This window comes from Meleagris gallopavo, chromosome 1 (assembly GCF_905368555.1).
Source record: "Meleagris gallopavo chromosome 1, MGAL_WU_HG_1.1, whole genome shotgun sequence".
NCBI classification, from domain to species: domain Eukaryota; kingdom Metazoa; phylum Chordata; class Aves; order Galliformes; family Phasianidae; genus Meleagris; species Meleagris gallopavo.
Genome location: NC_139404.1, coordinates 132,958,418 through 133,088,660, shown reverse-complemented (window position 1 = coordinate 133,088,660; position 130,243 = coordinate 132,958,418). Strand labels below are relative to the sequence as shown.

The 130,243-nt window shown below is 40.3% G+C and overlaps 3 protein-coding genes and 1 long non-coding RNA gene across 9 annotated transcripts; 3 read left to right on the top strand and 1 right to left on the bottom strand.

Moving 5' to 3' along the window:
• Positions 1–14,948: 14,948 nt before the first annotated feature.
• LOC146545623 (uncharacterized) lies at positions 14,949–25,362 on the top strand. Of its 2 annotated transcripts, none has more exons than XR_014880709.1 (5): positions 14,949–15,354; positions 15,479–19,534; positions 21,484–21,671; positions 21,747–21,866; positions 23,702–25,362. It is a non-coding gene; the product is annotated as an uncharacterized LOC146545623 (long non-coding RNA). The 2 variants fall into 2 exon arrangements; XR_014880708.1 differs by having other exon boundaries at positions 15,479–20,612.
• Positions 25,363–35,793: 10,431 nt separating this feature from the next.
• Positions 35,794–75,520, top strand: FHL2 (four and a half LIM domains 2). Of its 4 annotated transcripts, none has more exons than XM_010728089.4 (6): positions 35,794–35,950; positions 61,236–61,410; positions 69,011–69,185; positions 71,361–71,530; positions 73,000–73,186; positions 74,646–75,520. In XM_010728089.4, exons 2-6 carry the CDS (start codon positions 61,255–61,257, stop codon positions 74,795–74,797), a joined length of 840 nt encoding a protein of 279 aa, XP_010726391.1. In that variant the 5' UTR covers positions 35,794–35,950; positions 61,236–61,254; the 3' UTR covers positions 74,798–75,520. The 4 variants fall into 4 exon arrangements, with proteins under 4 accessions (XP_010726391.1, XP_003203222.1, XP_010726398.1 ...); XM_003203174.5 differs by having other exon boundaries at positions 35,796–35,950; positions 61,231–61,410; XM_010728096.4 differs by lacking the exon at positions 35,794–35,950 and adding an exon at positions 49,689–49,887.
• Positions 75,521–77,286: 1,766 nt separating this feature from the next.
• Positions 77,287–90,526, bottom strand: TSLIG2 (tRNA splicing ligase complex subunit 2). The gene is made up of 4 exons (XM_003203173.5): positions 90,357–90,526; positions 88,027–88,193; positions 82,156–82,528; positions 77,287–78,833 (listed from the first exon to the last, which is right to left on the bottom strand). Exons 1-4 carry the CDS (start codon positions 90,483–90,485, stop codon positions 78,777–78,779), a joined length of 726 nt encoding a protein of 241 aa, XP_003203221.1. The 5' UTR covers positions 90,486–90,526; the 3' UTR covers positions 77,287–78,776.
• Positions 90,527–92,299: 1,773 nt separating this feature from the next.
• TGFBRAP1 (transforming growth factor beta receptor associated protein 1) lies at positions 92,300–126,379 on the top strand. 2 transcript variants are annotated; one of them, XM_085214563.1, is made up of 13 exons: positions 92,300–92,475; positions 95,325–95,429; positions 95,606–96,307; positions 102,316–102,510; positions 103,576–103,730; positions 109,200–109,282; positions 113,530–113,871; positions 115,398–115,455; positions 115,764–115,907; positions 116,667–116,813; positions 118,511–118,670; positions 120,843–121,276; positions 122,102–126,379. In XM_085214563.1, exons 3-13 carry the CDS (start codon positions 95,623–95,625, stop codon positions 122,288–122,290), a joined length of 2,592 nt encoding a protein of 863 aa, XP_085070689.1. In that variant the 5' UTR covers positions 92,300–92,475; positions 95,325–95,429; positions 95,606–95,622; the 3' UTR covers positions 122,291–126,379. The 2 variants fall into 2 exon arrangements, with proteins under 2 accessions (XP_085070689.1, XP_085070682.1); XM_085214556.1 differs by lacking the exon at positions 95,325–95,429.
• Positions 126,380–130,243: the final 3,864 nt, after the last annotated feature.

Sequence of the window (130,243 nt, the reverse complement as noted above, 5' to 3'; positions counted from 1 at the left end):
GGAGTGGAAAGAATTAACACAGTGTTTGCCTCCTGAATGCCCTTGGACTAAATCTGAAGTCAGTGAGTGGGTAAATCCGGGCTTTTTAAGAGAAGAGCAGAGGTCAGATAAGCTGATCTTTAAAAAGAAAAAGAAAACTGGAAAAAAGGGAACTGACCACAGCTTATCTGGATACAATTCCCTTGCAATTTATGTTGCCTTTTGACTCTGTCATATCCCATGTATTTCATCTGCAGAAGCAGATTATTGCTGTCACCAACGTCGCTTGGTAGCTGTCCAACGAAAGGCCACCTGTTGGAGACCATCTCAACATGAGAGCCAAATGCCAGCTTTAAAAAAAAACACAGGGATACGGTTAAAGCCATTCATGTCAGACGTAATTAGAGATTTAGTGGGACGTTGCTGGAAGAGCCCCTGGAACTTTCCAAAATGCTGGACTGCTGACTGCCAAATGTGTTCGCTTTTCCATTTTAACAATCAATGAAGCTGCATATGTGGAAAGACTGATGAACTACTTCTCATGTCAATCACAATTAGAGAAGTGCTAATCATGTTAAGGAGTTGTTAATCATACATTAAATTAAATGAATGACACATGCTCTCATACAGTGCACTCTCCAATTGGCAAAGCCATCTAAAGACACTCTCCTTTGCTCTCTACAGCATGCCTGTTTGGCTTACAAGTATATAATAATTGATAAGATTAATGGCAATGGCAATGCACTAAAGTAAGCAGTATTCTTGTTATCTGCTAGATATCTTACTTCTACAGATGCTTCTGCATAGTCAGGGCATTAATTGATCTATCTTGTAAGTATATCATATTTATACATATTCTAATATTTATAACATAAAGCCGCTGAAAAATCGCTCTATGGACTCACAACTATTCAGTGGGGAGGAAAAAAGGAGTTTGTGTAAATGTAAATGTGTTCCCTGAGCAAGCCAACAATAGAAGACAGCTAATCAGTAGTGTTTCACTGGGATTTGCATTCCATTAGATAGGTCAGTATAAGGAATATGCATCAACAGGTACTGAAGTGGCATATCCAGAAGTTTTCTTAGCCAGGGCTATAACGTGCCTCTTCTGCAACCAAGGGAGCTTTGACTAATGCATATGTAATTCTTTAAGATTTTAGTAATGATAGAGGAAGCTTGTGAGATTGTATACACCTATGGATGTATACATAATGGTGAATATAGGGAATGTAGAGGCAAGTAATACAAATTAGAAAATACACTGTGTAGGAAAACAAGAGAAAATATGAGTATTGCGGCTGGCTATTGGCAGAGCACTTGGGGCTGTTCACCTGTGCTTATCAGCTTTCCTCATCTATTGCTTTTGTGCACTGCTAGTGACAGGGTGCTGTGCTGGCTGGCTCTGCTGAGAAGAAGGACAGCCTGTTTTCCATCTACCAGGAGCAAAATACTTTCTGCGATACCATCCGATTGCTAGAGGGAGATGACAAACTATTCAAGATGAGTGAGAATTTGTATTAGTGTTAGCAAAAAAGAAAAATGACCTCTTCAGATAGTAACTTTGTAGAGATCTCAGAGCACCATACAAATCCCAGAAGCGTGAGAACATGCTGATTCTGTGTCAGCAGCAGCCTAACTTCAGCTATTGAGCCTGACACTAGACATTAGTGAATAAAAAATAACAAAAGGCCTTGAAAATGGAAGAAGAAGCAGAGTCAGAGAGTTTAATTAATGCTGATCCACATAGCTTTATGGAAAATCAATCTGTTTGTAAAAAAAAATCTGGTTTCCTTTCTTGACAAGATTACCAGTTTGCATGATAAAGGAGCTTGACAGAAGAAGAAATACTCTTGGATTCTCCTTAAAGGAGTCCTATGTGACACATGGACTAGTGCTACCAATACAACACACTAAATGCCTTAAGCTATTTAATTATTTTTCAAGGGGTCATTTCTAGTTTTGTTCTGCAGGGATTTATATTAGAGTTGAACTTTCTCAGTTGAGAAGTATATAAAAATTATTTCTAGCAACATGGATAAATGATGAAGAGATGTACAATGATGAGGAAGGGACAGTGATGCAGAATGACTTCCATCACTCAGTGAATCTGAGCTTCAACCCTTATCTCCAGACTGGGGAATCCATGAGCAGTTCTGGGTGTGCCCTCCACCAGGTGTGGGGTTACAGCCAAAATGTGCTGTGACGCCGTGGCCAAATGGGGTTGCACATCAAAGAGCCACAACAAGACAAAAGCCAGGCCATCGTCATGAGGTGGGCAACAGGATCCTCAGGAATAACAACTCCCTTATGGCAGCTCGAGAGGTGACACCAGACAAGGAGCAGCAGTTACCTGGGGCAGTGCCAGCAGCCTAGATCCTGGGTATATAATCAGAGGAGCAGAGAATTAAATTTAGCTCCGTTGTCAACATAGATACCAGCAAATAATTCTGGTGTCCTGATTTTCAAAGGGACTTGAAAAGGTACAGAGACTGCAGCAAAGAGTCACCAAGATGAACTGAAGGCTGGAAAAACTGCCTTTGTGCTCAGAGACAGGAAGAAGCTTCTAATTCTTCAAAAAACAGGCTGAAGAGAGGGTCAGATTATGTGTGCAATTTCCTGTGTGAGGGAAAAAAAAAAAAAAAGAATCTTAGTATCTGAAGGTTAAATCCAAGTGAATTCAAATAATCAAATCAGAAACAGTGACAGATATTTTCAGCTGTGAGACTTACTAGAATAAGTGACAAAGGAAAATGCTGTACTTGCCATCATTATGTGTCTCTGAGTAAGGGCAAATCTTTCTGGAGTAACCTCTTCTCTTCTCTTCTCTTCTCTTCTCTTCTCTTCTCTTCTCTTCTCTTCTCTTCTCTTCTCTTCTCTTCTCTTCTCTTCTCTTCTCTTCTCTTCTCTTCTCTTCTCTTCTCTTCTCTTCTCTTCTCTTCTCTTCTCTTCTCTTCTCTTCTCTTCTCCTAGATAGATTATGGCTTTAGTTGTGAAGCAGATGAGATGTGAGTTATCAAGAAGTTGCTTCAACACATTAGGATGGAACAGAGGTCGTGCTCCTACAAAGACAACAAGGGTCACAGCCACATAGTGAGGCCCAGTAAATGTCACTGCAGAGCCTACTGCTGAGTCCCTGGGATCAATAGTTCATTTAAGTAGTTGGCTGGATTTCTTCCCACTGGTGTCTGTGTCACAGTGGCTGCAGTAAGGTTGCTTATATGCCTGAATTAGACCCAGGTGTGGGAGAGGGGGATGGCCATAAGAGCATGTGCTGGAAATTTGTTTAGATATCTCAGATCGCACTCTGTGGTGTGGAACAGACACACATCTCCATCCAGCCCAGCACTCTTACCTGTTTACTTTAGTGCTGCTGTAAGCCAAACACGCTCCTGCTTCTCATCAGTTGCCATGTAACAGCCCCTTTTGTTGTCACAACCCAGCTCTTGCACTTGACCAAGAGATCTTGGTTGCTTCAGGCTGCTCTTAGCTGGTTTTCCCTCTCCCTTGTCAGATATGAAGTTTCAAGTGACTCAGTAGGGTCTTTCTGGCAAAGGCGAATTTGCTCAAATGGAATAACTTCTCTAAGAGTTCTTACCTCTAGGTTGCAAATGTCATTTTATCCAAAGTGACTGTTTAGTGTTTGCACAGTCGGTTTCATACACACTGAGGAGCATTTCAGACCTGTTGACTTTAACTGTTCATGGGATTTGCAGTGATGTTTGTGAATTCCAGCTTCCCCATTTACCTCACTGAGCTCCAAGTTTATACACTGTAAATAACTGAAATAAAATATTAACATCACACAGCTAAACAGAGAAAGTTACATGGTATCCTGCACTACGTTCTTCTCCATTTTCCACTGGAAAAAGAACAAGAAAGGCAAAATATATAGCAATATACTGGTCAAGAAAACATTTTCTTTGCTTCTTTAGAAAACAAAATACCTTGACTCACATATAACTTATGTAGAGCATGCAGTTGATTCAGAGAAGGCCTTAAAATGACCCATTAATCCAAGTTCAACTGGAAACTAGAATAGCTGTAACTGATCTGTTGTCACAACAGCAGTACACAGAAATCATAGGAACAGACGGAGAAGATAACACTGCTAAAAAGTAGATGTTTTCCCACAGAATCCTCAGGCAGCTACAAATGTTGTAATAGTTTTCAAAGAGATATTACCAAGATAAAAAAGTATAATAGATGAAATAGAATAGACATGGTTTCCTTATCTCTGTGACCCAGAATATTGCTTACAGTTCATTTTACCTTTTTTTTTTTTTCTTTTTCCTTAATTTTAACCACCCATTAATTCTCATGTATCAACACATTGTTTATATGGTATTTTTTGCACTACGAGATTATCTAATTGGACCAGTACTAAAGCAGAAAACAGGGATAATGCACTTATTAACTTGAAGTTTGTTAGTGTTGACCAAAGTTAATACAGAAATATTTCCTTTCATACCAGAGGGGATTTTTAATCTTTTAAAATTGTTCATTAATTGTTCATATCAGCCATCAGTCCCAGAAGTATCTGCAGTCATGAGATTGCTGGAGATGCTTGGTCTACTGGGGTTGCTGCGTCTTCTGGTCTTGATATGAAGTTGGGGGAGGAAAGTCGGGAAACTCTCCCTCAAAGTGACTGCAACATTTACGGAGCTCTGTCTCTGTCACACCCCTCCAGTGGGGGAATTCATGTGGCCTCAGTGTCTTGTTATCCTTCACAGACCCTTTGCTCTTCCATATAGGTTGCTCTGATGGCTCACCCACACTAAAGCTCTCCAGCGTCTTTCTCATCTTACTTGCGTGACCTTTCTGCTACAGGCCAGGGTTTCTGTGCTGTCCGAGAAAACATGAAAAGAGTAAAGGAGCACACAAACACCATCAGCACAATAAGAATGTACAGCTTGCAGTCATCATCGGGGTTTTTAACTGTTGCTGTAGATCTCCTTCCTGCTGCACAATTTGCTTGGATGAAAAAGGCTACCCTTGTCTGGGCTGCTCACATGGAAGTTTCTTTGTTTTTCAGACCCAACCCTTCTCGAAGTCAAAATAAAGACAGTGTGTTCAGTCACTCAAATTATATTCCATTTCCCAGGGCAATAACCCAAGACTACAAAAACTCATACGAAGCCTTCAAAAAAGAAGAATAAACAGCAGCCTCATTGCATGTCAAACAAGAGCTATGATTTTGCTGAGACTTGCTTGAGAGAAACATTATCAGATCTTGTTTTGTTCTCTCACCAAGGAATGTATGCATAAGCATAAATTATCCAAGTATTCGGTATTTAAGATATGCCAGATCAGAAGTGTCCATTACTGTACTCTCCACTGTGTTCCTCAAAACAGTGCTCCTATATTGGGCTACCTAATGATCCAGACTGTTGACCTGATGGTCACATGAAAGGATTTTCTTTTCCATCGTGAAAGATGTTTCATGTTACAGCTATGAACCACAGAAGTGCGAGCTAGGAAAGTTTCTCAGGAAGCTCTCTCATTTGAGATGGGAGACATCTGGATGTTTACAGCTCTTGAAAAACTCAGCAACAAGCTTCAGAAAAGAGGCCACAGGACAGTGGATACATTAATAAAGATGTTTTTTCCTGGAAATGTACTTGCTGGATTGAAAGTAGCCTCTCTTTAGGCAGAGATATTCAGTGTTCAGCACTCAACAGGCACTTGAGCATCACCTTCTGATTGTTGAAGTGAGTTATAGGATAGGGGGTCATAGGGGAGATGTGCCTATGGTGATCTTATAGGCACCTAATTCCAAGTGGGCTTCCTCATACCAAACCCCTCCCCCCCCTTTTTTTTTTTTTTTTGGCTTCTTAAGATGTGCAACCAGAAGTATAAAGATGTAGATCAAAATGCTATTTCCTGTTAAATTGTCATTCTTTCTGCTACTCATACTGCATAGCACATTCAAACCTAACTGTGAACCTTCTATAATTTTCCTGAATTTCTCACTCAGGCATACCACACCTTTCTTTAGATCATGATAGTGATTTTTGGAGGTTGAGAAAATCATAATTGCGACATACATCTTTTCAGCCACTTTTGGAGACAGGTGACTGAAATGATTGGACTTTTGGTCATATGTCATTATAGTTTCCTCCCCACAAAAAGGAAATTATTTTCTAAATAGCAGCATACATGGACAGGCCATGATTATGAATCATTTCACAACTCTATTCTCCAAATCTGCTATAGTTTAGACAGATTATGTTTGTAGTGCAGACGCCTTGTTCCCTTGGTACTTTTCTTAGGTAGATAACCTGCAGTAAGAAATAACACTGCAGGCGGACCAAATTATTTCACGCAAGCCTAATAAACAGCCATAGTATGGCACAAATCTTTAAGGCCTTTATTTAGCTTATATGCAACCAACTGCCATTTCTTAAGGGAAATTTCAGACTAAAAATCAGTCCTATGGACCATTCAAAAACTATGAATGCACAGAACACTGATCACTTTCCTTCTGGACTGCGTGTTGACCTTTTTGTGCATTCTCTCTAATTTACTGGTGAAGATGTAAAAACAGGCAGCAGAAATATCAAAGCAGAAAACTGTCACCGTGTCATTCAATCCTCAACAAAACTCTCAAAGCACTGTGATGTAATTAGCTGAGATGCTGCAAATGATTGTTGTGTGGGTATTGGATTACTGTTTTACGGAAGAAGCAAGCAGAAGGAAAAGATGAATTAGTAGAAATGTAAGAAGTAAAGCGGCTTACTTACCATGCTTTGTAACCTGAAAGAAAATCCAATAAAAGCAGAAAACAAACCATACAACCCAGTAGTTCAGGAAAGCCATCATTAAATTGGATTTTTTTTTCCCAGTATATTAATTTAAATCACTTCTGCAAATGAAGAAAAAAAAATCTGTGTCCTCCATTATTAATTTAAAGAGAAAAAGCCAAGAGCAGTTCCCTCATTCACTTCCATGACACAGCAAAGCTCTGAACAATGATCAAAGTTATATCCTAACTTGTAGTTCACGCAACCTTTCATGTATTTATTTTTAACGGCTATCAAAAATGCTATTATCTTAAAAAGTAATGGGTAAGTGCCAAAACCCTTCTTTTTCTGAAGTCAAAGAGGGTGGGATCCACCGCCTTCTGCACTGAGTTAATCCTGGAAGATCAGAACTGAGTTCAGGGCTAGATAGGTCTTTTGCTCTACCGTGGTTTAACCAGATAAGAGATATGGGGTCTGATGATGCAGATGAGCGTTTGATCATATTGATAGCTGTGGCCCTGATCCTCTTAATTCTTTCTTACACAAGGACCAGAGACAACCATTTCATATTAATTATCTCTTGCTTTCCCTTCTGTCTCTCAATCTGTCTTTTAACACTTGAATATGATGTGGGATTCCTGTTCGGACTTGACTTAACATTTGCCAGTGAAGGCCATTAATCCCGGAGACAGGACAGTCTCTCATCTTGTTTTCTCTTCTGCTTGAAGACTCATCTCCTGCTGCTCCCAGCCTCTTCCCTAACCCCATCTCAGAGATAACAGCCTCTCCCTGGGGGCTGTGGGGACTGGCTAGGCCCCCAGAGGGAGACACCCTGACTCCATTTGGCAGGTCAGACACTGCGCAGGTATGAACTTGGCAAAGGCACAATCTGATCCACCAACCCTCCCTTTTCTCCTCCTGAGGTCAGCATGCTTGTTTTGCTTGCAGCTCCTGAGTGACAAAACTAGCATGGCTATAAGAGATAAGGTAGAAAATTACTGAGCAATTGAGGACTTCAAAAATCCAGGGGTGAGATGGAGAGAACGAGGCAAGAAACTCTAGAGCTAGCTGCCAGCAGGGCATTGGCAATAGAACTCCACAGCTCTCCTTGGGTTTGTATAAACTTTCTACTTTTATATCCATGGAAGTGACTCACAGCTCCCACAGAACTGGATTTCAGGATGACGAGGCAGGACCTGGCAGACAGCCATCCCATGCTGCTCCTGTTCTTGCTCAGCACTATTGCTCTCCTCCCACATAGCACTTGCTTTAAAACACTAGAACTGGTTCCAGGGAAAGTTCCGAAATGCTAACGTGAAGGCAAAACTGGAAACATGCCTCTAAAACAAATTTCCTAATTAGTTTGATATAGAGGAGACTGTTCAGTAAGGTTTTTGGGTCCCTGGGCTCTGCAGAATGCTGAAAGACTTCTAGGAGTGAGCAGCTGTATATGTCTTTTGTATAGTCATTCTGGGTGTCTGTATCACATAAGCACTAAGAGCCTTTGATCACTTTCATATACATAGGAAGAGGGATAGTGCTCCTATATCTGTGGGTTTTGTGTTGCTTTTTTCTTCTTTCCTATAAGAAATCAAGATGATGAAGCAGCTAGTTAGAGAGAAAACAAAAAGAACGAGAAGCACATAGGGTTTTGAGGTAGTCACCACATTAGATGTCAGAGAACACACTCATATGCCTCAAAGGGAGTTGGCAATTATGCATTATCTGACATTGCTGAGCCGATCAAAAATATATAAAAATACTTTTTCACCTTATGTTTGATGGAGTAGAAGGACCTAATTCTTGTTTTTAATTGCTAAAAGGTCTCTGCTTGTTGTATTTAGTGCATATATTCTGGCATTTTTTCCAGATTTAGCATCTTATAGAATATAAACCTCAACATGTCCTTATTTTAACTCATCTATATTTTAATTTTTAACATAGTCTGAAAGGTACTAAGGGATCTGTCAAACAAAGATAGGGATTTGTTGTTAACTTAAAATCTGTTACCTTCACACAGAAGCATTGTTCTTTATTGCATGTTTCTGGTCTCTATCGGGGTTCACAGGCTCCATGGCAATACAGATAAATAATAACTGCATCAAGTGCCAAATAATAGTGCCAAATAATAGTGCCAAATAATACAAACAAAAATAGTTTGTACCAGCTGAGCACCACTTCACCCTTGCTTTGCAAGGATTGTTTTTTTTTTTTTTTTTTTTTTTAAGAAAAAAAGAAAAAGAAAAGGAAAGAAGAAAGTGATAGAAACATCCAGGTTTTTAGGTTAGATATTAGGAGGAAGTTTTTCACAGAGGGTGGTGACACACTGGAACAGGTTGCCCAAGGAGGCTGTGGATGCCCCATCCCTGGAGGCATTCAAGGCCAGGCTGGATGTGGCTCTGGGCAGCCTGGTCTGGTGGTTGGTGACCCTGCACGTAGCAGGGGGGTGTTGAAACTAGATGATCATTGTGGTCCTTTCCAACCCATCTGATTCTATACTTTGGTTAAAACATATTTTAAAAATAATAATTAAAAAATAGAACAAATGTGTTTTAGATAAGCCTCCAAAATGGCTGATGAGAACTGTTGATACTCCCTGCAGCTGTGCTGCTTTGCTGCTGAGGAGCAGAACTCCCCAGAATGCAGTGCTACGGGTGAGGAACCAACGTGAGAGAGAACAGCCTCTGGGCTGGCTGAACCACAGCTCTGATAAGGTCCTAGTGTCAAAGCCTCCATTCATTCCAGTTGTTTTCCCAAGAAACTAAACATCCATTTCAAGAATCAAATGTTTCAGTGGGGGGAAAAAAAAGAAAAAAAAAGTTTTTTTTTTTTTTAAAGTTAAAATTCATAAAAAATAAAGAGAATAATTTTTAAGGCATTTTTTTAAATGAGTTCTAATCTGGATGTAGAGTGTATTAGTCCTATGCGGATGATTGGTGATTCCCAGTATCTGGACACTGGAAGTGAGGATCTACAGTCACAAAATCACAAAAGCAAACACAATTTTTCCTGTATTATTGCATACTTATCCCAGTTCTTTGTTGTGGTAGAGGTTTACCGTACGATACGTCCATCAGAAACTCAGATGGCTTAAAGAGAAGGCAGCCAGATGTGCTGCATGCACTTTGACTATGCTGCTCATTTACTGTTTTATCCAGTGGTTAAATAATCTTTAAATCTTTTACTCCAGGTCCTGAAGACACAGGACTAAGTAAGACCATCAGTTTTCAATTTTCAAAACAATCTTTTTAATTTTTATGATAGATAAAGAAAGCCATTAAAGGTAACAGCTAGTCCATCCCTTCCCACAAAGCTCCAGCCCTTTCCTGCACCACAAGCTGAAGCACAGGGAGACCATTAACACAATCCAGAAACAGGCTTTTAATCTCTAGCCTGTTGAAATCTGCCTCGTTGTTTACCTTTTTCTTAGCAGTTGGCATTAACAATAATTAATGCTGCCAATGTTTTCCTTCCCAGGAAAGATGTTTCTTGTCTGGAGCTCCATCAAGACCTGGAGAAACCTTCCCCTATGGCTCTGCCTCTCATTTCTTACTCATAGGAAGAGCAGCTAAGTTAAGAGAAGGAAATCTTATGTCCTCTCAGGAGCAGAGAGGCACTTCCTTGCGGGAAGGTCAGAAAACAAGCAGTCTGGGTGAAAAGCAATGAGGAAAGAATCAAGGAACTCCAAACACCTTTCCTTTTTCTTCTCCATTCCCACAGAAATTTGACTCAGATGTTGCTGATAAGCTCTCTTCTCCCAAGAAATGCTGATGGCAGAACTCAGAGCAATCTGATGAGCCACAGAACAGGGGCTGTCGGTACAGCTGGTTTTACTCAGCAGAGTATATACTACCTATGGTTAAAACTCCCAAATGATATTGATATGATAATTGGGGTTAAGGTGGACTCCATATGGGGCAGATCTCTGCTTGCTTCTTATTTTTGTCCTTCCTGCAAGGTGGGGTGTCCAAGAGAGGAATTTCTGACCGGCCATTTGCAGCAGGATGATTGCTAGCTCCTTTTCACTTCCTGAACTCCTCAGAAGTGCCAGATCAGATTTGAGGATCTGGCCTATTATTTTTTATTACTGTCCCAAGGATAGAAGAGCACCCTCTTCACTTGTCAGCAACTAACAGGTCACAAGTTGGCCAGTTTACCAAACACGAAAACAATTTGCCAACAGCAAGGACTTAAACCCTAAAAGGAGAGGACATGCTTTGGCTGGCAACCTCCTCATCACCCTGAGCAAAGGAGAGATATAGGGTATCAAGGCTTGCTTTTAAGTTGTCCAGAGTGCTAACTTGTTTCTGATTTCTGGCCATCTGTCTTTTGAATATTACTTGCCTACTGCTAACAACTGCTCGGTGAGCTAATGCTTATTAAGAGCTGCTAACAGTCATCCACACCACCCCATGTGGAAAGCATATATGAAGTTTCTGATAGCTCAATCAAAGCCGAATCAGTGGAATTGTGCCTCTGGTAATAAAGGGCAGAGGGTTAAAGCCAAATTATTTTGCTTCCCCTTTTCAGGACAGGCTTTGGTAATCCTAAACATTCAAATGTGCTGAAAGGGCTCTGATTTATTTCATTTCAAATGATGGTAGTGACATAGGGACAAAAATTCCCATTTATCCCTGATAGTATCTTAGCACATTTTCTTCCTTCCTTCATATGGAGAATTCAGAAATGCCAGCAGAAGATTAATAGGGTCTGGACATTGTATGGAGGTTTGGGGGTGTGGATAAAAGGTTTAGGATGGCCAGCAGGGAGCTTCCACCATTTCCCAGGCAACTCCCTGCAGCCCATTGCAAGTCCCTACAGCCCTTCTCTTGAACTCTCCCAAACTTGGCAACACTCCTTCACTAAGGAGATCCTTTAAATGGGAAGGGGACTTCTAGGGCATCAAAATTTTGCCTTCAGCTGTGACTCATCTGGAACAGTGCCCTCCATTTGCCCCTACAGCACACTTCAGAAGAGAGGCTTGGCTTGGCTGCCTGAAGTTCACACAGTTATAACAGGAACACTTTTTATTCTTATTAAGGAAATGAGCTGTGTGGTTATTTAGGGAGTTGGTGGGAAAATTCACCAGCCTGATATGGAGACCTGCAAGTCAGGGAGCTGATTCAAACACAAGTGACTCACACAGTGTAAGGTGCCAGGGGGTATCCCAGGTAGCCACAACAATACAGTCACCTCTAGCTCCTGTACCATAGAATCACCCATAGATAAACAGAATTGCTGGGGTTGGAAGGGATTTCAAAGACCATCCAAATCCAACCTCCTGCAATGGGCAGGGCTGCCCTCCCTCCACCAGCCTGAGCTGGGCCCCAGCAAACCTAGCCTTGAGTGCCTCCAGGAATGAGGCACCCAGAGCTTCTCTGAGCAGCATGTTTGTCCTCTCTGACTTACCCATATAAGTGTCTTAGAGACCCCAGGGTATATCCAACAGCACTAGACAAATCTGTGTGGGCTACAGCCTGGATCCTGAGGGCAGAGGTGACTACTTTGGCCTCTTTTTTCAGAGATGCATACGTTTCTCCAGAGTACTATTAAGTATCTAAGGGATACTTAATGAAGATGAAGAGAAGTTCATTCTTTCCTTCTTTGGTCATGCCCACAGACTTTAGACATAACTTTTTTGTATATTGTATTAAGTGAGACAAATCCCATTTATTCTGTAGCAAAACATGGTGCAGGCAGAATAGATTACCACCATGTTTTAGAACTTTCTTTTAGGATCAAGTCACGGATCAAAACTATTTACAATCCTCTCCTTATCCTCTTTTTCCATTCACCCATTTCTTTGTTCATGCTTATCTCTCAATTTTCCCTTTTAATGACTGGCAAAAGGGCAGCTACATACAGTCTGCCCTTCTCCATAGCAGCCCTTGATGCACCACATTTAGCCCTCAGGTGTGATTTCCAGGAGGTAAGAGAGAGTAAGCATTGGTGGGGGCAAGCATACGGTTTGTAGCAATGTGGCGATGCTGAAAAGCAGTATCTGCAGTGTTGATCATATCAAGGCAGTGTTACCAGGAAACATGCACACACGCTGTTGGAGTCTCCTCACCCTTGGAGAGGCGGTGGGCGTAACGCTCTACATCTCTCTCACTCACACATGAAGGACGAGCAGCCTAACAAGGTCACATTTCTTAGAGGCATGCATATTTCCATCTGCTCAGGCTGGTGGCAAGCAAAGTGCCTGGCATGCTGCGAGGCACTCTAATAAGGAATTGTTTAGGAGGGAGCAGCTAGGCAAAACTGAGGAGGTGAGTGGTGGTTACACACTGCACAGTTGGATAGTCAGAAACACATTAAATCAAAATGTCACATATTTACCAAGCAAATCAGTAAAGGCCTCTTTCAATTTTCAAGATTTTAGGCTTCAGAACTGTTTGTGCTTACTGCTGAGACTTATCAAGACTTGGAAAACCTTGACTTTATGAACACAGTTCCATCTGGTGAGCCTCAAATAGGAGAACTACAGAAACACACTGATGGTTTGGCCTAAGGCTTTCATGGTGACCAAAGATAGAGAAGACCTGTTTGATAAAAAATGGACAGTTTTTGAGGTGAGAAGGCATAGCCTAAGAAAATTTAACCATAACTACTTTTTTATTCTAAATCCATTTCATATGAAAGCTTTAGTTCCATTTGTTTCACATCCTAGACTCAAGGATCTCTAGAGTACTACTGATTCAAAACCTATTATCCTGTAAAATCTGATTTCTTGAATCTACCATGATACTGGAAATGAAGATGTTCATTAGGTTCAATGTTGAAAACATTTTCTTAACTAAAAAATTTCTCTACATCAAACAACTTTTAGACATAGATGAGGTATAGTGGATTGTAAAGGTATAAAGAATAATAGTGTGTATAAATCATGATATTGTCTTTTGAAGTTTTTCTTTTTTGGCTTCTAGAAACATTGGGTAACTAATATGAAAAGGATATAAGAGTAGATAATGAGGAATATAAAAGTGAAACTTAATCAAATGATTAGTTTTCCTTTTGGGCATCATTAGGATGTATTTTGTGATATTTGGTTAGAAGTAGATCTTACTGCATCGTCTTTCAGAATAACAAAGTTGTAAGGAAATGACATTGTTCTCAGTTACTTCCTGAGAAGTGCAGCTCTTGTTTTAATACATACTGACATTTTCAATCAACAGTTATTTTTTATCCATATAAAGCTTTCTTCAAGATTTGTGGATTTGGAATGTTCCAAGAATGCATTTATCAAAAAGACATGCTGAACTCAACTAAGTTTTGTTAAGACTGTTCTCTGAACTTTGGACTGCAGGAGATGTTTCTACTTCTGGGGCCGGGCTTCTCTCCTCCCTGTCTGCCTTTGGCATTGGTGAGAATTGACAAGGAATGGCATGGCCCAAAAGACAAGCTGGATCCTTAGACGTGAAAGTAATGATTGGTGGTGCCAGAAGAAAGCCCACCAACACAGCATCAGAGAGCCTGAGAAAGCTACATCCCCTGGGAGGGACTGACTAATTGTCCATCTGCATGGCTGGACACAAGCCATGGATAGACTATATAATGATGTAGTTCCTCCAAAAACGACTCAGCCATCCTCCAGCCCCTGGGTTGGATGGGCACTTGTCATAGAATTGTAGAATCGTAGGATTATATGATCATATAATCATTAAGGTTGGAAAAGACCAACTGTCCAACTCGTGCAGTAGCAGAGGTTAGAATGAGACCAGGCTGGTAAGCATGTCTAGGCAGTGCTGAGTGCTGTCATATGTGGCAATATCTGTCATCATAAGCACCTCTGAGGTTGGGAACTGGAGACAATGGGCAAGGATCAGTCCAGAATTCTGGGTGCCAACTTGGGCACCTGTGCATGGTCCAATGAGTTCCCACAGCCTGGGGACTGCAGCAGGAAGGCTGAGGAGCAGGACTGTGGGGAAGCCCCACGCCAGTCAAAAATTTGCATTTTGTTCAGAGCCAACGAATTGGCCAACACTGACTCCAATAAAGCACTGTATCATCCCACCAAGAGTTTTCCTGGAAATCCTTTTCATACTCCCAGATGAGCTTATAGATAGCATGAGTTGCCATCATTGGTGTGGACTGACAGTATGCAGGTTGCTGTAAGTTGGACATGGCACAAAATTTCAGCCGTGCCAGAAGCAAGATGACAATGTCTAAAATTAGGAGCAAATACAGACAGAAAAGAACTACCTAACTCATTTTCTGCCGATGCTAGCACATAAACATGCAGTAAGAATATACCTGGGGATGGCTCTTAAAGCCAGTGCTGGTCCTTTAATGAGCTTAATTAGCAGATAATAACAGACACATGCCAGTGGATAACCACGGAGTGCCTTAATCAACATTGAGGCCTCACACAGTTCCTCATGATGTATTTGACTCACATGAAGAGAACTATCAGCAGCAATTCATCACCTCTGAAGAGGGCTTGATAAGCACGAGAGAGCTTTCTCAGAAACTCCACTCCTGGGGAGGGACAGCAAAGTTTGGCTCTGCAAGAGCAACCCCGAGGTCAGCAGCAGCAGTCAGGAGAGTACTACAGTGGCTGGAGTCCCCCAGGCTGTCCTGCTGAGGCAGCTACCCTCAGGAGGGAATGGCATAGCAAGGTCTTTCTTCTGGATGAGTAAGTGAAGAAGAAATACTTTACTCTCCTGATGACTTTTTCTTTTGTGCCAAATTGTGGGGTGCTTTGGATGGGATTTCAGCATTCTGGATTTTTTATTTTTTTTTTCCCTCACATTTTGCAGGCAAAGACCTGGATTTCTGATTCTCTGGAAGGCTTCAAAAGACCCAACCTCAGGAATAAATAATGTCTGGTTGCTCAGAAACCTTCGTGCCAGCTAGAAAGATAGTCTACTCCTGCGGCAGTAGGCTTCCCTGGACTGAACTCATCAGGGTAAAAAGTCCCTGGTGCTAGAAGTCCTGAATGGCAGACTGATCTTCATGAAGCCATTTCACCATTTAATAGCGGCCCTATACTTCTGCGTTGTATGAAAACATGAGATATTGAAGGTACCAATATGGAACATTAACTTCCTTTAATTTGCTAACAGGGTGCGAACATGAAGTCCATTAACAGGTCTCATAAAAAGCCCTTATTTTATGCAGAACATGGGACTATGCTGATAGAATCTATGCTAACTGGAATCTTTTTAAAAGCAATGTCCACATTTATTTTTAAATAAATATTTTTAATTACTGTAGCACTACAGAGCCAGCGAGGTCCATAACTCAATTGTGTGAGGTGCTGCACAAAAACAACATGAAAAGGAATGCTTGCAGTCCCACTGCACGGTTAAATTCCAGCCCACTCTACATTTAAGCTGGGGACAACCATCCGTTTGCAGTAATCCTGTGTTGTGCATGCCTTCAAAAACCTATCCTGCTATTTGCCTCAGTTACAATTATGAGGGAAAGACTTCAGAGGAAAAGCTCCTACAATTCTTCTCTTTGGTGTGAGATGTCCTCCTTCCATATACACCTCCTAAGCCTCTCTAGAAGTACAGATCAGTACTTCATCTGAACATTATACATTGACCAATGGTCTATTCATCTGAACAAGGGCTCTCCCAGGCTGTGCTCAAAATACAGATGAAAATGTGCTCAAAATGTGCTCCCCATGCACATGATATTCCTAATATTTTGCTCCCCTTACTAATGAGATGAAATGCTTCCTGTTACTTGAATCTCTCAAGCAGACTTCATGTCATCTTATCAAGAGCAAAAAAGTGAAATAAGGATCATGTTATGGCCCAAATGCAGCAGGAGACTTCTGTTGAGCTTCTGCTCCCAATTCTCTTGTACTGCTACCACTGTTTGTGGGGCTACACACTGAACCAACCGGAGAATTGGTCGAGTTATATTCTTTTTTCTTCTTTCATAAGAGTATTTTTGAGGGGTGGTTTGGTTCTCCCACTTCAGACTCGCATAGAACTGTAGCAGCCCCACCAATCCAGCTGTGCTCGGGTTTATAGTAGCAGGGGTGAATACTAAGGTAAATAGCAGGGAAAAGGAAGGATTGAGTTTTTCTGAATTTATTACCTGTGTATGTTGTTTAGTGAAGCAAAAGGAACCTGTGAACGAGCAATGTATTTAGGAGATTGGAAAAGGGCAAATACAATACCCCATGAAAATCTCCTGAAAGCTTTCCTTTTGGGGAAGTTTGGAATCACCAAACAGGGAAGAGAAGGCCTGAGCAAAAAAGTAATTTAAGCTCTTGAGGTAGCAATCACTAAAAGATGTCCTCGTGAAAGAGGAAGGTGTGAGGTTTATAGGGCCCCCCCTGGAGAAGCTAAGCATTAGTGGCCCATCTGATCTTCAGGTTGCCCTGTGCCATTTCTAATCTCCATGTGAGATAGACAGATAACAAGTGCTACTAAAACACCTTCAGTGATTTTATTATTATTATTATTATTATTATTATTATTGACAGTTTAATTCATCCCTTTTTCTTTATTTTCTAGCCACTGAAAAAGCTTGAAATCTCAGGCTCATCTTCACTAGGAGTGCTCAAGGCAAATGGGGCAGGCACAGAGGGTGAGGGTTTGCTGTAGACAGACTAGATTACAGCTGCCACCTTAAGAGTCAGTACTTGTTGGCCCAAAATAAGATGGATGTAACCTGACAGCTTTGTTCAAGGCCACAAGTAGCCTGCAGGAAACCCTTCCTGTGGAGGTGTCCCATGGAGGGACCTGTTGTAATGCAATTTACAAATCCTGTATGTGACCTGCTATACTTTTCAGGTCTCCTCACACTCTTGCTCCTGGTCACATGCCTGTAGCTTTAACTTCAGCTCTGAAGTGCTGAAGAGCTGTAACAGGCATTTCTGTGACATATACATCTGTCTGGAAGCCTGGGCTGCAAAGTTTTTTATTTATAGGCTGCTTGACATGCCCAGCTCCTATTTCTGAAGCAGGCACTTAGATTTGTAACCATTGTGACCCATATGCATCTCATGCTCCTTAGGTTTTCTGATCTCTTGTGCTGTCTCTGCATAGAAGATATAAGGTAGAACCAAAATGAGTTTTTGCAGCAGCAATAGCCATGAACAGAGGGTTAGCTATTGTTAGTGACAGATTTGCAAGGCCACATCTAGGTGTCAGACCCTAACAGCAGACCTGAGCCCTTGGAAAGAAGGGGGCTCTGCAAGCAGAAGCAGAGCTGTACTGGGCAAGTGTGTTGAACAAGGAGATGTATGTAAGGCAGACCTTGTGCAGGGACTTTGGGTATTTTTTGAATGACCCTTTTGGACTGAGATTCCAAAATTCCCATCTGGACCTACCCAAGTCATTCCCACAACAGGTGAAGGCAGGGCATGGGGACAAAGTCAGCAACTAACAGTTTCTGGAGAGGGCACTAAAGATTTTGGGGAGTGCACTCCAAGTGATACAGCTCACATGCTCTTTGTATGAACACTATATCTCCAGGTCAAAAGGGACTGAAAAGCAACCAAAAAGCAACACCAAACCTCCCTCACCTATTCCAGTCTGCTTAGTGGATTTGTCTTTTGAGATAAAGAAAAGAGCAAGAAGAAAATAGCGAGAGCCAAAACAAGAAATCTCACTTAATTCTCCAAATATGGGTTGCTTCATAACTGAAATTCCACAAGCAAACCAATGTTTCACTAACAAACAAACAAATGGAGAACATCAGTCTTCCTAAAAGCATGTGGGTGAAAATCCTACTGCCTCTTCTCTCCTCTTGTAGCATGCTGGACAGCATTTATGTGAATACTGGAGTTACCTTACCTAGCCACGATGCTTGTTCACACTGGGAATGCAAAGGAGTTACCAAGGAGAGGGGTTCAGCCAGTTCCCTGTGCAATGACTGTGCCAAAACCTCAGCTGTTCTCCACAGTTCTATGTTTTGGACCTCCCTCACCAAACTTGTATCTGAGAGTTCTCACCAGATAACTCATAGAGTGAGAATTCAAATTGTGCAGGGAAAAAGTTTCCCGATTTCCCTGGAACAGATCACTGAACACATGATTATGACCCTTGGTTCAGGAAAACATTCAAACCATTGTCCATACTAAGCAAGATAAGTCATTAGCACTTTCACTTCCCAGAACTGAGCACAGGTGTCTTCCTCAGGCTGCGGGCTCAAAATCCAAGGCTTGGAGCTTACCCTAGAGGTAGGGTGTGGGGTGGACATGTGCTCAGATACTGGGAATTTTACTTCCCTCTCCTTCACTCATCTGGGCCAATGCCTGGCACCTCTTACCCACCTTGGTGGAGAAAGATCTAAGTCTAACGTTGGAGGGATGTTGGAGAAGATGACAGACTCATGAGATAGGCTCAATGGTCTCCATGGGGAGGTGTCTATCCCCATGGCAGCCTGCCCATTTGAAAGCTACATTGCTGGTTTATCAAAATCCCATTGCACACAGCTGCACAACATGAAGCCTAGTCACAGATGAAGAAAAATGAGGTGAAGAACAGTGAGACACTCGTGGAGGTTGGTGGACAGTATGATGGGCCTGATCTCCATACAGACTCAGCCTCAAGGTCTGTCCTTCTCAGTTGCAAGGCCCCATCCTTCTCCCAAGATTGGGCTGAGGCTACGTTAGAGGCCAGAAGAGAAGCTATGGGCATCCAAAGGGCACCTGGGTAGATCTGAGTGAGTGGTTTTCTGGGGAACAAGCTCACCACCATCTGCAAGGACAGCAGTGACACACAAGCAGTAGAAGACTATCCTACAGACAGGCTGTAGCAGCATTTGCCTCTTAAATACCTATTAATTCATCCTTAAAGGCTCAAACCAGGCAAGCTTGTGATATACAAGGACTTCTCCCAACAGCTCAGGTAAACTATGTGCATATAACCTTTACTTTTAGTGTCTTATTTTAAGAGTGTATTGACTTAGCATAATAAATCCCGTCTTTTAATATTATAAAGTGAATTTTCAGGCATTAGAATACAGTCTTGATTACTGTTCTTCTTCAATTCTTCAAATTAAGAGTGGGCTATTAAAGGCCATACCAACATTCACAAATAAAATCCATTTTAGCTGGACGGATATTTAAACATAAAGGTCCTGATTATCCTTTATATGAGGATCCTAAAGTGATAGGAAAAAAAAACAACCCATTTAAATCCACTTCAAGACCTAAACATTTTAATTAAGAGTATTTTTTATAACATTTCCAATCCAATCTAATGTTGCAAAAGATGGGTTATGGATTTAGTAAAAAATATATAAGAGATAAAGTGAATACAGTTTGCCAGTTCTTAAAATGCAGTTCATAATTCCAGTTCAAGCACTCATCTGTAAGAGCTGCTTTCCATTTCAGTGAACTTTCTGCTACAGAGAGGAAATAAATGATTTCTCCACATGGCTGAGCATCAGGTTTCTTTGAGCAGGAGAGGAGGCTTGTAAATGCTCAGTGTTTATGATTGCTTGTCTCCATCAGGCGTATTTCTGACATGTAAATAACATGCCATCCAGTGTCCCTCTTTAAGTAGCTCTACTTAAAACCTTCTTCTGCAACCCTGTGTCTGCCCAGCCCATTGTGTGCACATATTTGCTTCATTTCAGGAAGCTGTGTAATTTCTTTGGTGCTGCACAGCTATTTGAGTAAGAAAATTATGATGGCCAAATAAGAGCTCACTGCTTAACGCAGTTGGATTGCAAGAAGTTTGAAGAACAGGGACAGAAAAGCAATGCTGAGATAACTAATTGCCCCCAACAGTGGGAAGTAAGGGAGTTATTCTGTGTATGAAGAGCAGAGTGACAAAACAGATGAAAAAGGTATCTGTGGATCCTTTTCCCTGGCTGAACACACTTCTGAAGATAACTTGGAAGAGTACTGGGGCAGATTTTGGACTGGATGTTGACTCAGAGCAACTCATGTTCTTCACTAGTTCCTACAGTTAATAGCTGGTGAGTTTTGTCTTGTTTTATTTTAGTGGTGTTCACTGTTTAAACAAGTGAGGATGTTTAAACAAGTGAGTTTTAAACAAATGAGGATGTCCTCATACTTGTGGGTCAGCTGGATTGTGCCTGGGGCTACACAGACTGTGCATGGCGCCTGAGGATCTCGCTCCGATGCAGATGGTACCTTCCCCTTTGTACATCTGACTTACAGCAAAGGAAATAAAAGCACTGCATTGTGCAACCAGATTTACACCATGAAAATTCCGTGTTCCTATCTGGCACCTCAGAAATAACCTCAAGCTGATGCTGGGGCTACATCTGTACTTGGAATACTTCAGGGCTACACTGCTTCTAATTCTCAATCAGCAGAAAGAGGCTCTGCATGTAGCTTTCCACATGTGGCAGTCCTGCCTGTTGGGCCTCTCTTATAAAGTCACCCCCACTCAGAACCACAGGATGGCTGAGGCTGCTGGGGCCCTCTGGATCTTCCTACTCCAACTTCTGCTCCAGTAGGGCCACCCAGTGCAGGGTGCCCATGGCCTGGTGGTTCATGGAGGTCTCCCTGTTCTCCATGGCCATGCTGTTGCTGTTGTGTCAGATCTAGCAAACAATCCAGGTGGAAAAAAAAATAAAAAGAAAGGAAAAAAAAAAAAAAAAAGAAAAGAAAACATGGCAGAATTAATGAGAACAAAAAAAGGTCAGTTTCTCCCAGGGTGACACTGGGGTCCATGGAGGATCTAGGATTAAACAAGACCTACATTGGGAGCAAGGGGTGCAATTCCCTGGGTTGGCCAGGTCCGAGCAGCACAAGAAGCAGTAGCTCTGGCATGTCACTATTCATCCATGCAAAAATAACTGAGTTCAGTTAATATTACAGGGCAGCCAGTATTACCGCACTTTTCTGAAAGGCAATCCAGCCATGGCAGCGCTGCACAGCTGAACACGGGACTCCCATAAATAATTAGTATTGCAAACCTTCACCTTGCCTTTTATCTTTGTCACGGTGACTGGAATGCAACCCACTACCATCTGCGATTACACTTCACGCGTCACTAAAACCACAAGGTATGTTTTTTGCACCATTGATGTCCACCTCTCCGCCCAGCAGCTCTGCCCATAAATCTCACTTTTTTTCCAAAGATGTTAAGACCCACTGGCAACATCTGAAGACCTGCCAAGCATTTGCCTGAAATATTAATTTATTGTTGAAAACAGAAGCCCTTGACAAAAGACATATCTGACGTTTCCAAGGAGTGTCTGGTGAGTTACAGTATCTGGAACATGTCTGTTGTGAGCATGATGGAAGAAGTGGTTCAAATAATCTTTTGCAGCAGGAAGAAGTTTTCGCAAGGAGCTCGCTTCACTGAAAGGAAGCTGCTGATAGAATCTGTCCTTAAATACGTGTTATGTTTATTGCCATTGTATTGATTATAATAATATCAATCTGAGCTACCATATTCAAGCAAGATGTGGTGTGTTCAAGCAAGATGTGCAAAGCAAGTTGCCTGCAACAGGCTGATGGCCCCATGGCTTTATCTGCTCTTTTACAACGCTGTGTGCTGCATGATCTTTAGCACTGACTGCATAATAAAAGCAAAACAAAAAGAAACAAACAGCTGTACATATTTTTAAGATCCTCTGCAAACTCTGCTTGAGCTATGAAAACAAGCACAGCCAGTGAAATAAAAATAGTGACAAAAATAATCCCAATCAGACAGCCCAAACCAACAGCCTTTTCTTGGGCACACAGCAGTGATCCTAACCAATGCCAGGGCTTATGGCAGAGGGTTCCTGTGAAGAAAGAGCCATTCCTCAAGGGATCCTCGCTCATCTCAGTACACCCACAGGCTGTCAAAGTGTTTTTATTCTGAAGATTCTTTTGGTACCCAAAACATACTTATTGAAGTGCTGCCTTTCCCTCAATCGCACAGCTGACCCCAGAGGGCTCATGAGTTCTTATCGATGGGCTTGAGTAAAAAGACAGAAACACTTCAGGTAGACTGATGAGTATTGCATGGATGCTACAGGTGTTTAAGAACAAGCTGGCAATTTGTCAGAACATCAGTCAGAACTGAGATGTCAGGAGCTGATCTTGCCTGGGGGTGAACGATTCAGTCCTGTGGCTCTTCAGTACTACTGAGTCCCATGGGCAGGAGGAGGAAGGCTGCAGCAAGCCATAGAGATGACAAAATTCTCAGAAAGATAACAACTTGGAAAAAAAGTTAATGAAAGCAAGCTTTGGGAAAACAGAATATCAGAAATTTAAATCTTGAAACTTGCCTGGAGCATCATTTTTAGAAAAATTAAGCTACTATAAAATGCACTGGCTTGATGAGTGGGTTTTCTTACAGCTCTGTGATATTTATTTTCACTACAAAATGGTGCTGTGAACAGTAGCATGTGTTTTTTGCTAAATGATTCAGCGTCTTTGTGAAAAGGCCCAGTGATAGGCTTTGGTAAACCTCATCCAGAGCAGCGACAGACACAAATAGAATCATAGAATGGCTTAGGTTGGAAAGGACCTTAAAGATCATCTCATCCCAAAATCCTACTGTAAGCAGGGTTGCCAATCTCAGGGCTCTGGGTGAAGCTGTACAGTCAAGGACCAGGAGAAGGACCACTCCTGTGACATGCAGCTCTACTGGTAAATGACAATTTAATTGCTAGGAGAGAGCCTGACTCGTTCTCCTCTCTGCTGATCAGCTCCTCTGTAGAAAGAAAAAGCCATTGTGGCACTGGAGGAAGCTGCTCATGGGCTGTGGGTACAGGGAAAAAGAAATAAATAAATACAGAGCAGTAACATGCAACACTACTAGGACATGTCTAGTTTCACTCTGAGGATAAGGCAGAACGCTCACACTTTTTACCAACTTGCATTCAAGTCCTGATTCGGAGACCTTGAAAACTTTTCACTGAATTCCATGGAATTTGGATCACACCTTCAATCTACCCACCAGCCTGGAAGGGGGAAAAGTTACACAGACTTTTCCTCCTGAAAAGATCCAGGAAAATAGCTCAGGCAGAGAGAAGAAGGATATTGTGTTGTTGTGCGGGAGATTTTTAACGTATTTTTGTTTTGTTTTGTTTTTCCACAGCAGCTCATGCCTGGATTATTTTTAATGTTACATTCTTCTCCTTGTTGCGATTTCCAAGGAGAACAGCCTGCGGGCTGTCGGACCCACTGATCATTAACAGAGCAGCAGGATCCTCTGCAGACCAGTGCAGCTCGTGGCCCAGCTGGCAGCTGTGCTCCCAGCGGGATGGAGAATGGAGGGGTCATCAGGGAGAGAAAGCACAGAGCCCTGTGCACATGTCTCTCAAGGTCTTTGCTGAACAAATGCCACCATTCATGGTCGAAGGAGTTTGATAGCAGAACTTGCAAACTCCGCATGGCCCATGGACTATCCCAGTGGCTCACGAGGAAGCTCAGACAAAGAGAGTGGTTTGTGGCTCCTGATGTTGGCTAACAGGATCCACAATGCTGTCTGGTTGGATCCTGGTCCAAAGGCAGTCTCATTGTTCTGGTTTGTGTCCTGGCTGAATTAATTTGCCACTCAGTTTTTGAGAGACCCAAGAGAACTGGCTCTTGGTGTGAGAGTCCTACTAGCCAGGATGCTGACGTTTCATAAGCATCACATTTGTTTCTTTTTGCATCCTTTTGGCTTAGGAGCACATAGATACATTTAACAGGAACTGTCCTAAAAATAGCACCTTCAGAACAGTTGGAAAATCAGGATTTGTATTTTTTAATGATTACCTTAAGCAGTCCTGTTTTATGATCTGGTCTTGGAACTGGAATTAGGCAAAAAAAAAAGAGTTTTTACACCTTGTCGCTTTTATTATAAGAAACCTTTTAATGGCTTTTTAATTAATTAGCTATCACAACTTCCAAACTCTTGGCAGAGCCTCAATAAAACCACTCCTCATTATGGTCTTTTATTCAAAGTACATTATTAAGGAATAAGCAAGCATGAAGAAGCTGCTTTCTCCCCACTTTCTCCCCAGTCCAACAGTGTCCCCCTGGACACCAGATCTGCTATGTCAACAACTGGCCAGAAGAGGCTGGGGATGGGGATACCTCACAGTAGTGCTGAAGGGGCCAGGAGGACAGAGCAGAAGGCTGTCACTATCACCCTGTCACAGGCTTGTTTTCTGCTGATAACCATTATCTGTATTCTCCTGGGATACAGGGGGTTTATAAAGCCTGCGGCTCTTCTTAGATCACGGTGCAGCTGTCATGAAGCTCCCTTACAGCTCCCTTCTTTCTCACAGGAGAGATCTTTAGGCAGAGCAACGTGCCAATAAACATGATGTCAGTAAAGAAAAAAGCCATCTGAGTACAGATAAGAAAAGTCAATGCTTCTGTAGCTGCGGTCAGTCTCTAAGCATCTCCATGGCCTAGATGTTGCCAACAGTAAGCCCAGCTCTTGTGCTCTGCCTCTCACAAATGGCTTTGCTCATGCAGAATCAAGCACTGGCAGGACTAATATCAATAGTGGATATTAGAGGAATACGCGCAGTCACACTAGGGAACAGCAAATGATCTGGAGCATGCCCTTGGGTGCCCATTTTAAAATGAAAATTCAGAGTCTCGGTCCTTCAGCAGTCCTCAGCTGAATAAGCCTAATACCATATCCTCAGGATATGTCAGCATGGATCACACTGAACATCGACCTTTCTAGTCTTACACTGTAAGCTGGCTCATTATTCCCAGCTAACACAATTATCTCTGCTCCTATTTTCCACACAGTCTCAATACTACACACAGACATTTCAAACTGATAGTTTAATTAAATTTTGGCAGATGAGGTTATTTCAGTTCCTGGATTATCAGAGGATAAATCTGGCACTTGTGCTTTCAGAGAAGGGAATAGATTCTATTGATTTTTGTGGGCCCCTTCCAACTCAGGATATTCTATGATTTTATGCTTTATGTGGAGATTACAATTTCAGGGAAATGAATTTCATCAGCATCTGAAATCCCTGAAAATCATGATCCTTTCATGCATTTTGAGTTGGACATTCTGGGATAAAAGCCATCAAGATCATCTGTGGGAACCTTCTCTTAGGACCACAAGGAGACCTAGAAATCTAGCTATTCCTTTGTGCTAAAGAAAGATCTGTAAGAGATTTAGACTGCATCCATGCAGCCAAGATCTGTTTGGCCATGGCTTTTACTAGTCAACCAAAGAGCACTATTTCTGTGTGCTATGCTGTGTGAGTAGAGATCAACCACAGCCATAGTAGGACTGACAAGGATCAAATGACAGATGAGGACATTCTAGTGACCTGATGAGTGCAAATTGGGCCCAATGATTATGTAGCTCCCTGCAAAGGGGATGGATTAGACCATTCCCATCGTGAACACTCCCACAATAGGACACCCAAATTAGTCAGACAGCCATGCAAGCTGACTGAGAGGGAGATAGTGCCTAACAGGAGACAGGACTTTGTTTGGTATTCACAAGGCAGAGAATTTAAGGATTGTATAAAACTTTCTACCAATTTTCAGGTGACTGTGGAAATGTATGAGTGTCAATAAAGGATGCCTAGAGAAGAAATGAGGGATCAATACAACTTGGGAAAATATCAAACATGAGGAAATGGAAAAGACCACTTTCCAGAGATATTCTAACCCTGAAAATTATCCCTTCCAAGTTCAGAAGCGTCATTATCATCATTTAAAATGACCCATGCAGCTCGCAGAGGAATATCTGGCTACCTCTGGCTTTGAATCTCTTATAGAATTGTCCAGCACTTGCATTTTTACTGAATCATAGCCTCTTTGAGAATGGAATGACGGTGGTTTGCCAGTTATCCTTAAATCAATCCTCCAGCCAGACAGGCTTGAAGATAAAGTAAGGAATGAATTTATTCAGGAATCCAAAGATCAACAGTACAATCTCCTTATTTAGAGGCAGCTGTACAGAAACAGAAGAGGACTTTGCTTACAGCTGCAGACAGATTATTCTGTTTTCTGTTTAACCAGTTAAAAAGCTCTCATCATGCTTGCACAACTTTCTGCAAGAAACACATATTTAAGCAAGATCTGATCCAGAGCAAGTATTTCATTGAAGGGATCCTTGCACATCTCTTTTGCACCCTCATACCTCTTGTGTTTGATGCCATCACATAACCTGTGAAGCCCTGATGCCTCCTGAGGAGGAGGGATCTCCTCCTGCCCAGACACGGAAAAAGTATCACCACAGTGGTTCTCATTTTAATGTGTGCTGACTGTGAAGGAAAGCTCTACCTTGAAGACAGAACAGAATTCAAGTCTCCTTGCATCAGTTCTTTATGTGCTCAGAACACTAGCTCATATATATGCATAAGACAGCAATCATGGTAAACATAAACATATGAACAGTGATTATGCATATAATTAATTAGACCTGGACTGAATTGAGACAAGAATTAATGTTAACCAAATCATTCCAGGATGACAAGACATGAACATGCTTGGCATGAGCAAAGTCCTTGCAATACCCTGTGAGGGCATTTTCTTCCTTCAAAGGCATGGATATACCAGATGAAAATATTCTGGAAATCTAAAAGTCATTTTTATAACCCAGAATACTTTTAAAACTTAAAGTCATTTACCTTACTCCATAATCTATTATCACAGTTTTATTTTCATGTTCTTCCAAATCCAGAGTCCACCTGCATCAAGTCATCCGTGTGTTTGGATCACATGACAATTGTGCCTACTGTCCTTTGCCAGTTTTCAAAACAGATCATTAATGACAAACACCACAGTAAATTTTTAAATTCTTTTTTAAGATTAGTAGACATATTTGCCACTGCCATATCAGCATCAGTAAGAATAATCATGGGTTGTTTGGCCTTAACTTGATCTCATGTCTATGAAGAGTGATTTTGACCTACATGTTATTTTGCTTGTACAAGAACTGCTAGCTGGTGAGTGTTGTACAAGAGGGTAGTCTTCTTAGTAAACAAGGTGGTTTCCTCTTCTCCAGGCTGAACAGTCCCAGCTCTCTCAGCCTCTTCTTTCATCCTCTTGGTGTCCCTCTGCTGGACTCTCTCCAGTACGCCCATGTCCTGGAGTGCCCAGCACTGGGCACAGTGCTCCAGGTGCAGCCTCACCAATGCTCCTCAGTACCTCTTCTGTAGCACTGAGACTTTTTTCTTCTTCTTTTTTTTTTTTTTTAAGATATAACTTCTCCCATTCTATTAGACATTATTAAATTAAATTATTGTCTTTCTATTTTTTTCCCCTAAATTTTGGTCTCCAGAAGGCAAAGCCAACTACATAGCTCTTTCAGCACTGGGATCTAATGTTGTTTTAGGATTTACTTTGATGATGCATAGAGTTGAACATTATCTTTTCCCTACAAGCATTTCGGTGTGCAAAGCAGAGATAGCAACTTCTCCTTCTTTCTACTTGCTCGTCTCTCTTTGCTTCCAGGCTCTGCAATGCCAGGAGACCTTTCTTCTTGTACACCACCAGGTTTGGCAGCTATCAAATATGTTCAGGCCCATGAACTGCAAATCACGAGCAGTACCTGCTGCTTGCACAGGGACTGAGAAAAATATCTTCTTTTTTATATGCACAGGAGCACATTCTTTCTGAAAGCCAGAAAGAAGCACTGCTGTCAGCTGAGCAGAAGCCAAGTTTAGTGCAAGCACAGAGCAAGGAGAGGCATGAACCTCTGGAATCCATCCTGGCAGGGTGCTCTGTGGAATATTTAATGCCCGTGCCCAAATGTTAAATGGCAGGTTTGTTTACAGAAGAGTTGTCCAAGAGATGCTTGGGCTATGCTCGACAGCTGCCCTTTTCTCTAGCCGCTGGCATACCTGGTGGTTGATTTATCTATTAGAGTTGCTTTCCTCAAGCCGCCTGCTTTCAGGGCACAGCTGTGCTCCAGCAGCTGTGGAACAGTGGCTGAAGCTTTTTACTCAGTTTGCAGCCCCTGCCAAAACTGTGCCTGGCACATGCTGTTGTGCACAGCTCCATGAACAAGGAATGAAGCGAGAACATTCATCCACCAAAAATGAAGAGGAATCTTAGAGAGCCCATGCTGAACAGGGAAGTGTGAGGGTGAGGTGAAGGGGGAAAACTGGTGGGATGAAAGTAGTGTGGGAGCGCTAAAGACATGGAGCTGTGGGTTGCATGACTTGAGCAGAAGGGGGTGGCTGGCAGACTGGTGCCCATGGCAGAGGACAAGAAGAGGGAGGGGCATGGACGGTAAAAGGCAAGATAAAAAGAGATGGTGGAGCTTGAGAAAATGAAAAAAATAATAATAATAATAATAAAAATTATTGCAATGCTAAGTATTGCATTGGATGATGGTTCTGTGAAGCATACAGCTGGCAATTAGAAAAGGATCACAAAATTCATAGTCAGGATAAATGCAAAAACAGAACTCAGAATTTGCGGAATGGATATATGTCACTATCCTCCCACTATATTTTATGCAGGCATATCTTTTTTGCAGTATAAAAATGGCACTACAGTGTGTTTATTTCCCATCAGAAAATCAGAGCAATCTTTGCATACTGTGAGCAGTGTGCAGCTAACAACTAAGCTGTTTCAGCTGACAGAGCACACATAGCAAAGATGTGTCACTTCCCTGCTCAGCATACTTTGCATTTGGTTTCTGGTTTCTGTGCTGAGACACGTAATGGCTAAACATGTCTGTCAAAGCTTGTAAATTAACGCTTGGCCATATAACTAATTATTTACGTTTGAATCCCTTTTGAAAAACCTGAGCAGCTCTGATCACGATACGAGTAGTTCTGTTCAACTGAGGAGCATAAAATGCTTCCATCAGGTTGAATGTCAGCTTCTCTGTGCAACCTGAGAAACAATTTTGGCCATAAAAACAGGGTGCCAATTTTAATATGCGTAGTTCCTTTCAGCTCTGTGAGTTGTCACAAAAGGTATCACTGGAACAGCTCAAGTATTAACATAACCTGCTAAAAACTTCCTGTGTGATGGGTGAGAAAAGATGCAATGTGGTGACTCGACAAAGAGCGAAAACAAGCATTTGAGGCTTATTATAGTCACATGATCTGGAGAAGGGGAACCAGTGAGTGTCAGGTTTAATACTCATTTTGGCACATGCGTCCAGACTAATCAAGACTCTCCAGCAAAATTTTTCACATTGTGCTAAGTGGCCTTAAAGTTATGTGATCCCCCTGGGCTGTGCTTCTATCAGGATTGCAATGAACAGCTAGCAAAGATTGAATTACTAGTTACCCAGCTGGGTAGGCCTCCAGAGAAGCTTGTACACCACAAAGCCAGCACCTGCTGTTTATAAACAAAATTTGTTAGCATTGCTATGCTTGTTTCCAATTTCACCAAGGCAATGCCAAAGAGGGAGGCCACCTGCCCTGCTCCCTGCTGTGCATAGATGATACAAGGCTTGAACATTTTGTGGAAGATTTTGGATTCATCACCACTGCCAGCTGTGTCATCACAGTTTCTTTTTTTGCACTTTTTTGGAGAGTATCTTTGAAAGTAATACAGTAGTTGTACTAACTTTATAGCTGAATTCCTGTCTAATATGTTCTAAGAACAGCCTAGTGATTGTGACGTAGTTCATGCAGAGGGAACAGTTTTGCTGTGAGCAGAACTGTTAATGAAATTGAAAAAATCTCCACGTTATTAGAAAAAAAGTCATAGACCCAACTTTGAGCCAGTTCAGCCAAGCTCTCCAGAGACTTCAAAGCAGCTTATAGACTTCTTGAAAACAGCAAAGGGGAGCTATTTTCCTACAGCACACATCCAGGCCCCAGCATGTGCCCAGAGGCAGAAGAAGCACAGAAGGGGCTATCACAGACAGTGATAGCTTTTTGCTGGGAAACGTGCTCATAATGGCAGGGCAACAAAGACTGTGAAGGGTCTGTAGGGCAAGGTGTGTGAGGAGGGGCCTGTGCTGAGGCCCCTCGTGCTCAGCGCAGAGCAGGGAGCTGAGGGGAGGCCTGATGGCAGCTGCAGCTCCTCACAGGGAGCGGAGGGGCAGCGCTGAGCTCTGCTCTCTGTGACAGCGACAGGGCCCGAGAGAACGGCATGGAGCTGTCAGGGGAGGGGCAACTGGGGGTTAGGGAAAGGGGCATGGAACAGGATGTCCAGGGCAGTGGGCATGGCCCCAACCTGCCTGAGTTCGAGGAGCATTTGGGTACCACTTTCAGTCATATGGTCTGAATGTTGGGTGGTCCTGTGTGGGGCCAGGAGATGGACTCAGTAATCCCTGATCCCACTGATCTCAGTGGGTCCCTTCCAACTCAGGATATTCTATGATTTTTCTTCTAATGGCCCTCAAGCTCTGGAAAATTCTTGGTCCCACTAAGGTGGGCTTTTTTTCTTTCTTTTTTTCTTTCTTTCTTTCTTGAAATTTTAGTGTATGCTTCAGATCATGTTCTCAGCAACGATCACTCATAGCTTCTCCTAGAAGTGGGAAATCTGAGACTCTGGGAACTTAATATGATTTTTCAAAGTGCTCAGCACTTGCAGCTCCCCTACCCTTCAGTGGGACCTGCATGCACTTGCCAGTTTTGATAACATGGATGTGTCATGGCCAAGGTCACACAGTGAGTTAATGCCAGAACTGAGATTTTTATTACTTATTAGGGGCACACTGGTGATTATACCTATGCTTAAGGCAATCCATATCTTCTGTTACAAAAGTCTGCTTTAGTCTCTTCTGTATGCCAAAATAAAACTGCTTAGGCTGAAATTCCTTATCCATACATGCAAGCGTGCACTGAGAGCAGGTAAAGCAGGGCTCTCACTTGCTTCATTTGCTTGTGGCAATTCTCAACTTTCAGTGCTAGCTTCACAAAGCTGTACTTCTCTCAGATTACAGTTATCTCATGGCAAAATGCCTCTCTTGTGAAAGGAGTCCTGAAAGTTTCTTTTGCTTCTGTACTTGTACTCACTAGCAGAGTGAGGTGCAGGGTGATAAAGATGTTAATTCAGATGGGCAGGTGAGTTTGCGAGTAGGGGATGAAAATTCACTGTTACTGGCTCTGCTTTCCCCATCCACTCTGAACTCAGGTAATCCCTTGGATCATTTTGTCCCTGCCACCCACACATAGTCATGCCTGTAGTTAAGTGAAACCTGCTGAGATTTATTAGGACTTAGGTTGATGGCTTATGAGGGTAGATTTAGCTTGGACTGAAGAAGTCTTAGCGTGATCCAAAAACAGCAGCTATCACAGACTGAAGAACTATTTCAGCCAAAATGGGAAAGGGCAGACATGGGGGCCATGAAACAGCTGCAAAGAGCAGTGGCCTTTTGAGAGCTGTAACGTTTGCTGGGCACATAAATGGAGGAGTAATGAAGAAATGAGGTCTTCTTTTTCAACCTTGTTTGCCCTCTGAAAATACATCTACAGCTCCCTCTGTCTAAAGAGGCACAGTCCTATCCTCCCTTTACTCAAGGCAGTTGTCACTGAATGTGCAAAGTGAGCCTCAAACAGGGCCATTACAGAGCGGCAGGAAGGCAGCTGTGTAGACTGAGGATGGATCAGTCCATCTTGGTGTGAGTGGGAAAGGGGATGGAGAAGGGACAAAGAGGAAGGTTCTGAGGTTTTTCCAAGAAAAGTTTGGATTTAGAGGTGTTGGGTGTCTGAATTTTCAAATTGAGGCTCATTTACATCATTGACTTTGGAGAGTTGTGAGCTGCTCTGACTGAGCATGGTATATTTTAAAGTCCCCAAGCATTTGGGTTCAAAATCAGTTCAGAAACTGATTGAAAACAAAAAACAAATTGTCAAGGTCATTGAACACAGTTTGCTTCAGTCTCAGGCAGTCCTCAGGTCAATTCATGTGGAAATTCAGTAGTGAATTCTGGGAAATATCTGTTCTCAAGTGAGAACTATTTGGCTGGAAGCAAGAAAATGGTCTGGGCCCAGCACAGGCAATTTTGTGTCACACTACAAGAAGGACATCTCACACTGCATGCAAAGCATTTCCCAGAGCTATAGTCATCAGAAGCTAGCTGCCTGCTGTGAGCTATCCGCCTCCCTATGCAGTCAGAGGCATGGGCACCTCCACTAAACGGAAAGCATGCAGATAGCTACCTTGAACAAGATTTCAGCTTTGGATGGCAGAAAGTGGGTGAGCTGAACTGCTGCTGACAGTGAGCATAGAAAACAAAAAGTCACAGGGCTCCAAGCATTTAGTCTTGCACTTAGCTTTGCAGTGATAGCATCCTCTTGGAGCCGCAGCTCAAACCAATGGGGCAGGAGGGGAAGCCAGACAGAAGCTAGCCCACATACTGGGCTGCTTCCTATGATAATCCTGTCTGTTTTCTGGAGCTCAAATTCAGGTCCTCCTTTGCACATGTGCTAAAATGTCTCATTTGGAAGAGGAGCAGAGATGACTTCTGGGTGCAAAAGGGGAGAGCAAGCAAACGCGCTGATGGCTCGATAGAACATCTGAATCCACCATTCCTAATGACAAATGCTAATCCCATCTTCCTCACTACATGTGTTCGCAAAATATTGGCCACTGGCAACATCTCTGCAGGCTCCCTCTTCCACTCTGGTTCTGCTGTTAAGTCTCTGGCAGTCAATATCATATGCACTTATCTCTAAACCCCCCAAATTAGACTAAAGTCTCAAAGGTATCATAACACATTTTTAATCCCTGTGCTACCTGCTATGAACACAAATGTCAGAACAGCAAGGTCAGATTCCCATGGATATCTGTCAGCAGAGATCTTCCTGTAGAAAAGACAGTACCAGGACAAGCCGCTGAGATTTTCGTGTTAAAGCTGTGCTGAAAATTTACATCCTTCTCGGCTGCCTAGGCGCTGGCATCTCCTGTGATTTGCAAATAATAGCAGGACAAGTCCTCATGGTGAGGATCAGTGATAGAGCTTCTAACCCCAGTAATGTAATCCGGTAATGACTGGATTACAAGACCTTGATGAAGTTCCCACAGTGGCAGCGCTTTAAAGCTTTCAGCATTTCCTTTGCATTCAAAAGGCGTAGAAAACAACTATTCTAGCACAGCCACATTCCTTTGCCTCAGAACAGAGGATCATCTGAAATTTTTGCTCCATATCCTCCCTTCAGCCCTGTGGGCAGTGGGGCTGGCTCTGGTGCTACTGATTCATGTAGATGGTGAAGGGGCCACAGAGCGGCTGCCTCACAGTCTGCATCATCAAGGAGTAGTGTAGTGCCCCAAATAAAACTGGAACTGTTTAAATAGGATGCTATTCATATCAGAAATAGTATAGCCTGAAGGAGCAGGGAAGTGATCATTCCTCTGTACTGAGCACTGCTGAGGCTGCACCTTGAATGTTGTGTTCAGCTTTGGACCCCTCACTACAAGAAAGACATCATGGCTGTGAAGTATGTCCAGAGAACGATCTTTCAGGGGGCCATATTCACCCTAATATCATTCCCAGTTTATTGTTGTTTACACCGGATCCAAATGCTCTCTGTAATCAAGCTGACACCTGGAGATTAAACTGTCACCAGTGCCCAGAGTGCCTGGAAGGGGCTGGGAACCACTGTCTTTTCTATAGGATACTCTTGCAAATTGGCCCAGATCTTTAAACATACAAATGAAAAAATTGGCTAACATGAAAAGGCTGAGACTGTCCAGAGCTGTGCAAACATATGTCCTAACTACCACATTTTTGCTGATTATACGGCTTTTCATAACTGTTTATTGTTCTGGGAAATGAGAAGGGACTGTTTACACAGTAGCTACAGGAACATGTGGCAAAAGGCTGCTAACTCTTGGATGAACAATATTTTCATCAAGAAACAGTAGAATATTTCTCATATCTCCCTAAGCTGAGTCTCTAGGCAGTGCTCCCAGGCCATGGAGCTTGGAAGCTGGAAGGTTTCGTATGGACAAAGGCAGATGTCATCTGTTCCAGGAGACTTGAACTCGCACTGTCAAATTATGTTGCTTGGCAGGGGTTGAGGACATTTTGCTATGAGCTTTTTTATGTCAGGATGAACCCTTCAAATGCTTACTTCTGATTGGTTTGGCATTAAAACCATAAAACCTGACTGGGCTCCAAATCAAACCATAAATCCATTTGTCATGTCAAAAACCCTGGCACACATTTTGTGTCAGTATCCAGTCTCCATGGCTTGAGCAAACAGTGTTCAGAGAAGAGCTGAAAGGTGACATGACCTCCTAAAAACTATTGAACTATCAACACTTTGAAGAGAAGGAGATGTAGAGAATGGGACATTCTTTGGGACTGTAGAAGTAATAGATTGATGGCAGACAATCCTGCTTCAGCCAGAAGAGACAACAGATAATCTCAGTTTAAAAGCGTGGTATTTCTTCTGAGACATATGTTGCCGTGCAAGGGAGAGTCCTTTTCCTGCATGTAGAGGTTGCCCAACACTCTTTCTTCATCTGTGTGTTGAAGAAGATTACCTTTCCTTTTCCTAAAAAGCACCTTAAAATAGTACAACATTCTGATCGAGCGTGCTGCATCTTGCTCTGCAGAAACACATTGAAATACAGAAATGGATCCAGTATGGGCAAAGAGCTAGGCTTTAGTCCTGATTCTGCTCTGAGCCTTGCTTGGGCAGTTTCATTTCTGCAGCCAGAAGGGCTGTGCCCACAGGATCTGCCAAAAGACCTCTAATCTCTCATTCCTTAGATGTATGAGTGCCCCCTAACCAAGTTCTACACTCCCTCACAGTGAGCAGGGGGCCCAGAGGGAAGAGCAGGCTCCTGAGCTGTGAGGCCCCTGCCCACACCCACTGATTTGTGACCTCAGGCTGGTCACTAATGTTATTTTCTTGCTGGGAAGTAACAGCACTGGCACTGTCTTCCCCTGGGATCAAACAGGGCAGAATGAGGAGGATATACCACCCTGCAAGGAGGCTGTATCCTGGATGGACAGACCAACAGATGAAGGGGAGCTGGAGTTCACTGCATCCACAGAGCAGCTGGCATTTCTGTTAATCCCAGAGCTTCGGGCAATAATCAAGAAGTTAGAGTTGCTTATAGCTCAGTGAAAATATCAAAACATACAGTAGTGCTGGCTTTCTGAGGGACACTCACAGGAGCTCCTGAAAGTAGGTGAGTGTATTTTGAGATCCAGCACTCTCAAATGGAGCAGGTCAGGAGCACAGCAGCCCTTTCCATTGGGGGCCTTGTGTTGCTATATCTGTGATGCCTTAAAAGGCCGGTGGCACAGAGGTGCTGCAGTCCTTATCTCCTCTGGGTGCCTGGGGCTCGGAGATATTATATTTATAGCTCATCTGAAGTACAAATGTCTAACTGTCTAATTACTAAATACATAGTGCGGGTAATCCAATAAAGCCACGAGTCCCTGCATTTGCTCCCATCCTTCGCACGCTCACAAACAGAGGCACCACCAAGCTGCAGCAAGGTAAGGCAGTGACCTGTCTGGGTTTTACCATCCTTTGGCCCCTTTTCTCCTTTTCACCTTCCCTCTGCAACAGGGGCTGGAAGTTTCTCAGGGCTTTGGGCAGACATCACAAGGGGAGGGCTTCTTTCTTACCGGAAAAGGGGATTTCAGGTTGTTTGTTCATTTCTTGTTGCCAGGGCACATACAGTGTATCTGACTTTGTATTTCCAGCCTGCTGTTGGGAACCAGGTGCTAAATAGCAGCTGCTCTTTAGTTTCTGCACTAATAATATGCTGTCATGTTTCCACGTTCTCAAGGAATACAACCATGTCTAACTATAGACACTTTGCTGGTTTGAATAGGAAACTGAATGACTTCAGGCGGAAAGCGTGTGATTAGTTTTCTTTTTTCCTCTCTATAAGCATTTTCTTCTTTATGAAAGGGGGGAAAAAAGAGGGCAGAAGGAACATTTTATTTTTTCCCTCTTTGAGACAATTTCCTAACAGCCTGCAAGGAAAGAAAGCCAAATTACAAGCGACGCTTGTTGATTTCTTGTTTAAACAATTGCTTGATGTGGGTTACAGCAGCTGTGTGAAGAGGGAAAAGAAAGAAAAGCACTAAAACATGTCTGTGTGTCAAAGCACGAATTCTTCAGAACCAGACTATAAAATAGCGTTAGTAATAACTGCCAAATGCCAATTATCTGGCCATTGTTACATTAAATTACTTTTAACCTCATCTCATGAGAGCATTAATTTTCGAATGAAGCTGATAAAAGAAGACCTCTTTGGAAAAATAAGGTTGTTTGTGCACATGTGTACATGTGTATATATGTGTGTTTGGATGAATTTATGCACACATTTTTAATATAAACATCCTAATAAGGAAAGGCTCTTTCATCCAGTGACCACAAAGACTGATATAAAGGTAATAACTATTTATTTTTAGCCCAAGAACTAAAGCTATCATGTTTTACACTAGAGTTTGTTTACTGTATTAGGAAATGAAATGAAAGGAGTTGTTTTGTTATTTTTTTCCAAAATACTGAGCAACCATTGTTCAGTAGGCTTTGACAGGACCTCAAGTCCCCATCAACTCTGGTTGAACCCAAACCTAAAACTCATATGGAGCGTCACTTCACTTCAAAACACTAGGAATTGAGCTCATTCCTACATGAAGATTTAAAAGGCAAAAGAGTAGGCCCATAGCTGATCCCAAACTTCTGGAGGTCTACTGATTTTAGCTAGGATGTGGATATTCATATCAAGTGCTAATTGGGCCCATCAGTGTGGAGAAGTTGAATCCAGTCTCAGGGCTATCTCTGCCCCCATCACAGCAGTACATGCAATACCCTCTGCAATGCTCTGGGCTCATGTCTGTGCCATTACATGCTCTTTGTATCAAAAATACAACAACCAAAAAAATAGCCACATAGATGGGCTCACTCCCAAACTATTCCCAGATGGGAGAGCCCAAGCTGATGTTTGCTCAGCTGGCTAGAGTGATCAGTGAGTTGCAATACCTGGGAATTCCCTGAGGTCTTTTCTGGTTCATGACATAGATGTGGCCTGTAAGTCTGCTTCCACGTTTCCATCTTCTGCTGAGGAGGATATTGCCAGTATCTTTGTCCTCAGTTAGCATGTCGCGCCTGGATGAGCTCTCCAGGCTTCCTCTGGCAGGAGACTGTGACCATTGGTGTAGACTGTGTTGAGACAGCAAGCTTAAGAACAAGCTTGTTCCATCTTTTATGTGAAGAACAGCACATAATTTCATCAGAAGTAAAAAGGAGTGATAAATACCAAATAGTCTGCACGCATGTCTATCTTATCTAGAGGCTTACAATCCCTTCAAGAATGCTTTGGAAGCCTTAACTTCTTCAAACACCACTGCATGCACATCCCTCTGTCCTACTTCATCTATGGTCTGTCCTGCTCACTTGCATACACAGCTCTGATCTGCTTGTCCCCAGTACTGGTGAAATGAGTTTTGTAAATTGGCTGCAGACCAAAGGTAGCACTTCCCACCAACGATCGCAGTGTTGGCTCTGAGTGGGCCACCAGCACATGTTGGGAGCTGCCCAAGCCAGACTTGCTGCTACCCTTGGCCTTTTTTCTTTTCTCAGGATCCTGCAATTATGTTCCGCTGATGTGCCTGTGTAGTAAATTGTGCACTGAAGAAGTTGTGCATGAAAATAACATTTTTAAATAGAGTAGTTTCACCTCTCCCATGCTTGAAGTTTTCTAATGTCCTCAAATTATTTGTCTATCATTCAGGCCTCAAACTAAAACAATAGGAATAAAACAACTATTCTGGTTGGACTCTTAGTATTAAATTATCATTGTTGCTGTACTGCCAGTGTTCCCCCTTAAAAAAAAAAAAAAAAAAAAAACAAGAAGCAAAAGTAACATTCCAATCATGTGCAGCAAAACATCAGTGTTGTTTGTTGTTTTGGTTTTTTTAAATATTGGCCAAAGATATTTAGCTTGAAAAAATGCAGGAACATGCATACTCGTGCAGATTTTTCAGTGGATTTGAATTTTAAAGTGAAATAAAACAAAAAGACCAAAAGCTTGTTCCCAAAGTGAACCCATGCTGAAGGCAGTCTTTCCAACAATAATACTTTGTTCTTACCTAGCATTTTAATGTATGATTAATGGGTGAATATCTTTACTAATTCCTTTCCAAACAGCAAACCATCGGAACAGTGCAGACTTTTGATTACAGCTGGCAGGAGGCTGGGAGTGGGTAGATTCATTCAAATGCTTCCTTAATACAGAAAATATAAAAGGCCATTTTTACAAGGAAGAAAGCTAGAGAAGAAAGGGAATGTAAATACTTGGGAGTGAAATCCTCACACCACAGAAAGCAATGGGAATTTTCTCAGAAACCTTCACCGTTTTTTTTAAATCTTTTAAATTTTCTCCTTTTCTTTCTAATTTTTACAGTGCTATATTTGAGTAGATTTGTCTCAGCAAATGGTTTTCGCATTTTTTACAAGTCCTCCTTGTTTCATATCTGTGTATTTTGTAACCGGAGCATAGGCAACCTAAATCTTCAGACACTGTTGTTTTTCAGTTAGATGAATTATTACTGGCTTCAATATTTTATCTCTGGTTTTATGTCTCAGTGAGTACAGTTTCACACTGACAAATGTCAGACAGTTTCAACAATGTTCATCATCTAACTGATTAGCTCAGAGAAGCATAGGTCGTATTACACGGAGTCCTCATTTTTCTGGAAGTTGTTTGAGCAATCCTGCCTGGCTTTGCTCAGCTCATTCTGACACAAACATGGAAGGAACACTCACGGTACACATTTTAAAAGGATCCGTCAACTTCTCAGAATGTTTCTGTTGATTTACTGGCCACCATTACAAATGCCACTGAGAAGCAGTGAAACTGAAGGAGCTAGAAGATACTTCTCATCTATTCTGCATTATATTTTCAGTGGCATTTTGTGTGAAGCCACTTGTACGAGTTTTCTTTTATGGTTAATTTTTTCTACTATCTCAGAGAAGTTTTCATATCACAAAAAATGAGAGGGAAAACCTCTGTAAAAAAGAGTAGAATGAGTAAAGACGTGGGAGCAGGAATTGTTTCAAACACATAGGAAACAAAGCCAGTGAGCTTTCAAATCAGTGTATTCCCATGTCAAGCTTATCAGATTTTTACTGAAGACTTACTAGAAATTTGCATACTTTCTGTCAGAGGAAAATAGGTAACTGCATCTCTTTTTGGTAGACTGCAGCTAAGGAAGCAAAGCCCTGCCTGCATGGAGATTACTATATGAAAACAAGGATACCTACTATCCTCAGATACCACCACACAGAAGCCCATTTTTCTGTCACTTATCCCATTTTTTAAATACTGAGTATCCTGATTTCCTCTGCACGAAGTCCTTTGACTGTCTCGGTGCAACACTCCCCACAGCCCCCAGTGCTGGTAGTGTTTGGAAATGCAGGCACAGAAGGCAGCGCGCCACTTCATGGGCTCAGACACCATTTAAAATACAACAAGAAAGAGGTGCTAGCACTGGCATGGCACTCCTGGTACAGAATGATAAAAGATAGGAAGCTGTTAGAATAATTCCTGTTTGTGGTAGTTTTCAAATTCGGTGTTTAAACTTCAGGTCAGGAGTTTGAATGAACACAGGACAAACGCTTTCTGTGCTGGGTACTCGTTTGGTTTGCTTTTCATAACGTCAAGTTGTTTTACAGTTTATTTCTTCTCACAACATTCTTTTAGAGGAGAAAAATAGCATCTTTCCCTAATTTAGAAGTGAAAAGAAAGGGCCGGATTCAAGAGCAGACTAGCGTTTGAGCTAGAGGTGAGGATCCACAGGCTGTGAGACCCAACTAAGAGCTGCAGTGACCAAGGGCTCCAAGATTAATGTCTTGGAGTGAGATTTTTTTCTTTCCTTCCTTTCAGCTGAATAAAAGTCCTCAAGCCAGCATGAACAATGTTCATAGAATAATAAAATCATAGAATGACTTGGGTTGGAAAGGACTTCAAATATCATCCAGTTCTAATCGCCCTGCCGTGGGCCGGTTTGCCACACACTAGATCAAGCATTAGATCAGGTTGCCCAAAGCCCTGGTCTTGAACAACTCCATGTTGTGCCCAGCTCTGCTCAAGTAAGTAGAGGAAAAGACAGCAGCAGAATTCAGACGTGTGAATTGCGCTCCTGGATAAGGCTGCCCTACTTTGGCTACCAAAGGTTAAGTGTCTGAGCTAGGCATCTAAGTTCACTCTAAAATCAATGGGGAAAGAAAATCACATCTATATGGCAGTTCATTTCATCTTCAGTAAGTGTCTAATGAATCACCTCTGGCAGATACCTCTCTTTCCATATCCACTACTAAGGGATCAGGATGGCTCATTTTGTTTGCTAGCATTTGGTCAGTTAAAATTAGATTAAATGGATACTACCATAAACTATTTGCATTAGTTACACATTTTCTTTATCAAGGAGTGGACAGTGTTATCACAAGTCTCTGACTACTCTACAACATCTCTCCCCCTTTCAACTTGTACTGCCCAAGGTGCTTTAGTAACTTAGATTCTCCATAGTAAGATCTGTGTCAGTCTTACTTCTCATATTTCTCCTTTGTTCTTTCCACATTTTATATTGGTTTCCTTGTAAACTGATGAATTCTTGAGCACTGGAGAGTCATGAGTGAATCACGGCTATCCTTGTACCGTAAGAACTCCTGAAAATATGCTTCCAGATAGTGAAGTGAGACCCTAAACATAGGAAAGAGCATGTCAGATGAATGGAAAGCTTGTCTGGTGGAGTCAGTAACTCTACTGGTGTAAGAAGTGGAAATATTTTGTTAGGATTTTATTCTATCTCAGTAGAACCGTAATGGAGTGCAATTGTCCACAGAAATGACCTTATCTCTCAAAATAAAAGGGTGTGAAAATGTTTATTCAGGAAGAAAGAGTTATAACAGAGCTAAGAAACAGAGAACCAGGGACTGAATTGTGATGGTTTTCTAGATCATCACTGATGATCTAGCTCAATTACCTACAGGGAGAAAAAGACAAAAATCTATTTGAAAATTTGTAGTGACAATAGTCATTCAGCCAACTGAAGTATTTTCAGTTCACCTCTGTGTTCAAAATTGAAGTCACTGAAAAATTACGGATTATGATGAAAACATCAAGAAATCTTGAGTGCTTAGAAGAGGTTTTGCATGATGACTGATGCTTTCTTGACTGATACTGCATTAGCCTTGCATTCCTGACTATTTTTACTGAACTTCCCAAAACACCCATGTGACTATGGTACCCCTGAGAGTTGGTCAGCTATGACACTGATGTTTCTCATTTTGGATTGTCCATCTTTCATCACCTTTGGGTCCGCGAGTTCTATTGATACGGATGCAGTCAAGGAGAGCAGGTGGAGGATTGGATAATCTCCTTGTCATTTGCACAGGTACAAGGTTTTAGAGTGCAGGAATAGTTTGTGCATCCATCCTTTATTTCATTTTACAGAGAACATTTGAATTTCATTCACATTATGAAGGTAAGTCTGCCAGAAAGCCATGTGAATACAAACTTGTCAGGGACAAACACAATCCATCTCTCTGTCAGGCTGGCAATGGGTAGTATTTTTATTTTTTTCAGTTCAGTGTGAAGCGTTAGATGTGAAATTCACATCAGCAACCAAGTGATTGCTTTAATCCTGTTATTTAATGAGCATGAGCACTTGTAGGGTTCGAAGTAAGCGCAGACCTACAACGATCAACAGCAAGGACTCGACTTCAAAGTGCACAATCTAAGCTCGTATTTTGAAGCATAATATATGTCTGAGCCTACATCTCCAACCCCCTCAGAACATGTGCAAAATATACAAATAGTGTGGAGCGGAAAAATAAGTGTTGCCATACAGAAAAATCTATCTGAAAAACAGAGTATCCCTAGTCATACTCAAATCAAAGAGGGGAACTCTTTCTACTTATATCAAAACATTATGATTCGGAAGTAATCTGGGAAGTGATTTGCAACTGTATGCTCCTTTTGAATTCAGGGCAAGTTGAATGTCATGGAGAATGACAGGACAAATAGATAAGCAGAGCATAAAAGGAGACCTCAGGAAACAGAAAGCTGTAGCAGAATAAAATAAATGATTTTATTTATTTATTTATTTATTTTGCTCTGGAGAGTTTCCTACAGCAGAACACTTCCATATGGGTGAAGCTCAACTATCTGTTCAAGAGGGAGGGAGCAAATAAATAAAATGTATAGGAAGAAAATATTAGAACCAGATGTCACCCAAGACATCTAAAGGGATTCAGTGATGAAACAGCTGAAATAAGTATACTGCATGTCCTCTTATTTAAAACAGGCTTAGATTTGAGCACCTGAAAGTAATTAATGCAATGCCAGCTTTTAAAAATGATTCCAAGAGAAAGTGGATCCTGGCAGATCCTGGCAGATATGATAAGATTAGCAAAAACAAATCAGCAGGATAGAGAGAAAGGTAAATATGACAGACTGGGAAAAATGCAGTACAGCTTTATAAAGAGAAGTCAAGATCTAAAAATCCATTGAGTTCCTGTAAGATGACAGAAAGCATGTAGATGAAGGAGATCTTTGATTGGCACTATCTACTTACTTGTACTTTTCCACATATTCAAGAAGGCCTCTCACTAAATGCCCTTAAAAAACATATAAGTAGTCATGGAATAAATGGGAAGATAATGAATTACATTAAGTTGATTGAAAGATGTACATGCAGCTCTTGCAGTAAAGGAAGATCAATAGTGGAATTCTACCAAGACTGAGGATCTTAGGGAACAGAGTGATTAGGCATTGCAGTAGCATTTTAAACTGAAAGCAGATGTGCATAAAGCAGTGCATGTGAGCAAAAACAGAATTTTATCTATAAAGTAATGATTTTGAGCTGACTACCTGGGTGGGAAAGTTGGGAATTGTAGATTTATGAAAATAATTGCCTAGTGGTCAAAAATAGCCAAAAAGGTATTTGAATGTTAGTGTTCTGTCATTTAATCCGAGAAAGCAAATTGCCATATTGGAAACAGCTGGGGGAAGGATGATAAAACACAGGAAGAAGATTTCATACAGAGTAGACTCTCCTGCCTAGGAGAGAACTGGCTGAGAGTAGATATGATAAAGATGAATAAAGACATGAGCAGACTGTAAAGTATGAGTAAAAATGTGTTACTAGTTAATTCTCCAAATGTAAGATCTAGAAAGCTAATGGCTAATATGTTCAAAATAAACACAGGGAGGTGGTTCTTCAACAACATAAAGTAGAGCTACCTGTTACAGTAAACTGTGAATATTGAATTTTTCGTGGGATCGATAGGTAACTATGCAAGTTTGTAGAAGTGATATTCTGTACAGGTATTGCCTTCCAGTTGAGAAACTCCTGACCCAAATGTTGTGGGAAGCTGGGGAGTATTAAAAGGAGATAATACTGCAAGTTATTCTTAATTTCTTTGTAAGGCATTTCTTAGATGAATAGGGTGGGATAATGAGTTGGAGGAATCCTTCTGTTCAGCAATTTTCATATTGCTATGGCGTGATCTGAATATGTACAACTTACCTGTTCTGTCTGACACCAGTTATGCTTTACAAGCATTCTAGTTAGATTGCAAACTGTAGTTTGAATGCTGCTTCTTTCTTTTTACTATATATATTTAATCTGTGCTAGATTGTCAAAACTTGTCTGCGTTAGACATTGGAGGTTATGGAAGTTATTGAGTCCCAACCTTAATCCTTAGGGGCAGCTTAGTCAAAGATCTGCCAGGAATGAGTTAAATGTTGTTGATCATGCCTTGGGTATGAGTTTGGTGAGTCCTGGTCTAGTATTAAATGGGGATGTTGGTGGCCCTGCCTATGGCAGGGGGGTTGAAGATTTGGAGATTCATGATCCTTGAGGTCCCTTCCAACCCAGACCATTCTGTGATTCTGTGATTCAAGGTGCCTGCCAACTGTTCCATTTTATGAATCTCAGTTTGCTCAGAAGTTCCCTGGGACACGGCATGCCTGATAGCAGGAAGTGGCAGCCACAAACATTGTTATTGGCTCTCTCTAAAGGGTCATAAAAGACGCAGGCTGAAAAGACATTCAGGGGAGCAGGAGGAAAATATTCTCTCAGAACTGATGTTTTGGAGGAGAAACTGTGGGTAGTGGAGCAGTGAGCGGGGGAGGATTCTGGAAAGGGGTTTTGCCTAAAAACGCTAGAGCTCAGTGGGAGCACTGAGGGAAGCGCCTAGGTATGTGAGCTATTTTGTATAGAATTGCATGTCTCTTGTGCTATCAAAAATACAGAGTGATTAGGCTTTTGGAACAATCACAGTGTGCTTGTTTCATATGTCTGAAACTGGGAACTGTAAATCATGGTTATATCAAAATGAATAAAGCCTTAATTAAGGGGTTGCATTTGCCAATTCAGAAGACCAGCGATTACTGTGAGCTCTGTAGTAAATTGACAGCTCAGGTTCCATCTGCAAGGGTAGGAAACCCAAAAGCCTCTTCCATCTGTCATAAGTGGGACCACGCATGGAAATCAAGCTGAATCCAGAGGAAAGAAAAAAAGCAAAAGTTCCTCCACATAGGGCTCTGCACTGTTATCTGGGTGTCCTCTACGATGTACAGAGAAAATACTTTTGAGCAACAAAGCAGAGAAGAAATGCTTTTTCATCCTTGTTTTTAAGATTATTTTAATAAAGCTCTGTGCCTAGGAACATCATGAAAATTAGCACTTCTAAAGACCATTCAACTCTTGCCAGAAGCTCTAGTCTCTTGATCCTGTGGCACTGCCAAAGGTGTGAAACCGGGATCTCTGTCCCTGGTGGTCATAGATAAACTAACTACAGAGCTGAGGGGCTTAGGGAATGCTTAGATACCAAGGAGGTGTGAGGATGGCAGAAAACAAAATGTTTCATTCTGATTTCCTTAGAAGCAGAGTCACCATCTGTTCACTAAAAGGCGGAAAAATGAAGAAACACTGATAGAGGAAGCAGGGAAGGGAAGAACTGCACTCCACAACAAGAATTGCTGCCTTCCACTCTCTTTGATATATTTAATACCACTCTTCTGGTTTCTTCTTCACTTGATGGCTCTCCAGGATGGCTGGTTTGCACAACACAGACATCTGTCTTGGGGAGTTGTTCAGTGGGCTTCCATTAGCCTGAAGTGATTGTTATGGGCTTTTAAACCATGAGGATACAGGATGTCTCTTCTGACAAGGCTGCTTGTCCAGTGAAGGCCATGACAGACGTAGAACATGATACAATATGGATAGCTACACGTTTTCCTTCTGGAGATAACGGCTCCTATACAAAAACAGGATCTTCAGTGCTAGTGAGCCATGGCATCTTACTCTAAATTCACTAAAGAAAATTGTTAAAACTGAAATTGTTAAAACTGTTGGTGGAAAATATGTTAAGAAAGAAAACACTGGAAATACTTATTTTCTATATTAGTTTGGAATTTCTAAAATACTAAGCTTTTCATACTGACTTAGGCTAAACATCCTTATGAAAGCTGGGCATCAACCTAAATTAGGCAGGCTTCCAGTGCATGTAAAGGTATTCTTCTTTGGTTGCCATGGATTTAATGGATTGTCCAGGGGGACCTGTACTTTGTTCAGAGTTTGCGAAACCCTGATACTTCTTATTTATTCTACATTCTGCTTGATTCTCTACTCACTCAGGTGAAGAAAAAAAAAAAAAGAAAAAAAAGATCAGAATATTGCAAAAAGACTTAAGACCAAGAGACTGAATGGGGAGATAAAATATAGACTAAAACCAAACCATTTAGTATTTGCATATTCTTCCTACGCTTGAGGAAAATTGCACATCAAGAATATTGTATCAGAATAAAATCTCTGAGAAAGATTTAATATTGCCTTGTTGTTATTTCAAGTTTAATGAACTAAAATGCAACGTCTGCATAAGCCTACACTATTTCCTAAGCAGTACTGCTAGAAACAGCAGTTCTCCTAAACACACCTTCTCATGTCCAACGGAAGCTTGTATTACAGGGGTTCCAGCATCAGAAAGGGATTTGTTGAATTTTGATAAAGTAACATAACTATTTCCAGGATAAAATCATGATGAAAGGAATCAGTCAGTAACTGAGGTATTTTCAAACTTTAAGGCACTGTTTTCTGCCTTCCCTGCTCCCTCAGAGACGTTAAGTTTCTCTGTGACTCAAGCTGGGGGAAATAGAAATATTCCATATTCAGCCATCTTTTTCCACTATTTTTGTTTGTTTAATCTTTTCAGCCAGAGAAAGGAGATAAGTATTGAAATGGTAGCTACTGAGGCATCAGCCTAGTAGTTAAAGCGAGATTTCTGGAGGATTGGTGAAACCACTGACAAGTCTCACTGTATGTATGATATTTTTCCTACATCATTTCCTTCTCTGTATCAGATTTAAACCTAGTAAGGCACTGAAGAACAAAAAATAAATGCAACGTAGGTGAGAAATTCATAAGCCATAGGCTATGTTTCTGAATCACAGAATGGCACAGAAATGTACTTGTATTTCAGCCCTAAAGAAGAGTTGTGTTTGGTGGAATGCACTCACCACATCATGGGATGAGGAAAGGAGCTGCCTGGTAACTCTACCTCTTTTAGGCTCCATGCAGGCTTGATGCTGAGCCTCAGGACCAATAGTGAGTCCACAGCCCCACAGGGGGGTTGTAAATCTGGGTTATAAATCAGCAGAGGTTCTTCTGCCTTCAGGTACTAAGATTTTTGGATAAATCAGACAAAAATAATCTTATCTTACCAAAGTCAACTCATGACCTGCAACAGTTATGCTAAACAATTTCAGCTAGAGCCAGCATGTATTTTTAACTTGTAATTGGGGAAAACACTGTAGTGTGTTCCAGCAGCTCACATCAAAAAATCTTTGGCAGAGCTGCTGCCTTGGCTGTCAGTGGACAGATAGGGGAGTGAATATGATGGAAATAGAAAAAAATCAAATAACATATTCAAAATATTTAATTTCTTCTGGAAAGGCCTGGAAATGAATGACACAAATATTCCAAATCCAATCACTTTCAAGGCTTGTTTTTATTCTTTACGCACTTCATCCACTTCTAAATCGGAGCTGAGTTAAGAGCTGTAGCTCAGATTGAAAGTAACACATTGTTGTCATTGTGAAATAATTTAATGCAAAAGAAAGAAAGGTTATTATTGTTGTTATTCTACATTAACTGATCCTTTGTACATTTTGCAACAATTCATACAAGAGTGTGGATCTCCTGAGCCATATATTTACAGGTAAGGAAACTAAGGACCAGAAAGATGCAATATCTTCACAGAATCACAGAATCACAGAATGGCCAGGGTTGGAAGGGACCACAAGAATCATGAATCTCCAAACCCCCTGCCACAGGCAGGGCCACCAACCTCCCCATTTAATACTAGACCAGGCTGCCCAGGGCCCCGTCCAATCTTGTCTGAGGAAATCAGATAAGCCAATGATAGGTGTAGACACCCAGCCAGCAGTCCTCCAAAGACAGATGTGCAGCTATGGAAGCATAAGGGCTCACTGAAAATTGCTCAGTGTCTGGTTTAACTCATCTGCCAGTGTCAGTGCCAATGTAAGGGAGTAGCCAGCAACACATGGCTGGGGAGTGCAGAGCTTTGAATTAAAGGAGCTTTAATTACCATGGAACCAAACTCCACAGTCCCATACATCCGTGGTTGGTCCTGTAGGGTAAAATTCCCATGCTTTGAAAATGCGATTATAAAGGCCACAGCATCAGACAGACCCATGGTCATTGTTGGATGCCAGAATAACTGATATCTGCAGGGAAGAACTAGAAATGGCCCTTTCTTGTAATTTTGTTCTGTCTGTGCTTTTGGTAGATTTTGAGTAGAGCTGAGGCTGACTAATGTTTAATTCCCATTCAAAATTTAACACCATTCAGGTATGCAAGAGAACAGTGAGTGCAAGTTAGGGTTCTAGTACATGATTTTTGTTGCTTGTGTGTGTGTGTCTGTTGTTTGTTTGTTTCAGGAGAAACCCATAGCAAACTCATCTCATGCAGCACTTCTGTGCTATGTGTGTGACGGATCACTGAACAGGCTGCCCAGAGGCTGTGGGGTCTCCTCTTGGAGATCTCTAGCAGCCACGTGGCCGTGGCCCTGGGCACCCTGCTCTGGGTGCCCTGCTGGAGAGGGGGTGGGTCTGAGAGACCCTGAGGACTCTTCCTCTACCATCCTGTGGTCCTGTGGTGGTCTGTGATCTGTGTACCTGCACCACCACCCAAGCACGAGCCAGGACAAACACAAAGGATGCTAGACTATCTTGCAAAACAACAGCAGACTAATGGGCTTTACTTTTTTATCCTACTACTTTCCTGATGGTCCATTTGAAGCACCTCCTCCCATCAGGTGCCAGTCAGGTCTTGAATTGCCTTCCCGTTCTACCTCTCCACTGGCAGAGAGCAGGCATTCCCATTGCTTCTGATCCAAATTCTTCCCAGGACTCTCACTGTTTTGATTAAAGGAATGTGTTTCTGTTAGAACGGCTAATAAATGAAATTGGATTCTGCAGCAGAAAAATTCATTCCTGGTTATAGGAGGATTAATGGCTCTCCCTCTTCTTAGAGTGTGCCCACTGGCAGGGCTCTCTGCTGGGTCCCAAGCATGTGCTGAGGCAATCTGCTCCCTTGGCTCACTCCTGCACAAGGGGCTTTTTACCTTCATTGATTTCCCATGCTTTTCTTCCCCCCACCTCATTACGGGAAGACTCAGAAAGAAAGAAAAAAGGGCAGGGGGAAACGAGGGGCTCTGAATGCTCACAAAGACAAGTCTGCAGACTTGCTCCTCATAAAAATATGCACCGCTCCACCAAGGGAGAGACAGCTCTTTTCACTCTTCTCTGGGCAAGGCACTGTCACAGAGGCAAAGCAGCCAAGTGACCGACCTTAACCAGATGCTGTTATTCTCTGAGCCAGGTGAAGAGACATACAAATGTTTGGCTTTGCAAACCCTTTCCTTCTGTAAAGCAAGACCCCTCAGTTTTAGCCGAGCTGTGTTATAAATAAGCATCGGGGGTTTAAAGAAACAAAGGCTGGAGAAGGCGAGGGGGGGGCTTATTTTAGGAAGGGGGCCAGTAAAGCTAAGATGTTTAGGAGGAGGAAGTATTGACACCCTTGGAAGAGAGCAAGTGCCGGGTGCCAGCTGCAGAGAGCCTACAAGAATGAATGTCTCCGATGCTTTTGTCTCCTTATATGGTAAAATGATACCGAGGGGTTTCACTGGGCTGGGGAAGGCAGCAGGCTGTTTCCACACCACGCTGCCTGCAGAGCTGAAATGAGAAGAGCTGCTCTCAGCAGGCAGGAGAGAGCCTCGGCTCGCTGCACCTCAGCAAGCAGGCCAGTGTGTTCGTGGCACAGCTGTTAATGGATGTGACCCTCTGCCCCAGGTCCAGGAGGTGACACTAGCTGCCCGCCACTGCTCTGTAAGTAAATATCTCTTTTTCCCTCCTCCCTCCCCCCAGACTGTGCCTTAGGATGTGCCACTTTAAACAAAGGGTGCAGGGAGATGGAGAGGGATGTGTGGTACCCAGCGGATTGTTGGGTAAGGATGCAAGGAGAGAGACTTCAGGTCCCTTTCCTCCTCAGCACACAGCCAGGGCTGTAAAGAGGAGGAAAAGATAAATTCCTCATCAGAGCAATTACTGCTGCCTATCTGTCCATACGGTGACATATAGCGAGCTGATGAGGCACCGGGTCATTTCACGTGTAACTCTTTTTAATGAGTGTATTGTGCTGTGTGTGTAATCCACAGGGGAGGTCAGAACAAGCAGAAGCCAGGCTCAGGATTTCTTACACCTCTGTGCACACCTCCCGCTTCCCAGCACAACAAAGGATTGTTTTTGCATTGTAGCAAGAGTAGATGCATATGAAACAAAGATAGCCTCTCCTGTTCTCGGGCAAATGCTGCAGGCAGATTGTGTACAGGGAAAACAGGAGCCATCAGCATTATATATATTTTATGTACACGGTGAGAATAAATTAGATTGCAAATCCCAATTAATAGCTCTGAAACCCTTCCTTTCACGCTTCTCTCTTTGTGCATGTGTGTGCAGCTCCGATAACTTGGATGCTTACTATATGCCATCTCACATGGTTATCTCTGTGTACATAATAAAGGAAATACTTTCATTGTCTGCATTAATGGCTGTTCTAAACTTCTGACTTCCCTAAAGGGATATGCCTTTTGTGTAGTCCACTTGATACCTGCGTATTGTAACTTTGCTGTGTACAGTACAAGAAAGCAAACCTTGTAAAATCTACACACCAGCTGCTGTTGTTACTCCCCTGACACCCATCTAGAAGTATATTAACTATGACTGCTGATTGATCATTAGGTCCAAGGTCAATCGCTGTAATGCGTATTGTTGGCTATACATATTTGTCCAGTGTCTTAAATAAGAACTGTGCCAACACAAGGGTGTGTGTTATTAGGCACTTTACACACATTCCAGTGTGAAGGAATTCTCTAGCTAAGGTTGCAGTTTCTGTTACGAACCCTGTTTTCATCTGTTTGTGCATTTACAGATCTCCCTACTTTCTGCCTAAAGTCTTCTGTGTTTCCTGTCAGCCTGACGTTTTCAGGTAAACTGAAAACAGTTATTACAGGCATTTGGATCTGAAAGGCTGAAAAACAGTTTTTAAAAAATATTCTTGTAAAATTTTGACTGTTTTCTGCATCATCATTTAACTGTGAATGAATGGACCCTAAAGGCTGCTCTAACAAAGCCCATGCATATTATAGGTCACATTTTCGGACTTATTTCTTTAAAATTTAAAAAAAGAATATGAGGTGCTGTATCTATTGAAAACTTAGTTCCAAACACTACCATATTGGCACTGCCATGTCCAAAGTCTGGCCAGAGCACTAATAAATCTGTATTTTATATTAGCCATAGAAGAGATAGTGATCTTTTGTGCTATCCTTTGGCTTCCAAACTAAAGCATGGATAAGGTGAGTGAGACTGCTAGAAGGTCACAAAACTGCTGAGAAACCATGTTTGTGAAAGTTGCCTGGAGGTCCCAGGTGACATTTTCACTTGACTTGCAAGTCTGAGGCTTGGAGATGCACCAGCACTTGAAGTATTTTGAGAAAACTTAGGAGAACCCAAGACAGCAGAAGACTTGGGTTAGAATTTATGTACATTTGGCTCTCACCATTCTACCATGCAGGCCATGAAATGGCAATCTAGTCTTTAGTCTGTATCTGACCTAAATACTCAGATAAAGTCCAGTTTCCTACAAAAAGGAAGATAATATATGTAACGGAGGCCCCATGGGGCCCCATAAGCCCCTCCCTATAAAGAATGCAGGAGCCTAGACATATGTGTGGTCTTGTGTGGAACCAGGAGTTGGGCTCAGTGGTCTTTATGGGTCCCTTCCAACTCTGGATATTCTATGATTCCATGATACTATGATAGTTTCTTAAATCTGTCCCTTTCCCTAAAATCACATCTCTCCTGTCCATATAGGCATCAGCACTTTCAGTGGGCCCACTTGGCGCCAGAAAAAAAATTAGACAACTCCTTCAGTCACACACAATACAGTTCTGTGGGATCCCATCATGCTTTAAATATTAGGAGACAAAAAAAAAGTCAGAGGCAAAGTACAGAGCCTGCAATTGTAAGAGCTGGTGACACACTGCACTGCAAATTCAAAGTTTCACTCCAAAAGAAAGCAGTGCGAATGGGCTGTAAAGACCTATTCTCATATAAGTGACTCTGGCTCAGCTCTCCAGGGTACTGAGTTCCAAGCCAGAGAGCCAAGCAATGTCTTATCTGTTGTCATTCTCACCTCCTTGCCTTGCAGGGCACTGAACATTGAGAGCTTAAGGGAGAAGTGGATAAATGTTAATGCTATCAGTCAGAGGAAATGGCTTCTTTGAAATCAAGCTGAAAACTGAATGAATGCCCACTGCTGCTGACCAATACACTGCAGGTCTGAGTCTCATTAGTATTTTTCTGATGGACAAATGGGTCCCGAGCATCTTCAAAGAAACTCTGGATGGTGTGGTGTTGTAGACAATCACCTTCTCTCATTTGGGTACTGCTTCAGAGGTTGGGGATCTCATAAATTGCATTTTTAGATTGATTAATTTTAATCATGCAATTTTAATGCATCATTTATATATGCACACGTTTGTGACGCAGATTCTCCCCAAGAGAGGGTGTGAAATGACAGGTTTCATGGAAATAAATCTTGGATAAATTGACAGCCAATGAAGCATTAACGTTTAAACAATACTAAATAGCTATATAGAGAATCATAGAATCATAGGATGGTTTGTATTGGAAGGGACCTCAAAGATCATCTAGTTCCAACTCTCTGTCTGTCATAGACAGGGACACCTTCCACCAGGTCAGGCTGCCCAAAGCCCCAATCAATCTGGCCTTTAACAGTTCCAGGGAGTGGGCTTATATGTAATTGATTAGTGAATACTAGAGGCTTCTTTTAAGGCTGAATGTCATATTGCTTACGTCAGGTGAAAAAGTTGCAGTCTTCATTTTTTATCTTTTTACATACCCTTCTACATTATATTGTCCAATATTAACCAGGATGCGAAATGTTTACTGTATACACAGTAATACACTGTTAAGAGGAATGTAAATAAGTGTAACATTGATATAAGAATATTCATCTCTTCCTTTCACAGCAAATTTTCAACTTTGAAGCTGTAAATATATCAACAACAGAACAGCAATCCTTAGGGTTGCCTGTTTGGAGGCAGGAAGTAGGTATAGACTCTTGGCAAACACAGACACAGTGTTCAAAACCCACCACTCTTCTTCATCTTGCATAAGAAATACAATGAGTGGCATAATATATATATACCTGTAACCGTTTGCCTAGCTCTATTTTGTCACTGCTTTGAAGCATTCTTGGGATGAATCCTTCATCTGCTTTGTAGGATTCTTGTCCAAGTACCTCTGAAGACCAAAAGTTCGGAGAGTAGGATCCTACTGCTGCTGAATTCCTCCTCTGTGCTATGCAGTATCTCTAAATGGTCTGCCCAACATCTTCCTTCTCCAGTTAGAAAGGATTTTGCCCACAAAAGGATCACCTGCCTCATTGTCTCCAGGCTCCCTTTGTCCTTCTGTGCTTGCTTCTAAGTCTCTTGTGCACCACAGACACTTCGACTCAACATTAACAGCTTGTCTCTGCTCACTGTGTTCAGCCGAACTCCAGTCACAAGTTGGACACAACTGATTTTGCCCAGCTGTAATCCACCTCTTTTTCTAAGACCCAGCTGAATGGGTATCGCTAAGACTTACACAGTTTTTTTTGCCACCATTTTGAAGCCAAAGCACAGAAGTTTAAGAGAGAAGTATGGATGCTTCAGCGCCAAGGCATTCACTGCTACAGTAGTTTTGCACAGCAGCTGAAAGACATGCATTAACAGATCCTCCCAGTCACCACATGTGCCAGTTATCTTAGACAGAAAGGGCTTTGTGGTCTTGCCTCTGTAGACAGAGCCAGAGAGAAAGCCAGAACTGTTTTGCTAATGGCCAGAACAAATAACAAAGCATTCTTCCTCCATAGGATCCTTCCAGTGTTGTTTCTGTCCTTTGTAGAAAGAAGCAAACATTGAATATTTGGGACAATGTTCTATTTTTGTGTCCTAGATTGTATGGGATTTCAAAAGTGTAGAAGAACTCAGTAATTTCATTGCATGGCAGCACAGTATGCTTTTTGGAAGTTTTCATCTTAGGGACAGATTTTCCTGGTAGTGTTCTTGTCAGTAAGCAATCCTCTTCTGGAAAAACATGCCTCTGTTGAAGTCTAGCACCTGCAGTCATTTAATTAAGCATTATTACCATAGCGTAAAGCTAGTAGGTTTTATTAATCTTATTTAGATAACAGTAGGTTTATTAGATAACAGTAGGATTTATTGATCTTATTTAGATAACACTAGGTTTATTAGATAACAGTGGGTTTTATTAATCTTATGCTGTCACTTTCTGTTATCTGCTTATATACTTTTACTAGAAATACGAATTTCTATGCTTAACTAATGCCAGGGATATGGTCTCTCTCTTTTGAGTAAGCCTTTGTTTATCCCTCAAGAAAAAGAAAGCAGAGAACAGTTTAAAAAGACTTTGAAATAGAACATAAAGGCAAGTCTTTCCTCTTGAGCTGCACTCCTCCTTGCTGTGGTGGATTTTAGAATCATCCTGTGTCACTTAAATAGACTTCTTTTGTAAATGATACATATTAAGGAATGTTTTAAATCCATACATCCTCAACTCACTTCAATGTCAACATCAGCTAATCACTGTAAATTGTGTGCAGTACACGTTCAGAGTATCAGTGCTCATTTCTTCAGTGCCATCTGTAGTTACCAATGCTGATGCTCACTCTACAACTGCAAGAATGGCTCTAGGCTGGAGCAGATCCTTACCGAATGCCAAACAAAACAAACCACACAGAAACCCCAGCTAGAATCTTCCTTCTCCACCACTGTCAACAGGATTACTTTAGGCAGCCACACTGGGAACCTTCCCACTCAAGGAACATTTTCTGTTGTTTAGTATTGTTATTTTAAGGAAAACAATCTTAAATAGCAGACTTTCCAATTTATGATAGGCTGACTGCGATCCAGACAGGAATGCTTTGGTTATCTACACATGTTAATGTGGTCAGTCTGCTCAGAAAATTGCTCTGAAGTATTTATAAAGAGACACTGGAATGTTATACCCTAGGTAAAATAAGTGTCCCATGTACAAGGAAGTTGAGTCAAAGGAGGAATAACCTCACCGTGGCTCTGAAGAACGCTTTAAGGTAACTTTAAAAGTTCTGTTATAAATAGAAAGATCTTAAAATACATTTTGAAATTTAGCATGGATATAGAATGGCTTGGGTGGGTTATTTAAGATATGTGTGTGTTTTCTCTTTATTTTGTTATTATGTTCAACTATCAAGTTAAGTTTTCTCTGCTTTTGCAAGGAGCTTCTAGGAGACCTACAAATACCTAATCTGAGCTTAAAATTTCGGAAGCAGTGAGGAATACCTCTGTAATTAGATACCTCTGACATCTTAACCTTGATTTGGACATTGGTAAAACAGTCTAGACACTGTTAACAGGGCTGATCGGTGACAGCAATGGTATTATATTATGAGGCTTTGATTTCTTAAAGACAGGAAGCCTAACTCCACTGATGGGCTTACAAGGATTTCTCTGCCACAGCAACAGCAAGAGAAAGCTGTTTCCACTTTCTACTCAGCTTAAAAATAACAAGTGAAAGAAAGACCGCAGCCAGATCTATCTGGGCATCCCTGCCTCATTTATAAGCTTAGCATAAGCTATCCCAGATCATGGGATACAAGGGTACCCAGCAACTCATTCCCTACAGTAATCATGCCTTCCCTTTTCAGGGACCTGAACAAAGAATCATAGAATCAAAGAATCAATAAAGCTGGAAAAAGCACTAAGATCATCTAGTCCAACCACCAAACCATCACCACCATGCCCACTAACTGTGTCCCTAAATACCATATCTATCCTTTTCTTGAACACCTCCAGGGACGGTGACTCCACCGCCTTCCCAGGCAGCCTGTGTCACTGCCTCACCACTCTTTCAAAGAAGAAATATTTCTTCATATCCAACCTGAACATCCCCTGGTGCAGCTTGAGGTCATTCCCTCTCGTCCTATCAATGTTATCTGGGAGAAGAAACCAACCCTCATCTCACCACCGCCTCCTTTCAGGTCACTGTAGAGAATCTTCTCTGTGTATCCCCTTCTCCAGTCTAAATGACCCCAGTTCTCCTAGATGATGGTATGAGCCGCTGTCATAGTAATAAGCTTCAATGTCCCAATAATTTTGCAAAATTATACTGTTTTTCTTCTCTTTGATCATGAAATGGATGTCCCTGAGTGGTACTCCAGCAGCCCGTGGCAGAAACAGAGTCTATGGCTGGAGAAGAGCACGTCTGGGCTTTTTGTATCAATTATGTCTCAATATTTGGCTTAGCTTTCAGAATCGTAGGAGACAAAGTGTCCCTTGGTGGCCCACTGAGAGATGGTTAGCTCTTCTGCATGTGCTGGCTTGGCTCTCCATGGCCAGAAGCCTGATGCCAGAGGGTCAGGGATGCATGCAGCACAAGGAGGCAGTCCCTGCCCTGCAGCCAGCTACAGGTTCCCTTTGTTGAAGTTCAGGTGGATTCCCCTTGTTAAGTCATAATTTCTTTTCTTCCTGAAGTAAATTAAAAAGAAAAAAATAACTCCCCCTCTCCCTCGGCACAGCATTATGACCCAGTTTTGAAAAATGATTAGCTCTTAGAAGAGTGGCTTGCAGCTGCTGCATCAAGATGGTAGGTAATGAACATAGCAATAGCTGCTAAGTAGAGAAAAATAACCACCTCTTGCCAGAAATCCAGCACAGTTTGAACTGCTAGTTCATAGTTACAAAGGATAACATAAATCTTTGCATTTTAGCTTTTGGAACATTAACATAAATTGTTTCCAAATGCTCTGAACCTGCATTATGTCACTGGACTTGCCAGACACAGATCTTCCTTTTGCAGGGGAAGGAAAATAAACAGATCAAAAATATTCCAGATCTCTGGGGGGAAAAAAAAATAAGTCAGGTGGGAGAAATGTGTGTACATGTTGGAAGAAGATGGGCGTCTCCAAAGGCCTTTTATTTCCTGCACAGGTTGCTAAAGAACTTCCAGCTCTGAAGGCACAAGAAAAACCATAGCTCTATTGACCTGGTTGAAGTCAATAGCAAATCCTCCTTTGGCATCTACAGGGGTTTAATTCGGTATCTCCAAATACCATTACAACAAGAGATCACAGCTTCACTTGAACAGCTACACTGTTTTAGACAATTCATACAAGAATATCTCTTACTAGGCTTGCAAGCACAGATGGAAAAAGAAGACAAAGTCTGGGAGAGCCAGTCCCTTCCCCCAGCATCCCAACAGCAAATCATGTCAGGGAATGGGAGAACACCACATGGGCATGATGGTGATGGGCTGATGGTTGGACTAGATGATATTAGTCGTCTTTTTCAACCTTAATGATTATGTGATTCCTTAATAAGCCTTTAACAACAACAACTATGAAAATGAGCCTGTAGGAGCAGAAAGGGGAAGAATATAGAAACAGAGCTTTGAAGTCAGTCTACTGCTTAATTTCTGGTAATTTTCATGCCAATTTGTACTGCCTGGGAGACACAATCTGGATAGTGCTAACATTTGGCATAAGTTGGAATTTTCTTCTGGGCATGCAGTAGAAAGCTGTTTTCCTTTTGGAGATGTACTTGTTACATCTAATGTTGTAGGAGGGAAACTGTATGACAGAAAAATCATTTTCTCCCTTATGATAATGTTGAGAGCGATCTGGAATATTGTAAGTATAAAATAGCAACTGCAGTAAAATCTAAAGACCTCACTGTACCACTGAGAGGCATAATAAAGATAAGCCTTTGTCCCACAGAGCTGTACAGTCAACAAGCACCAGCACAAGAGAAAGGCATTAATCAATGGCAAGGAGGCTGAGCAGCAGTTTGTGCCCATCTACAATTGTGAAAGCATTTGTTTGTTCTTACAGCCTAAAGCAGTGCCTAAAAGCCTGCACTAAGCTCAGCGTGACTTTTTATATATGACGGGAATCTTGTGACAGGCAGCGTAAATGACCACGTGCACTAATAGGCATAAGCATGCTTGGTGTGATTTTACATTTGTTTGTAAGACAGCAGTGATTTGTGTGAGTTTCCTGCTAATGTTTAGTAGATATGCCTTCTGATTACTTTACATTTAATTACTTCTCTCCAGAGAAGGAAATAACTGCCAAATATCCTCAAAATATTGCATAGTAGATCTTGAGATGCAGCCCAAGACTCCAATCTAAACAGCAGAGAGCTTGGGATGTTTCATTCTGAATTGCAGCTTTCTGAGGAAACCACACAAACCTGAACACCTAATTTGAAGGGATACTGGGTCTGAAATCAGTGCTAAATCCAATGAAGGAGTCACGTAACCAAAACCAAAATGCAGATCTTGGAAATTTTCCTCTTTTCTCTTAATTTTCCAGGCCTCTGGAACAGTGCTTCTACCTCCATCTGGAGTCTTCTCAGAGTGGAGCTCACCTCAAATCTGTGGGGGACGCAGAAATTAAGTCTGCATCTCCCTGCTCCAGGAGTGACAACCTTGGAGCACCTTTAACAAAATCGTAGTCCTTTCAGGATAGGGAAGATAGTACCCAGGTATTTTTCAACATAATGGCAGTGACTGTTATATTAAGTGAGTAATAATGTTTCCCTCTGTTCCTGTGAAACCCAGAAAATAATACGACACTCAAAAAGAACCACTCTGTAACAAAGACATCAATGAGAACACCCAGTTTAGACAGAATAATAATGTCTTCTAGTCCCAATCCAATTCTATATTTTATATTTTGCAGTTTTGTATGAAGGATAGAAATGGTATAAACCTTCAGTGGAATCAGACTCTATATTTTTTTTTTTGTTTTGAAGAGAAACATTTTGCTCTTTGGTATCACACATCTAATTCAGGGCTAGAAGAAAATAACTCTGAAGTGAAAAATGCATGTCCATACACAGCCCCTGCTCAGATTTCAGCCTTACAGTAACGCAAATTAACTGTGGGACCAAATCTTATCATGTAATATATGCTAGGGTCTGTTAAAAAGCTACAGATTTCTGTCCTTGGACAAACTGTCACTCCTATCAGACTCAGACATACATACATACATTATTGTACACTGTTCTGACTCCATTCATTTTGCTGAAATTCTTTTCTTGAAGGAAGTTAGTTCATCTCTACCTCTTTCACAGGAAATACAAATACACATAAATCCACTGTAATCTATTAACTGTTGTGGTAATAATTGCACCTTTGCTTCAAGAGAAGATTAACTTGCTGGAAGCAGATAGAAAGGAAAGATAGCCCTACACCAGCTCTGTGTCTCATTCTCTCCCTTACACTGCCATTGCCAGCCATTGCTGCTGGCTTCAGACAAACTTTGGGTAGCATGCACTTCTCTCTCCAGCATAATTCTTAATACCTTCCATCTTTTTGTAATCAGTCTCTGTGATCCTCTCTGCTCTACTGAGAGTACCTGTATACTCTTACCTCTCTTTTGGAATAAGAAAGTTCATTAGTTCCCTCTTGTACAAAACAGTTGGACCACTGCTCCATTTGGGTGGGCCGTAGCACAGCTGACCAGCTGTCAAAACTTGTCTTCCAAGCACGAATTCCTTTTTCTTTATTATTTACTCAGAGCTCAAAAGACTTCTCAGCAGCTGAGCTATCATGAACCTGCTTTGCACGTGCAAAAGCTCTCCCCTTTTGGCCTGTGCAAATCATCACACAATTCAGCAGCTGACAGAGAATCAAAAAGAGAAAGTTTTGTAGCCACCAAAACAATCTTTGTTCATTCAGACCACTCTAAAACATTACTCAAACTCCAGTGAGAAAGGATACAAGATGACAAAAACTGAAATCTTGGAAGAGAACTGAGAATTTCCGAATGCCCTACAAGTGGCTCCTCCCGCCAAAAGAAAAGGACAAACTCCAGAATCAAGGAACCTGCGCCAAGAATACTAAGCAAGTAACAACTTTCTGTTTAAAACTGAGAGCTGAAGTTGGCAAAAGGACTGCAGCTGCTGCAAATGTCTCTTGTGTGTGAAAGACAGAGATAGCCGCTGATGCCACTAGTACCCAGAACATTTCAGTCTTTATAGATGAAATCTGGCTTAGAGGAGAGCAGGCCTGGTGAGCCGTGAGGGTCATGTAGTGCTTCCCCTTCTTCAGCAAACAGCTATGCCCTGCTTCATCTCTGACCTCTGAACAGACTTCAGGTGCAACACACACTGTGAGCCTCAGGCTAACAAAGAAGTCGATGACTGCAGTGAAACTCAGACCCAAAACAAATTGTGCCCTGGGAACAATGAACATTTATGCAACTAATCAAAGGCATTTGTGTCAGTGTTGCTTGTGTGCACATCCGAAAGATGCTGGAGACGTAACAAGACAAGCAGAGGAAATAACGTGTCCTTCATTCCTTTGCTTAATCTTTATTTGACATTTGCCTGAACCAGAATAGCTAACTCTCTCTTGTGTCCCAGTACGTGACAGCTGCTGGGTGAGTTGTCCAAACTCATTCAGCTACATCAGAGAGGAGTCAGACAGGCAATCATTGCCCCCTACTTCCTGCTGTGAACAGCACCCACTATGCCTTCTGTGGGCAGGAAGAGGGAGGCACTGGCTCGCTGCAGTGCAACTATTGCCAGCCACTAGCTTATTGAGAATGTAGAGGAGGAAGGAGCAGAAGTGCACAGCAGTGATGTTTGATAGTCTGTGCATGACTAAAGCCTACCAGCAACACAAACTTGCTTCTTGCCTTGCAGAAGCAGTGCTGGTCTTTCTGAAGATTAGCTGGCTCATTCTCTCAAGGTACTTGGTTCCTTCCATGCCCTACAGAGTCAGCATTTTGCACTGGGTTTGACGGTCAAACATACCGTAAGCATCCCATGTGAATTCTTCACACATAGGCTTTACCCATATTCCTCTCTCTCTGGTCTCTAACATTCGTTCTGGTCAAAGGTAAGTCAGTGAGTGGCTAAAATAAGTGGGCTACGGCCTTTTTGAGCAGGTTGAGATTTATAGCTTGTTTTCCTCTATTGTGTTGATTTATCTGACTGAAATTTGAATTTAATAAACTGGAATTGATAACAAACCCTTCTTGGGGTATCAGATCAACTGTGGCTCAGTCCAACGTGCCCATTTCTGTCTTTGTGGCAGGACAGCTGGACTCCAGGCATCAACATGACTGAGCGTTTTGACTGCCACTACTGCAAAGAGTCCCTGTTTGGTAAGAAGTACATCTTGAGGGAGGACAGCCCCTACTGCGTGAAATGTTATGAAAACCTCTATTCCAACACCTGTGAGGAATGCAAGAAACCTATTGGAGCTGACTGCAAGGTATGGCAGGCTGTGTCTCATTATCTTGGTAGGGTAGTCTAGATACATTGCCTGTAGATCTGAACAAAACCTATGCACTAGGGCACAAAGCCTCTGCACGAAATGGGCTGAGGCATCTACACCCCTGAGCATCTACAAGAAGGGGACAGAGTCATTAGCAGGGTCTGTGTCGATAAGACAAGGGCAAATGATTTCAAACTAAAAGAGGGGAGGTTTAGGTTGGATAAAAGGAAAAAGTGTTTTACAGTGAGGGTGATGAGGCACTGGCACAGGTTGCCCAAAGAGGTGGTGGATGCCTTGTCCCCAGAGACATTCAAAGTCAGGCTGAACAGGACTCTGAGCAACCTGATTGAGCTGTGGGTATCCCTGTTTGTTGCAGGGGACTTGGACTGGATGACCTTTAAAGGTTCCTTCCAATTCTAAGGATTCTGTGATTCTATGATCTTATTCACTGATGTGGTGAATAAATGATTCGGTCTTATCAACCTGCTATACACATTTTTAGAATCAACAGGTATGCCCAGGACATGTATTTGGAGGGCATGATGCACAGGCAATCCTTCACTATAGCTGAGAAGAATAGGTGCTTTGCAACAGCAACAGAAATAATCCAGAGCACAGAAAAAGTTTTCAGATGAAAACGTTTGATATTAAAAATATAGCTGATCCTTCAGTCTTCCCCAAAGTTACTGGGTTAAATTTAGAGAGCTTTTTCCAGAGGTAATAAGTGCTGACATTTTAATATCACTTAATATGGAAAACACTATATTTGCGTGGGAGCCTTTAAAGGTGCTTGAGACATGATGCTATCAGCTGGAAGAATCCATAAGTATGGATTACTGGTTACAAAGAATTGATGAGAGAGCACACTTTCTGGACACCTGTACCTGCTTTTCACCACTTCCCATTGCAAGCCCTGACTTAACAAGCATAACAGAAATGGAAAAGCACCCTTCTCTTCCTGTAAGACACAAGGTGATCTAGTCTTAAAAAGTCTCTCTATCTCCTTGGGAGAGCCCAGCTGTTGCTGAGGCCAACTGGGTTCTGGAAAGGTGACAGAAACCAGTATTGCCTACCTTTGGATCAGAGGGAGCTAAGCCTCTGTTAGTTCTTTACTAACCATAATTCATTGTCATCAAGAGACAAGATGCTCAAGAAAAGCTGCCATCTCATAGGCAAAAAAAAATGGCTAATGCTAAAAGTACTAATACATGAGTTATAACACAATTAGCCTTTAAAATGGAGAATAATGATAGTAGGGTCTAACTAAAGATGACGAAGAAAGAGCAGATGCCTTGCTTGCTTTAGCTATGTGCTGCTGCACCTCATGGCAACACCTACCTGTTCTAAATGAGGTGGCACCATCTGCAGTTCTTTCAAATTAACCAAAACAACTGGAGTTCACGTCAGTTTTACGCTGGGTGAATGAAAAAAGATGATATTTGAGGAATCCAATTTGAGGTGCTCGTTAGACTGGTATGAATAGATTTCATCCAGTATACACCCACTTGGCCCAAAATGGACCTGTTAAATTTATCCGAGAGTTTCACTGGCAGAGTGAGTTTGCGTGGCCATGGGATTCTTGATCTGTTTGTGGAGGTCTGACAGTTGATTTCCTACACTGTTGGCTCATACATCTAGAAACACCAATTAGTTCCTCATACTAGCACCATATCATTATTCCAAAGACTCTTAAATATAAAATCATATGCTTATTCAGAGAGGAAAAATTTGAAATCTTGTGTCTTCCATACTGATCTATCTTACCCTATTGGAAAATGGGTAGGAAAGCCTCTTTCGGAAGCCTTAAAAAGGTGAACATGTTTAACCATCATGACAGGGAACTGGCAATAATCTGTAAGAGCTATAAAACTGCCAGCTTTCCTACAGCTCATAAATATGCAGATTAGAGAAGAGATACAGCTGCCCTGACCTGGAAAAGCAAAATATTTCTGCCCCAATTCTAGAATATGCTTTTGTTTTAAGCTCTCTTTCTAATCCCCCGGGAAGTTATTTCCATGTGTTGATATTCAAGAATTTCCAAACTTGGACTGCCTTCAACAAATCTTGGACAAAGTATTCTGGAATTAATCAGCCTGAACTTTTCAACTCAGATTTATGGATTTAGGGACTGTGGGTGTTATCCAATATACTTCTCTTCTGTACTTTTAAGCGAGACCCACACTAAAACATAAAAAAAGAGAAGCACAAATTTTCTGCATACTTTTATATGTTAAATATATACATATGTGTGGAGAACATAACTGCAAGATAGTAAATAAAAAATTCTTAAAGAGCTGTAAAGTGAACCAGACACAAATGCACCCTTGTTTCTGTGACTGCTGTTTGTGCCTACAAAGTCTTTTATGCTATAGTTTTTCAACCTGACCAATTTTAAGAACATTTTTACCAATGAAGAAAAGTTCCAAACTTAGCAAGCTCCTGCAAGTCTCCTGAAAATAAAATATGTGGTGAGTAGTAAAAAGGGGATTCAATTAATGTTCCCACTGAGAGGCAAACTAGAGTCATTTTTCAATTACAGTAATAGACACTCGAGAACGCATTTGAGAGAGTCCTTGTAAGTGCCTCAGCCACAAGTTTCAGTCAAAGCCTGAGCACTGTGACTGAGCATAATTCAGCCATAAAGCAGTCACATTATCATGCTTCTGTTCCTTCTTTAACTGTATATACACATATGTACATAAACAGATAAAAACATACATACACTCATACATAAATACATGTATTTGTTTGTATTTATATATATTTTATGTATTACATTTGCAATACAGTGACAACATACCTTGCTTGGGAATAAAACCATGCTTACTGCATGTATAAAGTGGATTCAATATGTATTACTTATTCTGACAAAATCTTTGTACAGCTTTTTACAGAAAAGACACCTGATGTAGTAAAAATGTTATCGCCCACCCCACATCTACAGGACAACTTGAAAAGCTCCATTTAGCTCTCGACTCAGATTTTCCTTTGCTAATCCCATCTTGGCCACTGTTGTTTCTCTGCACCAAAGAGAGCTGAACTGAGAACTTAGTTGCAGTGGAGACAGAATCATAAAGGTTGGAAAAGACCACTGCAACCATCCAGTTCAACCATAGAAATATAGAGACACTGAGGCTGGAAAAACGATGCTCTTCATTTCACTCTGCAATGCATCTCCTTCTTGCACATGGCTTAGTTAGTCTACAGCTGTTTCTTAGAGCTTACAAAACACGAGACTAAAGATTAAGATTTGGAGCTTCCAATTCCCAGAGTGAACTCTCTTTCACAGAAGTAGGTGCAAAGCTAGAATTAGCTTTGATAGCATCTTAAATACTTACTTGTCTGGGTGAAAATTACCATACAAAACCAAGCAGAACAAAAGTGAGAAGCTTTCTCTCTTAGTGGACAAGAGCAACCCTCCCCTAGCTGAAGGGCTTAAACCAGAGTAAACCAGGTGGTGACAAGAGGACAGCTGCTTCTCCATCTCTGACCCTACTGTGTTCTCCTTGCTGTGTGTCATCTCACCTGAGTGACACTTCAGCCTGCTCTGGCACTGGTAACATTCAGACTTGGACTGGGCTCTGGGAGGACTGAGCCAATGCCACATTTTCACCTCATGTTTCCAGGACAAGGAGTCCATAAATTAGCTACCCTGAAGACAAGCTGCCTTTGAATACAAAGCAGGAGAGAATTTGCTTCACCATCTTTCAATCTTTTTTATGGTGATTTCTGAGTAATTGTGTATGTAACTGAGTAATAACATTTTTTATTTATTTTAAATGCTGTCTTTTACCAAAAAAAAAAAAAAAAAAAAAAGCCTGAATGACAGCGCGTGACGATAATTACACCTTTGGATTTAGGCCATTTTGTAAACTGTAAACAATTCAGCTGATGTTTATGAAATTTTCACAGACAGATTAAAAGCTTCATATGCTGAGTGGTAGGAGCAACTAGCAGACAGAAGAAAAACACAATGATATTTCTCTCACAGCTATTGCACATTATCCATATGCCAGCAGGCCCTGGTAGAAATGTGCTTCTTCTAAGGAGAGGTTGGCATTGCAGTGCTCATGTCTGCTCACTACACCCACTGCTTCACACTTCTTTCTGGAAATCATAGAATGGCCTGGGTTGAAAAGGACCACAATGATCATCTAGTTTCAAAACCCCCTGCCATGTGCAGGGTCGCCAACCACCAGACCAGGCTGCCCAGAGCCACATCCAGCCTGGCCTTGAATGCCTCCAGGGATGGGGCATCCACAGCCTCCTTGGGAAAAAATTTATCCATTACGTTCTCATCTGCTTAACTGTTTAAATGTGAATTTGGGCTGATTTTTGCCTTTTAAAAACAGTTTCTTTACAGGCGGTCTGGCACAGGAACCATCACAAATACAGAAAATACCGACAGTGATCAAGTGCTCAGTGCAGACCACAAGCTGGCTCTGGCCAGCGAGAGAGGTTGAAAATTCCCTCTACAAAATGTGAGAGTGAAATGAAAAGTGGGTTGTGCGATAAAGCTACTGTGGCAGCATTTAGATCAAAATGAATCACATGGTCAGTCTTACACGTAAACTAAGTAAAAAATAAAGCATCTAATAATATGGATTGCAAAAAGGAGAAAAGATGTCCTAATTTTCAACCCCTGTTCTGAGTCGTAGCACTTTCTTGGTGCACTGCTAAATACTGGACTAGCTGTTGTGATGAGGAATGGTGACAGAAAGACACTTTCATCTCTTCTCACATCACTACAGTGCTGACTAATGTTGCTTAATTGCATCTTCTCTAAACACATTTTTGATAGGGAAGTACCTGTCTAACACAATGAGGGTGCTCACAGCCAAAATCTGCACGCTGGTTGTCTACCCTATTTCCCATTCTCATCCTTCTGAAAATAGCATTATGTCAAGCAAAAAAGTTTGATGTGCTTTTCATTCATGAACACACACATGCTCTTACTCTTCTGATGCCTCTAATCTCCTTTTTCCTGTCCAGTCCTTGCTGAGAAGACTTGCACAGGGCAGACTTTGTCTTGTGCACAGGGGGGAATGACTGTTTATGAGGGTGGACAGTGATTGGACAAGGGGGAATAGTTTTAAACTCAGACAGGGGAGGTTTAGGTTAAATACTAGGAGGAGGTTTTTCACGTAGAGGGTGGTGACGCACTGGAACAGGTTGCCCAAGGAGGTTGTGGATGCCCCATCCCTGGAGGCATTCAAGGCCAGGCTGGATGTGGCTCTGGGCAGCCTGGTCTGGTGGTTGGCGACCTGCACATGGCAGAGGTTTGAAACTGGATGATCATTGTGGTCTTTTTTAACCCAGGCCATTCTATGCTTCTATGATAAACACAGTTCCACTTCTCAAATTTCAATCTATGGTAGTTCTGTAGTCTTTTATCTGTAACTATTAGTGCTTTATCTAACAAGAGCACGTGGCAATCCGTTTTCATAGATGCATAGATTGCTGGTAAAGACAACTATTTTCCAGGTTTCTTTTAGGCAACATAGGAGACCACAGAAAACTACAGCTCAAGGGTGTAGTACTGGGGACTCATTTCTCTCAAGCTGCATTAAGCAGACAAGAAGTCACGTTCATCAGTATTTTAAGGATATACTCCAGTCCTGAGTACACAGAAGCAATTCTCTTTTTCAGTTCTTCCTGGAAAACCAGGAGATAAAGAGGAATAATTAATTGTATATTACTTTTGTGTTCTGCTAGAACAGATTTGCTTAGGGTACAGTCAGCTAGAGTAACTCAAGCTTCTGTGCCTTGAGTAAATCAAATGCTCTTTCAGCTTAACTGAGCACCAGGCTAACAGTTAGACAAGCTTGAAGTCATCTCTGTAGACACAGCTGCTCCAGCACAGAATCTGATCCAGGTCAATACATCTATAACTTATGTGCAGTGGTTCCAGTTAGATGTACAATACACCGATGTAGAAAAAAAACCTGATACCCAGTGACTTCATTACACTGACCTAAGAACAACTGTGAAACAACTCAGAAAGTGTTTCATCAGTACCTTGGACTTCCTTGCTTCAGTTGACGGATTCAGAGAGAGAAGACAATAACCATTCAATCTGTCCAATACTCTGCTGCAGGCACATCAATGTCAGACATCTTAAACATCCCCTCCATTTGATGACAGTATCTGTTATAATCAACCAGGCTGCCTAAGATTACTCACACCAGTGTCTACCTTGCTTTCATTGGGTTACAGCTATGATTCATCATTTTGCCATGATGAAGTGTCTGCTACTTTGACCTACTCCACTATGATCTATACAATATGCCATCATAACTGATCCAAGGATTAAACACTTCATCAGTAATACCTAATCCTTTTCTTCATTATTGCTCTTCTGCGTGCCATAATTTTATTGATAAAATAAGGCAAAACAAAAGGAAATATCAGCATGTGAGTTTGGGATATAAAAAGCAGCCTGTAGAATCCTGCAAAATGAGGAAAAAAGCAGCATGTGGAAAAAACTGAATATGTCCTGTTACAACAGGAAGAAAAACAGATCTGTTGTCATTCTGTTTTCTTGCATGCAAATTTCATATCTAGGAAAGCTGTTGGCTGTGAGTTGTGTTTTTCTGTTGACAATAATTCCCAGATTTAGACTACTCAGCTTCATTTAAATTAAGCTTTTTTTTTTTTCTTTTTTTTTTCTTCTTTTTTTTCTTTTAGAAAAGTCTGAGATTTTATGATCAGAAATTTGGGTTGTTTCAAAAGCTTTAGCAGATGGGCAGATATTTTCTTGTAATGATCTGAGCTGCACTTTGTCTGATCTCCGAAAGACACTGTTCAAATGTTACATAATTAGGCTATCTATAATTTTAAAAGACACAATCCATCCATGTAAGTCACAATTCTTAAGGTTTTTAAGAGCATGTGGCCTTTTTTGTTGTAACTTTGTTTTAATTAATACAAGTATCACTGGGGAGATATTTTAAATAACCTATGTGCTCCAAGGTGTTAATTCCTTTGTTAAGAGTGTTCTGGATCAGTTGCTGCAGGTACACTATGGTCTCTCATCTTCCAGAGTGTTCGATCACCATCAAGGCATCCGATTCTTATTTGAAACATACATAAAATGAAGCACAAGACTTGGTTAAAAACTAATTCCAGCATGCACACAAAGAAACAAGGATCAGGCCAATTTCACCATTGGTTTAAACCTGGCAAACCATCCAAATGTGTCTGGAAAAAGGATAACAAAAAACTACAAGATGAGCTAGAAATTGGCAATAACTAAGTGTAGGAAGTCCATTATATCTCTACAGTTAACAAGATCTAATCTGGATCAAAACCAGGACTTCATTCTTGAAGGAAGTACCTAAATGAATCTAGTTGTTCCTCTGCTGAATTGAAATTGAATTCAGTTGACCTGGAATTGAAAGAAGACTGATGGTTGTCATCAGTTACTTTTGGCAACTACAGTAAAATAGGCTCACCTGCATCAGAACACGCCATTTTCCTCAGCCATGCAAGTTAGCCTTACTTTCTGTCTGATTCAGATCTGCATGTTTGCATTCTCTGAGCTTCCAACTGAGCAAACTATTCATTCTGTTTATTCCGTGGTTTTTAATTTCTACAGGATCTGTCTTACAAGGACCGCCACTGGCATGAAACCTGCTTCCACTGCTTCCAGTGCAAGAATTCATTGGTGGACAAGCCTTTTGCTGCAAAAGAGGAACATCTACTTTGTACTGATTGCTACTCCAATGAATACTCTTCCAAATGTAATGAGTGCAAGAAGACTATTATGCCAGGTTAGGATACTCACTTTTGGGGCAGAGGAAAGATCAGGTTTAACATCAAGCCTAATCTCAGTAACATTTGTGACAAATATTTTTCCTTAACCCTCTCTATTGAATCATGGTGAACTTCTGAAAACACAGCTGATGATGCTTTCTAAGTTATCCCTATAATCAGCACCCACAGTTTTCAGAATGAATCTTGACAGAATTGATATACACGAAGAGGGTTTCTCTTGAAAGCTAGCGTTTATTTAACTTAGCATTTTTGTTCATGAGATCTATAATTTTCTACTGAAGTCTTTATTAAAAGGCTATTGATAGCTGAGCAACTCACCTGTTCAGTCCCAATTTCTCAATTGGCTCCTCATGCTTGAATATCAGAGAAAGTTCATAAATTTAAATTTACTTAATTCATGACATATACTTTTACATAAACAGCCAAAATTTAGATTCTTCAATAAAAATCAATAATTGGTCAAAATACCTCTAAGGTATTTCTTGAGCTCAAAGGTATAAAGAAATAGGAAAGAGCTACCTTCTCTTTCAAGTCAGGTACCCCATAAAACCAGTGCTGGTAGCAGAAAGTTATAGAAATAGATTGGTAAAGCCTCATTTACTCATGACAATACTAAAGCGCTTGTCTTTTGATTGACATGGTTCATTATTTGAGGGCTTAAATTGGAAGAAATATTGGTTTCAGAAATAAAAAATAGAAGGCAATTTGAAGAATCCAAAAGTACACTCCACAATGACTTCTAATTACTTTTTTTCCCTTGGCTGGTTCTCATGTTGTTATGTTCTTTGACAAAAGCTGGAAAACACCGCTTTGTGTATCTACGATGTTTTGATAAAAATGAGGGCTCGATGGAGACATATAAATAAGAAACAACAGGGATATGTAACAGCAGATGGACATATTCATTCATAAAATGAAAGGAACATGGTTAGTGGGCACGGTGGTGAGGGGGTTGATGGCTGGGCTAGATGATCTTAGAGGTCTTCCAACATAATGATTATATGATTGCGTACAAGCATCTTTTATTATTGCATGTGCCTCTGTTTTTTCCGAAACAGCATGAAAAATTGACATTCAAGAACAGTGCTAGTTTTAAAGCTGAAAAATATTTTTATCAAATTTTGATCAATGAATTCAGTACCGTAAGAGCTCATTTACAGAATAGAACTCTGTCTATTATACGAGTTACAGATTGATAGGTAGTAATGGAATTGGGATTCAGTGATTCAGAGTCCCTTCTTCTCATTCAATTCAAAACAGAATAAATCAATTTTTACAAACCTTTGCAACTACCACATGGTTTTTAGCAGATTACTCAAGATACCCTTGATTTAATAAATGAAACCTTGTTTCACGACAAGCTTATTAAATGCTAAGTAATTACAAGCTTGATCTTTCAGTTCTTCTGCAAACTGAATTCCCATCAATGTCAAACGAGCAACTAATAAACAGGATTCCCCCTGCCTTGTGTTTTAGTAATAACACAATCCCAAAAATAGAGAACAGCTAAAAATGTGGAAATATAATTCTAGACAATTCCAAGAAAATGTGTCCACATCTTTTCTCAGAATGTCATTCCTTTAAGGACTAACTGTTCCTTTTGGTGCCATACAAAAAACAACCAGCACACAGAATGCATAATTCTTAAAAGGTGTCCATTAATAAAATGGATCAGAAATATTTGAGCATGTAAGAAATAAGCAGAGAGATGGTTAATGATGCACAAGTCAGTCCTTTAAAAAAAAAAAAAATCTTAAAGTATGCCTCTGGGCAGAACGAGACCAAAGAAAAAAAGAAAAGAAAAATTACGCTACTAGTAAACGAAGAATTAATATTTGAGAAAGGGAGAATGGTAAAACTTCATCCTGCAGAGAGGAATTATTACTGTTCTTCATAATTAGCCAATACGCTATCACCTCGTCAGCCTTATAACCACTTAAAATCATGTCAGTCCTCTAAAAAGTGGCGAAAGCACTTATTAGCAGTAAATGCCTCTCTTCTTTTTAGGAGAACCACTTACTCTCCAAAAACTCAAAACGACCGTGCCATGCAAAGCCACTCCCTCATAGCTGTACTACTTATTTTCCAACAGCCAGCTGTCATGTAAACAAAAGTTACAAATTGCATTAGTCTCAGCCATAAATTCAGTTTATGTTCTGGTCTCATTACAGGTACTCGGAAGATGGAATATAAAGGCAACAGCTGGCACGAGACCTGCTTTATCTGCTACCGCTGCCAGCAACCAATTGGGACAAAGAGTTTCATTCCTAAAGACAATCAAAATTTTTGTGTTCCCTGCTATGAAAAGCAGTTTGCCATGCAGTGCGTCCAATGCAAGAAGGTAGTGCCCTTGTTTTATTTACCTATAATGACGGGGACTGAACTCCATCACATTTTAAGTCCAACTACATGAAAAAAAAACCAAACATTTTTCTCTATGTTAAAAGATCCAACGACAATTGATTTTTAGAGATGATACAGTTGAAACTCCTATTCTACACAAGGCACAAAAGTTACTTCAGTGAATAATCTTATTCGAGGTTAAAGATCCCTTTATATCGAAAGCCTACAGAGGACATGTTTTGGAAAGAACAAGCAAAACAACCCATCTGCATTGGAATAACCTCCTATCTCCAATGTAATCCATCATATACCACATATCCAAACATTTCAACTGACAGGGAGATGAACTAACACAGATTTTTTTTTTTAATATTCTAATGAAGTTGAAGATAGAGAAATAGATTTTACACAAAGCAAATGCTGCTCCTGAAATAAGAACTAGTAAGCTCAGTATGCTAGAGAATGTAACTTTCTAGGCTCAAGATCTTTCATTTGTCTATTTCCTAAACTCAATTGAGACAAAAGTAAGATTTTTAGTACTCCTTCCTGTTAATAATAGTAGATTTTAAAAAGGCATCTCATAATTCTCAGAACCAACAAATATCAATTTCCTATCAATATACACATTGGTTTTAAGTGTGGATATATCTGTAGTTTTAACCCTCCTTCCAATAGTTTCTTCCATGTTTTGTTTTACCTTCTGCATGCTTCCAGCCATCACTTATGCTTACATTACCAAAACCTTTTATGTCCGCCACGTACTCCAGATCGCATTGCTTTCAGAGCAGCTCTCATACACATGAAAGTGGCAAAGACAGATGAATGCACATATTGGATAGCATGTTCGTACACAAGACTGACTTCCCAGGGAATCTCTCTTTAGTGAAGATAGGAAGAAAAATTAAACTGGTTTTACAGCTTTCTCAGAAACGCTTGTTAGACAAATGAAACATTTCTTGCTCTTACATCGGGGAACAACGTATCATAAGAGGAAAAAGCCCAGACAAAATCCATAGAAGCAGAAAGCAAAGATTTCAGGTAAAATTTGAAATAAAGCAGTTGTTGTCAAGGGAATTAGCAGGAATTGAAGGTGGCTTTTCCATTATGAAGAATGAGATAGGTGAACAAGCACATATTTGTCTCACAGCACATGAATGTGAAAGAATGACCTACAAAGGAGACCAGCTTTAAAAATAAAGAGGGTAATTTAGTCTGAAATTATAAAGAATTCAGAAAATAAAGTACTTTTAGTATAGGGCTCCTTTGTATAAATCAGGAAATTATAATGAATCACTTGCATGCTCTTCTCAAGGTTAACTGCAGACAAAATGGTGATGATTTTGCTGCCATTAAGTCTTCTTTCCCTCCTCCTACCCATGAAAACCTCATCAACCTTCCTCTTTACCAAATGAAGATGAAAATCTGCCGCTCTCAAAATAATACTTTGTCTTACTTTCCATAAAACAGGCTATCACTACAGGAGGTGTGACTTACCGGGAGCAGCCTTGGCATAAGGAGTGCTTTGTCTGTACTGGATGCAAGAAGCAGTTGTCCGGACAACGCTTTACCTCCCGGGATGAGTTTGCATATTGCCTGAGTTGCTTCTGCAATCTCTATGCCAAAAAGTGTGCTGGATGCACAAACCCAATCAGCGGTAGGTCTCTCATAGAGAGTCACTTTATTATTGTTTTCTCCATTGAACTGCATCTAATATTAATAATGGTTCAGTAATTCATTCCGACTAGCTTGAGAGAATGGAAACGCTACACAGTTCAGGAACTGTGAACTTAAATGCTCATGATGCCATCCAAGTGCCTAACAAAAAGATGTGAAAGAAGTCCTTAAGCTGAAGTTTGTTCCATTTCAGCTGACTTGCATGAAACACAGTGAACACACAGTGACATTTATGCATGTGGTGCAATATATCCATGCCCTTTAAGTCACTTCACTTGTGCTCATGAGAGGGAACATTGACTTCAGTAACAAGTCTCTCAGCCAGCAACATTTAACCAGCTTACACCTTTCACTGCAGCATAGCATATTTCTTCCCTGGTTTTTCAGGACAGCAACTGAGAATCTCAATGCTTTTACATACTGCTTTCCACTACAACAGTACTAAAAGCTGTAAGCAGTCATTCCTTACATTTGAAACACTTAAAATCACCTAAACAGCATTTAACACCAAGATTGCATATCTGAGTTGATTCTGAACCATTCTCTCTCTGGTTAATTCTGTTCTGCCCCACACTAACATATGCCTGTTTGTATCTCTCCTAGAAATATCACTGCATAACACCTTTCTTATTATTACCCATTCACAAGAGACATTTCTCTTGAATATCAGTTCCTTCTTTCACATGCTGTCCTCTTTTTCCCCAAAATCATTGCTACTAAATGCAAAGCAAAAAACCCTCTCATTAAGTGATATGTTCTATGAAATCCTTTCACTGACTTTCAGCCAGTCAATTCTAATTCATCATGCTCAAATTGCTTATCATTCCTATAGTTAAATAATAATTACCACTATAAGAGAAAATTGCCCCTCTTATCTTTTATTCTGTAAAATTCCTATACCCATATGATAGCCTCCACAGCCTCACACTTCTGAATTATTTTTGATAACCTACTTTTCTTGAAGCAATCTTCCTTGAAATCTATGAATCAACTCATTACACAATCTGCCAAGACTTCATTTCTAATGATCTCAATGCATTTTTACAAAACAAAATTTAACTTACTCTGACACCACAGATATTCTGTAAATAACCACCATTCTCCTGTAATTCAGAGGCAATTGCTTTCCTTTTCTTTGGCTACAAGCTAACAGCTGAGCCATCTCTACTTTGAAAGTTTATTTCTGCCACAAATCCAAAGTACTAACAACCCAGTTCACTAACTCAGCTAAAAGCAGCAGAACTACTTAACGATGAAAACCCTACTCGTCCAAGAATAAGGTGACAATATTCACACAGCAATAAACAGAAATAGATTTGATACAACGATATTTTTTTCACTACTCTGTCAGATGTCTGTAGCCATTCAGAAGCAGAATCTGAAGCAGCATCGTGTAATGGCTCTTCTCTTCTGCTAACAGAACTTCTGTTTTTGAACAGGTCTGGGAGGAACCAAGTACATCTCATTTGAAGAGCGGCAGTGGCACAATGATTGCTTTAATTGTAAGAAGTGTTCTCTCTCATTAGTAGGTCGTGGCTTCCTTACAGAAAGGGATGACATCCTCTGCCCTGAATGTGGAAAGGATATCTAAAGCTCAAAATAAGAAACAGGGAAGAGAGGAAGAACGCTGTGCTTGCAATTTATAGTCTGAAACACACAAAACTAGCTTTGCCCTTTTGTGTTTTGCTGTACTATTAACATCACTTAACCTTCTTATGAATTTCAAACTCTACAAGTATTGAAGGAAAACAACTTTGGAAACTCTAGTAGCAGGGATAGCGTTTAAGGTTTCTATAGCTAACCAAAACTAATACAAAACCTGAGCTATAAAGCCATTTGGGTGTTACTGACATAATACGCTTTTTTTTCCTCCACTAAATATTCCAGTTTAAGCATTTAAGTTACGAGCAAGTGATACAGTTCAAGAATTACAGTGGCCACAGGCAATAAACTCATAGATGGATATTCAGGGTGAAGCCCCTAGCCTATTGAAATCAGTGGCAAACAGCATTCAATTTCAATAAGGCTGTGGTCTCACCTCGGTGTACTTGAGCTATGTGACTAGTGTGTGTTGTCAAGTATGTAGAAAGACTACAGACATAGAGGGTGTTTTTTAAAGTACAAGGATTTGTGCAATGTCAAAGAGAATGATAAAGCAGTTGAGTGGGAGTGCTTCATAACAGATACGTATTTTATTGCATGACTAGCTGATCATTGTGTGAAGTACAGTTCTGACCGACAGTGTCAGTATTACATTTAGTCAACATTACACTGCACATTGTATTTTTAAAAATAAAAGTCATTTAAAACAAAACTGTTATTGTGGTTTAACTGCATGTACATACTGGATATTTACAAATAGAATGCTTTCACAGTCCTATAAAACACAATGCAAGAGCCATACAAACACAAACCTTTTTTGCACACTCAATTTGCTAGGAAACTGTGGTGCTAAACAATCCTCACGCAGGTCTTGCTGATACATCAGTCTTCTACTAATTGCAGTCACTGGGAGAGTTATTAGCAGAACTAAACTATGTGAAAATATTGATTTGAGTGCAGCTGATTAAAGCACGTTCATAGGCTTTAAATTCAAAACCAAAATACTCTTTTCAGCAACCAAGGTTAAAACAATTAAAACAACATTTATCTTCATGAAAGTCACATGTTTAACTTCTACATTAGGGTATGTTTTAATTTTATTATTGTATGGCAATATGTAACATCATTTGCTATAGCATCGTTTCTGCTATATATCTGCTACAAAGGCAATAAAATTAAGAGGAAAAAAGTCACTGGATGATAACCATCTTCCCAAAGCACACTTCAAGGAACATGGTCAAGTTATGCAAAGCACAAGCCCAGTATACCTTTCGCATGGAATTTATATCACAGAAGAGGAGGAAAGTAGCACCACTCTTCCAACAGGAATCTTTCTTTCCTAGGAGGGTGGTGAGGCACTGAGCAGATTGCCCAGAGAAGCTTTGTTTGAAGTGGATGGATGAGACCAGGATGGACAGGGCCACAGGTAACCTATCTAGTGGAAGATGTCCCTGTCCACAGCAGGGAGTTGAAATTGTATGGTCTTTAAGGGTCCTTCCAATCCAAACCATTCTGTGATTCCGTGATCTTCAGATGTGGAAAGCAGAATTAGGCCTGCGCTTATTCTGTACTTAACTGTGCAAGGTAAGTTTGCTTCTAATTCTTGCTGTCACTCTTGAATTTGATGTTTTTTTCTTTTTCTTAGTACCAAGCATCAAGCAGTCACAGGCCATTCCTCTCTCAGTATTGCAACAAGATAAAGAAATGTTTTGGATCAGATTAGTTAAGTGTATAGTTTGAAGAACTTTCCTATCTGACATTTTTGAAGTGCATATCCTGCCAATCCAACCTCACTAACTAATGATTAAAATCTGTCCTTCCGTCATTTCATTCTGCAATTAAGGTTGCAGTAAAGAACAGCCAGAAAAACCCTTTTTATATCCATACCTTTCAAAACACAAGACCAACTACTTCAATTACTCTCCTCTGGGATCCTGACAATCCCCAGCACACTGCAGCTCTGCTCTAGTACTTTGCTAAGAGGAGGACTGCTATCATCCAGGGAAGTAGCGTAGGACAATAAGAAAAGCATGGCTTGCACCCTGCCCCCCAAATGTTACTACAGAAATTAGAATGATGCTGGCTTTAAGGAAAGGTAAGTGAAACATGGCAAGGCTGGGAAGCATTTTAGCTTCAAAGATGACTATGAGCATGCACAAACAGCATCAGGATAGCATTCCGGTACCGTTCTGCAAATCACTCCTTAACACACAGTAACACCACACACTCTTCTAGCAACTGGAACTACGACAAAATATAACCTAGATTTCAACTAAGAAGCCACCCACAAAACAGAACTCCCTTCAGCTACATTAGTGGAAGGATCAACACTTCACATGATACTAACTGCTGCTAAAATGCCAACAAAGCCTTCTACAATGTATGCTTCAAGTTCTAGTCACTTGAAGTCCACTGGAATATAACTGTATAAAATGAAGTGGCCTAATTGCTTCATAAAAACAAGCCAGAACTGCTTAGTTTGCTTTTAATTGAATTTATTTAAATAGGATAAGGCTACTTAAAAGACAACTCTTTACATACAAAATGTATATTACGTTAAAGTTTGCTGTACTCAAGTACAAAAAAATGCACAAGTGTTTAGTAAAAGGGAAACAGCACACAATTTCAAAACACACACATTCTTACCATTTTACAGCATTCAAGAAGTGCCTTTTATGTCTTAACAGTGAATGGAGAACTGTCAGTAATGAATTAAGCTACAGTTTTTGGTTTTAACACTAACCAATCTAAAAAAATGTAAACAAGTTCTCAGGTCACTACTGACAGTGAGTTAAGTGGATTCAGAAGCGGATTTTTTGTTTTACTAGATCTGGAAGCATTACTGTTATTTACTGTCCATATCTAAAATGGATCTAGATGGGCTTCACCCTGAGCCACAGAGATTTAATAAAAAAGTTGCATCAACTTGATTCCTGCCTTACGAGAGCACTACCAATTGATCCAGATGTAACCTCAAGTTTCATAGAAAACCAGCATCCACCTTAAACAATCACAGGAAGGAAAAGGAATAAAAGAATTAGGGAGAAAAATGTGCACCTACATACGCTAATGCTCTCAAGGTACTTCTTTGTCTTCCTGACCCAATCCCTCTCCAACTGTTACTAAGTTGAGAAAGCACTGGCATGCATTCCATAAGCTTTCCCCATATTTTTATCAACATGATTGTAACCAGGATAACAAGCAAATTTGCTGTATCAGCACATTTTTACACTTTCATATGTGTAAAATATGCCTTTGTGTATAAGATAACATGGCACTAATCCACTCAGTACTTCCTCTCAAAGATTCCTATCAGACAATTTAATATCATACTACCATCTGTGCATTTATTTCATAAGTCAGTAAGAGAAACTTCAATTTGAAGTAATGCTGTTAAATAGTTCATCTCTTATTACCAACCTAACTTGCACTACACTCGTATTCTATGCAACAAAAAGGAAAAAGAAAGTTGTCTCAAACTATCTTATTAGCAGAACATTCAGTTTTCTCATCTAAATCAATTATCTTTTTTGTAATCAAGAACACTCACGGGATCCCTTTGAATCTGAATAACTATTTTAACTACTTACCCAGAACTGGAACAAAAAGCAAATCTTACTGAAAACAAAATAAAACAAGAAAGAGTATTTATGTGTGTGACCTGTAGGGATGTGCAGGAGATGAACTATAATAATCTTGAAAAACAAAAGTGGAGGGCTTAGTATATGGTAATATTACCATCTTTTAAAGAGAGAATAAATTACTTGGTTTAAAATAGCAGACACTCTTAAGGTGACCGGTGATAATGACTTCAGATTTACAAGAGGGAACCTTTAAATTTGTTAAAACTTCACAGCAATCTGAATCCCTGCAAGGTTTAAAAAGAAGTGTACCTAAATTGCTCAAATATGACTTATCTGTTTGAAAATATGGAAGTAACATTTAAGTTTTGAACACCACTAGCTGCTTCATGGCCATGTAACATGCTGGATTTTCTTTTTTGCTTCTGTAGGCTTTAGGTCATTCTGCAAAAGAAGAAAATACACAAGTATTCTTAGATGTACTGCACTAAGTAAACATTAGTAATTAACCTGCAACATTCAAAATGAGCACTAATTGTTATTGTACTCAGATACATGCTACTTCAGCAGCTTTCTACTGCCATCTTGTGGAGAAAGTTAATATCTCAGTACCTCCAGAGGAGACTAAACTAAAACCAATGAATTTAACTACATGCAAATCATGTACACCTTCTGCTTTTTCTTAATCCTTAAATTAATTATGCAAAAAAATACTTCGTTTGGAAAATTATGCAGTTTAGTAACAGGTGTAAATTAGAGCTTTAAAACATGCATCTGAAGTTATTTCAAAATGTCATCTTAAAACACATTAGAAAATATAATTTTATAAAAGGGGAAATAACACAGAACTAGAAAATCAGTTTACTTCTGTCAAATAGTAAACATCAGGAAAAGAAGTATGTTTTCCTTTGTAACAATCTGTCTAAGAGCATGAAGTAATTGCTTAAGCCTGAGATGAATTCATCTTTCAGGAGCCCCCTCAGAAAAATCTCCAATTTTTCTACTTTGAAGTTAATGTTAAGTGTGAAACAAATACCCTTCACCATCTAAAAGAAGAAAAAAAGTCTGAGAAATTACAGCTTTAATAGTTCTAACAAGAAGAGACAGCGATTTATTCCGAACATCCTGAAACACACTAGTTTTAGCATGATCCAGAGATCTCTCTTAAGAGTTTACAGCTATGAGTCTCAAAACCTGAGAGGTTGTAGATAATTAGACCCCAAAATCAGAAGGATATCTCCACACAATTCTGCATGAGAACTTCAGTTTTTCTTGGCAGAATAAATAACAATTAAAAAAAAAAATCACTTCATTGAAAAAGCAATCTTCATTATACTAAAAATACGGCACGTTTTGCACTCTGCAAACACTGGCCAAACATTTTGATTCCTCTTGCCTGCATTACTTCCTACTTGATGTCACATTCTACCATAAAGTAATATCAATTTGACACATTTGCCTAACTTCAAACATCTCTGACTGACAAGGCATGAAACAGAACTTTACAGTACTACCTTGAACAACAAGCTGTGGCTAAGAAAGGTATGTGTCAGAGAGTTGTTCATGTTGGTAGTAGGGAACAAACCTCTCCAGCCCTAATTCAGGGCCACAGTCATTATTCTTGTAAAAGGTGTTAAAGCTGTCTTCCAGAATGGAATCATAGAATCATCAAGGTTGGAAAAGACCTCCAAGATCATCCAATCCAACTGTCCACCTATAATCAACAGTCCCCACTATATCATGTCCCTTAGTACAACATCTTGAACACCTCCAGGGATGGTGACTCCACCATCTCCCTGGGCAGCTCGTTCTGGGGTCTGATCACTCTCTTGGAGAAGTATTTCCTAACATCCAACTTAAATCTCCCCAGGCACAACTTGAGGCCATTCCCTCTTGACCTGTCACTAGTTACATGGGAGAAGAAGACAATTCCCATTTCACAACATCCCTTCAGGTTGTTGTAGGGAGTGATAAGGTCTCCCTTGATCCTCCCCTTCTCCAGACTAAACAATCCCAGTTCCCTCAGCCGCTACTAATAAGGCCTGTGCTCCAGACCTCTCACAGATTTGCTGCTCTTCTCTGGACACACTCCACGGTCTTGAATCTCTCTTGTAGTGAGGGGTCCAAAAACTAAACACAGTACTGGAGGTGCAGCCTCACCAGGGCTGAGTACAGAGGGATGATGATCACTTCCCTATTCCTGCTGGCAAAACTAATTCTGATACAAGCCAGGATGCCTTTGGCCTTCCTAACCACACTACTGGTTCATGTTCAGCCAAGCACTGACCAATATCCCGAGGTCCATTTCCAATACACAGTCACCCAGCCACTCTACCCCAAGCCTGCAGCGTTGCCTGGGGTTGTTGTGGCCAAAGTGCAGGAGATAACAGTGTGTTTACTTACTGATGTTTAACAGAAGACTGATGGAACCTATCAAATTATGCAGCAAATATATTTCTTGCATTCCTTACATAAGAAGTTAAACAGATTAACAGAAACCTTTGTACAAGGCAAAATTGAAGAAACAGTCAATGTAACTGCACACTGTATTTCCCCTTGCAGTTCAATTGAGATCAGATATCTATTTTCTCCCTTGAAGCTTGGACTTATTCCAAGTATTTCTTCTTTCAGTAGAAAGATGAAAAATCCCTTGCATTAATTTGTTTGCACCATGAAGTGATACAACACAAACAGAAGACTCATTCCTACCTTGCGGCACATCTCAAAGGGTTGCTCTGCTCCGTTATTGTGCTCTGCTCCATGCTCACCAACAGGTTCTTAGACTGATAATAGTTACAGCAAAATTCAAGAGTACTGCTGCATCTTCCCTCTCAACTTACAGCCATATTCAGTGTGCCAATCCTTACATTTTCAGAAGTATGCCCTTCTGAAGTCACATATATCTTCCCTAGTTCTTCTTTCATCTCTTCAGCTTATTACCTCTGCTCCACCCATAGTACAGATCTCTTCTCTACTTCAAACTTCTCTGCAGCTAAATCTAACATGCAGAGTGAAGGTAACTGTTACCTTTATGATGAACAGCTCAGTCTCTTACTCCAGAACAGCAGCCTTTTCTTCAAAATCTCAACATGTCTTATAGGAAACCAGGTACCCAATTAAGATCACCAAGGCTCAAAACAACCACTCAACTTTTGACTTCTCATTCAACTAACATGGTATGTTGCTCTCATCCCACAATCTAGGCAACTCTCCAGATCTTCTTGTCTAATTCCTGCCTCTCACTTGCCAATTCTTATGTGAGATTTAAAACAGATGGCCTTCTTCCTTTGAGGATACATTCTACAGCTTGCAGCATCTCACTTCAGTTCCTGCAACATCTCCTCCTCCACTTTGACAAATTAAAGCTTGTCCTACTCAGTCATTCAAGTGTGATTTTTACAAATGTTATCATTACACTTTTTTCTTCCCAACCACAAAAATCAGGATGATCATGCTGTTCTGTAATATTTACAATATGATTATTTTGTTTGCTTTGTTTGACTCTGTCATCAGCAATACCTTACATATTACCTATTCATTTTACAAAGATATGCATGCTTTCTACAGAGCTGACTCTAATACAGAATCTTCCCACGAACAAAAACTTCATTTCTTTTCCTTCTATCTCTCCTAAACCAGCAACTCCTTCGCCTGTTTGTAAATATTCTGCTATTACACAAAATAACCCTGGAAGCTTTTGCAGGGGGTCACCTTTGGCCCCTTCAAGTTTCGATAAGCTGTGAAACAAAACAGCAACCATACATACCGGCAAATCAGATTCATCTCTTGGAACAGATCTCTTTAACTTCACAACAGTAGTTCCTGCTACTGGAGATAAAGGATGTGTCTTCAGACTAACCAATACACTGCTATTAGTCTTTGAAATATTGTTCTGCTTTGCCTCATTATTCCTCACTTCCAGCTTAGCGTCCTCTGATAAACTGGAGGCTGAAATGTATGTTGAGGCATTTGAAGGAGTTGATAATCTCCTCACAGTGTTAGTGATGCTTCCAGCAGGGGGAGGTTTTAGGCGATCAGCAGCTCCATTCTCTGTCTTCTTCACCTTTATGCTTGTGCTCGTTGAACTGCCATCAAAAACAATTAATGGCCGTTTCCTTAATCCTTCCACCGCTGTAACACTGAAAATGCAAATTGTAGAACTATCAGAAACACAAGTCAGAAGTTTCAAAAATAGCAGACCCAAGACATGAGCAGTAAAACCAAAGCATCTTGCCTAATGTAATGATGCATCCCAAAATAATGATCTTAAACTCTTAGCTGCTCCAAATTCAAGGCCAGGTTGGATGGGGCCCTGGGCAGCCCGGTTTAGTATTAAATGTGGAGGTTGGTGGCCCTGCCTGTAGCAGGGGGGTTGGAGCTTGATGATCCTTGAGGTCCCTTCCAACCCAAGCCATTCTATGATTCTATGAAATTTTAGCAATAGGAATTGCTTCTAAAATAGAAAGGAACAGTGCAGGAGGAGGATAGAACAGAAAGAAGGTCAAAGAAGGTTGTGTGAGTAGCTTCCTAGGCAGGCAACTACAGTAGTAAACTGTACCCTATACCACTGTAGCTATTCCAGAATAACAAGAGATCATCTGTGTTAGGTAATATCTCAAAAGGTATTTGAGAAAGCGTGAGCCACCTTACAAGAACAGGGTCTAATATTCTGATATTTATAAATCTTCCTGATTACTCAATTGTTCAATATCACAGTGTTAAAACAAACAAACAAACAAAAAAAAAAAAACCGAACAAGTATGAGTTAAAGAACAAAATCATTCATTAAAAAAAGGCATACATTTTTTTGAAATGAAGTGTTGAACAGGATCCCTAAGCTTATTTACTACCTCTTGAATAATTTGTGTCTTTAAGCCTATATCTAGTCAGAGCTGGTCAATTTAGTAAAAACTAATTTAAGAAAAAGAAATACTATCAAACTACCATCAAAACAGTAGTTGTATCAGAAAACATCCTGACTGGCAAAAAGAAAAAAACGACAACCCACAATTCTATCACACATACTCTACATAAATTTAGAGATTTAAAAATGTATTGCTTTAGAACAGCAAAGATAAACAGTGCATATATAACAAATTTTGAAAAAAAACACTACTGAGTTATAACATTCCTATTTAGAAACTTCAGTTTTCAGCATGCACTTAGTGTTCAGTCATCTCACGTTAAACAGAAGAATAAAACTTGGACTATAGAATTTTCAACAATGGAATACATTCATAGTTTGTAACTTCGACAGTATCAACATTAGGTATCTCAACAGACTTTAAGAGAAGCCACAGGTAGAGACTTGACTTCACAGAATCACAGAATTGTAGGGGTTGGAAGGGACCTCTAGAGATCATCGAGACCAACCCCCCTGCCAAAGCAGGTTCCCTACACCAGGTCGCACAGGTAGGCGTCCAGGCGAGACTTGAATATCTCCAGAGAAAGAGACTCCACAACCTCCCTGGGCAGCCTGTTCCAGTGCTCCGCCACCCTCACCGTGAAGAAGTTCTTACGCACATTCGTGCGAAATTTCCTGTGCTGCAGCTTATGTCCGTTTCCCCTCGTCCTGTCTCCACGTACCACTGAAAAGAGACTGGCCTCACCACTATGGCCGCCACACCTCAGATATTTATAAACCTGGATCAGGTCCCCTCTCAGTCTTCTTTTCTCAAGGCTAAACAGACCCAGTTCACTTAGCCTTTCTTCATAGGGGAAATGCTCCAGGCCCTTCACCATCTTTGTGGCCCTCCGCTGGACTCTTTCCAAGAGATCCCTGTCTTTTTTGTACTGGGGAGCCCAGAACTGGACACAGTACTCCAGATGAGGCCTTACCAGGGCAGAGTAGAGGGGGGGGAGGGGAACACTGGATCAGTAGGTACATACAAATCTCACATCAAAATAAGAAATTACAAATCTCTTGTACAACTTCTATCACGACCAGCAATTTCTTAAAAGAAAAAAAGGATTAACAGTTCAGTCTCAAAGCCCAAATCTTCAGATTTGCTTCTACACTACTACGTCTTCACAACGATACACATCACACAATCCTCCTCATTTTCTATTCATCAGGTTTCCAGAACTTGAGACAAAGAGACACCTTAATTTCATTTGGTACATTTGTTAAGAGATCAGACAGCACTTTGCTAGATGTGCTATCCATGCTAAATGTGGTTTCTAGGACAGCTTCTAAAGAATGTGATTAGTTTCCAAGGCCAGGAGCATTAACTATCCATGGATAAGGTTTCACTGAAACAGCAACAGTAGTTAACTCATCTGTTAAATTAAGGAGCATGATTTCACTCAAGAAGTCTAAAAAGCTAATGCATACTTGAAAAACTTTTTGTTCACTTTGGCTTTGTCAAAAAATTTGATACAAACTGTGTGAAATAAGGAATGTTATACCTTTTTCAGTCATCTTTTTTAACTTAGAAACATCTTCCCCTGAGTTGTTTTTTGTCATTTTTCTTGTTATTTAAGCTTGAAGACTAATAAGTCAGGAACTAACTGCAATTCTAGCAGGATTGTTATCGTTTCTAAACTGAATTTTGAAATTGTAGAATTTGTACAGATAACCACATGCTGCAATACTGAAAACATTCCCAGAGAAATGCTTCAGACAAATTCTAAAACAGAAGTGGACACTGTACCATCAAGAACTGCCACATCAAATTTTGAGATATGCAGCTCATGGAAAAGACACAGAACCTCAGTGTGACGTTCATTTCTATATATGAAGTAGAGAAAGCCTAAAAGTCTCAGAGCAGGATTCATACTAGCCAACACTCTTCAGAGGAAGGATACTGAATTTAGCTAACAGCTGAAAAGAATCACTCTGAGATCCCGTCCTCTTCTGCAAGACTTTCTATGAAACCTCAATTTAAATGCACATCTCCATCCTGGAGAAGTGCTCTAAATACTCTGCAAGCCAGGCTGAATGGTGAGCATGCTCTAAACCTGCTGTTTGTTACCTAGTGCATGTTAAAGAACACCAGCTTCACTACAGGAAGCAAAAACTCCTCTGCACGAGCAATCTGAGCTTCTGCTTTTTCACATGGTTACTCAGATCACTCACATAATCAAGACAGCCTCTGGAGCAACTCCTGCCTGTGCGGACAATTTAATAAAAAACGTTTCTATTATTGTCTAACCCAGTCTGGTACTTAAGGTAGTACCCTAAAATCAATGAGAAGTGTAGGTTTTTTAACTCCCAAGTTTATCCCATGTATTATCCTAAGTTAACAAAACAGGCAGGCAATCACCTCTTCCACCGATGTTTTTAGAACTGGTCCTAAGTGCCACGTTATACACTGAACTCAGTATTTGCATTTCATTTAGCAGTTCTCAGAGGACGCCAAAGTGGCCTGTTGCACTATTAAGGAAGAATAATGAGCCAAAGACCTGAGCTTTTCTGGAAACAGGGCTCCCACAGACTGAGACTTTGTGAGTGAGATTCTTCAGACTCCACTATGCTTCAGAAACTACATCTACATCATGAGATTCAGGCCATCCTCTTCCTTCCAGCAATCAAGATGATCATACAGGCTTTTCTGCAAAATTAACTGTCCCTGAACACCCAAAAGCTTTCTGAAATGTTTAAATTGGAGAAAATGCATTTGTTCTTATTCAATATGACTGCCTGCACATTGAGCATTCAGAAATAAGACATACAAGCTGTGATCTCAGATATCTGATTATGCTATCGAGGTACAACATGATACTGCAGCTCAGCTGATAAACAAAAAAATCTTTTAGGATGTATCATCAGCATCAGTCTAATTAAATGCAACACAGTATTAAGTTTCAGTTAAAATTATTAATGTTTTGGCCTCCCATCCACTGCAACTAGAGATAAGCAAACACACACACTAAACTCTGCTGATCAAATCCCCGAGCCCCATATTAATCCTAGCACACTATGAAAAGCAATACTTTCCACAAAGGAATGCAACAGAAAGCTCCTGTTATTTAGTCAGCTTATCTGAGTTTCAAACTGAGCTAACAGCACATTTACTTAGTATCTTTAACTTGCACTTAACTTACAGCCTCAGAATATCTAGGGAATTTGCTTTGTATTTAAAAACAAGAATGCCAAGCTCTACTTGGCACATCACATCAATTCTCCTTAAGCTATGAACACAGCTACGAGGAAAAGCCTATCTTACGTCTCCTAGCATCCAAAAAGATGACTGGATTTCCTTGATTCTTGCTACGTATACAGCAGAACTGAAGCTTTCTCTGTGCAGCTTTCATTTACCCAAAGTGCTGAAATTCTATTATCAGTTTCCAGTTCTCTGAAGTTAGTAATGCTAGCAGTAAAATCTGCTAACTACTCTAGGTAGTTGCTTTGCCAATATACTTTCAAGTAAGAAAGACACAATACAAGCAAAAGTAGCAAGTGCCAGAAAATCTTGATGTCTAACATCACAGCGATAGATGAAGCTTGGAAATCTAGATGTTAAATACTAATGGCTATTAGTAAAGAAAAGGAGATCAATAGATTAAACAAAGCTAATTTCACAGATTATTTTCCCAGAAAATACTAAATTAGTTTTAGTGTACTGAAATAACAGTTCCTAAACTTACTCTACATAAGACACGAGGAAGAAGTCATTGCTCCCATCTAAAAATACTCATGGCCTCCTTCTCTCAAAAACATCCAGGCTGCTATTTTTACTGCTTTGATAAAAAATTCTTTTCCACCTATTTTAGCACACCAATGGTGTCTTGTTATTTGAAATGTCACTTCATGCTTTTATCTTCAAATCACACACAGACCAAGCTACAAACAGACCTTTTATGCAAATGAAGAAAAAAAAAGGAAAAAATACCATAAGACAATTTAGTATCCTAGCCATTGCTTTAAGAAAAAATATTCACTTGCCAGAATTTGTCCAGCTCTTCCTTGTTAGAAACCTCAGTAAGGATAAAGCAGACTCATGCATTTAACAAGCTATAATGCTACATAAATGTATTAGAAGAATTTACGTCCACCTTTCCTTTAGCATTTGTTGATAGAATTAAATCAAACTCCCACCCATACATATCACATCAAAGTTAAAAGTCCTTGACCAAGCAAAAGGCTGTGAGGAGAAAAAAAATCAGTTAAACTTCTGAGAAAATTTTGCTTTCTGATCAGATATAAACAGTGGTTTTAAATGTAAGGCTGAATGGTTCTTTCAGGAAGATGATTCTCATTTTGAACTGGACACACAAAACTGCTGCAGCATACTTTCCTGATTCAGCAGACAATTCTGTTTAGCGAGCAGTCATAGTTAAATATACTTCTGGTATATCTGTCTTAAACATCATTCACCTTAAAAGGTGGAGCAAATAATAAATTTTTTCTTTATTTTTCTTTTCTTCAGAAAGTATTTTGAAATGTGCCCTGAAAAAGCAAGTACTGTTAACTAGATACCATAAATAACATTTAGATGAAAACAACATTCTCTCTCTTTTCCCCAGTATCACAGTAGCAGAATCTAACATTTCTGACACAGAAGATCTAACAGTATTCTTTATAAACTCTAACAACATCCAAAACCTGTGCAAGTGGTAATCATCAGACTGATAAAGAGCAAACTAAATACACTTTTTCAAATGCTCCAACTTATTCCACTGTATGTTAAATTACCTTTTATTCTCATTTTTTGGCTCATTTTGCTGTCTTTTCTTTTCCATCATTTTCCCCCATCTACTTTTTGGTAAGTCACGCTGAGGCAGGGGAATGGCATGTTGAATATAGAGATCTGTAAGCCCATCTTTGTCCATCTTTACATCATTTTTGACCAATATATTCTTCTGTGGGGAACAGAAATAAAAAAGCAACTGTTACTATGACGAATTCAAAGCACTAGCAATTTAATGGCAAAATGCCACCATTCAAAAGTCATTCTGAAGTAGAGTTTAAGACCAATACACTGGGGTCTCAGAAGTGACAAGTCTCCAGGGAGGAACTATGTGGGAGGCCACGAACTGCACTGGGGCAATGACAGCTATTTCTGACAACTCTGAAAAAGATGAAAACAACCCACTGCACAACAAAGCTTCAGACAAAACAGCACTTCTGCTGAAATACTTCTAACGAAAAGAAGCAGCCATTAGGGACAGAGGACACAAAAGGAGACAGAGGAGAACACACATGAAAACACACGTGAAAAGATGAGCTAACAGCTAACTTTCATAAAAAGAAACCCTCATGTGCTAATCCCCATGTCCTTCCCCCTGACTCATGGAAAGAACCAGGAGGGTCAAGTGTAATCCACACTGGAAACAAGAAAAGTTGAGACTAGGAAAGAAGCATTTCCTAAGCCTCTGTCTAATGGCCATTATCTCTTACTCCTTACGCATTTTCCACTGACCTATTATGGATTTTTTCTATAGGACACAGTTTACTTAGAGCATTCCCTGCTCCCATCTTGGTTCTCCACAGGTTGGAGCCCACTCAGAGGCATACCTACTCTCTGTGCAGTGCCTCTTTTTAAGAGTGGTTCTCCAGTCACATCGCCAAGAACTTCAGTTTATCACGGAGAAGCAGGATTCATTTTCCTCTGTGTGCTCATCTGTCTACTCCTCGCATTCACCGTGCCTTCTGCTTCCCTAGATGCTGCCACCCAGTAGGAAGAACATTTGAGCAGTATCACATGCTATGGATTGAAGTTCTGGTGCACAATGTGTTGTTTTCACCACTGTCAGACAAGCAGACCCAGCTGTGACTAGCGCTAGGCAGTTCAGTATCTTCCCCCACACAGGAAATCCCTACAGACCATCATTAAGCGAACTCTACAATTTTTTCCCCAGTGAATACAGTTATACAAGAAAAAGTAAGCTATAGATCTAGAATTAATAACTGAGATTTTTACACACTTAAATGTGCCACCCTGAATCCAACTACAGCACTGGAGCTCTCTTTAATATTTCCAAAAAACAGGCAACTGAAGCATAATGCAGTTCAAACCCCCAGATGGAGAGCTCTGTTTTCCCCAATTCCCTACATGTAAGGTAATAAGAGAGATTCCTAGTAACTGCCAGTTATAAGAGAAAACCAATTTTCCCTCTACTCATACACGAGGGTGTGAAAACAAATGTTTGGTACCTTCTACTGAATTTATTAAAAGAAAAAAAAAAACACTGACTTCATCAGTAACAGGTCAAATCTCTGCTACTACTGGTTTTAACAATGTTTTATGACTTCTAATACAGGCCTAAAATCTGTACACTCCTGTGCGCATAAAGTACATGTTCAAGAACCAGGAGTTGGATTCAATGATCCTGGTGGATCACTTCTAACTCAGGATATTCTATGTCTCAAGGAGTACACAAAAATTCAGCAAGCTCATACAGAAGCCTTAGATGACTACTGCTTCGCTCACCTCAAACTTGTATAACTCCAAATTACATCCACTGAAACCTCACATATTCAAGATAGGCTATAGCTCACTCTCAAACTGAAATTTTTCAGTTAGGTACATTTAAAAATTAACTTCATTAAATTCATTACGTAGGGTGCATGTACCAATTTTAACAGAGAAAAAGCCATCTCTTCACAGGTAATGTCACCATATGCAAGTGCTGCTTCACAGATGTATCAATATTGGTCTCCAGTAGCTATGATAGTGTTCAAACAGAGCTTTCTGAAAACACATGGATAGCTCACAGGCTGCACACCCTTTTTTAAGCAAGTATTCACCCTACACAGCACTATCACCGTTTGTTTTTTTTTTTCTTCACCGAATCGTTCTTGTGAAGAGTGGTACAGAAACTGGAAAGTGGAGAGAAACTGCGAGAAAGCTTCCAATACGAGGTGGGATAAAGAAGTTACCTGCAGAATAAAACGGGGAAATAAAGGGGACAGACACGACAACTCTCAGGGCCGGAGGCCTCCCTCCCCCAAGGAAGAGTCAGGGCTACTCCCCTCCCACCTCGCCCCATCCCGCCCCGCATTCGGGCGATACTCAGGCACACCTGCTCCAGAGTAAGCAGCAGGAACTCCTCCGAGAGCAGTTCCGGGTGCAGCAACAGCTCCGAATCCGAACGCCCCGACACACGCTCCTCCTTACCACCGCCCACCCGACCCCTTCCCTGAGCCGCCATCTTCTTCCCCTGGCGGCCCACTTCCGGTCTCCCACAAGGCCGCTGGGCGCGGGGGGCGGGTCTAACGGCGGAAGTGACGCAAGGCGCGTGACGTCAGCTCAGCCAATGAGCTGTGCAAGTAGGCTACGAGTGGCTGTGTTACGCTTGGATTTACTCCTCTGCATACGAAAGTGGAAAGGTGTTTATGTTGCTGTAGCTTTGCTGCTGAATTAAATCAAAACTGAACCTCGTCCATAGAAGCACTAACTGTAGTTAATGTTAGTGGATCTGCAGTAGCAAAAGTTCCTTTGTAATCTGGAAGTAATATAACTGTCTGTTAACTTGAGGTAGTAAACTGCTGATCCATCTAGAAGAATAGGGAATTACGTTACTGAACTAATTTTATTGCTGTTATAGCACAAAATGTAATTTCAAGTTTTTACTGCTACCTTGATGCCCCAGACTTGTGGTTTTTCTACCAGATATCAAGTTGTTTAAATAATAGTATCACAGAATGGTTTGAGTTGGAAGGGACCTCACAGCCCACCCAGCCCCAACCCCTGCCATGGGCAGGGCTGCCCCCCATCAGCTCAGGCTGCCCAGGGCCCCATCCAACCTGGCCTTGAGCACCTGCAGGGATGGGGCACCACAGCTTCTCTGGGCAGCAGTGCCAGCATCTCACTGCCCTATGAGTAAAGAATTTCCCTGAAACCTTATCCAAGTCTTCTCTCTTTTAGTTTAAAGCCATCCCACCTTGCCCTATCACTATCAGATGTAAAAAGTCACTCTCTCTCCTGTTAATTAAGCAAAAGCAATGAGCAATGTTAGAAAAGATCACTCAGATCACCCAGTCCAACCATCAGCCCACGCCCACCATGCCTGCTGACCACATCTCTCATTGCCACATCCACACAGTTCTTGAACACCTCCAGGGACAGTGACTGCACCACCTCCCTGGGCAGCCTGTGCCACTGCATCACCGCTCTTTCTAAGCAGGGTGACCTCATTGCAGCCTTTCAATACCTAAAGGGAGCCTACAAACAGGAGGGGAATCAACTCTTTGAAAGGGTTGATAACTGCAGGACAAGGGGAAATGGTTTTAAGTTGAGGGAGGGAAGATTTAGGTTGGATGTCAGGGGGAAGTTCTTTACAGAGAGAGTGGTGAGGTGCTGGAACAGGCTGCCCAGAGAGGTTGCGGATGCCCCGTCCCTGGAGGTGTTCACGGCCAGATTGGATGGGGCCCTGGGCAGCCTGGTCTAGTATTAAATGGGAAGGCTGGTGGCCCTGCCTGTGGCAGGGGGGTTGGAGATTCATGATCCTTGAGGTCCCTTCCAAGCCTGGCCATTCTGTGATTCTGTGATTCTGAACCTTCCCTGGTGTGATTTAAGGCTGTTACCTCTTGTCCTGTCACCAGTTTAACTAAGTAAGCAATATAGTAGTGTTTATTGCTCATTATTCCATGCGCTGTATTCAGATACAGCTTCTGGTGACTTTTGCGACTTTCTATTTTTGTAACCACTGCTTTGTCAGTCTTTGTTTATCCCAGTAGCCTGGAGATAGTTACTGTAACTGTAGAATTTATATAATTTAGAACAAGCTCAGACCCTGAATGGTATATTCATTTTGCTGCTAGAGTCCCGCAGGCAGATCTCAGTGTAAACCCAGAACTACAAGCCAGCTCCCCGTATTTCCGAGCTGACGCACGGCAACCATCCACCCACCCACCACTCGCACGCCGCAGGCACCCCCAGCCCCGCCCTCAGTGGCTCGAGCCGGGGCAGCTCCCGCCCACCACGTGACGGGACAGGCGCCGTGCCCGCCCCGCTCTCACCCCGTTGGACGCGGTGACGTTGGCTCCGGGCGGGGCCTCGGCGGCACCGGAAGCGGAGCGCCGGCCAGGCTCTGGCGCTGACAGCGCGGCCTCAGGCCCGGCGCGGCCCCGGCCCCGGCCCCGGCAAGACTTCGGTGCGGCGGGCTCGGTTCTCGGTGTAGCGGCGCCCGGCGCTCGCAGGTACCGCGGGGCGGGTGGGAGGCGTGAGATTGAGGCTGTGGCCTGCGGGCGTGAACGAGCGGGCGGTGGACGAGACGCCTGCGGTACGGAAGCGGCCCCGACAGCCTGGAGCCGTCACGCAGAACGTTGCTTCGGCCGTAGGAACGTGTCTGCCTGCAGCAGGCCGATAGCTGCTGGTGGGCGGCTGTATAGGGAGCCTAGTGCCCAGTAGGTGCTACCTGGGGGGTGGGAAGAGCGCCCGCCTCTCACAACTAAAGGGTGCTGGGTCGTCCCTGCGCCCAGGGAGGTCAGGAGTAATGAGCCGGCAGGTTGGCTTCACTGCTTGGGGGGTGAACGCTGAGGGGAGGCCTTGTGAGTGGATGATTCAGGCTGGATGTGGCTCTGGGCAGCCTGGTCTGGTGGTTGGTGACCCTGCACATAGCAGGGGGGTTGAAACTAGGTGATCACTGTGGTCCTTTTCAACCCAGGCCATTCTGTGATTCTGTGACATGCTAAAAGGTGATTAATTACGGTCAGCAGTTCAGCAGAATTGTCTTCTGGTTCCTTATAGAAGTAAGACAAGTTTAGAGTGCTGTAAAATTACCTGAACTGATTTGTAAGCGGTATTAATTGCTTCATAAATTGGATCGGTCCTTTGGCAGTGCTTGGTTGTGAAAGGGAAGGTATGGGTTGCAGAACTGGAAGTGCTACTTAGCACTTAAAGTCCATCTTCTGGATTGGTTTTGGTAATAATAAATAAAAACTTGTGATTTCAGTAATTTTGCTTCTTGAGCTTAGTGAGTGCTGTATGGGCCATGCATTCTACGTAATGTGTGGCTGTGCCTTTGGGCAGAGAGGAACCTGATGAACTTCAGTAAAAGCAAGTGTAGGGTCTTGCACTTGGAGAGGAATAACTGCATGCATTAGTACAGGTTAGGGGCTGACCTGCTGGAAGAGAGCTTCTATGGAGAAGGACCTGGGTTTCTAGTGGGTAAGAGGTTGGCCATGAGCCAGCAGCATGCCAAGAAGGCAAATGCTGTCTTGGGATGCATCAAGAAGAGTACAACCAGCACATTGAGCGAGGTTATCCTCCCCATCTCTTCTTCCCTGGGGAGACCACATCCGGAGTACTGTGTCCAGTTCTGGGCTCCTCAGCTCGAGAAAGATAAGGAACTTTGAGAGTTCAGTGAAAGACCACTAAATTACTAAGGGCCTCGAGCATCTATCTTCGATAGGAAGTCTGAGAGACCTGGGTCTGTTTAGGCTGAAGAAGAAAAGTCTGAGAGGTGATCTCATCAATGCTTATAAATACCTGAAGAGCAAGATTCAAATAGATGATGCCAGGCTGTTTTCAGTGGCGTGCAGCAACAGGACAAGGGGCAACGGACAAAAGCGGCTATACAGGAAATTCCATGCCAACACAAAGAAGAACTTGTTTACTGTGAGAGTGACAGAGCAGTGGAACAGGCTGCCCAGAGAGATTGTGGAGTCTCCTTCTCTGGAGATATTCAAGACCTGGATACTTTCCCGTGCAACCCGCGTAGGGAACCTGCTTTAGCAACAGGGTTGAACTTGATTCCAAGAGGTCCCTTATAACCTTTATGATTCTACGGTTGTGTAATGTTTGCCAGTACATATAGTCTGATATAAAGATTATGTGTGTAGCACTGAATAAAACTGACACTGATATTTAAAAGAAAAATCACTTTTTGGTGAGGTGAGTGATGCTTTGCATACTTTAGTAAAGTAGATAGAAAGTAATGTACGGCTTTTGCTATTGAAGAGTAAAGAACAGGAAATGGGGTAAATGGAATCTGCGTATGATGTTTCACTGTAAGTTCTATTAGGCCTGAATTTTGTCAAATAAAAAAAAGGTTTTTAAAAAAAAAAAGTAAAGTAAAGCAACTTGGGATGTTAACTTGTAGTGTTATAAGCCTTGTGGCTTCTCTAGACATCTGAGAGCCAAAGCTTGTATCTTTTCATGAGCAGGTGATCAGAGAATTGCAGAGGTTGGAAGGGACCTGATTAGATAAAGTCCAATCTCCCTGCTAAAGCACATATTCTACAATAGGTTGCATAGGTAGGTGTCCTGCCAGGTCTTGAGTCTCCGTAGAGGGAGACTTCACAACTGCTCTGGGCAGCTTGTTCCAGTGTTCTGTCACCCTGACCATATAGAAGTTCTTCTGCATATTTGTATGGAACTTCCTATGTTCAAGTTCTTGGCCATTGCTCCTTGTCCTATTGCTACGTACCAGCAAGAAGGGCCTGGCCTCATCCGTTTGCCTCCCACCTCCCTTTAGGTATTTAAAAACATTAATCACATCCCCTCTCAGTCTTCTTTTCCCCAGGCTGAAGAGGCCCAGGTTATTCACCTTTTGCTCCTATGGGAGGTGCTCTGGTTCTTTATAATCTTCGTGGCCCTCCTTCTAGGAGTTCTCTGTCTTTTTTGAGGTGATGCTTGTAAAATCCCCAGTATCTGAAAGGGCCAGCAATGTGCTGCTCTCGATGTGGAGAAAGCATCTTTTAAAATAACTGGTGTTGTATTGGATCTACTTCAGAACAGATGTATAGTGAAATAGTAGAATTTCGATAATTCCTGTGGTTGTTAATGTGCTCATTCTGGCTTGGGTAATCTGATTGGAAATAAGAGCACAGATCTGTTGGATCATGGCTGGAGGGGGGCCACAAAAGTGGCATGTGGAACACTGAGAACTGAATGTGGCCTTCCAGTGTCTGAAGGGGGGCTATAACAAAGAAGGGGACAGACTCTTTAGTGAGGTCTGTTGTGATAGGACAAGGGGAAATGGTTTCAAACTAAAAGTTTGGATATAATGATTTTTTTTTTTTTTTTTTTTTTTTTTAACAATAAGGGTGATGAGGCACCAGCACAGCTTGCCTTGAGAGGTGGTGGATTTCCTGTCCCTAAAGACATCCAAGGTCGAGTTGGATGGGGCTCTGAGCACCGTGATCCAGATGTAGGTGTCTCTGTTCATTGCAGGGCAGTTGGACTAGATGGCCTTTAAGGATCCTGTCTAACTCAAACACTTGTATGAGCATTAAAGATACAACAATACAGCTTTTGTACAGGTGAATGTTAAATTTCTTTTGCTGGCATGCATGGAGGTTAATAACTTTTTTCCTCTTTAATCAGATCACCCAGAAGACACGATGAGTGTTAAAGCTTTCAAGCTCGTCTCTGCTGTTGAGCGGGAGATGTTAATGGGAGACAAAAATCACATCAACATTGAATGCATTGAGTGTTGTGGAAAGAACCTCTATATTGGAACCAACGACTGCTTTATCTATCACTTTATGTTGGATGAGAAGGTATCAACATCTGGAAAAATAACTTTTGCGGCCACCAAGCAACTGCATAAATACCTGGGCTTCAAGAAGCCCGTGAGTGAGTTGAAAGCAGCTTCTGCACTCACCAGGCTTCTTGTGCTTTGTGATAACACAATAACACTAGTTAATATGATGAACTTGGAACCTGTTCCCACGGGCGCTAGAATCAAAGGAGCTGTGACATTTACATTAAATGAGAATCCTGTGAGTGGGGACCCTTTCTGTGTTGAAGTCTGCATTATCTCAGTCAAGCGACGGACCATTCAGATGTTCATGGTGTTTGAAGACAGGGTCCAGATAGTGAAGGAAGTGGTTACCCCAGAGCAGCCCTGTGCAGTGGCTGTAGATGGTTATTACTTATGTCTTGCACTTACTACGCAGTATATCATTTTGAATTACAATACTGGCAACTCCCAGGATCTATTTCCCTACTGCAGCGATGAGAAACGGCCAATTGTGAAAAGAATAGGCAGACAAGAGTTCCTGTTGGCTGGTCCTGGAGGGCTAGGTAAGACTAAGCTTACTCTTTTTTTCAGTTTTTGAACTTGTGAGTCAAAGCTTAAGTAACAGTATTTTACAGAATAATGACACCTTTCTTCACAGGTCTGTGCTGGAATGCTGAGATAAAAGTTCAGTGGTAAATTGTTGGTACTAAATGTTTTTATTGCTCTCTTGTCTTAGCGCACAAAAATCTGGTTATTTGTATTTTAATCATGTCAGTAGAAAGCTTTGTGTCTATGTAGACACCCACAGGGTAAGCAGTAGAAGACTAGCATATAGGTGTGTTTTACTACAACAACAGTAAGAACTGTTAGGAGAATTAAACTTCATCCTAAATCCTGCAGAAGTAAACTGTTGAAACTATAGGTGTTGTCACAGTAGCCAGTGGTAATATGTCTAATTTTTTTAGCAGTAGTTTTCAGTTTTGCAAAAATAGAGCTAGGTCTGGAGGAATAGCACTCTCATCTAATAGATAACTTCAAGGATTAATGCTGCTGCAATTTGTCTAAACCAACAAATGCTGTGAGTTCAGTAATCTTGAGCTTTTTTTGGAAAAGCTGCAATTTCCTGGAGTTGACAGACCAAAAGCACAATACTTGCATGCTGTTTGCCATATGACTCTACATTTAGAAGATGCAATTTGTATATCATCGCTAGCATATTAGGAATAGCATAATACAAATAGATCTCAAATAGTTAGGTGCTTCTTTTTTTATTTTTTATTTTAATAAATTCTGAAGAAAAGCATGAGTGTAATCAACTGTTTATACTGAATTTGCAGCTTGTGACCAGGATGCAAGAGATATATCAACTTACCAGTTTTTCCTGATAGATGTGGAGATTAATTAGAATATCTCCTTTTGGAAATTAAGGATGTTCTGCGATGTACTTGTTTTTTCAGATTTGAGACTTTTCTAAGCTATATTGGTTATACATCTACATTAGAATTATTTATTGCTTTAGATGTGGACATAAATTTATGGACATTAACCAATTTAGTAGTGCTGTGAAAGTTAAAATTTGTGAATTGACTATCTGGAAATATTCCTTTTTGGCATGTTCTTGAGGAGATCTCATTCTTTAATATTTTTTTATGAATGAACCAGGTTCTGTTCAACTGTTTTGGCTTTGTCTGTCTATTTCTTTGTTTATTTTTAGAAGAATGGATGTGTTTTCAAAAAATAGGAAAAATTGTTGTTAGTTAGATTTTTACTTTTATCTGCTTCCCTAGAAGGCAGCTATATAGTAAAGCCCTTAGAGAAACCAGTATTCCTGTATAAGTAGATTGTCCTGTGCTGAAAATAACAGATATGATATCTTAAGCAAATGTACATCTGTAGATATACTTTAAGCTTTGTCATTTCTCCATAGTACAGGCAAATCTTAAGCTCAGACTTAGTAAGACTGCTATTTACTATATAGCTTTTCTTTGCCAAACTCATCTTCTGATCTTTTCTAATCACCTGTTTCCTGTTCTACTCCTCCTGCAGTTCTGTATAGTACCATGTACCTACCTGTTCTTCTTCAGTAGAATTCTTGGTGAATTTAGCCTTTTTTGAAGTTGAGAAAATAGTTGAGCAACTTTATAATACAAACATTGTGTATCTCAGCATTTGGAGTACACTACTGCTGTAAAGTGGATGGACTCGGAAAGGCTTGATATGAATCTTAAGTATCAATTTTGTTTCACTTATGTGCATCTTATCAATTAAGACATTCATTTGGCAGTTGGTAGTGTGTCTGTGTTGAATTCAGACTTGTTACTGAGGTGGAAAATATTTACACTGGTATATTTGGGTCTATAGGGTTTAAAGGGACATTTGTCTACTAGGTTAACTTGATTTTGAGTTCAGACAAACTAAGAATTGGCAGCAACAAACTGCTTGAAATCATCATCATCATAAAGTAAAAGATCTGAGTTTCTTTAACGTAACATTCAAGCAAAGTGAAAATTAGAATTGTTCATGGTTGACCTATGAACTGAACTATTCAGTACTTTGGTTCTACTTGCAGCTAGCGTATAGTTCTCTGAAAAGTAGTGGGAACTTGATTTTTTTCTTTTTGGTACATCTTCGTTCTGTTCAGTAATTAGTACATACAGAATTGAAAATCAGTTGTGATTACGCATGAAACTCTGCTTGATAAAATTCAGTTTTTCAGGAAGCTGTTATTCTATGCTTCTAATCTGATTTTCTACAGCATAGGCTTTATTTAATAATTTTTAACAAACATTTCTTACCTACTGACACAGAGTGCACATTCCCAGCACCAATTGGTGTGACTATCCCTGGAATATTAGAGGTTTTGACACATCACTTAATGTGAGGCTGGATCAGGCCCTGGGCAATTTGATCAAGCCATGTATGTTCCTGTTCACTGCAGGAGAGCTGGACTAGATTAAGGTCCCTTCCAACTCTAAGGGTTCTATGATTATATTATTCTGTGATCCGTGACAGCCTAACCAATCTGGTGGCTTTCGATGATGGAGTGATGTCATCAGTAGACAAAGGAAAAGCAACTAATGTTATCTACCTAGACTCCTGCGAGGCCTTTCCTATGGTTCTATAGGAGGTGGCAGCAGAGACAGATGACCTGGGAGAAATATGGAGACATAATCCATGCATGCGATGATGAGATTGTGCAAGCCAAAGTCCAATTGCCAATGAATCTGGTTGATACCATGTAGGACAACAAAAAGAGCTTCTACAAGTATATTAACAGGAAAGGAAGGCTAGGGAAAATGTGTGCCCACCACTGAATGGGGCAGGCAACCGCATGCCAGAGGACAGAGAAAAGAAAAAGTCTGAGGGGTTTAATTAATTGTGATTAATCAACGTGGTTTTACGAAAGGATAATTTTTGACCTGTCTGGTAGTCTTGGTGGATGAGGAGAGAGTAGTAATGCGGACTTCAGGGCTTTTGATGCTATCTCCCATAACATTCTTATAGGCAAACAGATGAAGAACAAGCTAGATACTGACGTAGGTTGAAATCTTGGCTCAAAGGGTTGCAGGCAGCAGCACAAAGCTCAGCTTCAGTTCAGTCATAAGCTGTGTATCTCAGTGGGCCAATAGTGAGGACAATTCTGATGTTAATGACGTGGATAGTGGTATGCATTGCACCCACAATAAGTTTGTATGTGATACCCAAGTGAGAGCAGTAGCTGATACAAAGATGATTGCTGCATTTTGTTTGAGGAGGGCTGAGCAGCCTTAGGACTGTTCAGTCTGAAGAAGAAAGAGCTTGCATAGATTGTACCAAAATTCAAGAAAAAACTTCATTATTATGGTGGCTGAAGGATGGAATCTGAAAAGGGTGTGAGTCTGTTCTCAAAGATACCTAAAACCTGACTGGATTAGGTTTTGAGCAAGAGCAAGTGAGTCGAAGCTGATTTAGTGAGGATGTTCCCTCCCAATTTCATCTAATCAACGTCAGTGCATATATAAATTTTATATAATTAATTACAGTTTATTCTTTTTCCGGCATTAACTCATCTCAGTGGTGCATGGTTTGAACAGTTGCATAGTGATTGAGTAGCCTACAAATGGACAGCTGCAGCCTATAACTTGCAACAAGCACGTGTGCTAAGCAGAATGATTCATAAAAGGTTATGCAATTCATTTTCTTGCAGTTGGTGATAGTGTATAAAGCATAGTAGTCAACAGCAACCAACATGTTCCCTGTTTTCACCCACTTGTAGTATTTCTTTTGATGTCAGCTTTTATGATAACCAGAAATTTTCATGTTGTTTAGAAAAGGCAACTAAATAATCGTGCTTTTTCTTACTGCACTTTTTCCCAGATATTTTCACTAAAACTTTTGTTTAAAAACTAACAAAAACACTGCAGAGTCCATCAGGCAAATACGTAAGTTGGTCCTTTGTTGAGTGTAGAGGGTCATTCTGGATGTCTTCTGCTAGCCCTTAAACTTCTGTGGTTCTACAGATTAGTAGATCTCTTAGTGCTAACAGTATTGTTGTGTTTTGAGTCAATTTTATAACTTTTGGATAGCACGTGCATTTCTAATACAAAATCAATCCATGATTTCATCTATATCACTTAACCAGGAACCATGGTCTTCCTGCTGTTGCTGTTATCTGTGGGTGAAAGTTTGGTCAAGACTAGAAATGACATTGTTCTACCTCAGAAGCCTCAGCTGTTGAGAGCTGAGGGCTGTAGACAGATATTGAGTTGGAAAAGTACTGTGCTTTGCTCTGCTTGTCTTTTCACTTCCTTAAAGGGTTTCTTTTTAATGATCAATTAAAAGAGCTCTGTGATTTAAAAATAATCATAATGAAAAAAAAAAAGTGTTTTAATAATATCAAAGAAATATTAAAATTTTAACAATTTTTATTTCAAATATAATTATTCCTGACTTTGTTACTGGTTTTTTTTTTGTTTATTTGTTTTTCTCCCTCCCCCCCACCTTTTGAAATGGAATTGTAGTACAGGATAGCAAGGAGTCACAACTGGAAGGTATTAAAAATGAGTAGTGCAGTCAGCCTTGCATAAAATTTTGCTTCCTAAGTGTAAGAATATCCAAGTCAATTTGGATAGGATATTGTGGCAAAGCAGTATTTTCTGCAGTGTGCTGTTTGAAAAAGTGATGTTGTTAGTGTAAAAGTCAATAACATTTGCTAATAGTCAGGTGTGAGATCATGACTGTGCAGCACCATTAGTCAAAGGAAAGGGTTGATAATTTCAAAGCTGCTTTAAAGGATCCAGAAACTTAGTTTCTATACCATAGTTCTGTTTAAAAAAAAAAAAAAATCTACAGCCATCTGTTTTATTCACTTTTTTGGGGTCAGGGAGGGAGAGGTGTTAGGTTTTTGTTTGTTTGTTTCCCTTCAGGGTGGCACTGCTACCCAGCTACCCTTACCTCACCCTTGCCTCATTATTCTCTGTTTGGAAGAGCTTTTGTAAATTGAATAACATAATCTTTTAATCTCCTCTATCCTTTAGAACTCAGACTCATTCTGCCAGCTGCCAAGTGGCTCATTCCTGCTGAAGAGCAATATTCATAGGCATGTCTTTTTAGTGGAGTGAGAATTCTGATATTAAGTGGTACGTGTTCATGTTCATAACAGAACTTTACATGATGCTCAGTTGTCAAAGAATTATTGAACAACATCTGCAAGTCTAGACAGGCATTTTCCATCAGTTAATAGTAGAAAAGTCTCAGAAAGTAGAATTGGTGAATACTAAGTACAAGAAATGGAAGCAAAGGCTTATGATCCAGAAGCAAGGCATACTTTTAAACTAGGAAGAACAGAACAGAGAGGAAGAAAGGACAGTAGCAGCAAAAAGAAATATATATTAACTGAAGGTATTGGATTTAATATCATTGATTTGATAAGACAGCATAGGTATCATTGGGATATTAAAGATATTTTTTTATCTGTGCTTGGCTTATGTAAAGATTAGCTTTATATGTTGTTTCTGAATATTTTTTTAAGAGGTTTGAAAACACCTTTCAAGAAGTGGCTTTTCTGAAGGAACTCTAATTTCATTCTGTGCAAATTTAGCCCTGGCAAAGTGGAGAAGTGAAGAAGCATACGGACTGGCATCCTCTTTGGGCATATGATGCTGCAAGGATCAAATAGGCCTTTATTGAGGGATAGGTCAGGTTGTGCAGATCTGCAGCTCTTATTAAGACAATATTGTTTGAACATCCAACCTCACTAAATATTTATGGTTAGGGATGAATTTGAACAACATGTCATAATTGTTAAAGATACTTTTATAAAAATAATTGGATTATATATTAGTAGCTTTTTCAATATTTCTCTTTTCATTCTTTGTGGTATTTGTTTCTATGGGTGTTGGATAAAGAACAGCTTCAAACTGAACAAGCCAACAGGTTTGTAAGATCCAGGGAGGTGTGACGTGCTGCCACTGTGCCATCTGATGCTGCATCTGTTCTTCTAAGACCTACTATTCCTATACCTTGTTATCAATACTGGTGGGGGGAAATGCTCTTCAATTAGTGTGAGCCTCAGGCTTCTTTCTTTTTGTAGGCATGTTTGCAACTGTAGATGGCATCTCGCAGCGTGCTCCTGTGCACTGGTCGGAGAACGTGATTGGAGCAGCTTTGTGCTTTCCCTATGTGGTTGCTCTGGATGAGGATTTCATTACAGTGCACAGCATGTTGGACCAGCAGCAAAAGCAAACCCTGCCATTTAAAGAAGGTCATATTCTACAGGATTTTGAAGGTACTAAAGAACAGTTGGTTTTTGTTCTTTTTGTACCAGTAATTCTGGAACAGTCACCACTGTGAGCATAGTCACTTCATTTGTTGTTTTTTGAGGGAGTGTTTGTTTGTTGAACAAATATCTACCAAGTGTGTTAACTATTGTAACTTCTTAGCAAGTATTTTTGTCATTTAGGTTCCCACTGCCTGTGATAGGAAAAAATTGTCATCTAGAATTGAGTGTTTCCAACAATATGTTGAATGTACTTTAACCAAGTTAGTTGTTGGGTAGGAGTGTGTGAGCTTGGAGTTTTTTCCTGTAACTTAATACTGTTCCTTTAAAAGAAACTAACGATGTTATGAGTCCATGACTGTGGGCTACAGATAGATGTCCACTTGTTCTCCTGGCAAAGTTTACATATCTTAAAATTGTTCTTTTGGATGCCTTTCTAAAACAGCTGATAAAGCTTCATAGAATTATAGAATGGCCAAGGTGAAAAGGACCTCAAAGTTTCAACCCCCTGCCATGGGCAGGGTTGCCAACCACTAGACCTGCGGAAGTAGGTATTTCATGACAAGTTGTTAAACACAAATACACTTTTTTTTTTTTTTTTAATGATCTAACCTTCAATTACAGACTAGCTATGCAATATATTTCATATTTTGCTTTTGTTCTTTTCCCTAGAGAGCTACAAACCCTAGTACTATGGATTGCATGTTACTTTTCACTTTTTGTGTACAGCTGTACAATTTGAAAGCATGAGGAAAATAGGCTTGCTGTTAAAAGTCTGTTCTCTTGAATCTAATTTTAAAGTGATGACTTGTATGCCTTAGTTCAACAGAAGTGAAATACAATCAGCTTCATTTACTCAGAGCGGGACAAAATCTGCTATAAATAAGTTTATTAGCTTGGAGTGCAATTTACTGATGAACTGTGCTATTTGGGGAATACAGTAACAACAAAGATAAGTTTTAAAGCTTTAACCCTGTTTAGATTCTTATATCATAAATGTTAAAGCCTATTTCTGAAATATTGCACTTCTTTTCTAAAAAGAGTGTAAAATCAATGTCTGTTTGTGTTCTCCAGGAAAAGTGATTGTTGCTACTAATAAGGGTGTGTATATCTTGGTACCACTGCCTTTGGAAAAGCAGATTCAGGATCTTCTAGCTAGCCACAGAGTGGAAGAAGCCCTTGTTCTAGCAAAAGGAGCTCGAAGGAATATTCCAAAAGAGAAATTTCAGGTCTGTCCTTACTTGAATTTTCATGATAATGTAAATTTGCAGTGGGACTGTGTATGCCAGTGGCCAAATGATCACTGGGCAGGATGGGAGAGGAATTTGCATTGAAGAGGAATCTACTAATACCTTGTATTATTTCAGCCTGGAGAAACAAATGTGCTACTGAATTGATTTGTGTTGTGTTGTTAACAGCTGTGACGTTTGCAGCACTGAGTGTTGCTGTTCTGCTGGTTTTTGCTATTCTTTTTTTCCCCTTGTTCGTAACTTAAAACCAGAAAACTAATGATGGGGAAGGAAATATTACAGTGCTTACTGTAGCTCTCTGTTCACTCGTTAGATATTATTGCTGTTTAGAAAAAAGTATACTTTATTTCCATTCAGAGTTTTTTTTATTGGGCATTCTCACTGTGTCTTAAACTCCATAGTATACAACTTTAAAAACTGTCGTAGGAAGTGTATAACAAACACATCCTAGTTCCAGACTTGGACTGGTATATAACAGAATGGTTAAGATTTCCATGGAGTAAAAAAAGCATCTCAGTAGCTCTTTATTTAGTGTTAGAGATTCGTACTCGTTTCCTTCTCCCTCTGATTTATATTATAATACACATGCTTCTGAATTTACTCCTGTCTCTGATCTGGAGTCTGAAACTTAGATAAACGTGAAATCTCTTGTAATATAAAGAAATAATCAGTATATTCTGGAGCAGTATTTTAGGAAGTGAACTTGAAACTATTCACCAAGTATGTGATTGGATGTTTGATGGTTTCTTTCCTTTTGATCTGTAACCTGCATGAAATCTATATGTAGAGCTGAAATTAGTATTTTCTATTTTTTTCTAGATACTTTGGGGTATTACACTGCCATCAAAATGGCATCTGTTGCATTACTTTCAGTTTGCTTAGAATACATTGAAATTTTGGTACCTGACTCTGGAAATTTTAAAACTGCAGTGGACCAAAATGAATTCAGTCTATCAGGAAATATTTTAAAAACTTAGTAGTTTTGTTCATATCATAACATGTAAATGTTGTTCAAGGCCCTTGGAAAGAAATCATTAAATGAAATGAAAATTCTAAGAGTTTTCACTTTGATCCATAATTCTTCTGTAGACTGAGTGGCTGGGAGATTTCAGAATGTAAAAATTTTGGAAGAGTGTTTCCATGTTTTCCCCCCTTTTAGGAAAGTACTGTCTGCAAGTATTTGAAAAGTACTGAAGTACTGGAAAGTATCTCAGTGAATTCAGAATTCAGTTTGCAGTTTGTTTTAATGTCTAACTTTTCCTTTGCAATTTAAAGAGGCAAACTAAATTCCTGCTGTGAGGACAGAATACATGATTCTGTCTTCTGTGTATTTTGACCTCTAATTTTCCAAGTATTTCCAGTTTATGAGGATTTAGTGTGAGAGATTTCTTAATGGTTTTTTTTGTTGTTGTTGTTGTTTTCCACAGATTTAGCTGCAACTCCCTGGATAAAATTCATGATTAATTCCTCTGAAGTTTTCTTACCCTTAGGGGTTTTCTACCTTTAGAATAAGTCACGTTCTATTTACTGGTGCCTTATGTGCACTTGTATGTATGCCTTACTTCCCCAAATTACTGTTTCCAAGAATATTATTAAGTTCTTCTGACTTTGTGTTTTCAAGTGTATTCAATTACTTTTGGTCAATGCTATGGCTGAAAAATTTTCATTGTAAGCAAAACCTCTTGAAGTTTTGAGTTCTAAATACAGACTGATGTTAACTACAGCTTAAATTGATGAAGTCTTCCATTGACTTGTTGAAATGGTTCAACTTAAATTCTTTGTTGACTCGTTAGTCCAATTTTTCGGAATGCATCAGTAGCTGGAAATGTGACGTGTTGAGCTTGCTTTCCAATGTGCCTCTAATAATTAAAGCTATCCTTACAGTTTTGGTAGGAGCACATCAGTGATTCCTTTATTATGGTCTCCCATAGGAGACTATATAAGTAGGCTTATATTAAAGCCTGACAGAGTACATCCAAGTCATACGCTTCACGTGCATCTCTTGCATCGTTTCGTTTCGTGGGCATTCTTTAATTGGTCAGATAATCTTTCTCTCTCTCTTCTAACTCCTATCTAATAAATATCTTCAGGTATCTATTTCCAAGCTTTACTGATTCTTGTATAACTGACATTCAAGGCCTTAATTCACCATTTTATACTAGCAGGAGTAGGAAAATGAAGGTATTGAATTAAGATGCTTGATCCAGCAGCTATAATTTATCCATACAGAAGCGTGATTGCAATTGTTTGATACAGTTAGTTGGAATGGCTTTTGCCATTGCATATATGACTTGAACTCAGTCAAGGGAGCTCTTGAGGACATAAGATTTTTTCTAAAGTTCAATACTGCGTTGTTGTTGCATGCATACAGAGTTGCACACTTCCTCTATTTACATCTACCCTAAATATATATGTATATACACCAATAATGCAGAATGATATTTGGGTTGAAACACTAAAGTACTGCGTTCTCAGAATTATTTGTACAGCAAATGCTTAGTTTATAAGAAGATCGTGCGTTAGTTGCTCTAACATTATTTAGCACATGCCCCTGCAGACTGCATATTTCTGTTATATTACATGAAAATGTCTTTGAGCATCAAGAATTATCATTAAGTAAAAACTGCAAAGCGAGAGAGGTGCAAGGGAGATGGCTTTGCTGGATATCATTTTTGGTAGAAGAATAGAAAGGCTTTTCTACCATGCTACCATGAAATGACTGAACACTACTTATTAATTTTTCAGGACAGCTGAAGTTTGCAGAAATCATGGTTGATGGTAGTGAAGACCTTGGTTAGATTGACACACCTCTTGCATAGGTATCTCTTTTTTTGCCTCTCATTTCTCTCTAGTTTCAAAAAAACTTGTTAACTGCACACAAACCTGATGAAAACTGAGCTAATTTTCTAGAAAAAATCTTTTTGGCAATCTTCTTCAGAATTCTGATAATCCTAGAAAGGCTTTTCCAAACTGCTGGTAGAATTAAGGCTTTGCTATAGCTAATGTGACTTCAGCAGTCAGCTTTGTTTACTAGTGCTTTTTCAGATACTAATTAATAAAACTCTTTATTCATGTTCCTATAAGTAAACTTTTGTTCTTGCTATTTTTTTTTTTAACATGAATTCAGTCAACAGTATAGAATTTGCCTAAGGTACTTCAAGTCCTGTAGTTGTTATGTTGGGGCAGTAAGTAATGGCTTGAATTCTGGCAGACTGTAACTTAATACCTTTTGAAATGTGCCAATTACAATATTCTGGCAAACGAGTATAGAAGGACTCAGGATCACTTCTGTATCATAAACAAAAATAAGCTGTTTGTAGTTGGCACGTACATCTACCTTATTTTTAAAAACCCTGCAAAATATTGTCATATTTCCAGATCAATTGCTTCCATAATCTCGATGCGTTTTAATGTGTAATACTTACCTTGTTGGCTGAAAATCAACCAGGATACTCCGTATCTTATCAGTGTACGTTTTAAAGTGGTAGAAGCATCTGCCTGGAGATGTCCACTGAAATTGGATAACAAAGGGATGAGTGAAGATACATTAGTGAAAGTGAATACCAGTTAATCAGTTTTAAATTTAAAGCTGATTTCTTAGCCTACACTTAAACTGTCAACAAGCTCTTGTGAAGATTGCTGTGAGGAGTAAGCCATACAGTTAAGGCAGTGCCTTCAGAGTGTTAGATTAATGCAAACTTAACTCTAATATTCTAATTCCTAATGTGTAAATATTAGTGGTCCATTGACTGGAAAAATTGAAAATGGACTTCCAAAAACCCCTAACTTTAACGTTGGTTTCTTTAGCAGTTTGATCAGTGTTTGTTCTTTGGCACTCCCTAGCAAGCCTGAGGTCAGATTTTGAAGGCTTTTTGGCACAATAGAATGTGGGTTGAAATCCTTTACCAGCACCTATCCGCATCCTCAGGCACTTACCAGACATCTATTCATAAGCTCATAGATTTCAGTTCACTGATATAGTAATACAATTGTAAATCTAAGATATTTGGAGTTTTTTTTATGTATGCATTATCATCTGAGGTAGTTTTACTTTATTGCTCTAATTAAGTTCCCTTTTAGCATAGCATTTGTCTGAGAAGATGTGCCAGATAACATGTCCCTTGGTTTACCCTTCTATCCCCAACACTGGGGAGGCAAGAAAAGTCCCACTATTCTACAAATCAGTAATTGTAATGGTTCATTGATGATCAAGGATAAGTATTTCCTTAGGATAATCCATTAGTGAAGTATGCACAAACTAAATGGACTTAAGCCAAGAATTTCTCTTGGTACATGCACAGTCTTTAATCAAGATGAAAAATCAATGATTGGAATGTCAGTCTACCCTGCTTGAAGTATGCCTGAATTGTGTGCCTAAATGTACTGGAATTTCTCTGGGTATTCTCACTGAAAATGGAACTCTTATTTATGACAGCATTCACGTACTCTGCTTGATGTCAGAAAACTGCACATTCATGATAAAGTTGAAGGGTAAAGTTGAGAGCATGTGGAAGTGGCTAGCTGTATTCACAAAACACTTGTGCTGTCTCAAGTGGTAGATGGTTTGCAAATCACAGTTGAGGTTCCTTTCAGTAATTTTCTTTGTGCCATTGGAAATATTTGAGCTACATTTAATCTAATGATAACCAATTCACCATTCAGATTTAAAAAAAAAAAACAAGAAATACCATTTTAGTATTTAAAGCAGAGTTGTTCTTTTTCTAGTGACTTTTTTTCTTCTGTAAACTTTTTTTCTGTCTAGGCATGATCGTAACAACAAATTCTGTAACACACTGCTTTCCTTGTGCTTTTACTTGTTTCCTTTTAAAGCATATTTTATGTACATTTCATGATGTATTCTATGTTTGATAAATTGAACTGCTTTAAAAGTATCTGCTTATTAAAAACAACAAAAATCTGTCAGAAAATCAGAGATATTGTTATCAACTGGGAAAGAGGCTGTGAAAATCACCAGCAAGGTGGCAGGAGAAGTATGGTCAGAAGAGGAGAAAGTTGGCTGTGTGTGTTCAGCTGGGACCCTTGAGTTTCTCTTTTTTTTTTTTTTTTTGTCAGGTGAATTACAAGAACTTTGAAGATAACCATGGGCCATTTGTAAATACCATGAATGAAAACTTGAGGCAGGTCTGACTGGTGTTAGATGAGTTCAATGTTTGAATAAGAAAACTTGAATTTGCTATTTGTTGATTTGTTTTCAGTACGTTTTTGTGGATAGTGTTGTGTTTACACACAGCCTGGGCAGCAGATTCAGAGTATATGTGGGTACATATTTATATGTGGGTACAATTTAATATCATGATATTATTTTTGCTACTTAATGGTTCCAGTTGGAAGTCATCTATTCAGTGTTTTTATGATGTACAGCTCTGACTAGCATCATATGAATAACTCCTTAGAAATATAATAGTTTTTCCCCCTTCTCTTTTATAGGTAATGTACAAACGAATTTTGCAGCAAGCAGGTTTTATACAGTTTGCACAGCTTCAGTTCCTTGAAGCAAAAGAACTCTTCAGGTAATTGTGTGACAAGAAATGTAGTAACTTATCTTTAAATAAGGGGTTCGCGTAATTGACTTTAAAAACACTTGGTCTCCTGAATATTTTTTGATGCAAATTTGAAATCACATGTGATAAAATGGCTTGCTTAGGGGAAAATGCAGAGTAAGATTGAAACGACTTTGTATTTCAAGAGTTAATGCAATTGTTAGTTTTTGTTTGGTTGGTTGGTTGGTTTTGTATGCTAATGTCCAGTAGTGTTAAGGTTTCTCTAATTCTATAATCTGATTCTGAATTCTCTAATTCTGTAGTCTGACTGTGTGTTGGTAGTAGACTTCTACATTATAGGAAAAAAAATTGCTCTTGGGTTAATGGAAATGTTTCAAGGAAAGTGAAGCTTTGGGAGAAGTTACTACTAGAGAGGGAATTCTCCATTTTATCTCCAGTGTACCAGGATAATGGGAAACACTGGGCTTGAATGGGCAGTGCACACAGAGTGGAAACTGGAGAATGACAAGAAAGACCTGAACAGCATTTGAGCAATTCCATTTGGCATGACCACTGTCTGTATTACCTTGTAATTTTTGGCAATAGTGAACAACTTACAGTTTTCCTCCCTGTGATCTTCCAAACACTGAACTAAATCTTTGCTGTCTTGTGTATCTGAAGCAGAATTAAAAGGTCTATGAAGTAAAGAATCCTTTACAAAATTTCCACTAAACTTTTCCACGTGGATTTCCAATAGACTTCTTTTTACTATGGCTGGCTGTGGTAAAATAGTTAGAGGTTGAATTAGCTGTAATGTTTATTCCTTGCCTTGGCGTGTTAGGTGGCCAGGATTCTGTAGCAGTGCAGCTATCTTGACTATGGTTGGACCCTTCAACCTCAACTCTTTCATTCCTCTTCCCAAAATTCCTGGCAGTAATTGCCTGCAGTCTATTCTAAGGATCCTACCTTGCTAGCAGTGGTTTAAATGTCTTTAAAAACAATGAAAAAGGGGAAATGTATCCTGCAGGAAGCTCTGGCACATTGTGGGTGGAAGGGAGATGGAATAGCCAAGTTCAGTTATGCACCAGGTGTCCAGCTGGCGGTCCATCTGACAAGCAAGTTTCAGTGAACAGTGTTGTGCAAGCTCCTTTATAGAAAAACTGTTTCATGAGAAAACTTGCTGTCTGAGCATGAATTTTGAAGCTGGGTCAGCATCCCAGAGTGTTCCCTTCCTCTCAAAGTTGCAACTCCAAAGTAGAACAGCTTTTCATGAACTGATGAAGTCTTTGTAGTGAGGAGAAAACAAAAATAAGTATCACTTCTCACTATCTACACATAAGAGTGTGTGTGTGTGTGTGTGTGTGTGTGTGTGTGTACGTATGTATATTTGGATGACTTTTACAGAATGCAGTTTCCCTGATTATTATTATTTTTTTTTTCAGCCTTGGCCATCATACCTAGTCCAAGTAATTGATATTTTTATTGATATTTGTAGGAAAAATGAGAAAGATAATGACAGTCTACGCAAATACTCCCCTATCTGCATGTATTGCTCTGCAGGTGGTGTAAGTTAGTGTTAGTCAGAAATAATTCGTTTTAAAATGCTGAAGGGCCACTTGATATATGTCTGAGAAACAGATGATTTAGCAGTGAAACAGTAGCAGCAGAAGCTTCAAGAAACTGGTGAGGTATGGATCTGCTGCTGGCTAAATTTGTAGCAAGATTGGCTCATTTCTCAGAAAACATGTATCTATGTGTTACAGATTAGATGGAAAATAATTACATTGGACTAAGTCTCATTTTCTTATATCAGTAATCGTTGGCTAACCTTGTCAAAATAGTTATCTCATTCTTGAAGTCATAGTTCTTAGAGGCTGAAACTTTTAAGAGGAATACTTTCCTACTAAGTTCCTTTTGGTTATGCTGATGCTTCCAAGTACTGACTAACGTTGACAAAAAGGAAGGAAGTGGTAGCTGGATTTAAACTCTAATAGCTAAACAGAGGGAGGGAAGATTTTCTTTTCTTTAGTTGAAACTGTTAATTTTAAAATGAGATGTTACAGTAGGACTTGTTTGGTTTGACAGACTGTTATTGCTAGCATCATATTATCCATTATAGCCTACAAATTGTGCATTTTCATGTTGTTACCATTGGGGATTTACAAATACATAAAGCAAACAGCATGTTTATCAGGCTGTTGCTGAATTCATCGTAGTGGGTGAGGTCGCCATGATGTGGATCTAAGAATTTCAAAACCAAATGCAGAACCCAAAAAGAGGAATTAAAAGGAAATTTCAACTGCAGGAATAGGCAAAGTAGATGTGGACGTTTCTTTTATTAGAAACTGCCCTTTCTAGTGTAGAGATTGAGCTTTTTAGGTAGTAGTGTATGAATCATTTCATTCAGCACCAGGCTGGATGTGGCTCTGGGCAGCCTGGTCTGGTGGTTGGTGACCCTGCACATAGCAGGGGGGTTGAAACTAGATGATCATTGAGGTTCTTTTCAACCCAACCCATTCTGTGGTTCTATGATTCTATAAAGCCTCTCTTTAAAGGAAGGCTCCTTATGTTCAAATGTTGCAATTTTCTGTTACCATATTGCTGTTTCCATGCTTTGCAGTCTCTAGGTTCTGAAACAAGATGTGTGCTTACTGCTCTTAAATTTCTTGCTGTTGCTGCTGTCTCCCAGAATTTTACTCTTCTGGTACAGATTCAATAGCCTATGGGCATCCTTAAGTCATATTTTTAAAGTTCTAAGTAGTTGTTAACAATGTGGTGCTTCTTACTGCTTTGTTTTCTGAATGGTTTGGGGATTATTTCTTTGGCAAGAAGTGAACAACTTGGGGCATGCCTTCAGCACTTTAATTACTTCAGAACAATAGATGAGGGCTTAACCCATTTCATAGACTCACTGAACAGCAGAATAGTTGAGGTTGGAAGGGACCTTTGGAGGTTCCTGCTCAAGCGAAGACCACTGAGAACAGATTGCCCAGATCTTTATGTGGAAAGACAATGATAGGATAAGAAGGAATAGCTTTAAACTGAAAGAAGGGTGACTAATATTAGATATTAGGGAGAAGATCTTTACTCAGAGGGAGGTGAGGCTCTGGCACAGCTGCCCAGAGAAGCTGTGGTGCCACATCACTGGAGGCACTCAAGGCCAGGTTGGATGGGGCCCTGGGCAGCCTGAGCTGGTGGAGGGCAGCCCTGCCCATGGCAGGGTTGGGGCTGGGTGGGCTGTGAGGTTCTTGCAACCTAAGTCATTCTGTAATTCTGTGATCATTCACAGTTACTGTCTATGGATTGAAAAAATGTTTCTGCTCCATTTAGTTCCATAGTTATAACTAGTTTCCTTTTAGAATTTTCCAATCAGTTTTGTGAATGAGAAAGTCTTTCTGAAGTTGATCGTTGTATAGGTAAAAACATCTTAAGTTTTGTTTGTGGAAGGGGGAAAAAAAAAAAAACAAAAAAAAAACAGGGATTTCTTCTGGAGAACTTGAAGTTCATTTTTAGTTTTTTCGACAACAGTATCTTCTGCCTTTCAGGAAAGCTAGTCTCTAAAGATGAATTCTGAATAATGAATTGACAGAGAAATAAAATATAAATCTCGATTTCTTGTTGTTCTTCTAAAGCAAAGCCTTGGAGGAGGTATCATTCTAAGTGTGAAAATCAGGGAGGTATTTGCCACATTTGGACCAAATTCTGATTTTCTTCTTTCATAACATTGTCTTTCCCTTGCTTGAAGAGTTTCTTGGATGTGGTAGAGAAAAACTATATAGGATGACATACTTGTGTTATGGTGTGCTACATCTGCACAGTCTTTCTGGCTTTCCTGCAACCTTTTACTGTCTGTTGTTTGGTTTGGTTTTTTGTTTTGTTTTGCCTCAGTCAGCTACTATTATGTATTGATGAAGTCTAGGACTGTCCCAGGAACTTGTCCCAGTCCCTGAAGCTGTTCAGCTGATTTTTATTTTTTTTTTTTTCTCCCCGTGTATGCCACCAAACAGCTGTAAGATATCAAAAGCAAAAGACTGGACAGTCTCTGAATTCTCAGTAATCTAGTGGAGATAAAAAAGAAATATAAAAATATAAAAAATTCCAAATTTGTTCTGATGATACTTGCTTTGATGCAGAAGGCAATAGCTTTCAGAAACCGATGACCTGTTGGCGTCCTGCCTCTAAGCATATGTGCACACATTCCCAGAATGTTATTTTTTTGTGCCTATGTATACTTTTTCTTTCTTTTTGCTTCATCTAGTTTGACACTGTAATTGCAGAAGCGGCCAGCTTGATGTCCGGGAGCTGATCTCTCTCTACCCCTTCCTGTTGCCTACTTCCTCTTCATTTATACGGTCTCATCCTCCACTGCATGAGTATGCTGACCTAAACCAGCTGACCCAAGGGGACCAGGAGAAGATGATAAAATGCAAACGATTTCTCATGAGTTACTTGAATGAAGTCCGCAGCACTGAGGTTGCAAATGGCTACAAGGAAGATATTGACACGGCTTTGCTCAAGTTATATGCAGAGGCAAACCATGAAAGCCTGCTGGATCTGCTGGTTTCAGAGAACTTTTGTCTTCTAACAGATAGCGCCGCGTGGCTGGAAAAGCACAAAAAGTGAGTGGATTTTTTGAGTATGGCACCCTTGAGACCAGCAAGAAAAATCCTTGACCTAAAAAGCTGTTGACTTCTAGGGTGATGTATTTCTGACTTAATGTACAAAAGCCAATTTGGCCTGACTTGTAAATATCCCCAAATTTGGGGAGGAAGGCCTTAACTGACAATCAGAGGTAAAGATATCTAGTGGAATACAGAGTTTTCTCCTTGAAACTGTGTCCAATGCAAAAATTAGTATTGGTATGGATCTCAATGGGGAAAAAGCAATTTATTTGCCCTTGTGATAGTGTGAGAGCTGAATGGATGCAGCAGCAGTAGTAGTCCTAAATGTCTAAGACTTAATGAAAAGTTGCCTCAAAACACACTGTATCTTAGGTAGAAGCTATTAAATAACTAGTAGCTTTTAAATTGTAGCTACCTATTTGGGGCAAGAAGGAAAAGCTGCTTTTGAATTTTGAACTCATTGTGCTCCTACTGATTTGCCAAAGGGATACTGTTTAGGATCTCAGAATCACAGAATGGCCCAAGTTGGAAGGGACCTCAAGGATCGTGAATCTCCAACCCTTTCTCCCCCACCACCTGCCACAGGTAGGGCCACCAACCTCCACAAATGATTAAAAATTACTTCAATTTGGAAATGGCAATGGATAGAGGATTAACTGGGGGGGAAAAAAAATTAAAATCACTCCAGTCATAGATAGCCTTCATCTTTGATTTTATTTCTTCAGTCTTTAAAGTGTGTGGCATTTCCAACCTGGGCCATTCTGTGATTCTGTGATCAACAGTATCCCTTTGGCAAATCAGTAGGAGCACACTGAGTTCAAAATTCAAAAGCAGCTTTTCCTTCTTGCCCCAAATACACAGCTACTGTACTAGCAAGTACAGTTGTGAAGGGCAGTCTTTAATTGTGATTAGATTTAATGCAGGTGTTTTGCTGGATGCTCTTGGCATGCACACTTTGCATGGCAAACCTTTGCAGATGTGAAATGCATAACATAATTTTGTGAGAACAGTCGTTATAGAACTTGAGCTTCATTTGTATTTCAGTACATAAAAAACAATCTGTAATGGTACTGTATGAAGCTCTTCCTCACCTAACTTGATTTTATGGTGCAGTAAAGAAAAATATATTTGTGATAGCAAAGCAAAATTTTAAATAAAAGAAGCACATACATTTCATTTTAATTGCACTTGATTAAATGTTAGCAGAATGCTTATTATTTAGAGCTGTGTTAGGTTTGTACATGAAATTCAGAGAACAGCATAAGAATCATCTCTGATTTGACAAGTGTTTTGTAACCACTTAAACTAAAGTTAGTAACTTATAACTGTTTTTAGGGAGAGGAAGGACATGGATGCTTTTCTAGGGAAAAACTTCTCTCCTTTGAATGTAGTCTTGGCCATGTGCATGTCACCTAGAAATCCTACAGTAAGCAACTATTTATCAGGTTCTATGCTAATCAAACCATAGTGAAATTGATAGGAAAAATCTATCAATTTTAATACTGTTTTCTATTTTCATACAGGTATTTTGCCCTTGGTCTCCTGTATCACTACAATGGTCAAGATGCTGCAGCACTTCAGGTTAATATAAAACTTTTAGTATCAACTGTAAATCATTATAAAATCCTACCTGTCCTTCTGCTAGTTGTTCTCAGATGGTGAAAGCCCACACATTATGGGGGCTGAAGTAGTTGAATCTGGAGATACAAGAAAAGCTATGATGGAGAGGAAGTGTGAATTCAGTAACCAATGAGGTCTCTCAAACTTAGTGTTTGTAGAACCTTTTTTTAATTGCATGCATACCAATGGCTAATGCTAAGTGTTGTTATAGCTTGTATACTTTTTGAGTCGTAAGAATGTTTAAATACTTCTTAATTTTTTTTTCTCAGTTATGGGTGCAAATAGTTGATGGAGACATTGAAGACTCTACACGTTCAGATCTCTATGAATATGTGGTAGACTTCCTGACGTTCTGCTCGGACCAGGATTTGGTGGGGAAATACTCTGAATGGGTTTTACAGAAAAATGAAGAGGTTTGTGATTGGTGTGCTTGTTTTCTTCACATTTCTAAGATAATTTTCAGATCTTTTTAAAAAAAAAAAAAAAAGTTCATTTAAAAGGCTAGCTGCTGCTGCTTTTTCTTAGAAACAAATTCCAGTGAAGAGTGCTGTTTACACTGGGCTGTAGAATAAATAGCCTTCATTCAGCACAACATCTCATTACTTAAAAACAACAACAGAAAAACATATTCCAGCACAAGTAAAAATGCAATTTTGTAGTATGTTAGTGTGCTGTGAAAAGGCATGCTTTATGCTGTATTAGCCTGTGTGGAATTTGTCACTACCAAATCAGTATTAATTTGAAGTTCAGTTACTCTGTGCCAGATTTCTCAACTTTGATTTTGATGGTTGTAGAAATCCATCAAATGTCACGATACAGAGAGAGAAATCCATACGTATTCGGATCTTCAACTTACACTTCAGTCCTCTGCAGTAAATTGTCCCTCTGTTATGCTGATCTGTTCAATACTTCTTGTAGCTGGTGTAGGGTTTACTCAACAAGAGGTTTATGTGCATGGCAATGTGTACGCTGCTGAGTGAGGTAAGGGAGATAGGAGTGGGTATGATCACATTAAGCACAAAGTACTGTAATCTTAGTGGTACAAGGAGCAGTTTTGCATTGTTTGTCTTGTGAATAATGTGCCAACTGACCTGATAGTGCTGTTAAATAAATATTGAAATGATAATAAAATGGTTGTCATTGAGTTCCTAAATGCAATTATCTATTTTTAGGTTGGAGTGCAGATTTTTACTAAAAGACCTTTGGAAGAGCAAGAGAAAAACAACATCAATCCAGATGATATCATCAGTTGCCTTAACAAATATCCTAAAGCCCGTATTAAGTATCTGGAACATCTCGTATTGGAAAGGAAAATAGAGGTGAGTCCTACAGCAATACCAAAAGCAGTTTGCATGCTAAATCCTATATGTTGATGAGCAACTCTGAAACAAGCCAAAATCTAGAAGAAATGAACATAATTTAAGGCATTTGGATATTAAGCCTTCCATATTCTTTGTATTTTATGGAGACTAGGAGATAGAAAACTGTGATCTATATTCTGGGTTTTTTTTTCCATCTTTTTCAATTGTCACAATAGCAAAACAGTTGCTTACATTTGCATCTGATTGTTGCATGCTTTTCTGTGTCACCGGTAAGGCTCCTTCCACAAAGAATGATTTAGAGGAGTTTTAGATGAAAATTTCCTTGGTACGTTTGCTACTATTCAGTATGGCATTCATTTAGACTAAACAGTACATCCTGGAAGAGTTATAAACACACGAAACTTTGAGATACCCACAAAGTGCAAAGGAGAAGGTGAAACAAGGATGTGTTCAGTCTGTTAGAGTCGACTGCATATCAATTGCTGGAAAACTTTTTTTTTTTTTTCCCTGTTGAGTGCCATTTGTCATTTTCAAACATCCAAACTTAATATCATAGAGATATATAGATACATTTCATCTTGTCCTTTTGGTGAGATCTTCAGAAGTGATAGAATTAAAACATGCACCTTTCACTGTAGAATTCCAAGCATCTCTAAATGTTGAAAGTCCAAAAAAATGTGTTCACTAGTCAGAAGTGACAGTGTAGACAGTATATTCTTTTTTTAAACAAGAAAATGTTATGGTGCTTGGATAATGAGGCATTTTAGACACAGAAGAAATTGCAATTGCTTTAGCCTGAAAATGATGAAAAGAAATGAACACTGAAGAAATTCAATAGACCAGTTAATGAATTTACATTCCTAAAACATACGTGCTATACCAACGGTTTCTCTCTGCTGCTGTTTCAGATAGTCAAGGTGTATGACACTGACCAGTGAACCTACTAGTTTCTTATGTCATGCATAATTTCAAGTAAACTTCTAAACTTAGTTTTGTAGAATATTTCTAGCAAAATTAATTTATAACTAAATCTACTCTGCCTGTTAATAAATACTGAGTTATACATTTATTTGTTCTTCAGAACGTACTTGATTATTGTGACTGCTGTAGTGAGAATGTTTCAAACAGTAGTCAGGTTATCAGCTTGTATTGATGACTATGACATAATCAGTAACACTTACCCACTTCTGGCTTTTTCAGATTTTACTGCAGAAATGGAGAAGTTAAAAGAACATACTTAAATATAGAGAAAACTGTGTTAGGTCAAAATTAGACTTTTACTAGACAAATAAGAGGAGACGACTATGTAGAACATGCTTGTAGTCAAAGGGGAGAGATCTGTTTTAATGCAATGATTGGACTTGTGAAAGGAAATAATTTTTGCACAGAAAAACCACAGTTGAGCTTGTCTATTTAAGGTAAAGAGGAGCTTACAAATAAAATGTTGTCTGTTTTTCAGAAATATCTGTATTGTTGAGATAGAGAACCCATAGCTGTAGGTATTGCATAACCTATCTTGTGAAACTGGTCTGAATAAGCTCACTATTTGCATGAATTAAAGATTTCTGAATAATTGGAATTAAATGAATGAACTTAAACATCTTTATATAATTAAATATTAATTGAAATGTTACTGGTGGGGAGAAGAGATTGGCTTTGTAGACTTGAGCTAACATTGCTTATTTCATATGTAGAAAGAAAAGTACCATACTCATCTAGCTGCCTTGTATTTGGAGGCAATACTTCAACTAAAATCTGGAGCCACAGACAACTGTATGGAAACAATTGAACTGCTGTTGAAACTACGCAGCCTTCTTCAGAAATCTGATCTTTATAGAATTCACTTTATTTTGGGTAAGATGCATTTCTCTGTAATTTTGCTTTCTGCTAGAACTGACATATTGTATTTACTAAGTCCTCATAAAGATAGAAAGTGAAAATAGTTAAGATATCATAGAACCAACGTGATGGTTTGGGTTGGAAGGGACCTTGGGGTAGGAAGATCACCTAGTTCCAACCCCCATGCTATAGGCAGAGACAGCTCCTACTAGACTGGATTGCTCAAAGCCCCATCCAGCCTGGCCTTGAATGCACAAAGTGTTCCAGTGTCTTACCACCCTCACAGTATTTCTTCCTACTATCCAGGTATATTGGCTTGGAAGGCTTGTCCTTTTCAAACACAAGCTGGTTCAGCAAAGGCAACAGCTGTTACCTTTGCCTTTGTTCATGTTTGCCACTGAACAAGCAGAGAACACCATGACTAGACAGGAAAAGTATCTTCATACAATATCTTCATACAATATCTTACTTTATACTCAGGTTCTTTTTAATGAAGAACATGTAAATGACTTTTACATGTTCTTCATTAAAGAACAAAGAAGTCTTTTGTGAAAGTCTTGCAAATGGAAGAATTACAATCTTATTTGTTAAATAGTCTGTTTCTCAACTAGTGTGAAGTAAAGCAAAGCTCTGTAGAGATTTCTAAGGACTTCTGTTGCATGTAACAAATTCATGATTTCATGCTAGTCAGAAAAAAAAAAGAGGATTCTCACTTTTAGTGAAAAGGACAACATATATCTTAGTGTTATCATAAGAAAAGTGACAATTGAATTAAATGTTTCCTTGGCCAGTGCTGTTCTGGCTATTTTTTGATATACTTCCCAAGAATGAAAGGGAAGTCACTTGTTCTTATACTGCAAGGTGTAAAATATTTTCTGAAATTTGATGAAAAAAATCCAGTGGGGATAGAAATAAAAAATTGATGAATAACAGCTAAAATAACTTACCAACATTTACTGTCCCCCTGCCTTTCCAGTCAGCAAAACATTGTATAAGAAGTAATATACAAGCACAATACAATCAATGAAAATCTTCCTTCTATTTGTGCTTTTATTTTTAACCTAATTTTTAAGAGCAAGATTTACAAGATGGATTATTCTCTTGGAGCCAATGCAGGATTTCTTGCATGAAGGATTATTTTTTTTTTTTCATGAAGATGAGATCACTGCAATGCTGGTACTGCTCCTCCTTGATAATCAAAATATTCTGTGGAGAAAAAAGTACTTTAACTTTTACAATTAGGCAGCCAGACTGGATTAAGGGTTTATAGTGTCCTTTTCAAGAAGGAGAACACTATTTGATCCTTAGTGTCTAGTGTAGATTTTAAACTGTTGTCATGGAATTTTTTTGAGGCTTAGATTTTCTTGTTGATTTGGGTTTGTTTTTTTGTTTTTTGTTTTTTGAGATAAAACTAAGAGAAAAAGAAAAGGCTAATAGTTATGACTCTGTGTGCGTGTCTCTATATATGAATGTATGTAACAAGTGATGCACAACAATTGCTCACCATGCACTGACCAATGCTAAGCAACCTCCACAGCAAGCAGAAGAGAGAGATGCGCTCCCACACCCTTCAAGACTCTCCTTCTGCATGATGCCATATGATATGGAATATCACTTTGGCCAGTTTAAGTCAGCTGTCCTGATTCTGTTTCCTCCCAGCCCAATTGCTGAGAAACTGGAATGGCCTTGACTCTGCACTACACTGCTAAACAACAGCCATAAATATTGGTGTGTTATCAGCAGTGTTTTTCACGTAGAACCAAAACATATCCTAGCAGACACTCTGAATAAAACAATTCCATCTCAGTTGAAACTAAGGCAACTATCTGTTTTTTTGTGTAATATTGGATGTGAGCAGAGCTTAAAAATATGATAAACTCTGAGATGAAACTACAATATGTGGTAGTGTAGGCAGGAATGTGCAAAACTTACCTGCTAGAATTTTAAAAGATCATACTGATGTTAGTTTTATCACTTGTTGCTTAGTAATTTCTTCTTCCTTATTTTGTGGTGCTCTTGTTTCTGTACATCTGTGCATTCTTGTACTTAAAAGTATCTGTATAGAGCTACCCGCTTTTCTGGAAAATGAGTGGAAATTGAGCTCTGTGGATTTGTTGAATTGAACTGGGAAGAGAAAGTAGCAGTCTTCTCCACTGAGCAAACATTGCCTTCTTTCTCATTTAACAGACAAAATCCGTGGCACAGACCTTCACATGGAAAGTGCAATTTTATATGGAAAACTAGAAGAACACGAGAAGGCTTTGCATATCCTTGTCCATGAGTTAAAGGATTTCCGTGCTGCTGAAGAATACTGTATATGGAACTCTGAGAACAGAGATCTGCAGTACAGGCGGAGGCTCTTCCATATGCTGCTATCAGTATATCTGAATCCAGACGCTTCAGATTGTGCACTGGTTGTGGCTGCTGTAGATCTCTTGAATAACCATGCTGCTGAGTTTGATGCAGCTCTGGTTTTGCAGATGGTGCCTGACAGCTGGTCAGTGCAGCTCCTCTCCCCGTTCCTGGCCGGAGCAGTGAGGCAAAGCATTCATACAAAAAGAATGACTCAGGTTGCACTGGGGTTAGCACAAGCTGAAAACTTGATCTACAAATATGAGAAGGTAGGGTTTTTGTTATGTTTTGTTTTTAATAGAGGCGCTTTGAAGTTGTATTATGAATCTGAGGATTTAATTATAATCAGACACTGTAAGAGTTAGGACAAAGTTGACTTCAGGTCCTTGTCAGTTTTAATCGCTGCACTTATTACACTTTTGTGATGGCTACTATAGTCAATTTTACACTTCTATAAAACAAAAAGGGAGGTGGGGCTTTGAAAAACGAACAACTTTGAACTTGTGGGCTGAATGGAAATACATTTGGGATTTCCAGGTCAATGAATTTCCTCCAGAACTTTCAACAACTGAGTTTGTTTGGGTTTTTTTGCTTGGGCTGGGACACGTCAGTAGTTGCAATAAAGCTTGCACAACGCTTGGCATTAAAGCTTACTAATAGCTTTTGATTTTGTTAAATCCACTTGTGGAGTATTTTATTCCTAGCTGTAGAGCAGTGTTACTTAAAATTTTCTTAGGTATGATTAAATCTGTTTCCTTCTAATGGAAGTTTATCCAGCAGAATCTGTCTGCAATAAGAATTTGACAATACTCTGTTTGCTGTGGAGTCATGTTCTTGTTTAGCAAGCTGTACTGAGTTTTTAGTTGCATTACATGTGAGTGCCATTCTATGTGGGGCACAGGAACAAGCTAGGACGAATACAGAGACTGAATTTCACATTAAATAGTTCAAGCTACCTTTGCCATCAGTTTGGTATGTTTGAAATGACCCAGGTGTAACCAATGAAATGTTGCTTTTTTCTGCTGTATCTTAATTTGTCTTCATTCATTGCTAGATTCATATTAGTTGTTGTTTTTTTTTTTTTTCCTCCTTAGGTCAAACATAAAGGAACTCCAATTCTCCTTTCGGACAAAAAGGTCTGTCAGGTGTGCCAAAATCCTTTCTGTGAGCCTGCATTTGTAAGATACCCAAATGGGGGTATGGTCCACACACACTGTGCTGCAAACAGACATCTGAACTCAAATGTGACTCCTCACTCTTCCAGCTCCAGCAGTGAGACTTGACTTGAAATATGTTCTAGATCCCAGAGGTTCCCATGGCTTCTATCACACTGAAAACGGACTGGAAAAAATGAAATACAAGTGCAGCTACTTTAAGCATAAATGAAGATGAACAGGTAGTCATTGGGTTAATGGGAGGACTTCAGTAAATATAAAATACGGCCAATTGCCTTCTCAGTTTCTAATGAATGTAAATAGAGGAAAAAAATTCACTACCAGAAATGGAGAGGTGCAAATATAGACTTGTGTACATAGTAATAAGAGTCAAAGAAAGTGAGCCTTTTTTTCCACAGTAAGGATGAATGTGACGGAGACAAGGTAAACCGTTTTTTTCAGAAATGTCACTTTGCACTGAATGTGGTGTTGATAAATTTGTAGAGGTGGAGATGGTATCTGTTGGAGTAGGAATTCTTGGAGCATTACACAAGACTGGCATCATGCAGCTGACTATCAGGACAAAAACACACTTTGCTTATGGTGTTTGCTGCAGCACGTCCTCTTTTGGGCTGGATTCTCTTCCTCGGGATCACGTAATGAAAAGTTCTTTGCTCTACAAGTTGTTGGCTTTTGCACTTTTTTGTACTCTTATTTCCTTCCCCTCTTCTCTGCTGTATAAAATTCAAACTTAAGCACTAGCCTGTTAATTTTCTGCTCCTATGGTTACTGTAGTAAGCTGAGTGGAAACTGAAGCCTTGGTCACACAGCTGTGCTTGGATGAAGAGATGAAGTCAGATTATCTGGTCAGACTGTAGTCACTTTTTTATGGGGGAAGAAACTTTTAATATTGATTTATTTATTAATATGCAAATATACTGTACATACAGTTGAGTAAATTTATCTTATATCATCATAGGGTTTCTTTAGAGGATAAAGGGTGTAGCTGATGTGGAAGTGTGTAGGTTATGTGCTTAAATGTTTGTTATAACTTAAGCAGACTGAAACTCAACAAGAATAGGTATTAATACCTGTGGATGACTTTGTGCAATCAAGTTTATGGGAAGGTGGCACAACTGGGAAGAAATCTACAAAGGTGCACTACGGAGATATTGAATTTGTTGCGTTCTACAAAATGTTCTGTAAACTAAAGCTTTTTAGACAGCAACAAAACTGTACTGAATTGCCATGATAAATCGTTCAACCATTTTAAAGCAGTTGATGGGCAGCTTTCCACAAGAGAGGATGAAAAATAGTGACTCAGATAAAATAGTATTTCAAAGTGAAAGCATTTCTTTTAATTTTGTAAAGTTAATAAATACTAAGCTTAATGAACAGCATGCAGCTGAGAGTGCCAGTAGGCTGCTTACTGCTTTGGAGTTCCAAATCGGAGTTGAGACTTTCAGCAGAGCAGGTTATTTGCATGGTGTCTTTTGGATATGGCCTCAGAAGAGATTTTCTGTTACAGAACGTTGGCTTATGGAACAGCTTTTTCAATGCTGTTGCAGTCCAGAGTTGGGCAACCAGACTACATTCTGGGGATGTGGGGAGGAAACATCCATTTCTTTGTCTTGGAAGTGAAAGTCCCTTGGATCTTTTTTTTTCTGAGTCTGAAATCAGAAAAGCATAGCTGTTATATTGAGTTTAAAGAAAATAATTAAGTTTTGCAGCTCCCTCTGCCCAGGCATGAAAGACAAACTTAATGAAAAGCACCTTCCCAAAGGCATTCAATCTCATTTCTGGGTTGTGATACGAGTGATTCTCCTGTGTAGCCTTGGTATGAGCAGGTTCTGTGTCTCGTATTCCTGATTTCTGAACAACCTGTGTACAAACAGCAATGACAAATTTCTAGTTCTGTGTCTTCAAAATAGTTGCTGGTAGAGGCAGAGGCTTTAGAAAGATTGGAGAAGCCCGCTGTGTTCATTGGCACGCCATTATAGATACTTCCTTTTGCTGTGAGCACCCTCAGTGTGCTCTGTTTCCATCTAATAGGGAGGTAGGAAAGCAGACATCACTCTCTGTGGTTAAGACATTCAGGCCATGAGGTAGGGATGAACTCTGTCAACTCGTGTTGCAATGGAATCAAGATCATATTATTCAGATCACAAGAAAGTTATTAATTATTGTGTGGAAAAAAATCATCTGTAAAAGATGAAAAGATATTAATAAAGATTTTCTTCAGGTTTTTACTTTTGATTTAAAATACAGCAGAAACAAATTCTACATACAAAAGAAATACATGAATATGAGCAATGTGATTTGCAATCACAGATGACCAACAAGGCGGTTAATGTTTAATTTGGGAGATTGGATCTTTTCAGCTCTCCAGGAACATGGAATGGAAAAACACTAACATTTGTTTATATGTTTTCACCTTTTTTTTTTTTTTTAATGTTTTTCAGTTAAATTGTGTGCTAGAACTCGTGTGGATGAGTTCATGTGTAAGTCCCTCAATATAGCAAAATGAAGAAGCAAAATAAGAGTGTGAGGCTGAGGTAGGGCCTAGGAGGGAGATGGCAAGTGAAAGATGCTGTTGCAGTGTGTGTACAGAACTTCAGCAGCTGGGATAACACTCAGCCAGAGGAGATGGTAGCCTGTGTCAGAGTGGTGCGTGTTATTCTCTATTTTATAGCCAGGAAATACATGAAAGGTGTCTGCACTGAAATGCCCTTTGGCAGGGCAAACACTACACCTCTCAGGCTCTGAGAGGTTAAGCTTGATGCCATCTTTAGGAGTTCTTAGACCTGCCCTTGGAGAAGAGAGATTCAGTCAGAATATTTTTTCTTAATGTAGGTCTTGATAAAATATTTCCAGTTCTTCAATTTAACCTTTTTTGTTTGTTTTTTTTTTGTTTTTTTTTTGGCCAACAAGTGTCCTCAGTTTTTGTGTTGAGATCCAAACAGCAGTGCAGATATTTGTTTTAATGTCACTGGGTGTCTGTGATTCAGGGTGCTACAGCTGAGGTTAGTTTCTCATACAGATGCTTCCACAGATAGACACATTTACCACATAATTTCTAATTACAGAAATGCTGCACTTCTGACCTTTTTCGTCATCTTCTGTCATGGTGGCTAATGCATACAAAAAGCACTTGTTAACCCACTTTCTATTCTTTCATGCTTTCATATATTCATTCTTCAGCTCATAAAAATTACCTATAATTTCTATGTCATCATGTGATGTTTTTTCCCTCCCTATGGCAAAAAGAAGGGAAAAAAAAAAGAGAAAAAAAAATGCCCATAATCTGATGCTCTGTTCAAATGAATAGCCTTATGCTTATGACTACAGAGAATTTCAGATCTTAATTTCTATGATTTAAAGAGGTAAAATTATCATGTCAATAATAGTGCAAGAATAATGGGCTGTAAGTGTGGAGAAAACAAATTTTGTTATACAGATCACATCACACATACCTACGGGCTGACTGCTTCGGGCAGCACTGTGGCTTCTGGGCTACAGGGGGAGATTGTATTTAGTGCCCACACTCCAACCTCCAAAAGCTGTAACTTGTGACACAGTTCTGACACTAGATTGTTGTGGGTGTAAGTCTGAGGAGTTCTGGATGTTCCTTAGCATCACTTAAGCACATCAACAACATGAACCTCAAATAACATCAGCTGTGGAAAGGTGGTGGTAGGGATGGGGAGTACGTATGTTTTGAGACCTCTATTAGATGTTGGAAAACACAAGCATTATCCTAGCTGTCTACTTAGTCTTTATAACAAAATCTCCTATTTGCAGGACTCCTATCCCAAATGACATTAAAAATGTTATTTTCTACAGTTGTAAGAGGTAAATTCATTTTATTACTCTTCTGTTTGCTTAGATCTTAACTCTGCTATAACCAGTACCTTTCTATTGAGTTGCCCTACTATTGCCTCTACTGTTCTTTTTTCCCTGCTGTACAAAACTTTAGAGCTTACGCCCTGTGAGCACTGATCATTTAACGTGCTGCTATTTTTAAAGGACAAAAGAAAGGTAATGATGTTCTGTAATGTTTGACTATAAAACTAAGCCCCTTGCATTAAATTGGTCTGATGGAAATCTATACTGTTAATGCTTCCTGAATTAATGATTATGTTGGTGAACATATACAGCAGTATGCGAGATGTACAAATGTATAAATATGTTAATTTGTAATAAAAATTCTTTTAATTACACTTGTTATTCATTCGTGGGTACGTAGGCATTGGGATGTGAATGGCCGAGTGAAGGACAAGGATTTCTTCAGTTAGAGAACTCATTCAGTGTCTGGCAGACAAAGGTGGTCAAATGGAAAGGCTGAATTCAGTAGCTGCGTGGTGTTCATTAAGACAAATGGGTTCTTCAGCACTGGTAGATTTTACTGAATCTGGATGTTTTCATGTATTCCAGGGAAAGTAGCTACTGCCGTTAAAGATTTGGGAAGCCTGAATGTGCTCTATGGAGCCAAAGTCATCTCTTCAGTGGTTTAAGTCCATGGTTACACTAGTGGATATGTGGGCAGGGATAGGATGGTTCTTCTCTGATTTTCAGCTACTTTGAACCTGCTGCCTAGGCAATTTTCTGGCCTTCACTGGAAACCTAGACTCTTACGTTGTCTTTTTTTTTTTTTTCTTCTTTTTTTTTCTTTTTTCTCCTTGTTCAAGCTTTTGAGGGAGTATCCTGTCTGTTTGCTGTGAGCTCAGCTCCATCTCCTTGGAGCATCTTGGTGCTCATGAAACAGAGGATAGAGTAGGCAGCAGCCTGAAGCAAGTTTTGCTAGGGAACATGGTCCTAATGATGCTATGGGTTTCTGTGGGATGCTGAAGACAAGCTGTACAACATGTAAGTGGTGGAAATACCATAAACTGACTGTACTGAAAGGGTTCCTTGTTTCGGAGTTTGTTTGCACTCATTTGGCAAGGTTCCTGCAGCCCCATCAGGTTTGGCTTATTTGTTTGGCTGAAGCAAAGGCTTTTGGTTATGTTGGGGGGTCCTCAGGGGCCTCTTACAGAGTGTGTTTGAGATGCAGAGATTGGGGTACAGCGTGATGCTGGAAAGATTGAAAAGCATAAAATCATTAAGACTGGACAGGATGTCTCAGATCATCCAGTCCAACCGCCAACCCACCCCACCATGCCCACTGACCACCACGTCCCTCAGTGCCACATCCACACATTTCTGGAACACCTCCAATGGACGGTGACTGCATCACCTCTCTGGGCAGCCTCTGCCACTGCCTCACCACTCCTTCTGAGAAGAAATTGTTCCTAATATCCAACCTGAACCTTCCCTCATGCAACTTAAGGCCATTACCTCATTGCATTACTGCAACAACAACAACAAATCAATTGTGGTTTTTGCACAGTGAAAGTTCAGTCTGTTTTGCCTCTAGATAGTGGAAAATAGTCCATGCTAATCACCCAGATGGCAGCTCCTTCCAAGGCAATCAATAAAGCATCACTGTTCTGGCAGCAACGGGCCCCAGGGGCTCAGTCCAAAAACCAGCAGCCATAGCTGCAGGACAGCACAAGGTCAGAAGGCCAGTGCTGCCAATGGGATGTCGATGGCTGAACACCAGCAGGTTTTCAGTAGGTAATGAGGCTGATGATAACAGTGCCTCAAAAGCTGATAGCAGTCAGGAGCAATGCTATCATTGCCAGTAACACCCTGAAGGCACTGCCTTGTCTATGTGTAGCTGACTGTCCCTACTGTGTTAAAATCAGAAAAACTTGGGTTGTTTGGGTTCTCCAGATACGGTCCAGCTCAAGCCCGACTCAAAGTAGGGTCAGCCTGGGTCGGGTTGGCTGTATGGTTTCAGGCCATTGCTGACAAAATTAGACCTAGAGTGGGATCAGGTCTTTTCCAGACGAAAGCAATGCTTAAGCATCCAAAAGAGTCTGTGGCACCCAAACAGCTAAAAGGTGCCTCTGCTTTTAAGGGATGTTTTTTTTATTTTTCAGGTACTACAGAAGAATTCAATAAAGGGTAATTTCTGGAAAAGAACGAGGCTCTTTGAGATTTCCAGGAACTATAGCTGACAGCAGCTTCAGGAGTGTCTGTTTTTGGTGCTACTTTGACCTGGAAAGGGCATATTCAAGTAACATCTAAGTTCTTTGCCTCTATCTGAAAGTCACAGACAGTAATCTCTTCAGCATCCAATGTGGCTCAGGAGTGTCCTGCTAGAAGCTGCCAGAGTTTGACATAGGTATGGATTTTTCTGCTTGAACCTCAAGCAACTGAAGGTGGGACAAAGGCAGGATGTACTTATATTTGCTTTTAAAAAAATGTTGTACAGGAAGTTTGCATTTGCAAAGGGGAAAAAGAATTTCAGTACTTAGTGAAAAGTTCTAACTTTTCAAATCTCATTTTGGAATATTTCTGTGACCTATCTTGACGTACTAATTTGTCAGGGAGTCGGTTTAGTGTTCCTTCTTCCAAACCCTCCTGAAACCTCTTGTTCTCGATAGCTGCCTCTAGGTCCTCCAGTGACCAGGACGTGATAGGAGCAGAAATTGTTCTGATAGCAGTTTTCATTCTGCAGTGTTAAATGGCCTAGAAATGCGATGGTTGAATACAAAAGCTACCAACTAGACGAATCTCAGCGCTGGAGGAGGGAGAAACTCTCATTTAGCTGCAACTAATTATTGATACCTTTGTGTCCTACACTTGTGCTTTCTCTGCCTGTCTGATATCAAGTTGCCTGAATCACAGAATGGTTTGCATTGAAGAGAGCTCCAAGCCCACTCAGCCCCAACCCCTGCTGTGAGCAGGGCTGCCCTCCACCAGCTCAGCTGCCCAGGGCCCCATCCAACCTGGCCTTGAGCACCTGCAGGGATGGGGCACCACAGCTTCTCTGGGCAGCTGTGCCAGCGCCTCACTGCCCTATGAGTGAAGAATTTCCTCCTAGAATCTAATCTAAACCTGCCCTCTGTTAGTTTAAAACCATCCCCCTTGCTCTATCACTACTGGATCGTATAAAAGCTCAGTTCCCCCTCCTGCCTGTGAGCTCGCTTTAAGTACTAAAAGGCTGCAGTCAGTTCTCTCCAGAGCCTTCTCTTCTCCAAGCTAAACAAGCCCTGTTCCCTCAACCTTTCCTCATAGGAAAGGTGCTCCAGCCCTCTGATCATCTTAGTATCCCTCCTCTGGATACACTCCAAGAGCGGAGTGCTATCAAGGGTCTTTCCTTCTCCACTCCTCACCCTGGCTCACCTCTACAGCATCACCACTGTGTTTAACATCTCCATTATCAGTACTTTGAAGCATGTGTTCTGTGTTCATGCAAGGTCTACGTGTGCAGATCTTGCACTATAAGCTCATTAATTTGCCCTTTCCGAAGATACCGTGTGTTTTCTATGTTCCACCTCTAGTGTTTTAGAAAACATCACATTACTTCCTTCTATTAATTCAGAAACAGTAAGAAAAATCCCACTCCCACATAAAATGTCAAGGATCTCAATCAGTGCATCTAAGTTCAAAACCAAAGTTATCCCTCAATTATTTATTTGCTTTAATTGTTCGTATTCGATATTTAAGGTTCAGCACAATTGGGATTTGCTTTTGAAGAGCTGATTCAAGAGAACAAATACAAGAACATGAGATCTGGGAGGTCTGTGAACAATCACACAGGGAGTGAGAGGGAGCACTTGGAAGGAAAATAGAGAAAGGGATCAGCATGCTGTGTCTTAACAGGATAGAAGTCGCAGAAATGGCACCAGAAATCCAGAGGAAGGTGAGTGGTAGGATGAAGAAAGGAATGAAAGCAAGGCAGAAGAAGGGAAGAGGTGAAAGGAAAATAAGATGATGCAGCCAGTGCCCACCCAGATTTTAAGGCAGCGTTTCCAGCTGGAGACCTTCACAAATGCTGTGGCTTTGTCATCATCGCCCAAAGAATCAGATACAATCTCCATCCTCCTCCCACTCCCCTTCCTCCTTCCTCTCCTGTTCCCTGTGCCTCACTCAGACTGCAAGACCTGTGCTGTCGTCTGAAATGCAGGTTGCTCCTCCCTCTCAGTACCAGTGGCTAGAAGGTGCCGGGCATATCCTCAACAATCTCAAGAC

Bases quoted from the DNA above. Each gene is read 5' to 3' on its own strand.
- TGFBRAP1 (XM_085214556.1), top strand. From the start codon at position 95,623: ATGAGTGTTAAAGCTTTCAAGCTCGTCTCTGCTGTTGAGCGGGAGATG. The intron at 102,511-103,575 runs GTACTAAAGAAC...TGTGTTCTCCAG, and splicing joins TATTCTACAGGATTTTGAAG to GAAAAGTGATTGTTGCTACT. The intron at 103,731-109,199 runs GTCTGTCCTTAC...TCTCTTTTATAG, and splicing joins TTCCAAAAGAGAAATTTCAG to GTAATGTACAAACGAATTTT.
- FHL2 (XM_010728089.4), top strand. From the start codon at position 61,255: ATGACTGAGCGTTTTGACTGCCACTACTGCAAAGAGTCCCTGTTTGGT. The intron at 61,411-69,010 runs GTATGGCAGGCT...TAATTTCTACAG, and splicing joins CTATTGGAGCTGACTGCAAG to GATCTGTCTTACAAGGACCG. The intron at 71,531-72,999 runs GTAGTGCCCTTG...TCCATAAAACAG, and splicing joins AGTGCGTCCAATGCAAGAAG to GCTATCACTACAGGAGGTGT.
- TSLIG2 (XM_003203173.5), bottom strand. From the start codon at position 90,485: ATGGCGGCTCAGGGAAGGGGTCGGGTGGGCGGTGGTAAGGAGGAGCGT. The intron at 88,194-90,356 runs GTGTGCCTGAGT...TGTTCCCCACAG, and splicing joins TGCTGCTTACTCTGGAGCAG to AAGAATATATTGGTCAAAAA. The intron at 78,834-82,155 runs GTATGTATGGTT...CTTCTTTTGCAG, and splicing joins GAGATGAATCTGATTTGCCG to AATGACCTAAAGCCTACAGA.